The 144,179-nt window shown below is 42.8% G+C and overlaps 6 protein-coding genes across 12 annotated transcripts; all 6 read right to left on the bottom strand.

Moving 5' to 3' along the window:
* Positions 1-15,761: 15,761 nt before the first annotated feature.
* Positions 15,762-19,767, bottom strand: sox19b (SRY-box transcription factor 19b). The gene is made up of 2 exons (XM_083937374.1): positions 18,827-19,767; positions 15,762-16,282 (listed from the first exon to the last, which is right to left on the bottom strand). The coding sequence occupies exons 1-2, from the start codon at positions 19,483-19,485 to the stop codon at positions 16,021-16,023; spliced, it is 921 nt and encodes a 306-aa protein (XP_083793500.1). The 5' UTR covers positions 19,486-19,767; the 3' UTR covers positions 15,762-16,020.
* Positions 19,768-39,662: 19,895 nt separating this feature from the next.
* Positions 39,663-48,494, bottom strand: eif4a1a (eukaryotic translation initiation factor 4A1A). Its single transcript, XM_083937206.1, has 11 exons — positions 48,420-48,494; positions 46,986-47,028; positions 46,732-46,864; positions 45,652-45,791; positions 43,451-43,619; positions 42,925-43,034; positions 42,414-42,557; positions 42,108-42,245; positions 41,206-41,295; positions 40,693-40,772; positions 39,663-40,536 (listed from the first exon to the last, which is right to left on the bottom strand). The coding sequence occupies exons 1-11, from the start codon at positions 48,440-48,442 to the stop codon at positions 40,392-40,394; spliced, it is 1,215 nt and encodes a 404-aa protein (XP_083793332.1). The 5' UTR covers positions 48,443-48,494; the 3' UTR covers positions 39,663-40,391.
* Positions 48,495-51,290: 2,796 nt separating this feature from the next.
* On the bottom strand, positions 51,291-71,810 carry senp3b (SUMO specific peptidase 3b). The gene is made up of 12 exons (XM_083936688.1): positions 71,486-71,810; positions 67,012-67,137; positions 64,302-65,039; positions 63,885-63,998; positions 61,849-61,960; positions 61,536-61,683; positions 59,597-59,644; positions 57,803-57,880; positions 56,351-56,488; positions 54,143-54,226; positions 53,906-53,956; positions 51,291-52,738 (listed from the first exon to the last, which is right to left on the bottom strand). The coding sequence occupies exons 2-12, from the start codon at positions 67,097-67,099 to the stop codon at positions 52,628-52,630; spliced, it is 1,710 nt and encodes a 569-aa protein (XP_083792814.1). The 5' UTR covers positions 67,100-67,137; positions 71,486-71,810; the 3' UTR covers positions 51,291-52,627.
* Positions 71,811-77,310: 5,500 nt separating this feature from the next.
* On the bottom strand, positions 77,311-78,296 carry ccl36.1 (chemokine (C-C motif) ligand 36, duplicate 1). Its single transcript, XM_083937432.1, has 3 exons — positions 78,149-78,296; positions 77,949-78,060; positions 77,311-77,710 (listed from the first exon to the last, which is right to left on the bottom strand). Exons 1-3 carry the CDS (start codon positions 78,216-78,218, stop codon positions 77,617-77,619), a joined length of 276 nt encoding a protein of 91 aa, XP_083793558.1. The 5' UTR covers positions 78,219-78,296; the 3' UTR covers positions 77,311-77,616.
* A 3,850-nt stretch (positions 78,297-82,146) lies between these two features.
* Positions 82,147-125,423, bottom strand: tbc1d14 (TBC1 domain family, member 14). 3 transcript variants are annotated; one of them, XM_083937281.1, is made up of 15 exons: positions 125,388-125,423; positions 124,927-125,083; positions 119,479-120,250; positions 108,379-108,502; positions 95,602-95,726; positions 93,421-93,503; positions 92,811-92,928; positions 92,157-92,263; positions 90,075-90,155; positions 89,827-89,915; positions 89,497-89,568; positions 87,314-87,442; positions 86,331-86,440; positions 85,978-86,236; positions 82,147-85,289 (listed from the first exon to the last, which is right to left on the bottom strand). In XM_083937281.1, exons 2-15 carry the CDS (start codon positions 124,973-124,975, stop codon positions 85,233-85,235), a joined length of 2,175 nt encoding a protein of 724 aa, XP_083793407.1. In that variant the 5' UTR covers positions 124,976-125,083; positions 125,388-125,423; the 3' UTR covers positions 82,147-85,232. The 3 variants fall into 3 exon arrangements, with proteins under 3 accessions (XP_083793407.1, XP_083793408.1, XP_083793409.1); XM_083937282.1 differs by lacking the exons at positions 119,479-120,250; positions 124,927-125,083; positions 125,388-125,423 and adding an exon at positions 114,878-115,052; XM_083937283.1 differs by lacking the exons at positions 108,379-108,502; positions 119,479-120,250; positions 124,927-125,083; positions 125,388-125,423 and adding an exon at positions 102,199-102,308.
* Positions 125,424-126,670: 1,247 nt separating this feature from the next.
* Positions 126,671-139,840, bottom strand: kiaa0232 (KIAA0232). 5 transcript variants are annotated; one of them, XM_083937030.1, is made up of 8 exons: positions 139,596-139,840; positions 136,958-137,509; positions 136,378-136,518; positions 135,006-135,075; positions 134,803-134,887; positions 131,294-134,669; positions 130,990-131,098; positions 126,671-129,796 (listed from the first exon to the last, which is right to left on the bottom strand). In XM_083937030.1, exons 2-8 carry the CDS (start codon positions 137,192-137,194, stop codon positions 129,780-129,782), a joined length of 4,035 nt encoding a protein of 1,344 aa, XP_083793156.1. In that variant the 5' UTR covers positions 137,195-137,509; positions 139,596-139,840; the 3' UTR covers positions 126,671-129,779. The 5 variants fall into 5 exon arrangements, with proteins under 5 accessions (XP_083793156.1, XP_083793158.1, XP_083793157.1 ...); XM_083937032.1 differs by lacking the exon at positions 139,596-139,840 and adding an exon at positions 139,399-139,489; XM_083937031.1 differs by lacking the exon at positions 139,596-139,840 and adding an exon at positions 139,421-139,476.
* Positions 139,841-144,179: the final 4,339 nt, after the last annotated feature.

Raw genomic sequence — 144,179 nt, 5'->3', positions numbered from 1 at the left:
GGTGATGGAGTTAGTCTTGTGATAGTGTCACAGAGCAGAGATGGAACCTTCCAGCATTTTTCAGATGTATAAATTCACCAATATATGAAGGAAGTGAAAGTCAATAATTGCATTATAGTTAAGGATGTGCCAGTGATTAAGTCTATGCAGAGCCACCGACCCCAGCACACACAGAGCAACGGTGTGTGCTGGGGTCGGTTTAAGGTTTGTAATGACCCTCAGGTTACATCCACACCACTGCGCTTTCATTCTGTTTCAAAACAAAAACACAAGCGTTTTAACTCGGTACCAGAAATAATCTGCATCCATGTCTGAAAACACATATCACGTGACCATTATTGTACACTATGCATGGTAAATAGGAAGCAGATTGTGTAGTGTAGTGTAATGTATAAGTTGAAAGTACAGAAAATACTTCCGAGGTAAAAAAGCAGTGAAGAAAAGTCAGACCAGAGACTTATTTGCTGGGAATGACGGTGAGGTTGAACTGTTACTGAAAGTATACAAGATGGCCTATACACATTTGTGTTTTTGCACCCTCAAATCCATAGTTGATGGCACGCTCAAACTCGAGAAGGGCCTAATATTCAGGGCGGTACCAGGAGCATTATCCATCAACGGAGGAAGCCATGAAGAAGGGAAAGGAGCACCCACACAAGAAGGATGAAATCACATAAGGCGTGTCAGCCTACCTAAGTGCTGATGTGGGTGTCTGTGTCATCGTTTCCAAAAGTCTCCGTTTCTGTCCGTCCAGACTAAAACGCCAGAGTTATGAAACTAAAACGGGCTTAGCATGTCTCCGTTTGAGGGTAGTAGTGTGGAAATAGCACAGATATGCGTGCTGGAGGGCTCCACACTTTGAGCACTCCCAGGCTGACGCTGTGTGGATAAGCAGCCTTGCTGGGGCGCCCAGTGGTATTGTTGGGGGGAGAACAGGTATGGTGCTGTTGGAGAAAGGGAGGGGGGACAGTAGGACAGGAGTGTTGAGGGGGCAGATGGTTGTAGAGCACAGGGGGGAGTGAACAGGGCCCCAAAGCTGCATAAAAAAACCATCCAAGTGGCCATCAGACTGTATTCTCCACGGTGTGAGAGGATGCTGGGGACGGTAAACGTCCGCGCAGCATATTCACATGTCACTCACTGCCTGTTGCCATGGTTTGACTTGTCACCCCTGCCAAGGCGAGACCCTTACCTGTTGCTATAGTCAATGGGTGAGCGGGCTTTCGGCGAGGGTGTCAGGGGTTCAGATGTCTTCGGTCACGGTGATCAGAGCAGCCACGCACACGACAAGGGATGTCACAGGAGAGAGGGGAAGTCTTTTCACCTCCCTTGAGGACATGTCTCCTCTCCTCTCCGTCCCAGTCTGTTCCCCTTTACATTAGAATTCACCGCTCTGATACGAACAGGGTTCATGCAATTACCAGTGGTGACAGCAGAGGCTGCTGCTGCTGTGGACTGGGAATGGACTCAGACGCATACACTGCCGCTGACACAGAAGGCTCCACTGCTCCTGCTTTTATTTCAACACTTTGTGCACATGTTCTGTGTCACCGTGTTCGGCTACTTCTGCTGCAACAAACAGTTTAAGAGCATTTAATGACTCATCAGGGGCTGACACTTTCCATCGCTCCATTTTGTTTTTGCTTGCCTTTTGAGCAGAAGTGTAGAAATCACATTTATATGCAACAGATTTACAACATTAAAGACATAATGAGGGAAAGTTTTTATAAAAAAACAAATCTTCCAAGTGGCAGGATGATACTGTATCTGCCAGTTTTACTTGTATTTTTACAGTATTTTATATTGTATGATATTGTTGGTTTTGTTTCACTGCTATTTGGGGTAAAACTTTGTATTAAGGCACCATAAGCTGTGGCTTGGTGTGATGATATTGGGTTTTTGGATGTAATGAGTTAGTACTACTTAACTGTCAACTGTCGGTTCAATCGTGCATAAATGGTGGTCTTGATTTAATATATGGTATAAACAGAACCCTGTGTCATGAAGAATGACATTAAGGCTGCAACTAACAGTTTTTTTTTAATGTTGATTCCTCTGTTGATTATTGTATCCATCGGTGGATTAGTTGTTTGGTCTATAAAATGTCGGAAAAAGGTAAAAATGTTTCTCAGAGCCCAAGATGACGTCCTCAAACGTGTCTTTTTGTCCATAATTCATATTCAGTTCAGAAAATTGGAACTATTTTCTTATTTTACTCAAAATAGTTATCAATTAATATAATAGTTGACAACTATTTGATTACTGGATAGTTGCGGCGACACAGGATGTTTTTACTTTATTAACTTATTGACTAATTGACTCATTTATTATTGGTAAAGTTTTATTCCACATGGAGAATTCAAGCCATACTGTCTCTGCACTGGTTGTAAACAAGAGAATGAACTATATATTCACAAACTCCTGAGTACACAAGGATATAACATGTCTCAAATTTCTAACATGAAATTATTGTGCATCGCCATGGGTGTCTGTTATATTCATAAGCTCACATGCAAACCAGATGAGTAACAAGAAGTCCCACGTTGGCTCATGTGATGCTACAGTTTGTTGTCTGCTAAGCTGACACACTGTGAAGACAACATGTCTTATGTGTCACAGACCCAAATGACCGTTTTCAGGTGAAACAGCATTAAAACACACCAGATGCAGCAGGTCAAAACCGTCTGGAGGTGTGGGAACTTTCCAAATGGATTCACCTGCATCGCCATTTGACTTTCCGTTGAACAACCTTTTCTTGCCAGAGTTCAGGGACGGGACAGAGCAGGTCGGCTGCCTCGGATCAACAACAGCATTTAGGGAAAAAGAAAAGAAAGGGAAACGGCTTTTAATGAGAGCGATGCGGTGGGAGTGGAGGGAGTGGAGGGCAGAGAAGCTGCAGGCTGGCTCGTATCTGATTGTGGAGCAGAGATGGTACAGATTGGCGTGTTTGCTCGGCCCGATCACCTGCCACTTTTCATCTTGGGAGGTCCTTCCCTCATCAGCTCCAGATAGGCTCAACACTCCTCTGTTGTTCGGTCTTAACGTACCATACCATTTAGAACATAAAGTCAAATATTTCCCATAGAGAAGGATTGTATTCAGAAAACCTCGCTAAATCGCACAGATGAGCTACAAGTTTCCTATCACAAGATTATAACATTCTAAACTGGACTCACACTGTAGCTAGTTCAAGAAATGATCAAGGTAAATGATTATATTCGTTCTGAAATGGAACAAAGGACGTCCTGAGTCAGTCTACAGATCCAAGGTCAGGAACAATTTTGTGATCCTTAGCTATTAGCTATAAATAAACGTATTCTCATCAACAGGTTTGTACGATACCTTACCAAATTCTGAGAAACAGTGAATGGTAAGTGACCGTGATGGTTAAAGTGTAATTCCCGTGTAAAATCATTCAAGGGTCTTTATTGGCAAATAAATTAATCAAATAAGACATCATGACAATTTTTTTCGTGTAACGGAGATATTCCGGGGAGTCGCTAACAGCTGGATGTGGCTAACAGCGATTAGCTTGGGGCAGTACGTCTTTTTTAACCACTACTACTGCTCAAAATAACAGCAAACCTCTGCAGCAGCATGAGAAGAGTCCCTACACAGAAAACAAAGCACCAATGGGCTCCTTCCTTTGGGATTGACTTTGGTAATCCACTTGAATGGACTTTACTATGAGAGGAGCTGGTACAGGGGCCAGTAGGTAAGTCTTGAAAACACTCTTTTAATAAACTCTGGGTTCACTATCTACGTTGTTGGTGCTTTGTTTAATGTGTAGGGACTCTTCTCATGCTGCTGCAGAGGTTTGCTGTTATTTTAAGCAGTATTAGTGGTTTGCCGTCTGTGTTAGCCACATCCAGCTGTTAGCGACTCCCCAGAATATCTCTGTTAATAGCTGTTACACGGAAAAAATTGTCTCGATGGCTTATTTGATGAATTTATTTGCAGAAAAAGACCCTGGGATGATTTTATGCCATAGTTACACTTTAAGATTAGGCAACAAAGATTGATAGTTACATTAAGGAACCAAAACAACTTTGTTAGGATTAGAAAACAGGTTGTGGCACTTCAAGGACATGAACACGTGTCTCCCGGTGACAGTCCTATGTTTTGGGACCCATCCACAACCCTCCCTCAGCGCTATGCAGATTTGAACGCTCTTCTACTACGTCCCCTTATTTAAACGTTATTTCTATAACAATAAATACGTGGCTTACATTTAAATGAAAGTGAATCAGGTATACATACGAAAATTCAATGAAAACATCCTGTATGAATCCAGATGTTAACATGTTATAACAGCTAACATGGCCACTTGTGCGCCATTAAAAAAAACAAAAAATAAAGATGCAAATTGACAGTTGTGTTAATGACACAAATTAGAGGTTGTCTTATATTGAATAATATTGAGCTACACAAAAATATAGGTGGTGTAGTGGTTAGCACTGTCGCCTCATAGCAAGAAGGTTCCAGGTTCACATCCCGACTGGGGGCCTTTCTGTGTGGAGTTTGCATGTTCTCCCCGTGTCTGCGTGGGTTCTCACCGGGCTCTCCAGCTTCCTCCCACCATCCAAAAACATGCAGGTGTTAGGTTTTTTGATGACAAAAAAAATATAAAATTGCCCTTAGGTGTGAATGGTTGTCTGTCTCTGTTTGTCTCTATGGCGTCCTGTCCAGGGTGTACCCTGCCTCACGCCCGATGTCAGCTGGGATCGGCTCCAGCCCCCCGCGACCCCGACAGGGACAAGTGGTTGAAGATGAATGAATGAATACACAAAAATATAATGCAATGATTTAAACATAAACAGCCTACGGGCACCAGTGAATCTCTGGCCGAGAGAACCAGAACGGGCAGAAATGGCCCTGCAAGTAGCTACTTGTATCTAGCAGCAGTACCAACAAACCCTTTGGTTGAACTGTAGAAAACATTCTCCCTTCATGGTATATGTGCCTGAAATAGAAGACTAATATCAAGTTGCTGAATATTTGTATGAAACTGCTGAAACTAGAAATGCAATGGAACCAAACCAGTGGAGTGTGGTAAACCAAACAGAATGGAACACAGCTCTTACTTTATTGCACAAGGACGGAGACCGGCGAACATAATTAATCACAGGGAAAAGTTTCCCTTCTGTCAAACTCTTTAAAGTTTAGAAACAATTTAAGGTTAAGGCTTGTGTCAGACGTTCGACACATCTATGATTTTTAAATACCTGATAAAATAAGTGAAGCTGTTTGTCTTGAGAGACAGCACATCATGTGCCTTTAAATCTTTATCGCACCAGTAATCTCATTCATGTGCGGGCTGTTCATATCACAGTCATCAACAAGCATTTCCCATCTCAGACTATCTGCAAAATCCACGCTAAGGGGATGGAGAGCGAATGGAAACACTGATGGAGATGAAGTGTGCCGACACTCCTTTCATGTGCTCATAAGGCTTCATCACTGAGGTTCATGAGGAGTGTAGTAAACATCTGTTTATCAGAGCATCTAGAAATGCTGCTGTGCTGAAAATAACATCTCCATGCACGATACAGAATGGCCAATACTGATAACAGCACATTGTACTACTATTGTCCTAGTCTATACTACATTAGATTTTTATTATATGTCTCTATATTACACAATACTTTCTTTAATTAGGGACCACATTTCCCATATACCTTGTTACTTTTCTAACTATTACTACTAATAACTACTACTTTAGCTAACTATTTCAACTATTTATCCATTACTTTAGCTAACTATTTCAACTATTTATCCATTACTTTAGCTTACTATTTCAACTATTTATCCATTACTTTAGCTAACTATTTCAACTATTTATCCATTACTTTAGCTTATTATTCCAACTATTTATCCATTACTTTAGCTAACTATTTCAACTGTTTATCCATTACTTTAGCTTACTATTTCTACTAGTTATCCATTACTTTAGCTTATTATTCCAACTATTTATCCATTACTTTAGCTAACTATTTCAACTGTTTATCCATTACTTTAGCTTATTATTCCAACTATTTATCCATTACTTTAGCTAACTATTTCAACTAGTTATCCATTACTTTAGCTAACTATTTCAACTAGTTATCCATTACTTTAGCTTATTATTCCAACTATTTATCCATTACTTTAGCTTATTATTCCAACTATTTATCCATTACTTTAGCTAACTATTTCAACTAGTTATCCATTACTTTAGCTAACTATTTCAACTATTTATCCATTACTTTAGCTTATTATTCCAACTATTTATCCATTACTTTAGCTTACTATTTCAACTAGTTATCCATTACTTTAGCTAACTATTTCAACTATTTATCCATTACTTTAGCTTATTATTCCAACTATTTATCCATTACTTTAGCTAACTATTTCAACTAGTTATCCATTACTTTAGCTAACTATTTCAACTAGTTATCCATTACTTTAGCTAACTATTTCAACTATTTATACATTACTTTAGCTTACTATTTCAACTATTTATACATTACTTTAGCTAACTATTTCAACTATTTATCCATTACTTTAGCTTAATTTTTTAACTATTTATCCATTACTTTAGCTAACTATTTCAACTATTTATACATTACTTTAGCTAACTATTTCAACTATTTATCCATTACTTTAGCTTATTATTTCAACTGTTTATCCATTACTTTAGCTTACTATTTCAACTGTTTATCCATTACTTTAGCTTATTATTCCAACTATTTATCCATTACTTTAGCTAACTATTTCAACTGTTTATCCATTACTTTAGCTTACTATTTCTACTGTTTATCCGTTACTTTTAGCAAACTATTTCAACTCTTTATCACTTGCTTTATTTCAACTGTTTATACTAAACTGCACGGTGCGTATTGTTGTGTATTGTATATACCTAGGTTTAACCACAATGTCCGTTGCACTCTGTCACATCTAGTTAATTGTTTGATTTATTTTACGTTAGTTTTATTTTGATTTGATTTATGTTAGCTTATTGTTACTCTGATCCTTTCCCATCTTTGTATTGAAACTGTTGCACAATCATTTCCCTCAGGATAAAAAAAGCTTCTTGAATCTTGAATCGCGAATCTTTTCCATAACTTTAGCTAACTATTTCAACTGTTAATCCATTACCTAAGCTAACTATTTAAACTGTTTTTGCATGAGGCCTAACTAAACTATTTCAACCATAATTCATTACTTTAAGCTAATCATTTGAACTATGTATAGGCTACTTTTAGCATTGTTTCTGTAGGCTACCATGTATCCCTATAAAGCTATGTGTTTAAACTTCTATGCTAGCTTGCTAACTATACTTTTCATGTATTCTTACATAACTGTGGCATGTGTTCAGGTGTCACAGCTGATACAGGCTAACTAGTTGAGTTGTTCCACAATCTTTCTAAGAACCCCCTGGCAATAGTCGATAGCAGATCCCTTGTTACCCCTCATTGGGAATCACTGAGCTAGACAATCCTTTTTTTTGTAGCATTACAAGCCAAAAGGTTAGGAACTATAAGTTTAATATTTAATCGATCTTGTATCTTACGTATATATTTTTTATGTCAAAACTTAAAGTGAGAGGTAGCTCAACTAGTAACAGCTGTAAGATAAATCTAGCCTAGTGTACAATGTTTCCCTCTGAACTCTACAAATATTCATGGAAAGTAAAAGTACCTCAAAAAATAAGTGCAGTACTTGAGTAAATGTACTTTGTAACTCTTTCAACCACTAACTGCAGTCAAGTTCCACACAGCTGGTCTAACAATGTTGTACATTTGTTAGACCACAGGCAACATCTTTGTACTTAATCAAGCCCTTCCTATAATCGTTCTCACTCTCTGAGGATTCCCATGAATGTAGCAAACACATGTAGTCACATGAATTATGGGCGATTTGTTTAAATCTTTAGGTACACAAACACAGAAAGCAGAAGCTTTAGCGATCCTTTACCCAGGCACTCCTCTAACATATCCACCTTCTCTTTACCTCAGGGTGTGCCTCTCCACACCCTCTGCACACACACACACACATGCACGCACACACACACACACACACACACACCTCATTAGAGTTACCTGTCAGTCAGTCTTTCATGGCTTAGCAAACACTTCCCTCTATTAGCAGCAGAAGGCCTGTATCTGCTGACAGCCCTGCTGGCCATCATGGTGGTCTGTCTGATTCAGAGACTGATGTGAGGAAACTCCCATTTCTGAAGAGTGGTTCCGCTTTGAATCCTACAACCCCACACTTTGTTATCTTTTCTAACCCGTTGATTACTCTTAACATGTTTTTTAAGTCTGAAAAATAGTAGGTCTGTGGTTGAAGGTAACTGAAATATATACTTTTAGTAGAACATTGTTGTCGGCACATTCCCTCCCTCGTCTAATGGAGGATATGACTCCTGCTGTGTTCAGACAAAACATTGATCCTTATCGTACCTTTAGCACCAGTCAGCCTCGCTCTGTGCGTGTGCGTGCCCTCTCAGTCCCACCCAGGTATTGCATGCCACCAGCTGCACGCTCAAAAATGCAGAGGATCTCGTGTTCAGGGTGACGTTCATTACAATTGAAATGGCACCCTGCCAAAACGGCAGACGCCCACCTATACACCTGCGTGCCAGCAGACAAAACCACCTGTGGAGGAGGGCGGGCTTGTTTTTGAGTGTAATCCAGGAAGGCCACGTTCTCACAAAGACAGGGCGAGGGGAAAAGCCTTCAGGTCTGAGGGCATTTTGACCACTTTTCACTTCAGGGGAAGTTTTAGGGCGTGGGTTTATGATTGAGATGGAATCAGAATGAAAAATCAGCTTTATTAGCCAAGTATGTTTGGACACACAATGGATTTGGCTCTGCTTTCCAGTGGATCTCAGTGTAGTGACATACAAAATAGCCATCATATAATGGCTAACACTCTTTGTGTTTCCCTTTGCTGTGTTTGAGGTGCGGCGTAAGGGAAAGATAGTAACAAAAAGAGGGAATTTTATAGGTCACTGAAGAATTAGTAACTTTGAAAGATATCCACTTTATTTGTCTAACTCATACTGCTGAATCCAAAACGTACAATATGTAATCTTCTGCTACCAGAGTTCTCTCAGTCAAAACAATAACAAAAGACACTGTTTTGGTAGCAAGTAGCGTGGGATCATGGGAGTTGTTGTCTTCACACCATTTCCATCATTTTACATTTAGCTTCTCCTGGTTAGCATTCCTTTAGTGTTCACCGCTTTTTACCAGGAGCCAAATTATATGCAGAGATCTCCTCGTCTCCAAAACAAACTGACCAGGTGATTAAACCTGTGTAAGGGCCCGTCCACACACGTGTTTTCCTGTAACCGCACAACTTTATTATCGCAGCCGGCGTTATCGGAGCCTGAAAACGGTATCTTATGAAACCGTGTCCCAGAGTGGGAAGATCTGAAAACACACCTGTGGCGTTGTGGTCTGGACGGCAGAACCAAATACTTTGTTGAACGATGCCGTCATCGCCCCACCTCCGACCTCTAACCCCGCAGCGTCACATAACAACAACAATAGTGCTGCTGCAAGAGAGGAGAGAGACGGACCCATAGACTGTTTACTGAACTGGACTCTGAGCCGCATGCATGGGAATGAATTAGATATATTAACCAGATATTTCTCCCTTTTCCCTGACGCTCTGAATAAGACGCTTAATTGGTCGCTAGTAGCTTTTTATAAATAAATAAAGTTGCCAAGAAGGTTGCAAAAAGTAGTGAGGCAGTGCCCCTCTGTGAGTGCTATGGGACAGTGAAGGGGCTCCCAGCAGCACCCTCTGCTCGTTGAGGACACTAACTGCAGAGTGATCGGTGCATCAGAGTCCAAAACAGCACAAAAGTCTCCACTCAGACCAAAAACAGGGATACATTTGTCTCTAGGATGGAGGAGGATTTGGGAAGTCTCCCGTGTTTGTATTCTCCACAGCGTCTCCCGTCTCTTCTTCTCTGTTGTTGGTGTATTTCTGTGGCAGTTACAGCACCACATCCAGACCTGGCATGTGTACTACAGCTTTTGGAGTCGCTTAAACTGGTTTCGTGTGGACGCAGATATTTCTTGAGTTGAGGTCGTATAGACGGAAAACTTTTAAAGAACGCCGGTGAAAAAAAGTTGTTTTCGATCGTATGAACGTACACTAAAACACTGAATAAAGCAGTTCCACATTAAATTTGTGTTTCTGCAGCGGACAAAGAGGGGCTAAGAGCCGAGCTGACGCTAATGTTTGCTCAGCTTGTTTCTCTGATGACTTTAAATCCAAACATCCGATGACTTAGATCTTTCATCAGGTCCAAGTGTAGAGTTAAAAAAATACCAAATTCTAAAGTGTCTTGTCAAATGTTTCATAAAACTGGATAATTAGTCAATTGATGAAGCTTCTGGAGACACCCACAACGCTGATGGATACATGAGAGAGTTAAAATGACTTTTTTTCTGGTGTGAACATTAGTGGAAAGACAAAACTCAACAAAGTTTATGTCACAGGCCAATGTCCCACCATTGCACCTGTTCGACGAATGGTGAGTAGATCGCAGCTGTCAATCCTGACGTTTCCCCGTTTTTATGACAGATACGGCAGAGTACAGTCAATGGTCCAGTTGCTTTTTAAGGCAGAAATATAACATATTATAATTTTAACTCCATGTGAACTTAAGGATGGATAATTTTTGAATATGACAGCAAGCCAAACCTCTTTAATTGTTCATATGGGCGCCTGCTATTGTTTTTACAGACTTGTCTTTTTTCCTTTTTGGTTAACACTTCCCTTTAAGCTTCCATTTAGGACAAAATATGTAACACTGGGTTTAAAACACACTATAATGTGTTTATTAAAGTGGTCAACCATAAGAGGATGCTTGTGTATCTTTGCAGATTGTCTTAGCGCTTGCATAAGAGCATTTAAGAGCTCTTGCATTTGTTCAGCCCCGAATAACTGTGTTTTGTAGGAAGAATGGGTTTGATCAGTAAGACCCTAGGGTGAGGGCAGGAGTTCGTGTGAGGACCATGAAGGTAGCCTGCATGCTAGAGTAGAGTGTAGAGTGTGAGTACAGCTCTACATGGGCGTCTAACGAGGGTTTTTAGTAGAATTTTTTACAACCTCCAAACCTCTTCGGCCTCCTGTTCATGTGTTTACATGTCTATGTGCACGTGTGTGTAAATACGTGGTGGTGTTTGCCCTGCTATGCATGCAGATAAGAGTTGTGTTTGGGCTCCTGCAGGAATGCAGCAGGTACGATACATTAGGCAGCGTTTCCATGACTGCTTTTGAAGTGGTGGTTTCCTGGAGCAGTGTTGCCAAACTCATTCCTGTCTTTTTGTGTTGATATAATTCCTAATTCCTCCTCTTACTTGTTGGAATGTCCATTGAAGAAAGAGACAACAGCAGCCAGTGAATGAGAGCTTGACCTGCCAGTGAGTGAGCATAAATTAACTTTGCAGGAGAGGAACTGGGATTCAAATCCCACCGCTGCAGAAACATGGAGGTTATGACAAGATTGTGTGTCACCACAGTTAATGCCGACCGGCACTTTTAAAACACCCCATTGGTAACCACCACCTGATTCTCAGGCATACACTCACTCTCACTCACTCACTCTCTCTCTCTCTCTCACACACACACACACTCTCACACACACACACAAACACACACCCTGACCACAGCTCTTTGTGGAGACTTTTAAGTCACTCTCGGCAGATCCATGGCAACCACTTGTTGAAGCCTCACTGCTTGTTGCTAAGTGATGGGATGTATTGGACCAGAAAATCCCTCCATTGACACTCCCTCCACCCCCTTCTCCACCCACTCCTCTCCCTACCCCATCCCCTCCCCGCCCATGGAACACAGCCAAAACAACCCACATATACGCTCTAACTTCCGCTAGTTACAGAAATGCAGCTCTGGTACTTTGCCAAATCCAACCTGTATTTAAAAACACCAAAATCGGTTAAAAAGGCGCCTGCTACATATTCCCCATAATGCCCATGCTCAATATTATTTAAGAATGCTTGAGAATCAGAATCAGCTCAGATTTTTCTTTTCTAATCAAAGAGTTTGTTTTATGTTGATATTTTTCAGTTCAAAGAATAACTTTTTGAAGAGCCCTTTATGTCTGTGTGGTTCCATGAGTCCAAAGGTTCTTATTGAGGTTCAATGGATCCTTGAGAGAGTCTGGAGGGGGTTCTGGGGGTCCAGGGAAGCATAGTAGGCTATAAATAAACTATAATAAACTTTTATTTTGCTATAGTTTGAATCACTAGAAATCCCACTTAACCACAAGTTTCCTAATTAAACTACTTCATAAACTGCAAAGCACCACATCCCCATCACCTGTGAACTTTAATCCCATGCAGATATAGTTTGAGAAGCTACTGGTTTCCCCCGACCCCCCCTTGCATCTGTTCTCCGTTCTCCTCCTCCTCCTCCTCCGGTTGATCCTGGTGCCCTCATCTTTTCTCCCCCTCCTCTCCCCCCTCTCCCCTCCCCTCAGTGACCGATTAGCCGGTGCGGGGTTCTCTCCCATTTCCATGAGAAAGGCGGCGGTCGGTGAAAGGGTTAAGCCAGAGGACGAAGCCCCCAAAAGCAGCCCTAATTTTCTGCTCGGCGGGGGGGTGGGGGGAAGCGGGGAGAGGGAACAAAGACGCCCGGGGGAGGAGCGGAGACTCCGGCTTTACTATATGCACCTGCGGCCTGAAAAGCCTCGGACAATGCGCCTCCGACACGGCCAATTACGAACGGGCCATCCACCCGCTTTCTCTGTGGAGAGACGTGGGGGGGAGGGAGGGGAGTGAAAGGGAGGAGGAGGGGAGCAGGGAAAGTGAATTTTAAAAGAGGGTAAAGATAAGAAAGTAAATAATCGAGCTTTAAATCATTCCAGGCACTATAGACTGCACCCCCCGCCCCCCCCCCCCTATCCCAGCTTCCCACCCCGGCAGCGCTCCCGTGTTCCCCCCGCTAATGCGCACTTTTGTCCGCGCTCCTCTCCCGAGCGGCCCCGGCGCTGGCGGCTCCGCTGTGAAAGTGGAGAGAGGTCGGTTTTGATTGCTGGCGTGCCATTCTTATTTTCCGTAATGTTTCGGATGGATGAGGTCACGTTTGAAGCAACAGCTGAGAAACAACCAAAGTCATCTGGTGACACGCAGATAACCAGCTTTTCCAGTTCACCTGGGACACAGGGTTAGGCCAGGCTCCCGGCCCCGACTCCTGACAAAGGACACGGCTACCTAATCATGAGAATACACTCAATGAGATGCTTACTCTGAGGAATAATATCAGGGAAAATATGCATTCATGGTATATGATCACTATTCGCCTCAGTGTGTAGCCTATGGTGAGAAATATAAAAGGATACACCAGAAAGCCTGTTCTTCAGGCCCACTTTGATTATTCCATCATTCTGAAGGGTTTTAGAATTGAAAACAGATTTGAAAATATATTTTAAATGTAGTTTTCCTGCTGTCATTCATTTATGAGAGATATAAAAGTGTATTGTAATGAAACGCCAAGTCTGCAGCCTGTATACCACACCAATATTCCCATTTTAAGGGTTTGATAACCACTGTGAGGATTTCAAAATTAGTGTTAAAGGTTTGCTAGTTTTATATATGGAAATGAATGCAATAGGAATACTACTATAATAAAGCACTATATCACTATGTGCCATGGACTTTCACTCAGTGGCCACTTACTTGAAATGTAATGCAATGCAACACTACAGCTCATTAATTGTAGGTTTTACAAAAATGATAATGTTCGGTTTGGGTTGACACTCATGTTTCAACTGTTTATTATTGAGGGTTGAGTTGTTTATTGGCTGGACTGTGTTCTCTATGTACTGTATATTGAGTTGTAATATTGTGTCTCATATGTACATCAATGGAGGAAACACCTCTCACTATATTGCAGTATTATGAGCAGTAGAATAAAGTTTAATTAAGACATCAACTGAACATTATTTATATAGTGATGCTCCATCAGCTGATGAAAACACGTGAAAGCTGCAGAGAAACTAAGTACCTTGTGAGTTTTAGTATAAGCTGTTAGGAATGCATTCATGTGTGCATGTGTATCTGATAAAGTGACCCTTGAATGTGTGAATTAGGTTCATCTTGTTGAATGCTCTTGAACTAAAAGTACACAAACAGTTAAAGTGACATCATTGATGAAAAAGGATTTGTACTTTTTATTAATATTGTCATGAATGCCATAACAAAGATTTTTTTTAATCAAAAAAAGGAATTGAGACTCTTAGTATAAGAGCCTGAAAATGTATACATTATTTACACAAATGCTACACACAGTAACTCTAGTATATGGCAGCATTTACACACAAGACAATTCATTCTAAAAATAGAGATACAAGTCAGTAGAAAAGTTAAACACTTGGGTAACAATGTAAACATTCGCGCATTACTTTTATAGAACTGCTCTCCCTTTTTCAAAAATAAGTAAGGCATCTGTTTCCAGTGCGTGACGAGTTAGTAATGGAATGCTTCAAAGTTAACTGTCTGAATAATCTACCACATTCAATATTCACAGTTTGTGTAGGTTGAAAATAAAAAGTTCCCTTTAGGTCCATAGCAGCACTAGTAACCAGACAGCAGGCTAGACAGAAGACAGACAGAGAACCAGGGTTAAAAGCACTTAGAGAATGATAGAATACCCACGGGTAAAGTTAGCTGACAAAGGATTGCTGGACATTTAATGTGAACTTGGATACATTCTCTTTACTGGTAGTAAAAACACAAACAATTGACAGGTCATTAAAAGATAAAACATGTCTGGAAGGCCTCTTGTCAATCCAGTGGTCTTGGAAGCTGTAACTTGACCGTCTTAATCTGCTATTTGGAATAAAACAAACTGAAATGCAGCATTTCATATTCAATTTCATTCACTTACTGAAAAGCCTAAAAACAATAAAACATAACTCTTGCCTAGAGCAAAGTGACAGTGGATGCTGCCGGAACAACGCATCTCAACATTTACATCAAAAGATCAAATCTAAAACTAATTATAGCGAATAAAACTCGTACGGGAAGCAAAATCCAGTGTTACCCGGAACGTAGAACCGGGCTGGTTCTAGTGTCCAGTGTGTTCTGCTCGTTTCCTGTGGATGCAGTGCTGATTGTCCAACAGGTGTTTCCCCATGTCATCCGACAAGATTTCATCAGTTAAAAAAATAAAATTAAAACACTGAACCGAAGCCAAGGCACAAAGAGTTCATTTTTAAAGAAGAAGAAGAAAAAAGCTCTGGCATTCTTATTGTGCATTTCCTTCCCGTCATCCCCATCGGCTCCACATACGTGTCAGGACAACAGCTCGGGTGATTCGTCCGTCACCAGCTGAGAGATTGTGACCCACCGACCAGGTTTCCGGGTCATTTGTCTTGTGCTGTGGTTGTCGGCGGCGCGGACTGGCCTCCGTGGTCAAACAGTGGAAGACTAAACCCGCTATCTGGCCCAGTAGTCCCCCTGCACCAACTGGGGTTTGGTGAACTGTCGTGAGTGCCTGTGTTTAGAGTGGTATTAAAAAAAAGGAGTCTTTTGACTTATTATGGATCAGTTCTAAAAATATAAAAAGACAAGAAGACAGAAAAAAAAGACAAACATTCCCTTTTATGTACACAATAAACAGCTGTCTTCCCTTGCAGTCCTTCGTGGGAAGTCTGCTGGAGGGTGGAGGGCAGGGAGGAGCCCCTGCTCTGAACATGTGGTGGTGGTGGCGGCTGTTTGTGGCGTTCATGTGGCACCCAAGAGGTAGAAAACAGCTTTTCAGTGAATGAGAAGAAAAAAGGCAGTTTGCGCCTGTGTCTTCTGGAACTGGTGGTCTACTGAATGCAGGAAGAAGAAAAAAAAAAAAGTGTTTTTCCTTCACGTCTCTCTGATTCGCCAGTGTCAACGCCCCCACACCCGACTCCATCTCCTCTCCAGCCAGCTGTGCATCGTGAGCATTTCCGGTCCTCCCGCTCGGATCACCCCCGCCGCCTCCCCGTCACTCCCACTTCCAGTCCTAGATGTGTGTGAGTGGGACGGTTCCGGTGAGGTAGTGCTGCTGGACGCTGGTGTAGCCCCTCTGTGCTGCCGTGGGATCCCCGGCGTCCCCTCCCGGTCCGGGGATGTACATGCTGATCATGTCCCTGAGGTCACCCTGCAAAGGGCCGCGGTGGTGGTTTGGCGTCCCCGTGGGAGGCGAGTGGGACACCGGTTCCGCTTTCACCATGGACATGGTGACGGGGCTGGGCTGCTGGGGGCTGCTGCCGTATGACATGGGGCTGTGGAGGAGAAGACGAGACAAGTCAGACGCCATCCGAGAGTTCACAATAGAAATGAATACACTTCTGACCAGACGTGCACTGGTTACACATCCTCAACTTTTGATTTATTTGAGACGAAGAAATGTTTCCTGTTGGACTTGAGTCAAGCACCATACAGCTGCTGTCCTGTGCTTTTATAGGAAGAGAAAGTGTCGTGTGCAGTGGGATAAAGAGTCAGCTGCACACCGTCTCCGTCTGCACGGTGCTGACCGCACACACTCCAAAAAGGCAACAAATCAAAACTCATTTCTAATTTATTCCCAACTTCCCCACACTGGATTTTCTCAATTTCTTCCTTTAACAGACAAAATATTTAGCTCCTAAGACGACATCCGTCTCCCAAGATGAGCAATATTAAGACTAATTAACTCTCTAGAAACAAAACACATGGACCTGCGTCTTCTGCAGTGTAATGGTTTCTGAAGGGCACAGACCACGCTCATCTCAACACATCTTACTTGAAGCAGGACCTTCTGTCCCTTTCAAATGTTGGATCTACTTCAGTGCCATGTCGAGTCCTTTGTACGTCATTCAGTTCACATTGTGTGCTACTTAATGCACAACACAAACTGTGGGCCGGTGAGACCGGGGGATTCAAAACACCTGCACTGAGGCCTGTTGATCGCTGTTACGTCATTGCTCTGTTGATACATCACCGGGGTTCATTTGCTTCGTAAAAACATTTTATATATCTTAAGAAGATCCTTCAGGGTCAACAAGTACATTTGTTAAATCAAGCGACCGGTCAGGCAACCTGTCGTCATCACAGCTTAACTAAAATACACCATTAGAGCGGCTCTCCTGACCACAGGTGTGACAGGTACGTCCTCATATGTGGGGGTGAAAAGGGAAACGGATGTTGTGCATGTAGCAAACAGGAGGGAGGACAGGACTTCATATTTGAAAAATGACTGAGGGGGAAGAGTGCACTCAAACGTCCCTGTAGAGACAACCTCCCACTTTATTCCAACTGTCTGAAAAAAGAACCTGAGTGTTGAGAGAGTGGTGACTTATTTTACACCATGGGCCATCTAATAAAGCCAACTGGCTCTAATTTTATATTACAATCAACATTTAATGGCACTTTTTATTAAATAAGTAAAATAAGTGGATTTAATATTTGCAATTTTCTCACAGATCTGTGTGTTTTTTTCCACACGACCTCAGAAAAACACAAGATTTCTGAGCATCACATGGTCCTGACCAATCTTGTCCTTTGCTTGAAAATCTTTTTTGAACATATTGTCTGTTGGTGTGATTGCGGACAGGACGGGACAAGTAGCTGATAACACGCATCCAAACATGTTCCAGGGAGGCTTTAAAGAAGATTCACCTGCTGGAGAACAAAGTGGTCTGACACGTTCACGCCGCAGCCCAGGTATCGGTCAAACACGAGCAGATACCGGACTAAATCTCATCCGTCCTCACGCCACAACATTCGTCAAAGTGTTCAGTCTTTGTACTTTTTTTTGGGGGGGGGGGGGGGGGGGGGGGGGGCTAAGGCAGGAGGCAAAGACCCAGAAGTGTAACTGGGACAATGGTTGAGCAGGAATAGGGGATTGTGGGTAGAGGACCACACACAGAGCGGCCCTTCCTACCGTCAAGTCATCCTGATCAACATTCCAGGCAGGACCCAGCCCAGAGCAGAGCGTCACACGCATAACAAGTGGGCCCCAGACTGAGGCCTGTTGTTCCAGCGCAGGCACAGTTCCTCAGCCACTCAATGGACTCCATCTCAACATTTCCACCTGATTAGAGCCTCACTTTTATGTGCCGTCTTAAGTCACACGCGCTCGCTTCCTTTATTTTGGATTTCAGATTAATCCAAACTCATATTTATTGGTTATAAAACTGCACGTGTTACCATTTCTTCTAAGTTCCTGACCAATAATCCTCAAACTCGTGATAAAAACTGACAAATGCTGTGTGACCGTGTGGAGGGGGTACCAGTGTAAACAGGAAGTAGTGACCGGAGAGCTGCATCTGTGTGGAGCCACTAAGAATAAAAGTCATTCAAAGTGCTGCGTTGATTGGCATCAGCACCTGGATTCTCTGCGCATGCGCTTTGGCCTCCAGTGAGGGGGGGGGGGGGGGGGCGTCCACGCCATTTTATCCATCTTTTTTTTGGAAGCCATCATCAGGTCACATGAGAATCTGATTTTCTTTCCTGTTAAATACTTCCACAATTTGATGATAAACTTTGAGCATGCTTTTACTTTTTTTTTTTTATAAAAGGTGGATCTATACAGCGGGGGGCTCTCTGTTGAACAGGAGGAACTTATGTCATCTTATTACCATGCACTTTGATTTTCAAACAAAAGTGGAAGGTTATGAAATCCTTCCAGATACGAGGGGAAAATCACAGTTGACTCAGAGTTCTACTTTGGGCCGCTCTTTGATTGTTTCCCCTGGCCATCCTCCAGCAGGTGGCATCATTAAAAAGTTATTACGCAAACTTTAATTATAGGCCCAAACACACACACACACACACACACCACTCACCTGTAGGAGTTGCCTCCGTTCATGTACGTCTGTGCTGCCGTCATCGCGGGCGGGTACTGGAGAGCTGACAGGTCGTACCGGTGGAGCTGCTGCGTGTAGCCGAGCGCCTCGCCCTGCATGCCGGCGTACCCCCCGGTGGGGCCCCAGCCGTAGCTGTCCATCCTCGGACTACCACCTTGGCCTTGCGCTGCCGCCAGCAGGTTGCCTGCTGACAGCGGGTACTTGCCCACCTGAGCGTCCTTCTTCAGCAGGGGCTTGGTCTTGCGGCGTGGCTTGTACTTGTAGTCGGGGTACTCCTTCATGTGGACCGCCCGGAGGCGCTTGGCCTCGTCGATGAAAGGCCGCTTCTCGGCGTCGGTCAGGAGTTTCCACTCCGCTCCCAGCCGCTTGCTGATCTCAGAGTTGTGCATTTTGGGGTTTTCTTGAGCCATCTTGCGCCTCTGTCCCCTGGACCACACCATGAAGGCGTTCATGGGCCGCTTGACTTTATCCATGGGGTCGACTCCGGGCGCGCACGCCGTTTTGGAGCTCGGGTGAGAGTTGCCGTTGCCCCCCATGCTCCCGGTCATGTTGCCGGTGACCGGTGACATTCCCTGGGAGGTCTGATGAGAGGGCGGCTGGCCGGTGGGCTTCAGCTCGTGTTCCATCATGCTGTACATGTTGGACGGTTCAGTGAAGTTACCAAGAGTTACGGGAGAGTCGAAAACGCCGAGCGCGCAGCAGCCTTTTGTCGCCGTCCACCTGGCGACTTGCGGCCGGGTTCGCCCTGCAGATTGAGCCTGGAGCACCGGGTGATGCGAATCAACTAATTACTCACGACGCACCGCGACCAGTGTTTAGCGTTAGATGATGCGCGCGGCTGTGTCAGGCATCACTTTGGTACGGAGACACAGTGGAGGGCTAGAAAGTGAGCAGCTGCCTCTCCTCGGGGCTGTGGGACAGTTCTCGGGAGGAAAACCACTTGTTGTCAGACGGCCAACTCACACACTGAGCTCATGTGCCCGTTCACTCCAAAAGTTCCCCTGTTCTCGTGCGGGCTGCCGGGTGCGGACCAATGGGAGCGCCGGGAGCGTCGGTGTGTGTGCGCGCACACATTTGCAAGTGAAAAGACTCCGAGGGTGCGCGAGACACTTGTTGATGACGGTGGTGGAGAGAGGGGAGGCATTCCAGAGACAAGCAGGCTGTCTTAATATTCATTATGATCACCGACGTGACCGAGAGTGCACACACACACACACACACACACACACACACACACACACACACACACACACACACACACACACACACACACACGTACATACACGCACACACACATATATACACACGCACACACATATATACACACAAACACGCACATGCGCGCGCACACACAAGCACATACACACACTCACGCGCGCAAACACACACACACTTTCCCTCCCTCTCCCTCTCTCAATTCATTTCCATTCAAAGGAGCTTCATTGGCCTGGGAAACAGACGTTTACGTTTCCAAAGCAAGTGAGAAGAAAACAAAACAAAAATGTAAAAACCGAGCTGTGCAACATGTTAGTCAAATATGAAATATGAATATGAAAATAGGCTCAGTCTAAATCTAGAGAGAATAGGTTGTGATTTTTCTCTTAAGAATATGTACACACACACACACACACACACACACACACACACACACACACACACACACACACACACACACACACACACACACACACACACACACACACAGATAAGTTAAGATAAATATATTAAAGTGTACATTGCAAAAAATATATATATATCTTTCTCTTACATACACACACACACAGACACACACAGATAAGTTAAGATAAAAATATTAAAGTGTACATTCCAAAAATATATATATATATCTGTCTCTTACATACACACACACACGCGCGCACACACACAAACATACACACACCAAGTTATAAAGTTCTAAAAAATACATTTACATTTGAAAAAATACAATACATAATATATCAAAAGTCAAATATCATTGAATATAACTTATTATATGAATACAATCACATTGTAGACCACACAAAAATCCTTTTTATAGAAGTCTGTGAATAAAACCCACGCCTTTTCAAAGTCTTTCCCTTTTGTTGCAAATTGTGCATAGGAAGCACACAGATACAATCAGTGTTGTTTGTGGGCTTCTGTGGGCTTTTTGAAGGTAACAAAAAAGTTATCTTGATGGGGCAAAAACATCCTGTATCTAATGTAATGACCACCACAAACATGTACAAATGTCTTTATACTGAGGGCAGATTAACCCCCTGTTGACCTCCACTTCCTCCCGTTCTGCAGCGTGTCCCGTTGGGTTTAGGTACAGTGGGGATTGCAGGCTACAAATGGCAGCTACGTGATATTTTGGCCTAGAGGTGCAGAAACCAAACAGTTCAAAGATATAAACTTTTAACACTGGTTCCCTTTACGCCACATAAATCTGCAGCTTTTGGGGCCCACACAGGTCTGGACTATAGGAGCCTTTCCCACTTTGCCTGAGTGGAAATCCAAAAGATCCCCACTGTTGTAGATGAAAGCTGATGATATACTCAGGGGGGTTTGTTCCTCTGCAGGTCATAGGCCTGAATCTTTCGTTCATAATGTTGATGGTATACCTTTTATTCATTGACAAGAGTTTCTCCCAATTTTCTATTACACGTGTCAGAACTTTACTGCCTTCATTATTTAGAAAATGCATTACAACTGCTTTTATTAACATAATCTCCATATAATTGACAGAGAAAACTAGTCCGACTAGATCAAAAACCACAGGGTTATTATTTGTCCAGCTAACCGCACATGAAATGCTTGTTGTGTCTTCTTTAAAGCCACGCTTTTGAGAAGCCTGACCCTCTTTTCAGAGGACTGTGCTGAAGACATGTCCCTATACACGGGTATTGATTCAGCTACAATGGCACACAGAATTAGTTTAGTGCTGCGGGAGAATGAGGAAGATCTTTGTTGGTTTGGTGGAAATAGACCACTTCTTTCGCTGTCCTCCAGTCTTTGTTGACGACCGCGTTCCCCCGAAAGCTACAAGGGCCGCGCTGTCTCCGAGTCCATCCAAAGTAATCCTTTTAGCCTGACGTGTTGAGTCCCACAACAGTGGGCATCATTCATTAATAATAGAGAGGCAGCGTTTCCTAAAGCTACAATTAAATATCGCGTAGTTGTTGTTTGCCTTGTGATGATCACATAGTGTGTTTATCTTTACATCACTCGTCCTCCACCTCGACACTGCTGGTGGGCCCCCATTAACTCCCCCCATCCCTCCCACTTGTTAATGCTCCCTGTTGATTTATGAATATGCAACATGAGTGCAAAACTGATGAGGAAGTTAAGGAACAGTTCGTCTGGTGTGTAATGATGCATATTTCCAAATTCATTTTGAATTAAATAAGTAAAAAAAACTTTAAAAAAAAAGATTTGTCATGGCATTCACTGATGGTGGTTGCATATAATTTGCCCAGAGGAGGCTGAATGTGTGTGTGCGTGTGTGTGTGTGCGTGTGTGTGCATGCGTGCGTGTGTGTGCGTGTGTGTGTGTGCGTGTGCGTGTGCATGTGCGTGTGTGTGTGTGTGTGTGTGCGTGTGTGTGTGTGTGTGCATGTGCGTGTGTGTGTGTGTGTGTTTGTGTGTGTGTGCGTGTGCGTGTGTGTGTGTGCGTGTGCGGTGAGTGAAAGCCCCGTCAGTACTGAACTCAGGAGTCCTAGCTCAATGCACTTAATTAGTTTTTGGGACAACAGCATTGTTGCTGACATCACCTGCTCAGCTGGGCTCATGGGATTACACATCAACATAATCTCAACTCAATGATCCACTTACTTGGTTGTTCGGAGCTTTCAGTCGCACTGACCGTGATATTCAACAGGCCCCTAATGTACTTTTATAATAAAATGAAAAAGACAGAAAAGTCAACATCACACACCGTATTGACATCCAAGCGCATCATATTGTGACAAGGGACAGGAGGTCAGATGAGTGACATCTTTGTTCTCTGTGACCGTTGAGCCTGCTAGGTAGCTGGCTAGCTAGGTCCCGTCATACTTTCATGCTACACTGGTTACAGAAAATGAGCTGAACAGCGGTGGCCGGCAGGTTTAATGGTCCCTCAGTCTTGGTAGAGGCGAGATTGTAACCACCTAAGGACAATTGACACACTTTGCAGCCCCATTGATGTATGTTGTCACCATACAACATGTTCTCATGTACACCTTCAAAGCAAATCCTACGTAAAATTAGAAATTTGTAGAAATTCCTATGAAAAAAAACATGCCGACGTACTGCAGGGCGGGCCAGAAGTCAAAATACGTTACACTGGAAGTGCCACACCACACAAAAACACTGTTAAGTGACTGATTTTAGCCAACAACAAAAGGCATGAAAAACACTTGGTTAGGGTTAGAAAAAAAGCCCTAACAGACCGATAGTCCACCGTGGAAAAACGGCATCCCGGAAGTGCAACAACACAAAGAAACAACAATTTTTGCCAACAAAAAGTGACGGTTATGGTTAAGCATGAAAAACACCTGGTTAGGATCAGAAAAGAGGCAGTGGATTGGTCCACTACAGACGGGTATTGAACCCTGCTCCTCTGACTTAAAGTCCTGTGTTTTCTGTGCCAGCTACCCCCCCAGATCAGCCTCCCTGAGCCTCTTATACTACATCACATGCTTTCACTGTGGGGAATACAAACAATTAATACGTGGAATACACACCAATATCTGTGCATTACTTTTTCATAGTTATATGTGCGAAAAATGCACAAGAACACCCTGCACCACGACAACTAATAATAATCATCATTTGTTTTGTAATAGTCAAATAACTACATTCCCATTCCCATTCTATTTCTATGGTCTATGGCCAATATCCTAGAAATGACATCCATGTTCATTTGTGTAGCCAGGTGTGGAGGCTGGGTGTTGGATGGGTGTGCAGTGTACCTCCCTTTCTTGAGGTACCTGGGGTTCCTGTCCTGTCATTGACCTGAAGGGAATGTTTTATGTATTGTTATCCATAACCAAGATCCTTACTTTAACCATACTTTTCAGATTTTCCTGGGTCCTGAATCGCTTATTTGCCATAACCATACTATTGCCATGTGCCATCCATGTACACCGCAATTTTTAAAACTTTGACATCGGATGTAGGGCCGATTGTGGCTCAGTGAAAGAGTGGGTTGTCCTCCATTCGAGAGATTGAAGGTTCGATCCACAGCTTCTCCAGTCTGCATGTTGAAGTGTCCTTGAGCAAGACACTGAACCCCTGAATTGATCCCCGGGCTGCGCATGGGTGTGTAAATGTGGTGTGAATGGTTGGATTAGATGGTATGGAATGGGTAAATGTGACAAATAGTGTGAAAGTGCCTTGAGTAGTCAGAAGACTAGAAGGGCACTATATAAGTACAAGTCCATTTAGCAGATGTAGAAAATAATCATATTTATTGAATAAAATCCAGTGTTGATAGCGTTGATAGCACCACAACACTAGACGCTCGTATTGTATATATGATCAGGTCATCCTGCTTTAACTTTGTGATAGTGTATAGAGGGATGGTGCACGTACTTAGTGTGGAATTACATCCAGATAACTTCAGTTTTGCCTTCTCTCATTACTGAATTGGAGACTACTGCCGTGCCATCATCGTGTTCCGTCCTTCACTGTGACAGAGAGAGGAGATTGGTGAGCAGAGGGTCTGTTTCTTACCCGACATCCGTAGCTCCTCGGCTCTGCTTGAGACCAGTGGCTCCAGGCTACATTAGCTGCTATTAGCATAACACACCTGAGTGTATTCTAAAGGAAAAAAAAGTTTAAATATTTATATGAAACTAATGGATAAAAAGAAGAAATAAAAGTTAATGGATAAATTCTTCAAATAGCAAAACAATGGATAAACTGTTTAAATAGTTAGCTTAAAGTAATGGATACATGGTTTGAATAGTTAGCTAAAAGTAATGGATACATGGTTTAAATAGTTAGCTAACAGTAATTGATACATGGTTTAAATAGTTAGCTAACAGTAATTGATACATGGTTTAAATAGTTTGCTAAATGTAATGGATACATGGTTTAAATAGTTAGCTAAAAGTAATGGATACATGGTTTAAATAGTTAGCTAAAAGTAATGGATACATGTTTTAAAAAGTTAGCTAACAGTAATGGATACATGGTTTAAATAGTTAGCTAAAAGTAATGGATACATGGTTTAAATAGTTAGCTAAAAGTAATGGATACATGTTTTAAAAAGTTAGCTAACAGTAATGGATACATGGTTTAAATAGTTAGCTAAAAGTAATGGATACATGGTTTAAAAAGTTAGCTAACAGTAATGGATACATGGTTTAAATAGTTAGCTAAAAGTAATGGATACATGGTTTAAATAGTTAGCTAACAGTAATGGATACATGGTTTAAAAAGTTAGCTAACAGTAATGGATACATGGTTTAAAAAGTTAGCTAACAGTAATGGATACATGGTTTAAATAGTTAGCTAAAAGTAATGGATAAACGGTTTAAATAATAATAATAAGGAAGGAGAATGCGTGAAATAAGGAAGATATGCGTTTGAATAGTCCTTTTTGCTCAGAAACGTTCCTGAGTGAGTGAAATGACACAGAAGTATTTAAGTGTCAGCCACGATAAGAGCTGCTGTTATTCTCTCAATGCTACGAAAGGTGCTCCAATGCTTCCTTTATTACCTCCTTTGCTGTCTTTTCCTGAGGCCTTGAATGATGTCTCCTTCACATCTTTCCTTGACCTTATGGCTTTCTTACATAGAGGTCAAGGAAAAGTGGTTAGGAAAACCCACAGGATACATTTTTTGGACTATTTATTTTCATCGTGGATTTTGATCTTTTCTGTCGATCATGAGAGTGCTATAGTTGAGGCGTAGTCTTTTGTCTTCACACATCAGTATAATCTCAACCTGCATCGGAACGATGTCGGAGAAAAACCTAGCAGCCAATCATAGTTATAATTTGTCATTTGTTTTTGTTTGTATTTTTAATCTAATTTTAATTATTTTTTGTTATAATGATGCATTATTGTGTATTGTGTAATTGTATGCATGTGTCAGAACCCCAGGAAGAATAGCTTAATAGCACTTACTGCAGCTATTTGGGATCCTAATAAACAAAAAAATTCTTGTGGTTCCCATGTGCAATCCAACAAGTCCTACGATGGTGAGCATCCATCACTCTAGCTTTTGCGATGTGTTCCATACCATTTCTACTAGTCAGACCATGTGTGCTTTTTTTTTGGCCGATTCAGCATGTTGAATTGGCATTGGAGCCCGTCAGCGAGAGAAACTCTGGTTGGCTGGTCAGTTTAAAGCTGCAGTCGGCAAGTCTGGCAGATCGAGTGGACAATTTTCAAATGTTTACAACTCTCACGCCCCTCCCCCTCTACCACTGAGCTCCTCTGCTCTCTCCAATCGAGTGCTCGTCAGTGCGTGTGCACCAGATTCCTGTGTACTCTCTCATTGATAAACAGCATGCAGCATGGAGTACACGCTACATGGAGGTAGGCTGGCTAACTTACTCACAGATAAAAACTGCTAACGTCCTTTAGCGTATGCCTAGCTTGATGCATGTGCATGTGATATTGTAACATGTGCGAAGGTTTTTTTTTCAAAAAAAACAACAAGCCCTATGTGTACGTAGAAGCGTGTTCTTTTCTTAAAGAGGATGATTTATGTTGTTCTATCGGAGCTTAGTGTCGGTTTCGGTGAATATGATCAAACAAATGTTGCCAACTGCAACTTCAAGCAAATCAGTGCACGAGAATGAAAATGGAAGTGACGCTGTGAGATGGAAAACAAACTTGTTACATCAGGTAAAATTATTTTTTAGCCATTGGGCCTTTTAGCAGAAACAGTTCGTAATTATTTGTGTTATTGTTCGCTCGCACACGATGAATATCATTCCCTTCAACATCGTGTTGTTAAAGTGCTAGCTGGCTAACTAGCATCTTGAGCAGTCCTGTCGGTCTTCAGGTTTCCCTTTTTGAATGACAAACACAGACTACCGCCACCTACTGGTATGGAGTTATTTCCTCTCACACAGGCGCACAACATACTGTAGGTGTAAGTTTTGCCTGTGGCTGTGGTCTTTGTCTTTGTTTCGAGTGCCACTTTTTGGGGCGAGACACAGGCGATGTTAGGCAAAGCAACAGTCGGTCTTTGTCGCCGCTTGATCTTTGAAATCAGCTCGGTGTGTCCCTGCATTTAATATACAACTATAAATCAAGCTTTAACACTCGCTCAATGAAAGGTCTTCAAATAAAGTATGTATGTTATTTTTTAAAAGACAGGTGGGTAGTTTTAAAGCCGTGACTACAGTCCGCCAGACAGAGCATAGATGGGATCATTGTCTCGCACGCGCACAAATAGGTGAAACAGGTGAGATCTCCCAGCTTTGGAGGACAATTTTGTGAATTTGTGTGTGCATGTGTGTGTGAGCAAGTGAAAAATGATGGATGGACGGTAGTTATACACAGGGGTTTTTCTAGGCAGGTGTTAATGTGTGTGTGTGTGTGTGTGTGTGACATCAAAGTGTGCGTAAGAATGTGTTTTCCTAAGTCAGTTGGAGAGTGTATTATACTGATGTGTGTGCGCGCATGCTGCAGGTGTGTGTTTGTGACCATGTGTTTGTGACTAATTGGGAATTGTGAGGCTCCAGTCTCCCGTTTCCATCTCCATGACAACTTCTTGTGGAATCCCTTCCAAACCTTGCCCTCCTCCTCCTCCCCGCTCTCCTGGCTTTGCTCTTTCAAAAACAACTCACCAACACTCACGCATTCAGCTTTTCTCCGTCTATCTGTCAACTTCTGTGGCCTCAGATGGAATGGAAAATGGCGGTGGAGTTGTCCCCTCACACGCTCTTACTTTGTGTCCCATCAGACACAACACCGCGGTTGCTTTCCTCCTTTCTGTCCATCATCGGAGCTGTGCTTTCTCCATTTGTTGGCAGATTTCAAAATCGTACTGCTTGCTTGTCAGAGTTGATAGAGTTGAAGTAAAGACAGCAGCAGTTTTCAGTGCTCTCCCTCTCCGCCCCCTCCCACTACTGCCCTCACAGAAATGTCCACCACCTGGGCTTTTGTTCGTCAGTGTTTCCATTAAAATCCCACTAATTGGTAAACTGTACTGTTATACATTCCTCTTCAATACAAGTGATGCAATCCGTTCCTTTTTCCTATCCTGTTAAATTAAGTCTTTGGTCACAAGGGACTCCTTGTCTTCCAGTCATATGGGGGGAAACTATAATAACAGTAATAGCTGATAATGATGTGTTCTCACATGTATGGGGCCCACACCGTCTGGGTGGGTGTGTCAATCTTTATGTGGGTGTGAATGTTCCGCCTACACTGTTCAGCTTTAATTGATGCAGTTTTACCTGTGACAGAAAACTGTTCGACAAATCTGTCTGTCTGTCATCTGCAGAGCCTCTGGACAGACTGACACTCTCTATAATATTATACTCAGAAAAGTATCATCAATATAGCTCTATAACATCACACACTAACTTACTCATCAAATATTGTATGGGCAGAAAGTATGACGGATATACTACTTATGAGATATATTCTAATTCATTATAGGGATGTTATTGTAATTACAAAACAACAATTACTTCTCCAGATATTATGTTTCTGTTCTTGTTGATACTGTACAGCCAGTTCTGTGGAAAGACTGTGGAGCAGCTCAACCAATTTGTAAAAAAAATGTGAATTATGATTTGATTTAAAGAATATTTCAGCTGTTACATCTGAACACTATGTTGCAACTTGCAAGTATGTATGTGAAAACGAGTTGGCAAGTTTAAACAGGTAGCTTGCTTAAATGTAACAAATAAATGGTTGACATAAATACCTAAAAGTAATGACTAAACAAATAATTAGCTAAAAGTAATGGATAAACAGTTGAAACACAGTAATCAGCTTAAAGTATTTGATAAAAAGTTGAAGTAGTGAACTGAAACGAATGGATAAACAGAATAAATAAAAGTTAATGGATAAATGCTTTAAATAGCAAAAAAATGGATAAACGGTTTAAATAGTTAGCTAAAAATAATGGATAAAAGTAATGGATAAACGGTTTAAATAGTTATCTAAAAGTAATGGATAAAAGTAATGGATAAGTGGTTTGAAAAGTTAGCTAAAGGTAATAGATAAATGTTTAAATTGTTAGCTAAAAGTAATAGATAAAAGTAATAGATAAATGGTTTAAATAGTTAGCTAAAAGTAATGGATAAAAGTAATGGATAAATGCTTTAAATAGTTAGCGAAAAAGTAATGGATAAAAGTAATGGATAAATGGTTTAAATAGTTAGCTAAAAGTAATGGATAAAAGTAATAGATAAAGGGTTTAAATGGTTAGCTAAAAGTAATGGATAAAAGTAATGGATAAATGGTTTAAATAGTTAGCTAAAAGTAATGGATAAAGGGTTTAAATAGTTAGCTAAAAGTAATGGATAAAAGTAATGGATAAATGGTTTAAATGTTAGCTAAAGGTAATGGATAAACGGTTTAAATAGTTAGCTTAAAGTAATGGATAAAAGAAATGGATAAATAGTTGGCTAAAAGTAATGGATAAAAGTAATAGATAAGTGGTTTGAATAGTTAGCTAAAAGTAATTGATAAAAGTAATAGATAAATGGTTTAAATAGTTAGCTAAAAGTAATGGATAAAAGTGATGGATAAATGGTTTAAATAGTTAGCTAAAAGTAATGGATAAACGGTTTAAATAGTTAGCGAAAAGTAATGGATAAATAGTTTTAATAGTTAGCTAAAAGTAATGGATAAAAGAAATGGATATATAGTTGGCTATAAGTAATGGATAAAAGTAATAGATAAATGGTTTAAATAGTTAGCTAAAAGTAATGGATAAAAGTAATAGATAAATGGTTTAAATAGTTAGCTAAAAGTAATGGATAAATGGTTTAAATAGTTAGCTAAAAGTAATGGATAAAAGTAATAGATAAATGGTTTAAATAGTTAGCTAAAAGTAATGGATAAATGGTTTAAATAGTTAGCTAAAAGTAATGGATAAAAGTAATAGATAAATGGTTTAAATAGTTAGCTAAAAGTAATGGATAAATGGTTTAAATAGTTAGCTAAAAGTAATGGATAAATGGTGTAAATAGTTAGCTAAAAGTAATGGATAAATGGTGTAAATAGTAAGCTAAAAGTAATGGATAAAAGTAATAGATAAATGGTGTAAATAGTTAGCTAAAAGTAATGGATAAAAGTAATGGATAAATGGTTTGAATAGTTAGCTAAAAGTAATGGATAAAAGTAATAGATAAATGGTTTAAATAGTTAGCTAAAAGTAATGGATAAAAGTGATGGATAAATGGTTTAAATAGTTAGCTAAAAGTAATGGATAAAAGTAATGGATAAACGGTTTAAATAGTTAGCGAAAAGTAATGGATAAAAGTGATGGATAAATAGTTTTAATAGTTAGCTAAAAGTAATGGATAAAAGAAATGGATATATAGTTGGCTATAAGTAATGGATAAAAGTAATAGATAAATGGTTTAAATAGTTAGCTAAAAGTAATGGATAAATGGTTTAAATAGTTAGCTAAAAGTAATGGATAAATGGTGTAAATAGTTAGCTAAAAGTAATGGATAAATGGTGTAAATAGTTAGCTAAAAGTAATGGATAAATGGTGTAAATAGTAAGCTAAAAGTAATGGATAAAAGTAATAGATAAATGGTGTAAATAGTTAGCTAAAAGTAATGGATAAAAGTAATGGATAAATGGTTTAAATAGTTAGCTAAAAGTAATGGATAAATGGTGTAAATAGTTAGCTAAAAGTAATGGATAAAAGTAATGGATAAATGGTGTAAATAGTTAGCTAAAAGTAATGGATAAAAGTAATGGATAAATGGTGTAAATAGTTAGCTAAAAGTAATGGATAAACGGTTTAAATAGTTAGCTAAAATAAATGGATAAACGGTTTAAATAGTTAGCTAAAATAAATGGATAAACGGTTTAAATAGTTAGCTAAATATGGCCTAATGGATAAATAGATAAAATAGTTAGCTAAAGGTAATGGATATACGCTTAGATATAACACTGTGCTTCACTCAAAGTAGCAGTAGTAGGTCTAGTAGTATTACAATTACTGACCAATCCAACATACATTGGGAAGGGGTAGGCTACGTGTGTTCATCTGGGAAGCTGGGAACACACCTCCTGCTGCCCTCATGAAACACATTAGAAATAATCCAAAACTAATTTTATTTAAAAGGAAGCATGAGAAAACGGGGATTTAAAGAAAGCATAATCATTGCTTGGGACTGTCACATGCTGCCTCTCTGTCCCTCCCTCCAGTCACATTCACTCTTCCCAAAACTACAACCCCTACCTGTCCATAAGACTTTTCCACCTGACTCCCACAACCACCTGCTCACCTTTATACAACACACATTCCCCGGAGCCAAAAAGACATCAAGGACACTGGTTATCATGTGTCATTTTTGATTGGTTGCCTAGCTTCAAAAAGGCGGGTCTTACTTAATATGACGAGCGTTGAGATATGGACCCATGAGTGTGGTGTGCAGCAGGTAAATCCATCTATCCATCTTCAACCTCTTGTCCCTATCAGGGTCACGGGGGCTGGAGGCAATTCCAGCTGACATCGGGCGTGAGGCGGGGTACACCCTGGACAGGACGCCAGTCTATCACAGGACACATAGAGACGAACAGAGACAAACAACCATTCACACCTACAGGCATTTTAGAGTCATGAACAAACCTAACACCTGCACGTCTTTGGACTGTGGGAGGAAGTTGGAGAACCCAGAGAGAACCCACACAGACACGGGGAGAACATGCAAAGTCCACATAGAAGGGCCCCAGCTGAGATTCAAACCAGGAACCCACTTGCTGTGAGAAGACAGTGCTAACCACCACACCACCATTAGTGGGGATTGCACAGAGAGTGGCTTCACTAGTAGATTTAGAAGAAATGTTCATGAATTAAGGCGACAACCTGGAGAATTAAATCTAGATCAGTGGAGGAAGCGGGAAGTAGCACGTTCTTGTGTGATTTTATGAGCATATTGTTCCCAACTCATCTGCCAGTACAGCCCCGTTCATCAATGTGATGCAGAGAGCAGTGACTGGGTATTGTCCGAGTGAGTGGGGGCAGCTGAGCATTTCTGGCGGAGTTCCCGTGTGCCAATGCTCGAGTGTTTTCAGATGGAGTCTGGTGACTGGTGATGCGGCGATAACACTGAGGACAAGCGCATTTAAAGGAGGAAGCCCATGTCGTGTCTGGGGGCGAGAGGATTCCAGGTTAAGGTTGATGTGAATCAGATCACTGGACATTTCATCCCCTTTCACACATGCACTGCAACCCTGAAATGATCTAGACATCACCCGGAGGAGCTACGTCTGAGAACGCAAATGTCCAAATGAGTCGGATCGGACGTTAAACAGACTTAAGACTGCCAGCTCCCTAGAACAAAGTCTGCGTAAAGTCCAATTGAGCCCATGTGTGAGCAGAACGAGTTCACGACGAGTGAGTGAGAGTGTTGATGCTGTTTCTGTCATGCTGCCGGTGCAAAATGAACCGTGAACGTGAAGCAGACGGGCGATTTACACGAAGGCGACAACGAAAATATCGAACCAGAGAGACGACGAGTTTCAGTAAAGGGCAAAATCGGGAAACGGAGAGACACTGTATTTTGTACCAAATTAGGAACAGGCTATGTGAGCAAAGTGTAATCCGTGTCATAGCATTGTCATTGGTGTGTGCTGGGTGTGTACGCAGACATGTCATATGTAAGTCATATCAGCTGTACAAAAGGCTCGTGTCTGCATATCAGTCTGTTTTGTTTTGGTGTTTTTCTGCTCCCTAGTGGCTACAAATCATTGAATGCGGCTTTAACGTAATTATGCCGTAATATCTCCTGCTGACTCGAATGTGGACTCACTAAGCATGTCGGAGCATCGAGTCACATGACTTCTTTTAGTGTTAAAGAGCTTTGACCATGACGTTTCCATTATAGCTTCTCATTCACAATACCCACAAAGTAATGAGAGGATTCCAATGTTATGGAACTCACCGAGGTAAAAACAGCTTGATGGAAAGGAGGGAAAATCTGAATGAACAGAAATTAAGTGGGATGAAATCAAGAAGTAAGGAGGGCAGCGGAGTGGGGGTGGGGTGCAGATTATGGGGTGAGAAAGAAGCAGTGAAGACGGGCGAATGAAAGCCACAAAATGAAGGAAGAAAGGGGAGACCAAGATGGCGAGGGAGAACAAGGGAGGAGGAGGAGGGACGAAAGGATGAAGGGATGGATGATGAAGGGGTGGGGTGTGAGGGTTCAGTGCAGGAGGGTGGTTTTGGGTGACAGGCCTCATTGAATAGACCTCTATTCTCCCCTCTGCTGGCTTCTCTTCTCATGCAAAACAGGCCCGTTCAGCCTCCCAGCCATCCGTCACACAACAGAAAGACCATGGCAGGCCCTTTACGAGCCTCACACTCGCATAATCCCCCCACCCACCCACCCCACCATCTCTCAACCCCACAATCCAGCACCCAACAGGGGGTGGAGTGGGTAACAGGAGTGTGTATGTGTGTTGGGCAGTTGGGGGATGGGCACGGGGTATCTTCGCCAAAGTGCCTCTGGAAGGAGGGCCACCTAGGCTGAGAACGGGACAAAAAAAAAAAAAGCAGAGACGTAGCATGTTTCGAGGCTGCATGGACGTCATATTGGGACACCGGGGAGGTTAGGAGGGGTTAACCTGCCTGGGATGGGATGTGTGAGTGTGTGTGTGTGTATGTGTGTGTGTGTGTGTGTGTGTGTGTGTGTGTGTGTGTGTGTGTGTGTGTGTTTGAGGAGTGGGACAGGGGGCCATTCAAAGTGTTGGAAGGGGGAGTTACAAGTCAATGACAGCTGGAGGAAGCGCCGTTTTTATTTGCGTTATTCGTGCATGCTGGTACAGGACGCATATTCACATTCACTGTGCATGACAATGTGCATCTCTGTAGTGTGTGTGTGTGTGTGTGTGTGTGTGTGTGTGTGCTGTTCTATTGGCATCCTAGGCTACATCCCCACTACTACATTCTAGTCTAAAAACACCCATCTTTCCCTTCGCTTATGCCTCATGTTCACACTACGCTGCTGTTTCTGAGACATTTGGAAACGTTGCTGAGCCTGTTTCAGTTTGAAAAGTTATTCCCAGTATGCAGCTAAAACACTTGTGCGGACTGAGATGGTTTTTGTTCCGAGACGCCGCTTTTGAATGGAAATGTAGCATTAAAGACGTAGCGGGCGTCTTCAACCTGTAGGTGGATGAAGCCCAAAGGTTGTTGTGGAAGTCACTCAGGACTCAGGGAAGATGCCTGTTCACTCACAGGGCAGCAGGTTAAACCTCTACTACATCACGTGGTTGAGAGAAAATGTATTTCTTTTCTTTTCGCTGTCCTGCTGCGGCGGTGTGCAGGTGTACTCCATGACCCTGTGACATCACCGTTACAGGTGCAACAACAACAACACTTCTCACCTCAGCCGATCCCAGCCATCAGTGTCTGGATCGCCGATGCGGGCTGTGCTCGGTTCACGCCTGAAACTTTCTAGTGTGGCAGAAAAATAGTGCCTTCGAGCCTGGTGTTAAGTTACTTTCTGTTATATCTTACTGTCTGCTGCCCCTGTCAGAGGCGTGTGTGGAGTTCTCTTCTCTTTTCGTGTCAGGTGTATTTGAATAAATCCATGATATAAACACAGCAGAGCCATAAATTGACCTTTAAAATTAATAGCACCCTTGTACCCCTGCTACAGGTAAGTATCAGGATATGTACAGTATATATCCCTCTGCCCATTCATCTCATTGGTAACAACAAGGAGGGTCTGGAGGTAGTCTGCAGGGATGGACTGGGGGCGATCCAGGCATTTCTGGATGGGTCCAAACCTTTCTTTATTTGCTTGCCGTCAAAATGCCCTCTGTTATTTTTTTAATATTACCGACAACAATACAGTCCAAAGAAACAAAAGAACACATCATTCACACTCTGGTTTTTATCACTCTCTCACTCACCGTCAACCTGATCACTTGTCATCTTTCGTGAGCACACTCACAAACCCTCCGTCCCATTATCGCGAAACGGCAACCATTTATACGGGATACCTTCACAGGAAAAGAAAGAAAAGAAAAGTGACAGGGCATGGACTCAATTTTGCACAATTCCCATGTGAAATCGACAAACACCCACACTGTGACACAACATGACATTAAACTAATGCACTTGATAATGTCGAGGGACAGGTCCAGGAGGTCACCTGAGACCTGCCATGTTTTCCAGGGTGGACGTCATTCCTAAGATATGAGGCTAATACACAAGTGCACGCTGTTACAGACAAGTGGTCATCTGCATACATCGCTCTAATAACCCCCCGCTGCACCGCCTCTACAAATCAGAAGACATAAATCATTCAACCACTTAAACAAATTCATGAATTCTGAGTCCATCTGGGACCGGCATAAAGCAGTCTCCGTCTGCAGCTGAGTGGGTGGCCCTCGCATTCACACCCTGGAGCTTCCCGCTCCGCTACAGCAGATTAGGCATTGCTCAAGGGCATCTCAGTGGTGGTAATGAGTTTGGTGTGAGGGCTGCTCTTTCAATACGTACCCTGTCGGTGGGGGAATGGACCGGGCGGCCTTCCTCTACATCGCCTGGCTTTGGATAGCTAGTTTATGCCTTTCGAGTCTCTTTTCTCGCTTTTCTTTTTAAACCTCTGACTGAACCATAAACCATGGAGCATATTCACCGACTTTACCAGCTGACATTGCTTGAACACATTCATCGGAACTAATTATGGAACTTTTTGGCGTAGTTTAAAAAGTTCTCATGATAGTCCATGCTGCCTGAATGCGATCCTGCGTAGTGTTTGCTGGGAGGACGTTTGAGATGCTTTCAGACCCTGATCCTGACAGTCGACTTTAACGAGGCTGCCGTAGTGAAGACAACAAACACAGCAGCAAGGTGTGTGAACTCTTGAGACAGGCGAAGGGTGTCCACTGGAATGAAACCACCATGAAGAAGGAGCTCAACCTCACAGAGAATCTCTGGAAAGACTCTCTGAAGAGAGTGAGTCAGAATGGACTCAGATCAAAGCAGAGCAGTGTGAGAAACTAGTGATGTCCTGTGGGCGCAGATGTGCTGAAGTCATTCAAAGCTGTGGCCTCTACACTTCCTGTTCATTTTTTAATCCTACAGAAGAAAACAGTGTTGAAATCTTCTCTTCTGACACAATCAACACTGTTCTCTAATATGGAGTGCTTGACACAAACCATGTTTTCTCATAAGCAGGGTTACAAATTTACTCCCAGAGTAAATTGTTGGGGGTCAAAAGTCAGTCACTTGTAGGTAAACTGAGAATGTAATTAAATACAAGTAGAATGACTAGGTATTGGAAATGTAACCAGACTGACTTCTTTGGAGCTCCAGATGTTCTTCAGCTGCCTTGGTAATTTAATAAAACATGTTAGTACAGCAGTGGTATAGACACAGAGGATATTCTATCACATTCTGGACAGTAAAAAACAAAAGTATGTCATAATAAATCAAGTATTAATACTTTCTTCTCTAGTTTTGGATCTCCTGTCTGTACATGACTTATCTAATTTTAATCAAAAGAAATTCAATTTCCCCATTGCAGGATCAATAAAGTAATTCTTCTTCTTCTTCTTTATATATTAAACATATAGAACAGCGAAGTCACGATGCTTCTTTTTGCATTTTTGAGTTAAACATACTCCACTTTATTATTCCAGGGATGTTTACATATTGCACATACAGTCACATTTTCACTTTGCAGCACTTTTAATTTCACACTTGCTTTGGTATCATAAAAGAAAGTTTCCCATGCCAGATAGGGCCCTTTGACTTCACTTGAATTAAAGAAAGAGCAGCATCGCCCTCTAGTGGAATAACAGGGTTTTCCACGAGTCCATATTTCTGAGTAACAAATCAGTCTTAAAGGGCCCAACATGGAACCAGCTAGGATTGAAGAAGAAGAGAAGAGTTACTTTATTTAACGTTACACACACAGGACCGAAATACACACATGCACAGACCTATACATGTACTCAAGGAGAGACGTTATAGCGAGGGGGCTGCCAGTGACCAGCGCCCGGGGAATTGCGAGTTCAGTGCCTTGCTCAACAGCAACTCGGCAGTGCCCAGGAGATGAACACCAGTCCACGTTCCATAGATGGTCAACACAGGGACTTGAACCAGCGACCCTACGGTTCCCAGCCAAGTCACCTATAGAATAAACTTCTGCCAAAACAGCTGCCGAAACCCGGGATCGAACCAGGGACCTTTAGATCTTCAGTCTAACGCTCTCCCAACTGAGCTATTTCGGCTGTAAGACATGCGGAACCAGGATTGAGGAGTCACTGTCTTGCATCTCTTAGGTTTCTCTCTACTCTACTACTACTACTAAGATTTCCAAACCTGTGACGAGCATCAGCTGTTTGATAATGAGCCCATCATTAGAATCAGGTGTGTTGGAGCAGAGAGAAACCTAACACATCCAGGACAGTGGCCCTCCAGGAGCAGGACAGTGGCTCTCCAGGAGCAGGACAGTGGCCCTCCAGGAGCAGGACAGTGGCTCTCCAGGAGCAGGACAGTGGGCCTCCAGGAGCAGGACAGTGGCTCTCCAGGAGCAGGACAGTGGCCCTCCAGGAGCAGGACAGTGGCCCTCCAGGAGCAGGACAGTGGCTCTCCAGGAGCAGGACAGTGGCCCTCCAGGAGCAGGACAGTGGCTCTCCAGGAGCAGGACAGTGGCCCTCCAGGAGCAGGACAGTGGCCCTCCAGGAGCAGGACAGTGGCCCTCCAGGAGCAGGCCAGCGGCTCTCCAGGAACAGGGTTTGGCAGCCCTGAACTAAGGGGTTCGAATACAAGCTAATAAGAGCTGCCTGCTGCTGAGTATTAAGTCAAGCAGTAATATAGATGTCATTTATTTCTTGGTTTGTTTGCCTCCAGATTGCATCAACATAAATGCAAAGAAATGACTCAATGCATTTACTTCATACTGGTAAACTATTGTACCTGTTTCCACGGGCTTCTTAAATATGCAGCTAGATTGCAGTTAATTTACAAGAGTAAATACATAAATAAATGACTATCAACGCCAACAATATTAAAAAACAGTTGATACATTTTGATAGTTCTGTTTTAATGAGCTACTTTATTCACCCTTATATTAATTAACCTTTACTTATTTACTTTCCTAATACTTTTTTTAAATGTTTTTTTTTTAATTATTATTCAACTGATGGGCAAACAGTTGTTGACCCCATGACAACTAATAAAGAAATGCAAAAGGAAAACTATTAAGAAAATAAAATGATTATTTTTGATTGACTTGACCTTAATACGTTTGAAATAAAACAAATATACATTTTAAATATCATGGTTAAAAAAATAGGGGAATTAATACAAAGGTAAATATAAAAGCGTACTAAGAGTATTACAATTATTTTCAATATTTTTATACATTTAATGGCATATTAATGTTGTCATGCCACTGATGTATTTATTTTGGATCTATAAGGGCCAGTCATCCGTACAACCCCGTACCTGTTGGAGGAAGCGTGAGGTCGTGGGTGAAAGGCTGGGGTCGCTGGCTCGTGTCCGTCCTCCCCACGGCCCTTTTGTTTTCATTCCCGGTTATTATGAGTTATGTCCTCTTCGTCATCTTTATGTGACGCAGTGTTTATTAGAGTGACGTCCGTTTCTGATGACGTCACTAAGCCCAGACGCGCTCTAGTGCATTTGCACCCGTGACTAAATGGACATGACACCGACATACAAGCACATGTTTATTACCAGAGACAACAACCAGTGATGACATGACGCTGAAACGCTGTGGGACAGAGTCCGGGCTGGAACTGCTTCCGCTCAAGAGAGAGGGAACTCCAGTCGTTTCCGGTCCCTACAGCCGACAGATTAACACAAACGAAACGAGAAACTCAAGGTGGGACTAAGTAAGGTTCCACCTCATGGGGCACGGTCGGCCGACAAAGGCGGAAGTTAGGACAAACTCAGCAGCCAATCAGCTGCACACGGGCCGGTCCGTGAGCAGCAGCGCCTCGGCTGTCACCGTGCATGTCCATTAAATCCTTGCCTTTCCACAAAGGGTTTGGCTTTAACAGCTTTCATGCTATTCAACAATGCAGAGGCCAGTTTACACTGTTAAAGAGGAGAAACCTTTATTTTGTTTAAAGACCATTAAAATAAATACTATACAGAATCCAATGTAGAAAACTTGATACTGTTTGTCTCAAAAAGGTTGACAGTTGCGTAAATTCAGTTTTAAAAAATAGCACTGACTCTTACACCTCCAAACATGACGGTTCTCCTACACACCAAACCCCATGATGACAGGCATTTTAATGAGCGCGCTTAGAAAGAGAGAGGGTGGGATCTATAAATACTTCATCTGTAGTTTGGTCCTTTCATAGACGGCCCCCCCTTCCACAAAATTTTGGAGGTAGGTTACAAAAAGACACACCACCTCGTCAAAAATCCAATGGTTTGTTTGAAATGAAAACAAAAACAAAAATAATGTCAAAGAGTTAGAGATGAAAATCCAACGGGGGTCGTCGGAGTCGAGAGGCAAATTCTCCACAGCACTCACCGTAGCCTTTGCCTCCAAACATCTGTGGCCACCAGTCAGTCTTCAACTGAAGCTACTGCACAGACGACTGTACAAGTCAAGCAGTATGTACAATAGCAATTAAAAAAAATATATATAAGAAACTGCAGGAAAAGGATCAAAAGGGTAAACAACTCATTCATGATGGATTTTACTATATAGGTCTTTTTATTGAATATGCCCTGTGTACTCTAGCCCCAAACCTCTGAACATGATCATGGATGTGAGTTAAAGGCTGTTTCCAGTACACCGAAGGTTGTTTAAATACTGATCTGGTCAAATGCAGCACTTCCCAAAGATCACTGTTGTGTTGAGTCCAAACTGAACTGCAGTCTAAACCACTCATCTAAAAAATCACTCACACCTGCTGACGATGTGCAGGTGCAAGTCACAGCCACATCTTTGTTAGCGTTGTGCGTGTTCAATTGAGCCGGGTCACTAATTCAACAGTAAGCTTTGCTTACAGACATCAACTTTGTTGGGGGGGCTTTTGGAAACGCTGTTATGTTTTGCACACGCGTGGGACCCAGTTACAAACTCACTTGTTTGATGTTTGTAAAACAGATGTTCAAATTAATGCTTTAGGGTTTAGAGGAGGGATTAGCTGCAGAGGAAATTTAGGTGCCAATACGAGGCAATGAGCTATGGCAAGCAGATGAAGCAGGTCAGTAATTCACCCTTCCAAAACGGCCAAGAACTATTTCAAAGGTTAGGAAGGAATAATGGCCACATTCTTCCTTCCCTTAGAATGTAGAGGGTAAAGTCATCGTGGAATTTAGCAAAAGGAAGTTCTTAGAATTCAGATCGTATAAGAAACAAAGTTTGACTGCTAAAATAAGTTGGGAGGGGGTGGACGATGGGCACATGGATTCTTCTAGATCAGATCGGCCACATTCATGGGCATCTCCTCAACGGTGGTGTTGTAGAATGTCTCAATGTCCCTCAGGGTTCGCTTGTCATCGTCGGTCACCATGTTGATGGCGACACCCTTTCTGCCGAAACGACCCCCCCGACCAATCCTGACAGGCAAGGGGAAGAAAAAAACCAAATCAGTTTCACCAAGATAAGCATCTGGCCGATTCAAACGGCAGGTATTAGCTGTATGACTAATGTCAGTTTTAAAGTTTGCAACCCAATGTGTCATGCCATACTTTCACTGCTGATTGCATTCTTACCTGTGGATGTAGTTTTCCCTATTGGTCGGCAGGTCGTAGTTAATGACTAGGGACACCTGCTGGACATCAATACCTCTGGCCTGAAGAGGAACATACGACCATCATATATTACATCACACAGAGATTTATATTCATGTAGCACAAAGAGAGACCATGACTGAGTTTATAAATAAATCAGAGCTTTTGACCCAAACAGCTGAAGATGGAGTGGCAAAGGAAAGGCCTGTCTGACAGCAAGGTAGAGTGGTGAACATTTTCAATATAACACCCCCAAAAAGAAAACAAATCCTAGTAGCAGCCGAGAGCTCCTGGATGTGTTTAAACCTAAAACAGTTTGAGGACAAGACTGAGTGTAATCCGCCAATTAGTTGTGAGTCAAGGACTTAAGCCCAGCTACAGTGGAGGGCAGATGGGTTTCTTTACCAAGGAACATTCAGTCCTTCACCATCACTGCAGATGGGAGGAGAGGGAACCCTGGACTGCACACAAGAGTGTAAAAGTTAGTGTGCTTACCAGCAGGTCAGTGGTGATGAGGACTCGACTGGAGCCAGAGCGGAACTCCCGCATGATCAAGTCTCTCTCTTTCTGCTCCATGTCACCGTGCTGAAAGACAGAGGGCACAAGTGAGACAAAGTAAAAAGCAAACCTCAGCCACAAAGCATGTGTCATGTGTCTTAGATCACAGGGCCAGTCACACATAAGGGACAAAACATTGAGCTCTCCAATCCAGTCATTGACGTCAGCGCAGAGTTTTACCACTACTACCCATTTTACGATTGATTCAACCCAGAAACCTCATGGTCACCATCAAGGCTTCTCCTGAGCTAGTCTTATTTTCACAGCCTCAACGATACACGGCGCAAGTCTTTGTAAGTTTGAGAAAAAAAAAAAAAAAGTCCATTGCAATATTTCTCAATGGGTTTGAACATTACATATTACACTAAGACATTTATAGTCACTGCATCCTGAATTCTTTCAAAACACTTTACAACATTTCATCTTCAGGATCTTAACTAACAATTCATTTTGGTAGCTCCTGAAGAAACGCTTTGAAGCAAACAAATGCTCAGTGACAAATATCACTTTTTTCTCTGCTGAATTAACTGCAAGTATTCAGTTTCTGGGACCATCTGATGAATAAACCATTTTCCAAGTATTTTATCATAAATCCCTTCCACTTTCAATCAGAGCCAGACTTCACCTGCTGACTAGGACATGCCCATTGATTAGGTCATCTGAATCTCAGAATATAAAACTTTCGGCGATATTAGGGGGCGGAATGACTGCAACAAAGACCAGCTATAAAGAACGTACAAATACAGAATGTGTTTAAAGAGTTTTCACAGCCAAATTTAAAAATGATGGAAATCTGTCTGATCGGGTGACCTGTGGAAATGAGGTGTGAAGTCTCTTACCAGAGCAGACACGGTGAAGTCTCTGGCGTGCATCTTCTCGGTCAGCCAGTCCACTTTCCTCCTTGTGTTGATGAAGATGACCGCCTGTGTGATGGTCAGGGTTTCGTACAGATCACACAGCGTGTCCAGCTTCCATTCCTGAGGACCAGATAGGCAGCAAGATCAAGCACATTGTCCCTTACTTGTTAGTCTACCGCCATAGATTTAAATAAGGTGAAAAAAAATCAGCAGAACACGATCCAGTTTATCACCACCCCAAACTACAGCCTGCAAAAATTATAAGGGAAGTTGAAAACAGTTCTCTACCTCCTTCTCCACATTGATGTAGAACTGACGGATTCCCTCCAGGGTCAGCTCCTCCTTTTTTACCAGGATTCTGACAGGTTCACGCATGAACTTCTTTGTCACCTCCAAAACGTCAGCGGGCATGGTGGCTGACAGTAGGACAACCTGAAAAAGCAGACAAGGGAGGTTTAATTATTTCTGATTCAGCTGAACGCATGCACCAGTCAAAGGAAAACCCCTCCAAAACACTTATTATAGAAATCAAAACAGGACTGAGTGTAATCCGCCAATTAGTTGTGAGTCAAGGACTTAAGCCCAGCTACAGTGGAGGGCAGATGGGTTCTTTACCAAGGAACATTCAGTCCTTCACCATCACTGCAGATGGGAGGAGAGGGAACCCTGGACTGCACACAATACTCATCGTGAAGCAAACCTGACATTTGTTACACAGGCTGGTTCTCTTCGCAGCCCAACACACTGATTAGAGACAGACTTGGAAAAAAGAAAGCAGTACAAGTTGAAAAGCTCTTACCTGTGTGCTGCTCGCCAGTTTCTGGAAAATCTCATAGATCTGGTCCTTGAACCCTCGACTGAGCATCTCGTCAGCCTCATCCAGCACAAACATTTTGATGTACTTGGAAGCTGCAAGAAAACATAAACCAATGAATAAACGAGAACACAACAGACAGCGTTTCATTTGTCACTTGTTCAAAAATGATGGTGGCTGTATTCAGAAGTGATGTATGATCACGTCTCTGGATCCCTGCGGTGCTGATGACTCGGGCCAGCAAAACGCCATCCCGAGTAACAACACGGCAGAGGGTTACAGAGTCAGCTGACACGCATGGGTTTCATCATTATACAGCAGTTATGCTTATAACGCACTATGCAAAATTTTAATTCAGTGTTCGTAGAACGGCATATCCAGAGGATCTGTCCATTTATACAGCATTTTGTTTTATTATTAAACAAGTCATTGTTCAAAATCCTTGCAATAAACTAAAACAACCTGCTGCCAGCTCAGCACTGTTACGCAACTGACTCCCATGTTAACTTACAGAGGATTTTGCGATTTAACATGTCGAAGACACGGCCAGGGGTTCCCACCACAATGTTAGGGGATTCAGCCTGCAGCTTCTGGACTTCACTGCGAATGTTGGTCCCTCCAATACAGGCATAGCAACTGGCTCCCATGTAGTCACCCAGGGCCAGCACCACCTTCTGGATCTAAAGAAAAGGTGAGAAAAACAATATTGTTTCTTTTGTCCAGTTGTGTTTTAGGAAGTAAAACAGGCAAACGGCATATTATAGGCTGTATGTTGGATCTGGACTAAGGCTGAAACAATTTAAGGCATAAGCCTGTGAATGTTTAAATTTTCCAGGTCCTTGTTAGTCCCAAAGAAATGCAAGTCAAAAGCAACTGGACTTCTTTATTTATCTTGAAACAAAGATGACATTCAACCAGGTCCAGTTGCTTTTGACTTAAATTTCTTTGGGGAAAATGTAAGGCATGGCAAATTAAGTACACAGCAAGTTCACTGTATTATAACCTGTATACATTATCAATAATGAATTCTTCCTGTGGCACAATGGCCAACTGTTGCTTGTATTAGCTGAAGGAACTTTAGCAGTGCATCTAAACGGCAGGGGTCACTATTCCAAATATGAATCTCATCATGGTTTGGATCACATTACACGAGGATGTGTTTACATCTGTGTTAGCCATCCTGTGAGTCAGGGGTCTTGCCCTTTTAAAAATTCTAACGAACATTAAGCCTGCCATTAACTATTGAGCCTGCCCGGACAGTGTCATTTCCCTTCAACGCATTATGTGAACAAGACAAGTATCAGCCAACCAGAGGCTGAGTTGGGCGAGTCTTAGCTGAATGTTGAGGGGGACAAAGGTCAAACTACTGTAAATAACACACGCACACCTGCCAGTGGCTGTGACAGGGGGTCATTCGGCATTCAAATGAGGGCCCACATTTAAAAAAAAAAACCTCTTGTACACTTCTTGGCAGGTGCGCCATTGGTTAGACTAGCCACAGTTGCTGACCTCTGCAGTACATGATAGTAGTGTTATGGGCACGTTACAGATGCAATTGAAGTAGAAAATCCTTAATTATCCTACTTATGTCAGCCAGCATACTATGATTTGTACCATGCAAGCAGGGAATTTAATTCTAAACCAAAAGAGATGCATTGTTTCTAGTGTGACACTTAAGCATTCTGGACATGTGATATTAGTAACTTCCTCCACTTTAGTTCCCTCCAGCATATTAAGGCACTGGTGATGCAAGCATCCACCTATGTCAAAACTAGGTGATGACTCCCCTTCAGAAGTGTGACGGCTGCTGTATTCAGAAGTGATGTATGATCACGTCTCTGGAACCCTGCTGTGCTGAGGACTCAGGCCAGCAAAACGCCATCCAGAGTAACAACACCGCAGCGGTTTGCAGAGTCAGCTGACACGCATGGGTTTCATCATTATACAGCAGTTCTCCTTCTGGTTGTAGCTTCCATCATGCATCAGTAATAAGGTTCAGGCGTTCGGTTGTGTCAGCAAGAATATACGGACCATCTGAAGTGCACTAAACTGGAAGGCTGGTTTGACTTAAAGTGGCTTAAGAACTGACCACATTTCTTATAAAGTCATGAGACATGTATTTAAGTAGCCAAACAGCCTGGGGGGTATAGTCAGGAAACATGTTTCTTTGGTCAGTCAGGTCAGATTCAATGAAGCCTCTGTTATGGCTGAACTTTGTGAAAGTAAGTCTGATTTACTGTGTAAACTTGGGAAAAGTGAAAACGCATGTCAATTTAACATAACCGCCCCCATATGTGACACTTCAAATGAAAAACTAATAATTTATTAAGACCCACTGCAAAGTTAGTTATAAACATTATACAGTATATTTTCAGTGTCTTAGTTCAGTCTCTGTAGGGATTCTGCGGAACAAAAAGAGGTGAACTGCAGTTGCGGATCACCATGCATAACTGGATTATAGACTGCAACATCATGATTTTCACAAACATGGCAAAAGCGCCATTGCGTTATAAGGAAACTACATCCTCTGTTGTTCTCAAGAGGGACCTAATAGAATTTGTAGGTCACAGTAGCCCTGGGTCTTGCTTAATGTCAAAACTGATATTGATCAATTTCATTAATCTTGAAATATAAGACCTCTGGAACCAAGAAACTATTCAAAAAGGTAACACTACCCACGAGTTCGTTTGTGTTATGTGACAGTGAGCCTACCTGCTGAGCCAGCTCCCTGGTGGGAGCCAGGACCAGAGCCTGGGTGCCTTTCAGCTCCACATCAATCTGCTGCAGGATGGAAATGGCAAAGGTGGCAGTCTTCCCAGTGCCAGACTGGGCCTGAGCGATCACATCGTAACCTAAAAACATCAACAACCGATTTAACCACTATAGTGTGCCCAGAGAGCCCAAGACACACTGACAACACTACACGTTCTCTTTAAAAGAAAGGTTGGTCACCTATATGGTGCATCGTTCACCACAATGTTGCTATGCTAGGGAGTTCATGCATATTTCATTGACCAAGACAGCCATAAAAACACTATCACAGTTGAATCTACAGTAAAGTAGTTAGTAATCTGGGCATTCTTATTATGGGATCTGAAATGCTTGTCTTTGAAGCCATAATCAACCACCAGGTTTTATTCCAATTATTTAATTAAATGTTCAGATAGTCTCCTTGCTTTTTCAGACAAATTAAGAACCAGCAATAGTATATTGTGACTTACATTTGCATGTAAACATTTAGGCCTTACATGGTGCAATTCGCCGTCTAATGAACCTGAATGACTACTACTGGTCGACTAAGAAAATATTTAGTAGGGCCGCCCCTAATGTCACGCCCACTTCTGGGATCAGTCCACAGCACCTGTGTTGTGTTAAAGCACTAATCATAACAAAAAGGGGGGGGGGGGGGGGGGCGCTGTATAGTTACATGAATTAAACCAGGGTTCAATACAAACAAACTATGGTTCAAGACATGCAGCGCCAGAGCAACTGACTTTGCTGATAGAGCTGTCCGCATCCATACAGACACCCCTGAAACATTGAATAAAATCTTTAAAATTCTGATTCTGCTACAGCTGCATTAGAAATCTTTAATAAAAACCCTGTTGCATATATGTTTTAATCCCTCTAATATGAGGCAACATAACTGTACTTGTGTACCTGTTTGAGGTGCTGCGTTACTGCGCAGAGGACTGAATAATACACAATATTTCTCAGACTACAGTGCGGCACAGTGAACAAAAACACATCAGTGGTAAAGTTGATTTCTCTAGTAAAGTTAAGCCCACTTACCCTTGATACAAGGCATAATGGCTCTCTGCTGGATAGCAGAGGGCTTCTCAAAACCATAGGCATAAATCCCCCTGAGCAGCGCCTCGCGCAGGTTCATCTCATCAAAACTGTCCGTGATCTCGCTCCAGTTGCTCTGGAGGGGGTGAGACAAATGCATAAATAAAATTATAGTATATATAAAAATTACAGTATACACAGTGCAACTGGATGGTAAACTAACTGTATAGTAAGTACCCCAGGTACAGGGGACTCACCTCAATGACCCCATCTGGCTCCATGCCCTCGGGGCCATTGTCTCTGTGGATGAGAAGTCAAAAGTCATAGTTAGCATCTTACATCGTCCACACCAGAACACAATCTTACATTACAAAATTGTTGATTTTTTTTTTTTTTTTTACAAGATCATGATTAAACTCAATACTGTACATGCTATTTTGAAATGCCAAACATGACTTATATCAACCGCACTATAGTATAAGCTAAAGGAATAGTTCCATTTTGTGTCTAGACACAATACGTACATTGGTTGTTGGACGCCCGTATATTTGCGTTTTCACGGTCACATAGCACCTCCTAAACACGACTAACCGTTCGGTGTGTTGTTAAATTGAGACTTTAAAGAACGTGTGCCGTTCAATCCCCGAGTCTGTGAGCAAACGCCTTTCTCGAGTCCGCCATTTCTGCTGCATACATTCAAGATGGTCGTGTCGGGGACGAACAGGAGGAAGCGAAACGGTGGAACAACGGCAGCGGCCTCGTCAAGGGAAACACACACTACTGGTGTTAAAACCCCAAACACGCGTCCTATTGTTGACTACACATGAACCAGTTGTGTACGTTGGCTTTAAAACGCGTTTCAAATGCAAAAAATGCGGTTGAGAGAATAAAGAAGAGCTCGGCTGGTTGTAGCTCCGGGCCCGCCAGGCTCTGCTACCAGGCCCCGCTGGTCTATGTGGCCTATTATCGCACTCGTCAGCCAGCGTAGCACATTAACGATACGCGCGAACGGCACAAACCGCGCATTTCGTTCACGAATGTAGCGTATTTTATCCCGCTTGCTTCACTGAACGCTGCCAACGGTATTTAGCGGCCTACACTGCCGGCATTGTCCGAGCCACTGGTTAACACTACCGCGGCCATGTGCGCCCCTCGTACGAAAAAAACCCGAAATAATTCCCATTTTCGGCACCAACGGCGAGAGCCTAGGAGTACTGTATCACAGTTCGATGATTCCATCGTTCAAATACACAATTCCGTTTAATATCACCCTAGTAATGGCAGGGGCAGCCGAGATGTAACGGGAGAAGGCCCCGACCAGGCGCGTTCACGTGCTACCGAAGGCGCCGGTTGCCATTTAATTTTCTCCCGTAACGTTTAGGACCAGAACACCAACCGTGCCACCGTTCGTGCCGCCAAACAAACGCGCGGGCTGTTATTAAAGGGGAAATACGCACTTTTAGCGTTTATTGTGACACGGGTTCGGCTTATTTTTATACGATATGTGAAGACCCGTGACGTTAGTCCGCGGTAGGCCCAACCGTTAGTCCAGCACAGAAACGACGGGATGCTCTGTTCAATGTCGACATTACCAACAGCCATCGAGAACTAAAACTAGCATGCCGACGATAACAACGTATTCAAATTCCGAGACCCCGAATGCCCCTAAAAGCATAAACACTTTTCCTTACCTATTATCATATTCAGCCGACATTATTCCAAAGAAAGAAACTGCGGCAGAGATGTCTTATATACGTTGACAACACACAAAAAGGCCTTCTCATTGCAACAGCTCGCCGTCATTTAGCTGTAATCCCGCCCACCGAGGCGTCTGATTGGCCAGTTTACACGTCATGCATAAGTAGGCGGGCCGTGGCTTCGAGAGGGGCGCACGATTGTAGACACCGTCAGCATGCCAGAGGGGCGGTGTTTACGGCGTACAAGCGAACGATATAGAGGTAACCAGGCTCCTTTCACCCGGGATACGCCGTACTGTAATTTTCGAGGTCCCCCATTCTCTGCTCCGCCATTCGTCAACGCGGACAAAAGGCCGAACCCTACGGTAGATTTTTTTTTTGTTATCTTCTGAACCATTTCCTTGTAAATGACACATCTCATATGTAATATCCACAACGTGAACTGTTTGGATGAGTAACAGTGTAGTCATCGGTAGCATATTATTACACAATTCCCGATCAAAAGCTGTGAATATATGAGTGTGAGGTATTTTATAGAGCATGCCCCATATACAGCTGTTGCATGACTTAATAGCTGAAGGAATAACAATGGTTGCATATTAATTGTGCTCACAGCTGGGGCCAGGATTTCAGAACTGCTGAGGTCCAGTACACAGCAAGTTCACCTGCCTTTGTCCAACTTGTAGGAAGCAAGTCAACAAGCAAACACTCTTCTTTGATGCTCAACTGCTAAGTGGAGACATGGGAATTCTGTGGGACGATGAGCGTTTAAAGCATTGACAGACTTTGGCAGAACATTTGATTTCTTCAGTGTACGCTGTCTGTCAGAGGTCAGGAAAGGTGAAAGGTGTCCCCCCTCACTTTGTAAACCTGCTTTAAACATCTGTCCTCTTACACATTTCCCACAGCAGGGATTCTGCCAAAATGAAATGGGCGAAAAATGAGGTCAATCAAGCAGTGAAAGAATAAGAAAACATATAAAATGGTAAATGGACTTGTACTTCTATAGCGCCTTTCTAGTCTTCTGACTACTCAAGGCGCTTTCACACTACTTGTCACATTCACGGACATTCACACTGATGGCAGTGGACATCTACAGACCATCTAATCTAATGTAATCATTCACACCACATTTACACACCCAAGCGCAGCACAGGGAGCAATTTGGGGTACAATGTCCTTCCCAAGGACACTTCGACATGTGGACCGGGGGAGCTAGGGATCGAACTGCCAATCTCTCGAATGGAGGACGACCCACTCTACCACTTAGCCACAGCCGCCCTATATAATAACAACCCCCCAAAGTCCTCAGAAATGATCTGGGTAACATGAAGCAAAATGAATATGAAGTGTAACTAAATGCAGGCCTTACTCATGTTCAAGCCTTTCCCCCCCTCAGTTGGAATACCTGATGTTTTCCTCTCTGCTTTAGCAACAGTAACAGCATCTCATCTAATTTCAACTGTGGGTTTTTAGGTCACACAGTACTGCCAAAACTTTATAAAAAAAACCTACTTCTAATCATTATTTCTAATGCTCCCTATTATTATGCGATTATATATCTTATGTCCAGTACCTCAGTGAATATTATTTCCAGCCAGTAAGCTCAGACTAACTTGGCGGGGGTCTTTACAGTTAGTGTTTCAGAAAAAGAATGGTGAAGCTTCCCAGACCTAATAAAGGCAAAAACGTTTGTTTAATTACCCTTTATGCAACCATCTGCACTTTATTATTACTATTGTACTGTTTTGTTGTTACTATAGCAGTTAGATCAGTTATGTTATGTCACTTACCATTGTGTCTTGCACTTTACCTTTTGTGTCTTTTCTGGTCTACGCACGGGAGAGGGAGAAACAAAGTTTAGATTCCTTGTTTGTCTTGTTCATGTGAAGAATTGACAATAAAGCTGACTTGGCCCTGCGTCACGTAAGGATGCATCTGTGTTTGTTGTCACCTGTGTGTACATACTGTATAGTCCTTTATATTACAGTGTTTTAGAGTCCATTCAGATAAACCCTAATAGTTTAGCATGAATGGGCTGTTATTGATAGGTTTCCAAAACACCCAACCCTGCTAAAGCTGAATGAATAGTGACCGTAGATGTTCTGCTAATTGGAATATATTTCATTCATTCTTGACACGGTTGTGAACCTTTATCTCATGCCATCACGCTCTTTCCTGTCTCCCATTTGTCTCATACTGTCAAACTACCAAGATTTAAGTTCGGACTCAGGAAGAAGTATTCAGTTTACGCCAAAATAGTAAAATCACACCGTAAAAATACTCCATAACAATAGGTAAGAGTATTATGAGCAAAATGTGCTATAAAAGACGTTTTTTTTTTACCATTCTACATTTTTAGACGCATTAATATGTAGTGTAGCGTGTAACTGTTGCAGTCGGCTGGGGTGGAGCTTATTTGAATATATTTATAAATCCTGACTAGTTTTATTAACAAAGCATCGCATTTTATAGGTGCATCCCCAGTTCATTATGTAAAATCTTAATTTGCAAAGTAGCTTGTACAGTTGTCAGATAAATGTTTCACGTAAAAGCACTATTTTCGTATGAGTGTCGTCAAGAAGTATTATGTGGCATTAAATGGAAACTATGGAAAGTATAAGACGTGCATACTTGAGTAAATGTGCATTCCAGCACTGGACACAGGATAACATGTGTTCATGTCAGCACGCCCATCCGGTAGCATCAATACAGTCAAATGCACAATCCCCTGTTTGCCGCATATTTTTTTTATTCTTAGCAACCGTAATGCATTGTAGAAGATATATAAAACTGTCAACTCTGTTGCATCGACTCCTGTTTGGAAAAAAGAAAAGACAAAAAAAAAAAAAAACACACGGCTATCAACAAATTTGTCTTTTGTTATAAAAAGAAGAGCAGGGTTGCTGTTACTCCATGGTGAACATAGTGGATCTGCTGTGTCGCTGTCGTGGTCCTCACCAAAATGGCTCTCGGACGTTCAAAGAAATATTAAGCAGAGGATCACTTTTGTACTTAATCCGAAAATAACACCTATTAGTCGTCCTCCTTTTAACACCGTTTGTTTAAAGCAATAAGCATACCAACACATTTACGGACGAGATAAAAACACAGAAAAAGATAAATGCAATGTAAAGAGACCCCTTCTTTGGGCCAATATGCCATTCTGGCTTGTGTGGGAGGTGATCCGCAGATGCAGATCCAGTCTCCCACAAAATGTATTCTTTTGGGAAGAGTGATGGAGGCAGAGGGGGTTTGTGGCGCAGGGGGGAGGGGGGTTCAAGATGCGGTGTGCTGCGTGGATGTAAATTCTGCACTAGAAAAAAAAAACGCACTAGAGTGGCTCTTCACACGCTGGAAGTGTATTTTTTTTGACGTCAATATGGCAGCATCGACTAGCAGGTTCCATTTTCACTTGAAATTCTTCTAAACATCTTGTAGGAAAATGTGAAACAAATATTATACATTTGAAATGTCACGTTGCAATACAGTGGCAAACGTTATGTGCTGACTAGAGAGGTACAACTGTCAACAACACACTGGCTGTAGCATGGGGATGTGTCTTTTATGTTGGGTTCATGTTTGATTTAGCCGAGAGATTCACACTTGTTTGAACGTACTGGATGGACTGGATGGAACACTAGAACTACTTAACCACGAGCTTACACAGACTGGTTCAAATCAGTTTGCCGTCCACCCACACTACCTCTGCGCTCACTGCTCAGGCATCTAAAGTGAAAGTAGTAGTTAGGCCGGACTAACTTGGGTCCAAGCCTTCGTCTGGACTGTGTTCTTTAGATATCTTCATAAGCTTCTTCATGCTCCCATTCTGACTGAAAAACAAAAGTGGACTGCGATAGGATGGAAGATTAGCACGTTCCCAAAACGGAAGCTAGTCTTGGCCTCTGTCAACCACAAAGGAATAACCATGTCACGGAAATCAAATCAGAGTTTTCAAAGGGTGGAGAGAGGGAAGCAAAGAGAGACAAAGAAAAGGGAAACAATGACATCGCCTACGACAGAAGTAGGGATTTCTCTGGATGATGGCCGAGAAAGGCAAAGTTTCTGAAAAGTTTCTCTTTTGCGCGTCAATCGTTTGCTCCACCGTGACCTCTTCTTGTAGCATCATTGTCCCTCCATCGTGTTAGGGTTAAGGGTGGGAGCGGGTGGAGACGGCGGGCTGGGGCGGGGCTGATGGTGGGTCACAGGGTGAGCTTGCAGTGACAGAGTTCTTTGTACATTTGCCTCCTCAGCCGGGGCATATCCTGTTGGCCGAAGCTGAATGGCTGCCCTAGTGCCAGACACTTGCAGTACTGCAGGAGAGTGGAGGGGGAATGAGGAGGGAGAGAACATGTTATTGGTCTGCAGGAACAACAGGGTCACAGCAACACGCAACCACAGACTGTATAAAAGAGATGGGCGTAGCTTCCAGGTCGGAAAGGACACTAGCTTTGCGCTCAGCTCCAACCTCTAGTCCAAATATGGTCAAGTCAAGTTTCAGGAAATTAAGATGGCAACGGCCAAAATACCAAATTTGAGGCAAACTAACGGTCGATGTCTATGTATCTACATCCATCTCTTTTATACAGTTTATGCACGCAGCACAAGTCAGTAGGCGTGTGTTCATACGTTGCTGAGTGACCAGCTCCATACAGCAAATGCTCAACATGCTTGCGGGACGATTTGTAGGCTGGTCGGTTTAAACAACATTGGGTGCGTTTCCATGGTTGAATACCCAGAACGAGGCGGGTCTATCTCGCTAAAATGCCCCTATTTGCATCTGAGACGCTCGAGCGGCCGTTTCAGACCCCTTAGAGAAGCACGGTTGCTGATCAAATGTAGCGTGTTGTAGAACAGCCGCCACAACAACACGGCGAAGTAGAGTAAACACTTTTATCCAGTGGTGAAGAAGAACGCAGCACAGAAAATGATCCGTGCACGCACATCCTTCCACAGGCTTGCGGACAGGTTGGATTCTGACCTGTGGTACTTTGCTGCATGCTCCCTCTCCCCCCCATTCACACACGCGCACACACGACTGTCTTTCAACAAAAACTTTAACAGCGCCTCAAATTTTTTGAGGTGGAGTGTTTTCTTTCATGTTACTTGTACATAAGTTGTGAATCATACGGGCCACCTTAAATCAAACTGTAATGGAAACACGTCGAGTGAACGCCCATTTGAGAGGGCGTGCCCGGAAACTTTCCGAGCGGCCGCATTTTACCCTAATGGAAACGCACCTATAAACACTGACAACAGTGGAAACATGGCAGTCCTTCGGGAACGGACAGCTTACTTTCCAAAACAGGCACATCAGAGTTGGCTGAGTAAGCTAAACAAACCGCCTCAAAGCCTCTGTTGGTGTTTTAAGGCTCCCATAATGGATGAGACTGAGATGACACGGTATTCATTTGAATGTAAGGCTTAAACAGCGAGATCTCATGTATATCTTCACATGGACTATGACATGAGAAACTCACCTGCAGCACGAAAGCTCCGCAGTCGCTGTCGTTGTTTTGGCGACCCACATTCTGCAACAAACAATCCACAATACATTAGCAATACAATTGTTGAAATGCATAACAAAGCCATAGTAATGTATGTCTGGCTCGCAGCAGCAGCAGCAGCAACACACACTCCAAACAGTGAGGCCTGTGAAGTCGGCCACCCCAAATCTGTGTCAAAATGGAAAAAGGAATTCAAACAAAGCTTCTCACCATTTTGAAAAAGCCTTTCCATCCCATCAAAAAGTCTTGTTGGTCTTTCTTGATAGCCTCCGCTTGCAGATACTTAAAAATGTGCTGGAAATAACAACAACACAAGAATAGATGACAAAGCTACAGAGATAAAGCGTTAACATATGACACAAATGATTTCATTAAAAGCAGATGGCCCTTTCATAACACTGAAGTATGAAAAGCCACTATGATCAGAAATAATGACAATTCAACAGTTCAGATTGAGACCACTACGATGTACTGTATTTGTACCACGGTCTGGGTGAATACTATTTTCTGATTGGCTGCAGGGTGTTCATTAAAAACTGTTAATACTACTAAGGGCGCACTCCCACTGGCCCGTTTGTACTCACACTACCTGGGCCTCGGTGAATGCTTCTTGCTGCCTATACATCATCACGCCGTAACACGTCACACACATTGATGACGTCATCGCTATGCGTGGCTTTGTTTACAAATCTTTCCATAGACCTTTGAGTTTTTGTGCGTCTTGTCGACTGTTTTTGAATATTTTCATCTGACCAAATCTGCAGTAAACACTCCAGCTCCGCATCACACCAACGTGAACCTTTCACCGCCATTGTTTTAAATGTCCGCGCATGGACCCTCCTTCTTTTTTCTATGTCCCAACAGGCGCACAGGAAATGACCTCAGAACTGCTGTAGGCCTCGTACTCGGGTGGAGCAAAGACCTAAGTCTCATCCTACCTGCGTTTCATCCTACCTACCTACGTCTCACCCTACCTACCTACGTCTCACCCTACCTACCTACATCTCACCCTACCTACCTACGTCTCACCCTACCTACCTATGTCTCACCCTACCTACCTACGTCTCGTATTACCTACGTCTCACCCTACCTACCTTCGTCTCATATTACCGGCGTCTCATCCAACCTACATACGTCTCATCCTACCTATTACGTCTCATCCTACCTACCATGTCTCATCCTACCTATTACGTCTCATCCTACCTATTACGTCTCATCCTACCTACCTACGTCTCATCCTACCTACGTCTCATCTTACCTACGTCTCATCCTACCTACGTCTCATCTTACCTACCTACGTCTCATCCTACCTGCGTTTCATCCTACCTACATACGTCTCATCCTACCTACTTACGTCTCATCCTACCTGCGTTTCATCCTACCTACCTACGTCTCATCCTACCTATTACGTCTCATCCTACCTACCATGTCTCATCCTACCTATTACGTCTCATCCTACCTACCTACGTCTCATCCTACCTACGTCTTATCTTACCTACGTCTCATCCTACCTACGTCTCATCTTACCTACATACGTCTCATCCTACCTGCGTTTCATCCTACCTACATACGTCTCATCCTACCTACTTACGTCTCATCCTACCTGCGTTTCATCCTACCTACCTACGTCTCATCCTACCTATTACGTCTCATCCTACCTACCATGTCTCATCCTACCTATTACGTCTCATCCTACCTACCTACGTCGCATTCTACCTACGTCTCATCCTACCTACGTCTCATCCTACCTACGTCTCATCCTACCTACATACGTCTCATCCTACCTGCGTTTCATCCTACCTACATACGTCTCATCCTACCTACTTACGTCTCATCCTACCTGCGTTTCATCCTACCTACATACGTCTCATCCCACCTACCTACGTCTCATCCCACCTACCTACGTCTCATCCTACCTACATACGTCTCATCCTACCTACATACGTCTCATCCTACCTACCTACGTCTCATCCTACCTACCTACGTCTCATCCTACCTACCTACGTCTCATCCTACCTACCTACGTCTCATCCTACCTACCTACGTCTCATCCTACCTACCTACGTCTCATCCTACCTACCTACGTCTCATCCCACCTACCTACGTCTCATCCTACCGACCCACGTCTCATCCTACCTACAGAAAAAAAATTGGATTGCACGATACATATACAGGTATAAATAAATGTTTTTAATCTTGTTTTTCTTTGGCGACTGACCCTGAGTAAAAGGTGTCACACGAGAAACACTGACTAGATTATCCACTAATAAAGCAATCTTCAGTCGATTAATAGGCTAATCTGAACAGAAGCTGAAGGCGGTCTACTGCCCATCACTGAGTCTAAAGGCTTTTTGCATTGTTTCTTTTTTCAATGATAATCTCGCAGTGTAAGGGCCGGATGTTGCTGTCCAGTCCTACCTTTGGGCAGCGTCTGTTGAGAGTCCGCTGAGAGTCAAAGTACGTGATGGCTCGACGGGGGATGTCAACACTGACCAGCGACCAGTGGACCTCCAGGTGGATGGGGATCAACAACAGATCCTTCTGAAAGATGTCAACCTGATAGAAGGAATTTATGGTGAGAGGAGGGGACGCTTTTTGTAAAAATAGACAGGCTACCATTACAATGGAGGTCAAAATTAGAGAACAAAGTTATACTTGATTTATTCGGAAATACTGTTATTTTTTATTGTTATTGTTTATTGAAGATTTCAACAATGTTTTCTTCTCTAGGATTCAAAAATGAGGCCGCAGCTTCTGTTTTGCTTTTGCCTCTTGTACAGCTACATGGCAGGGTGAACGTTTGCATTCACCCTGCCATGTAGCTGTACAAGAGGCCCAACTCCTGCTGCAGAAAACATCCCCAAACCATGACATGACATTGCTAAAGTTCAATTTATTTGTGTCTGATGGGAAGCATTACGTTCGGCGTCGGGCTGGGAACGACTGAACTCAAAGTGTCTAAAGAAGTCTGTTAAATGAGGTGGTGTCAGGATCCAGATCTAGACCCCAAACTTTGGAAAATTCTTGGCAACAAAGTAATGGCTAAGTGGTTGTTTTTATGTTATTGTTGGTCATGGCCATGTGTCTCACTTACTGACAAATAAAATATCCATCTATCAGTTAGTGAACTGTGTTAGAGACTGAGTCAGAATGGACCCAGATGAAACCAGAGCAGTGTGAGAAACTAGTGATGTCCTGTGGCTGCAGATGTGCTGAAGTCATTCAAAGCTGTGGCCTCTACACTTCCTGTTCATTTTTTAATCCTCGAGAAGAAAACATTGTTGAAATCTTCTCTTCTGACACAATCAACACTGTTCTCTCAGTCTGATCACTGTTTTTTTCACTAAATAAAGGTTTTTGTTGAAGTGCCTTGGTAATTTAATAAAACATGTTAGTACAGCAGTGGTATAGACACAGAGGATATTCTATCGCATTCTGAACAGTAAAAAATAACAGTGTTTCAGAATAAATCAAGTATTAATAATTTGTTCTCTAAAACACGTCATACCCAGAAGAAAACAGCCGAAACTGTCAGCTAAGGAAAGGTAAGAGGACATCCTCACCATACAACTAACTTGTCTGACAAGAAGAAACTTTAACTTGCAAAATGGATAAAGAAGACATGAGGAATACAATCGATCTAATTTGTTCTCTAATTTTGATCTCTAGTGTAAATCTAGTAAAAATGAATAAAACATTGAGTTCCCTCATCAACCTGGTGATGGGGAGTAATCCATTCTGAACCCCCATCCCAGGCATGGAAATCAAGATGTAACTGAAGACTTGCTTCCTTATCAAACAGGGGGTCTCAGTCAAAAGGGATGGGTTTGTAGCCTTGCTTTGTGTTTTAAAAAGAAATGGAACACTTACATTTTTTGTCCACCGTTTGACTCCGTCGTAGCCTTTTGTCCTAAGCTTATCATAAAAGAAGCTGTTGAAAAAGTGAACCTGAGGGAGAGAACAGAGAGAAGTCAGAATTAGGGTGGAAGGCTGGCTTTGTGCTCATTTGTTTTGAGTTTCAATATAGTTCAATGAAAGTCATTCTGATACATTCATGGGTGCAAACTCTACTTTGTGAGTTGTGCATAGACTAATTTCAAACAGCCAAGGTGTCCATATTGTCACCCACTCACTTTGTGTTTCCAATTATTTATTCTAGAAATTGATGCAAAAAAATTTGCAACAAACCCAAAAAGGCTTTAAGAACCGTCTACGCTGCAAAGCAAAGAGATGGAGATAGAGGAAAGTCGACTTCATCCTCTGGGAACATCAATGTCTGTACATGCACCCAGTAGTTGAGATATTTCAGTCTGTGCTGAAGATGTGGACTGATCAACAGACACATCATGCCATCCATAGAGCCATTAGAATGGCTACAAATCTTGGCTAATAGTGTTCAACTTCTTTTTAGATTATTAACTGATCACAGGAAGTCTGCAATGGGCAATGTGATGATATTGTTAAAGGAAGGAACCCGTGAATGTAGTTGAATAGTTATTATTCGTATATTGCTTTACAAAAGCAATTGCTGTTGATGGTTCTTTAGCTAAATTGCATCTATAATCCCTGGTTCAGATGCTAGTGCTTCATGCCCCTTTTGGCTCCGTACACACACACACACACACACACACACACACACACACACACACACACACACACACACACACACACACACACACACACACACACACACACACACACACACACACACACACACACACACACACACACACACACACACACACACACACACACACACACACACACACACACACACACACACACACACACACACACACACACACACACACACACACACACACACACACACACACACACACACACACACACACACACACACACACACACACACACACACACACACACACACACACACACACACACACACACACACACACACACACACACACACACACACACACACACACACACACACACACACACACACACACACACACACACACACACACACACACACACACACACACACACACACACACACACACACACACACACACACACACACACACACACACACACACACACACACACACACACACACACACACACACACACACACACACACACACACACACACACACACACACACACACACACACACACACACACACACACACACACACACACACACACACACACACACACACACACACACACACACACACACACACACACACACACACACACACACACACACACACACACACACACACACACACACACACACACACACACACACACACACACACACACACACACACACAATGTTGAAAAAACTATGTGCTTGGAATATGTGAAATACGACTCCCGGAGCTACTTTAGGTCAAGCATCAGAAACATTGAATCTGCATTTACGATGCAACCCAGTCTTTTGACCCCTTAAGGATGTGCGCTAAACGGCCACATCTTAAAACGGCCACATCTTAAAACCCCACAACCCCAGCTTGTAATATAGGCATCCTCTAAATGTGATGGCTCAATCTGAGATAATCCGGATGACGTCATTAGGGGTCATTTTTCACTTCTTCTGAGTCATAGAAGACAAACTGTTTTTTACAGATGTTAGTAGTACTCCACATGCTGAGATAACTGAAGGCCATTGTATTGGTTTCATTTCCTTACCTTCTCTGGTACAGAGTCCATGACCAGGTCACCGTACATGTTCATAATCTGAATCAAACAGAAACCACAAAGGAAGAGGCCATATGTAAAGAAACATCTTGAAAAATAACCGTTCGGATCAGTGTCTACAAACGGTGGTATTTGACCCATTTAGTACATTTATTGGTTCAAGAGAGCATCTCTGCCATCTGAGAAAATCTCTCCTGTACCTGTAGTGACTCGTACATTTTGCCAGCAAGAAGTCTGTACAATTGTATTGATCTTAGCATGAGGAAGAGGAACTGCTAATTTGTGTTAGGGGGGTGGCGATGTATCAGGAAATAGTGGAGAGCAGCGACCTAGCCTCACTGTGCTGAACAACTTCGTTTTCTGGGCAGAGAGGAGAGTGTTCTCTGAGTACAGGAAGGGTCTCCACTCACAAAAACACCTCGTAGTGATCTGATAAAAGACTCCTGTGGAGGTGGCTCCGTCTGTCCTCGCTCACATGTTCAGCAGCATGTGTCTTTAGGTAAATAATGAATATACTAATAAAGCAAATTCTTTTTTAAGGAATATGTAAAAAAATGCTTCAATTAATATCTAAATATGCTAAGTGTAAACTAAACTACCCAACGAATGAATATCAGAATATTCAGGTACAGCCCTAGTTTGAAATGCTGTCCACTTGTGATCCTATCAGCCGAGACGCGTTTTTAAAACCAAGTGTAAACAGGTTCAGCGTGATCACAAAGTGCACCAGAAGTGAGTCCAATATTAATCCAAACTTGCCAAGTGGACAAAAGGCAAAATTACATTTTTAATAATGTAGGTCACGCCCTACACAGAGTTCTGCAAAATAAAAGAATAAAAGATGTGGGTAGATTATTATTTTTCTCTGTGCCGTCCTGTCCTTGCGTGTATGAATTCCTCTTGCCAAAGGAGAGACATTCATGTATTTTATTGTTTTATGAACCACCAGTTCATCTTACATAATTCCACGGATGGGTTAACTGAGCTGACGGCATATTCTCTTTGGGACCTTGTTGCTTTCCAGACAAGCATTTGAATGTGCATCTTTGGTGTTTATTTTATTCATTTTAATTCATTTCATTAAACAATGCAAAGTCCTGTGGGCTCGATTCTGATGAGCTTCATCAAAGACCTTTTCCACATCCAACATTTTGGCTCATCATAGTAAAAGAAAGCACAGGTGTAAATGGTAACATTGCATTTCATTTAGGTGAGCTAGTTCAAGGATCCTGGGACATGCTGGCCCACTGACATTTTTGAAAGCGTGTGTTTCTCTGCGCGGTTCGTCCTTCCATCCACACGTAACAGCAGTTGTGGGCTCCTGAAATCTGTGTTTGTTGTAACCCGAGTCCAGGGTGAACTTATTCGAAAAGTGCAGTTTCAGCAGTCATGTGTGGACGGGAAAACCGAGGAATTTCTATTCAACATTGTTTGACGTCAAACTGTGCGACGGTAAACAGTAAGTTGTATCCATGGAGACGTGTGGAGCACTCTAGACGTGACCAGCTGACGGAGGTGCTGTAATGGAAGACTGAGCCAAAATACTGGTGCTGTTCAGAAACTTCTCAGCACTCTGTGTGTGTGTGTCTCACTGTCAGTCCACACAAAGGAATCTGCCCGGCCTCCGTTCACCATTGTTGTGTTTCTGGTATTCATGTTTCCAGCCTTATGATTGGCAAAAATTACCTTCCTGTTAGGAATGCCATCACCTCCTACTGCTTCGGCATGTGCATGATATTGTTTGAGGCGGATTGTGCGGTTTCATGTGGACAGAGATATTTTTTTATTACACCAGTGGTGTGGACGGGGGGCCATAAAAGTTTGGTTTCAAAAATACCCGTGCTCGTGTGGACTAGGCCTTAGTTTCATCTGCTATGATTCAAAACACCATGAAAAAGGTCTACTGTGTACAACGTGTGTGGTGCTCTACCTGGTCGTTGAGCCAGTTCTGTCCATACAGAGTGCCCAGGTCATCCATGGTCAGAACGTGACGTTTGTAATTGACTCTGAATGTTTTAGCCAGGGCTGATCCCGACGAACGATGGAAGGACTGTATTAGGTGCTGAACCACTGCTTTCCTAATGAAGAACATTTCACACACATGGATGCATTAGTAAGTTATTTACTTAATCCATTCTCCTACACAGTGTAAGTTCAGAAGTAACCCCCCCCCCCCCCCCCCCAACCTGATCCCATAATGATTAGATTAAGGTTTCATGAGTCCATGATTATTGACTCCAGACCTGTGTGGCTGTGAGAAGCTCTCGCTAAAGATGTCCTGGAGATTCTCCACGATGTCATCCACATGGATGGGGATCAAACTGCCGTACTGCTGTAGAGACTCTTCAAGAATACCTAGACAGAGGAAAGCCATCATTTTTCAGGATCAAGCCGCTATCTTCTCAACCAGCTGGACAAGCATTTTAAAATATATTATCTGGATGCAATAAAGCGAACATGAAAGAACAAAAAGAAAACCACAGTCCATCTCACAGTTTTAAGACAACCTAGGAAATTATTGGAATCTGCATCAAAAAACAGATCACTTGTTGCTTGGGTCTTAGACTATCCAGGGCTGTCCTCAATGAATGTGTATTTAATGATAAATATCTAAATTCATAATGATAAGCAGAGTTTGTGTCATATACCAGCCACAGTGGTTGATAAACAAGGTAAGCATTAGACAACCTAATTCATCTCTTAGGGCGCACTCACGCTGTCCGTCCGTACCGTGCCCCGTGCTTTAGGGTACTTTTAGGTTCCCCCCTCCCTCTCCCCCCGCGGCCCAGGCCCGTTTGTACTCACACTTCCTGGGCCTCGGCAAATGCTTCTTGCTGCTTATATGTCATCACGGCGTAACACGTCACGCATTGATTGACGTCACCGCGAAGCGTCTCTTTGTTTACAAAAGCGTGCAGTCTTTTGGCCACATAATGGAAAGCAGCGCAGAAAACATGGTAACGTTTTTGGCTTTGTGTTTTTTTTGGACACTTTGTGATGCGGCACGACCAACTTTTCGGCGCCATTGTTTTAAATGTCCGCGCATGGGCCGTCCGTTTTTTTTCTGTGTCCGAACAGGCGCACATAAAATGTCGTCAGAGCCGGCGTAGGCCTCATGCTCGTACACGTGCACACGCTCGTGCTCGTACATGTGCAAACGTGCTTTACAAAAGCCCACCTCTCCCAAACGGGCAGTGGACAGCAACCGTACGGCTCCTAGGCGCGGTATGGTTGCACTCACACTGGTCAAAGGAACTAGACTTTAGCCGTGAAACGTGCTCGGGCACAGTACTGATGGGACAGTGCGAGTGTGCCCTCAGTCTAAAGGCTACTGAGATCAGCAGGGATAATGTGATGCTGTTGAATGAGTGTTAGCATGGTAGATGTGTTCCTTTTGCTGTCCTTGTCTCATATGCAGCTCTCTGTTGCTGTTGGAGCTGACCGAGAAGCTGCAGGTGGGGGTTCCAGCTCTGCCGTTTCGTTTGCACTCGCCATAGTGAGTCTGACTCAATCCTTTTGTTGTGCTACGAGGCTGTAGTACAATGATGATAATTACATGAACTGAAATCTATGCAATGCTAAATGAAGACAAGTGCAGAAAAAATGATGTTTATGTTTACAGGTAAGCTAGGGAGTGCACGAGGCAGCAGCTCTGTTCTTCTCAAATTTCCTCCTAGATCTTAGATCCTCCTTATCTTCTGCTCTCCTCTGGTGCTACTCTAACATTCTCTCCAGGACTCTCCTCCAGTCATTTTTCACCTGCTATGCAAAAATATTTTTAAATTCACTAACACACAAAGTATCTAAAGTAGGGTTTGATAATTGCCATCTTTAAATTGTCGGCATGAGCAGGTTAAGCCGATTATCACGCAGGCGCGTCTGCAGGCAGCCCGGTGTTGGTGATGACATACAAGTGATGACGACGGCACAGCTTCCAGAAAGACAACTAAGGGTTTAATTCATTTCTTTCAAAGCCCTGTATGTTTGATTGTTTAGATATGAGATGTTACTTTAAGAGATAAATTGTATTTTAACCTAAGCTGCTTTGACCACTGTGGACATTTTGGTCCTTAATGTCCCCAAAGGGAATAAGCTGTTAAAAGTGAGCCTTTAACAAACTGTATCTATCAGGTAGTCTAACGTCAGCTGCCTACGGAAACAGCCCTGGGGATAAATGATTATTATTATTAGACCATACTAGATCGATCTATTGATCAATAGTTAATGTTCGCTGTCGTTCAGATCATCTATCTAACAGCCAGAGTCTTTGTCCTCGTACCTGTCACAAAGCTCATGTGCTCCTCAGTCAGGGCCAGCTCCACCGGTTTGGCCTCCACTTCCCGCCTCCCCCTGTCCTCTTGCTTGATCGGAGAGCAGCCGTTCATCTGTTTATCTGCGAGGTAAAAGAGAATAAATTACACCCGCTTTTTTGACCCTGGTTCCAAAAAATGAAATGTGGATTTCTTCACCACTTAAAATGGTCAACAGAAACACAAGTTCCTGCTGTTTGAAGTAACGTGGTAGTAGCTGTTTTAACAGATTTAGATCTTCAGGAGAAAATAATGGGCCTGGAGCTGAGTCAGAAACTATTGGGAAACATTGTTGGTTTCCATCATTTCATGCGATTTGTTGATAAGAAAAATATAGAACTGTGCCATTAGAGATATATTCAGGTAAATGAAGTGTATGTCAGTACCTCTCTCAGAGTCTGTGAACCTCTCGTTGGAGCCGTCATCCTCTCCATCGGTGTATGGTGATCGCTGGTAACTTTTGATCTTCCTCTGCTTGCCGTACAGGTTGTACCTTTGCCCTCTCCGGCTGCACCGGTACCCTACGGAGCCCACCCACTGCGCACGCTGGCGCCAGCTCCTCCAGTGCTGGGTGAGCCGAAATCCGAGGCCTCCGTTAGATCGCAAACGCTGCCAGCGCCTGAGCCTCCTCAAAGCCCTGTACCTGCTGAGGTTGGACCGGAACAACTCCCCTGCTTCGGCCTGGGAGGAGGTGTCCTCTACAGTGATGTGACCACCTTCTTCTGCCTTCTGTTGTGGTCCATGATGTTGATGATGTTGTGAATGAGGGTGCTGGGTGGACTGGGAGGGAAAGTCTGGGATCTCCCAATCCAGCTCCGTCTGGTCGTCGTCTTCATCTTCCACCTCCTCTTCCTCCTCTCCTTCCTCCTCCTCATTGTTATCCCAACCCTTGCCCTCAAACTCTACCTCATCCTCTGCATCCAGGTTGTTTTCTTCATCCTCATCGCCTATTGCCTTCATCCTCCCCATACCATCCTGCTCTTCCTCCTCCTCTTCCTCCTCCTCATCATCCTCTACATACTCGCCTGTCCACACCTTCTCTTTCTGCCCAAGTCTGAGGTGCATGGGGCTGGGCACACTGTGGCCTGACACTGGGACGATGAGGTGGTCTCCGGGAATCCCACCTAAACGCAGACATGAACAGGGATTAACGAATGCCATCATGACCCAAAAGCCTTTAGGATTGTATGTTTACTAAACACTTCTGAAGTTCATTCCCCCTAACACACATACTGTTGAATGAACACTGATGCAGAGAGTTCATAAATAACATGGCAACAGCAAATTGTCATTATTGAACAACTGGAAGTAGGAAATGTTTGGCATATTTTCTAGTAAAACAACTAAAACGATTAATCAAATATCAAAATAATTGCTAATTATTATTCTGTCATCAGATTTTATAAAAATGTCATCAAAACCCAAGGAACCCACTTGGAAGTGGACTAAAACACATAATTAGCTGCTGCACATCTGAACTGGGGCCCTTCTGTGTGGAGTTTGCATGTTCTCCCCGTGACTACGTGGGGTTTCTCCAGCTTCCTCCCACAGTCCAAAGACATGCAGGTGTTTGTCCTGTGGACCCCACCTCACGCCTGATGTCAGGTAGGAGGTTTTCAGCTAAGACCTAGACTTTGGTGGTAGATCGGCTCATTAAAGCTAAGAGCAGCTTCCTAGACTTCCTTTATGAGAGACACAGGTTCTCATCAGAGGGTATTGGCTATTTTTCATGGGTATCACGGGTACATATTTACATGCAGTTAGAGATGCAGAAACTGAGCAAAAATACGGTGTGCAATGCTATCCGCATGGTTGTAGCTGTGCTCAACTTATAGCGCAATACACTCCCCGGCCACTTTATTAGGTGCACCTGGTGCTAAATAAAATGTCAGTGTGGTCTTCTGATGCTGTTCCCTCTCTGCTAGAAAGTAGGTGCCGTTGTGTGTTCACAGATGCTCTCCTGCATTCCTCTGTTGGAACCAGTGGAGATTTGAGTTCCTGTTGCCTTTTTATCAGCTCCAACCAGTCTGGCCATTCTCCTCTGACCTCTGGCTAAAACAAGGCATTTGCGCCCACAGAACTGCAGCTCACTGGATCTTTTCTCTTTTTGGGAGCGTTCTCTGTAAAAACCCTAGAGATGGTTGTGTGTGAAAATTGCAGTAGATCGACAGTTTGTGAAATCCTCAGAGCAGCCCGTCTGGCACCAACAACCACGTCACGTTCAAAGTCACTTCAATCACCTTTCTTCCCCGTTCTGATGCTCTGTTTGAACTGCAGCACATCCTCTTCACCATGTCTACATGCATGAATGCACTGAGCTGCTGCCATGTGATTGGCTGATTAGACATTTGCGTTAACGAGCAGTTGGACAGTTGTACTAATAAAGAGGCCGGTGAGGGTATGTTTGTGAAGTTTCAGAGCTTTTCGCCCTCTCAAACGGTCAAGGAAGCATTTTATAGTGTTCCAGATAAAAGAAAACGCTGGGCTCTGTGAGGCAGTGCTTCAGTCTTGTAATTTGCATTTATGTGTACTTTTAAAAAATCCAGTTCTTATGTCACATTGAAAACTTATTCACTAAAGTTATGGATTATGGCCAGTCTGGTGTATTACACCTATGCATTCCCTCAAATATGAAATAAAGCAGGTTGCATTTTTGAATCATCATCTCTCTGTTGGGATTAATGGCGAACAAGTCTGCATTTGGCATAGTTCTTTTTAGACAATATGCACAATCTTTTTACTCGTAAATTTTTGCCAGCACGCCTTTATGTATAATGATTGTAATGATCTGCTCCTTTTGATCTACTCAAAGGGTGTCAAATGACGAGACACACGCCCTTTTTATGAGAACGCACATTGAAACTAAAGCAGAAACCCTGGCTTGACAAATTAACTCTTATGTGAGCTTCGTGGTACCGTTAACTCTGATTGCGAGTTTCGTATTTGTCCATCCAGGTTTTCCAAAGAAACCCCGGGGATGTTCACTGCACTTCGTAGTACACCCCTTCAGGCTCATCACACAACATAATTCATAAACATACAAGCCTAATTAGAAGGTAAACATGTAAGAAAACATGCCAGAAATGGAATGCCTACCTCCTCCAGTGTCGTCCTGCCCCACAGCGGTCAGACCCAGGTCTCCCTGCCAGCGGTTCTGGGCCAGGCTACCGCCACTGTCTCGCATTATCCACGGACAACCCACGACCTGCGCCAGCTCGTCACCTACAAACAACAATCACAGTCTACAGTTAGGTATAACTTCTTTACTTACTGTATTTTTTAATTTTATTTAACCTTTATTTATTTAACCAGGAAAAAAAGCCTTATTTGAGATTAAAAATATATTTTACAACACAGCAGCAACACTGTTCCACAATTGCAGACAAGGGTTAGAAACAACAGAGAACATAAAAATATAGTCACAATCAGAACATCATCAAACAAAGCATGTACAGACAGAAGAGTCTGCTTCAACATTATAAAGCAGGGATTTAAATCTGTTTAGAGAAACCAGCTCCTTTAGTTTCAGGTCTTTCTGCAGCTGGTTTCATGCAGAGGGTGCAGCACAACTAAAGGCGCACTCACACTGTCCTTCTGTACCGTGCCCAAACAGGTTTGACGGGTAAAGCCTAGTTCGTTTGACCAGCTGGCTGTCCACGGCCCGTTTGGGAGAGGTGGGCTTTTGTAAAGCACGTTTGCACATGTACGAGCATGAGCGCGTAGCCTACGGCGGCTCTGACGTCATTTTATGTGCGCCTGTTGGGACATAGAAAAAAGGCGCGGACATTTAACAACAACAATGGCGGCGAAAGGTTCACGTTGGTGTGATGCGGAGCTGGAGTGTTTACTGCAGATTTGGTCGATGAAAATATTCAAAAACAGTCGACAAGACGCACAAAAACTCTGAGGTCTATGGAAAGATTTGTAAACAAAGCGACGCATCGCAATGACGTCAATCAATGCTTGTGACATGTTACGGCGTGATGACGTATGAACAGGCAAGAAGCATTTGCCCAGGCAGTGTGAGTACAAAGGGGCTGGCCAGCAAGGGGAGAGGGAGGGGGGGACAATTACCCTAAAGCCCGGGGCACGGTACGGATGGACAGTGTGAGTGCGCGAGTGAGTTCCCTAGTTCAGTACGGACTCTAGGTACAGTCAAATCCTCAGAGCGGAGCTGATGGGTTCCTGTGCTTTTTCGAATATGCAGCTTGCTAGTGAGTTATCACTATGAACAGAGCTGTTAGTCACATTGCTAATTTATAGTATTTTTAGATCTTTAATCTTATAATTTATTTAATAAAACAAAGGTCAGGTGAAAATAGTTTAAATTCAGTTGCTACCTTGTATACCATTATCCAAGCTGCATTGATTAATGGTATAAGTAAAGCAGTGGGAAAAGATGCCCTGACACTAGTAATGTTTTTGCCCCCATCTTTGACCTTTAAGGCATTCCAAATGTTACTTCATCAATCAGTCGCACAGTGATCCCAATGCAATCCTCAGGGGAAATGTGGACCCCTAATATTTTACCTTATGTGTGTTGTATTGTGAAAGAAGTCTGCTCTCAGCTCAGAATGAAAACGCGCTTGTCCAAAACCAACAGTTAAATTCAAAATTTCTACAGACTGTGCCAGCCAGCAGCCTGGAGTTAGCCTGGTTTAAACACCTGACATCCAGTGCAGCGACTAGCCTGGAGGTAACATGTGCCCAGCTAAGGGGAAGAGAAAAGTAGAGCGGCACAGTGTGCGCAAATTAGCGGCCCAACGGAAAAGTGTGACTGAGATGATCAAAGTCCCTCTCGTGATGCAAAGCAAACCACTGCTGGGGTGGCCGTGGCTCAGTCTGTGGGGACTACAGTTGTCAAAAGTATCGATACTTCAATACTTTTCAGTTCCGGATGTTTCAAAGTGATACCATATCGACATGTGATAGTATTGAAGCTATAAAAAAAGCAGATCTGCAATCAGATTTTCAACCGAAGCAAAAAAAAAGAAAAGACTGGATCGGCATCATTCATCCAATCCAGTCATTTCTTTTATTATCAATATCATAAACAGCAAAACAGTTACAGCCATCTAGTCACTTTAATTACATGTTTTTGCAACAGCGGTTAGGGTTTTATATTCCATTTTAAAATATCTGGTTGCAGGGCACTTTACATGGAAGTGTTATTTTTTATTTTTGCTGCTAACGTACACTTTATTTGTTAATAAATAATATTAAGTACATTTGTATCTGTCTTACTTTGTTATAACATGGATAAGTGTTTATGTCAAGCCTGTTGCCTTCACTCACATGGCAAAGTATACGCTTCATTCATTCAACAGCAGGATCGGATGGTATCGGGCAGAGATTGGAATTGTGGCTTCGACAAATTATCTCCATGCCAGGTATTTGTTCTGCTCAGTCACTGGACCAGGTGCATTTACTAATTGGCTCATCTCCCTGGCTGTAGAGTTGTGCTGATTGCAGTCAACTGTTTCAGTGACTGAGCAGAACAAAAACCTGGCATGGAGATGATTTGTCGAAACCACGATTCCCATCTCTGGTATGGGGTATCGACTGACCCGCTCAGCCCGGGTATCCGATTGGAAAAAACTGGATAATTGCATCTCTATTCGTGAGACCATCCTAATCTCTAAGCCCCACTGTTTTTTACTACCCGATCAGTCTAGTAATGTGCAGCGGAGATAATTTGTAAAGGTTTGACCAACGACCGAACCAATCAGCGTCGGTTTTGTGGCGGGTCGAAACGAGAAGCAACTCTTTTCCCTCTCGGATCCTTCTGTTGAACATGGACCAGGCACCCGAAATTCTGCCTTTATCTGTAAATTTGTGTTTCACAAACGGCAAATATCCTTAACCCACATGCTGTTTACTTTCTGAGCTTTTACTCAATGCTGTTAGTGCGTCATACGCTTCAGTGATCTGATTGGTTGATTTGGCCTGTATGTTGCTGATAGACAGATGGTTTATCCAATCAAAAACCAGTATTTTTGCCCCTTCCCAAAAAACCTCCAAACCCAGTTCCCAGATGGATTTTCTGAGACAATGAGAATCAACCCATCTGGAGGAGTCAGGTTAGCACAAATGAAACAATGGGGAAGAAAAGCCACTACGTGTTCAGTTTCTTTTTCTGTGCCAATACTGAGTACCGGTTGTTTATTATATATATATATATATATATATATATATATATATATATATATATATATATATAAATAAACAAGCCTGTGAATGTTCTCATTTGTCCAGGTCATTGTTATCCTCAAAGCAATTTCAGTCAAAAGCAACTGGACTTTATTATCTACGTCTTCCTAGACAAATAACCAAGTCCAGTTGCTTTTGACTGGAATTGCTTTGGGGATGTACAAACAACTATATATATACACACTATTTTTGTGCCATGGAACTTTAAATGATTTTGTCCGTATTTATAATAGTATTATATTTAGCTTTAAAATTCTGGTATCCGGACCTCAGAAATGGTTGTCAGTACTAGTCCCCATACAGACCATGTATGGGGGGTAGTAGCTAAAGAGGTGCCAGTTCACCTCCAGGACATTGCAGAGGTGCCCTAGTGCAAGGCACCACCTAACCCCTAACTGCTTGGGGAGACTGTCCACGGGAAGCCCCCCCCTCGCTCTGACCACCCCTCCATTAATGCATGTGTATAGCTCCTGGTTGTGCGAGTGTATTTCAGGTGTGTGCAACAGTGAAATGTACATTTCCCCTCATGGATTGAACAAAGTGTGTTTTATTGTTCAGACAGGTTCTAATCTTGCTGTGCCCACTGAGCTACACAATCCAGCTGCTACACAAAACACACTCATGGATGCACCACTCATTGTGACAGTGCTGCATCACTTCTCTATGACCTATGACCTTAAAACAGAGCATGGAGAGGCGTTCATGTTCTGTTGAGAATTAAAGCCTTTTGGTCTCACTGGCTAGTGATGACACGGTTTAAGCATTTATTAAAAGGCACACGCTTTATTACAACCTGCAGAATACATCGTCCTCCCGCAGGCAGAGGAGCTGCCCCGGTAACACCGGGCTCTAGTCACCATGTGCGGATGTCATTTAGCTCGTTAGCTACATTGAGCCGGACAATAACTAAGCTACGGGGCGAACTAGCTTTAATAACAGTGTACACTGTAATGCCACGCGTGTCCGGTGCTGCACAGATTCTTGGTGTGAGAGAAACGGCTCTATGATCAGAACAATCCTCTCCGGTGCAGGAAATAGTCACCACCGAGGCTAGCTTGTTAGCATTGAGCGCTAGCAGCATCGCCGTCACAGTTTTAACACTTAAAACCGAAATACAAATCGCATTAATTGCAAACCTTGCTTCGACAGTGAGCACGGATAGCCAGCGCCCCTCCACCGCGGCGAATAGCACTCTGAACCCACCGCAGTTGTCCAGTAACCCGTTGTCTACCTGTGCTAACACGTTAGCTGCTTAGCCGTGTTGTCGTTAGCAGACACCGCGCTAGCAACAACAACATAAACGCTTTGTGCTCACGTTTAACGGCACAGCTCACGTTAGGTGTTGGGCTTGTGTGCTTACCGTTAGCCTGCAGATTTATATGAATGTGTCCAGCTGCTTCGGACTCAATGTTGTGTTTAATTGAGTATGAACAGACGCTAGTGTGTTTTAAGGCTCATTGAATGAAGTCAGGTAGTCAGGTGTGCAGCAGCCAGATGTCTCCTCCTCGCGAACTTTTGAGTTCCTCTAGGTCTTCCGGTTCAGAGCCGAACGCAAACGCTTGACACACACGGTGGCTAATGGTCAGCGGTGCGGGTACGGTCGACGGGGAGCATCTGTTTCAACTGCAAAGGTCTGTACGGGAACGAGAGATGCGCAGAGCCGGATCACTGCAGCTTCTTCGCTCTCCTGTACACGACAAGTCCGTCGCGCAGCAATGGCGTCATCCAGAGTGTGGGGGAGCCTTTTTGTTTTTGGTAAGAAAGCTATTCAACAGCAATGGTGTTTTAGTTTCTCCAATATTATGGACCTACCTAGAACTCCTAAACAGTATGCCATGGTTTGTGATGCTATTTCATCTGGTCTACTCTTGTTATTCAAAGGTAATATGTCTGTTTGTGTACTTGATGCTCCCTTTACTGATCTATGACTCACCAGTATGTAGAGTATACTTCAGCCCATCTGGTGTTATGAACAATCCTAAAAATCCGTGCTCTTCCCCAATGTAATATTATCTCTGTTTCATCTCTAATGTTTTTCTGGAAAAGTCTTGTGGGAAAAATCTGATCTCTTCCTCTAACCTTTTTTTGTGGCTAATAAGGTGAAAAAAAGTGTCATTTAGAATGATTCATCGGCGTTACCTGGTTAAATCCTGCTTTATCAAATTCAAACATGTGGATCTAGCTCTAAAGGTGTGCCTTTTGTGACTCCCACACTTTTATTCATCTGTTTTGGAAATGTGAATATATCCGTAAACTGTGGCGAGATATTTGTAGATTAATTTTAGATCATATCTGCTGTGAATTTGAGCTCCTCTTTCTTGCAAAATGTCCTTTTTGTCTTTGTAAAGAGTGACGCTCCAGCTGACAAAGAATATTTTTTATTTATCACATTTTAATTCTTGCAAAGTTTACATACAACAATCATAATACGCTAAAGAAAATACCATCATACAGCAATGAGAACATGCTAAAAGATATACCATCATACAGCAATGAGAATAAAGACAGACAGATGGAAAGAGAGAGACAAAGACAGACAGAGAGAGACAAAGACAGACAGAGAGAGACAAAGACAGACAGAGAGACAGTCCCAGAGATGCAAGCAACCACAAAGTGACAGCAACTATAATAATATCTATAGTAATGTGAATATGACTTATATGTTATAGCAGTTAATATAGCAGAATAGTAGAAACAAGCACAGCTAAGGTGAGTATGACAATGATAATAATTATGGCAAGCATGATCAATGATGAGTAGTGGTAATAACAGCTATGGTACAGTAATACTTCTTGACACATTGTTTTGCTACTGCCCACTGACATACTTTAAAGCTGTTCTTATCTGATGTATGTTCTCCAAACATCTTAAAAGGCACATGTTCGGATCAGGGAAACCGTGACGTCATGCCGCCTCTGCCCCCTCGGTCTCGTACTAATGCCCTCTCAGATTTTGGACCGTGGTATTTCTCCATATAGTAACTATTCAATGTAATAAAATAAAATATGTCAGGAGAAGTGGTAATTATTGACAAATACGGCACAGTACATTCATAAACACTTAGATGCCCTTGTATGTGGTTTTAATTGCTATTAAGGGACACGGTGTTATAACCCATTTATTAAATGTTAATAATGTTATTATTCATATATGCTGTTAAAGTGAAGTGTCACCAAACCCACCTGTTTTCTTCAGCTTAGCCTTGATCATATTGGCACACTTATTATATATTATCTGTCTCATCCTCTTTAAATATGCACATAAGTCTAACGCACTAACTCTGGCAACACCACACAGGAGTTAGAATCACAACTGATGACCTGTGGTGAGGACAGCTGAGAGAGAGACACTGTTCATCAAAAACAACGATGTGCAGATGCTGCGACAGCCTCAGTTTTATCAGAAGTGGAGAGTTTTTGATTTGGGATGTCATCTAGTGTAACTGCCACTGGGAGGTGAAAGAGTGCCACTGAAGCTGTGTGAGGCAATGTGTCGACGTGGCCCACGCTCACACACATCTGACACCGTGTAAGTGATGGATGTAAACAGTGATGACTCGTCGTCTGCACTGATCTGTCACGCCTCATATGGAAGACAACGATCCTGTTTCAAATATAAATGTTGCATTTATTCATTCTGCATGAGTTTAAAGATGAATTCCTCACAACAGAATATGTAAAAATACTCCAGTACAAATAAAAAACCCAGGTACACTTAGATGATCAAAAGTATTTCCTCTGACGGTTGGCCCCTGTGGCTGATTTGTTGTTACGGGACAGAATTGAAAATCTCATTCACATTCTGAATCAGGACTTTGATCATTTTGGTAATGCTAACCCTGGTTATAGCCTATACTTAGTTAGCTTAGCATGTTTTGATAGCTTAAAAAATAACTTTATTTAATAAATAATGATCATTTATATTATTTAGGCTAATGTATAAAGCCTACAGTGCCTATAGAAAGTCATGATACCGTTTTGAAATAGTCACTTTTTTGTTTTACGGCCTGAAATGTGTGATTTACACATTATGCCTACATTCAAGTGAAAGAAGTTTTTTTTTAATTTCTGAAAATGAATATATAAAATGTGCATTAAGGAAATAAAAAGCTGGATGACCTGCAATTTTTTGATGTTAAACTCAGATAAAACTGAAGTTATCGTACTTTGCCCTGAAGGCCTCCGAAACTCAATAGCTAAAGATATTGTTACTCTGGATGATGTTGTGTTGTCCTCCAGCACCACAGTAAGGAATCTGTGTGTTATTTTTGATTAGGATATGTCCTTCGATTCTCACATTAACAACAAGGACTGCATATTTTCACCTTTGTAATATCGCGAAAATTAGGAACATTGTTACTTCTAGGCTGGACTACTGCAACTCCTTATAATCAGGCTGCTCCAATAAGTCTGTTAAGAGTCTCCAGTTGGTCCAAAATGCTGCAGCTCGTGTACTAACTAAAACAAATAAAAGAGAACGTATTTCTGCTGTTTTAGCTTCTTTACACTGGCTACCTGTAAAATCTAGAATAGAATTTAAAATCCTTCTCCTTACCTACAAAGCTCTTATTGGTCGTATCTCGTAAGCTCTGTCGTATCTTAAAGAGCTCATAGTACCGTATCACCCGACTAGATCGCTGTGCTCTGAGAATGCAGGGCTACTTGTCGTTCCTAGAGTCTCCAAAAGTAGAATGGGAGGCAGAGCCTTCAGCTACCAAGCTCCTCTCCTGTGGAACCAACTCCCAAGTGTTATTCGGGAGGCAGACACTGTCCCCATATTTAAGAGTAAACTTAAAACTTTCCTTTTTGATAAAACATACAGCTAGGGCTTACGAGCCCTCAGCTATGTTGTTATTTTTAAAACTGAGTTTGTTCTGCTTAATGATGCTGCTATAGGCCGAGTCTGCCGGGGGTTAATACTTTACCAGATGCTCTGAGCTTCTCTCCTCTCTGTTTGTATCATTCATGTCTCATCACTGCATGTTACTAATTCACTTCTTCCCCGGAGTTGTTTGTGCTTAGTCGTCTCTCAGGTCTCTGCTGATTGTGGTTGTGCCTGCTGCCGTGGTCCTGCATGACGCTTCCTGCTGCTATTATAATCTATAACCGTAGCTGTGCTTGTATCTACTATTCTACTGTATTGACTACCATAACATATAAGTCATATTCACATTACTATAGATATTTTTATAGTTACTGGAAGTGTGTCTGTCTTTGTCTTTGTGTCTGTCTTTGTCTTTCTCTGTCCATCTGTCCGTCTTTTCTCTCTTTCTCTCTCCTTTTCTTCCTCCACAACCGGTGCAGACAGATGTGCGTCCTCCACAGAGCTGGGTCTGTTCGTTCCTGTCTGTTAAAGTGAAGGTTTTTGTTGCCACAGTACTCTACGGGGGAATTGTTGGGTCTCTGTAAATCATAAATAAGTCATAGAGTGTGGTCTTTACCTACTCTGTAAAGTGTCCTGAGATAACTTTTGTTATGATTTGGCACTGAAAATAAAATAAAATTCAATTGAATTGAATTGAATAAAAACCGAAAAACTAGAATAGCAGAGTTGAAAAAGTGATGAGTCCCCAGCTGTAATCCTTTGTGGAGGCACTTTCTGCTTTAATTACAGCATCAGTCTGTTTGGATCTGTCTCTACAGCTTTGTGCACCTAGATTGGAAATATTTCCCCATTCTTCCTGCAGAACTGTTGGAGTTCAGTCAGATTCTGTGGTGAGTGGTGAAGGACTGCACTCTTCAAGTCCATCCACAGATGTTCTGTAGGATTCAGGTCAGGGCTCTGACTGGGCCACTCTAGAACATTCACCTTCCTGTCCTTTAGACACTGTGTTGGTTTTATGGAGGTGTGTTTTGGGTCGTTGTCATGGTGAAGGTGAACCACCTGCCCATTTTCAAGTGTCTAACAGAGGGACAAGGGTTTTCCTTAAGAATTTGGGTGGACTTGGCAGCATCCATTTCCCTTCAGTCCTGACCAACTGCCCAGAAACAAGCCCCCAACATGATGCTGCCACCGCCAGGCTTCACTAGGGAGGGTGTGTTTTGGGTGGTGTGCTGTGTTCGGTTTCTGACAAACATCAAAATCTTCAGTATGTTTTTTTACGAGACTCAGTGTGACATTTTTTCAGAAGAGGCTTCTTTCTCTCCACCCTGTAACACATGTAGAACTTGTGAAATTGTTGTCACATGCACAGATCGACCAACATCTGCCATTAAGACTTGTAACTCCTTCAAGGTCACCATGGGCCTCTTGGTAGCTTCCCTGATCAATCTTTTCCTGGCTCATCCAGTTTGGCGGGGCGGCCTGATGTAGACCAGGTCTGGGTGGAGCCATATGCCTTCCACTTCTGGACAATACTCTGAACGATTCTCAGAGGGAGAGTTAAAGCCTCTGAAATCTTTATATATCCTTCTCCTAACTTGTGCCTCTCCACAACTTTATCCCTCAGCTCTTTTGAAAGCATCTTTCCAACCATGGTGAATTATTTGTGTTACCATGAACTACTAGGAGTGGAATCCTTCGAAAATGGGTGTGATCCAAGAAAGGGCCCCAGGAAGTATGGGGTTAGAGAGTAGGAAGTGGGGCCTGGGCCTCCCCACCATAGATCTCTCTCTCTCTCTCTCTCTCTCTCTCTCTCTCTCTCTCTCTCTCTCTCTCTCTCTCTCTCTCTCTCTCTCTCTCTCTCTCTCTCTCTCTCTCTCTCTCTCTCTCTCTCTCTCTCTCTCTCTCTCTCTCTGTCTGTCTGTGTGTGTATATATATATATATATATATATATATATATATATATACAGTATAAACACCTTTACCCTACTCCTGATTTGGCGTTGCAGCTGGTGTTATTCTATCGCAAGATGTTCTCTAGGTTTCTCATTTGTTAATTGTAGACATTTCCTAATTTAATTTTATTCTGTTCTGGTTCACTCTCACTGCTCTCATAGCATCTATATTTATTCATTTATATTTGAGTTTATATTGTACCGAAGTCTGGGTAATGCGTTATTAAAGAGGTAATTTCCAAATAGGTGTCCAACAGGGTGAAAACAAATGAGTTACACTTCCAATATATTAATCAAATTAATATTATGGTATACTCAGCAGGTCAGCTGAACCTGAAAAAAGTCAATTAAGTCTACAGATAAGAGAGTAATAAAACAAACATGAAGAGTAAAGTGTTCAGCAAGTTGACATTTATTCAGTCGGCCATTGTCCAACTCAGAAGAAAGTGAGGAGACACAAGCTTTCACACTCTTGACTGTATTTGTAAGACACTGTAGGGTTACACAGAAATGAGTAAAAACAGAAGAAGTCGGTCAAAGCGCCAGTGCTGGCTCACGAGCGAAGGAAAAACAGTTTGGATTTCTTATAGCAAATGTCCAAATTAATACCGATATCATGACCACGTGGAAGCATGCATTTCATAGTATACAGTATGGTTTGACAAAGCGACAAAAGCGTCATTGGCGTTAAAGAAGGGCGAGCAGGCAGCTGGTTCAAAAGGTGCTTTCGTCCACACTCCTCATCATGCCCACAACCCAGGAGAGATTGGGATCCACGCAGATGTGACGAGCCTTTTTTGTAACCAGACTAAAAGACAGGAAATGTCATTGTAATGGAGACCAGAAATTACCAAGGAGGACATGTGGTCCAACATTATGGTTTATAATGAGAAACTAACTCAACACACTGTATATGAAATGGGAAAAACCAAAGTACGTTGTGTACGGGATGTGTGAAATGTTTTTTAAATGTCCGTGACGGATCATTTACAAAGTTAAAGCCAGTTTGAGTCAGTCATATTGTAAAATGAGTTGTCAGCACTTACATGGCTCCGGTCTTGGGGCATCTGTGATCAGTCATGTAATACGAGGCGATGTGCTTTTTGTTCATTCTCCTCGGGTAGAATGTGAAGCAGCAGTCGTCGGGACCACCCGCATCTGAACAAAAAAAGGATGTAGTATCAGGATATTCTGAGGCGTCGTACAGAAAACGTCAGAATTTTAAAAAAATGTGACATTGTCTTACTGTTGCACTTGACCGAGGGAAGCAGTGCGCCCGCCAGGATGCAGAGCAGAAGGACGTGAGCGGTCCTCATGGCGACTCAATATTCCTCTGGACGTGATGATGGAGATTCAAAACCACAGCTGCTCTTTACCTGCAGTAAAGGGCTTCTAAAGACAAGGCGGCGCTGGGTTACGTTTATCAAGATCAAAAATGTGTGAAAAAAGAGTGTCGGTGGTGTGGAGGAGGGAGGGCAGCTGTGGTTTCAATGCGACTGAAGTTGCCGGCAACAAAAACTTTCCACTCGTGTTCTTTTAAAGGTTGAGGTAGATCACAGGAAATGCAGCTGTGGTTAGACGCAGCTTAAAGATGGTGAAATACAGCTTAACCTATAGCTGTTAGAATTCTACAGCCCTCTAACAACTCTGAAGACATTATATGGCGACAGAAAGGAAAGGAGACTAAGACTGGAGAGAGGACTTGTTTTTTTGCATTTGGGTCGTTTCTTTATTTTGTGTTCCAAGTTTCTTATGCTAGTATGCTGGCCCAATGAGTAGTCAAGCTTCGTCAGTCGAACAAAACCTAACCTTGAATCTCAGCTTTTATGCCAACATGGATGAAAGGTGCCCAGAAACTAAACATACATTTCAACTTCTACATTTATCTCTACTGCAAATGCCCCTAAAAATAGTGTAGAGTGCTGTATAAATAGTAAACCTGCATCTTTAACAAAGATTAAAGAAATATGTTGATTTGACTTAACCGCACTGTTGTGACGAAAAGAGAGCTAAGCTGGAAGGCAAAGCTCTCGATCTACGGGTCAATCTTCGTTCCTACCCTCACCTATGGTCATAAAAGCTGGGTCATGACCGACAGAACGAGGACGTGGGTACAAGTGGCCGAATGCGTTTTCTCAGGATGGCTGGAGTCTCCCTTAGAGAGAGGGGGAGAAGTTCAGCATCCGTGAGGAACTCGGAGTAGAGGCGCTGCTCCTTTGCGTTGAAAGGAGCCAGTTGAGGTGGTTCGGGCATCTAGTAAGGATGAACCCTGGGCGCCTCCCTAGGGAGTTCCAGGCACGTCCAGCTGGGAGGAGGCCTCGGGGAAGACCCAGGACCAGGTGGAGAGATTATTAGAGATTATCTCCACACTGGCCTGGGAACGCCTCAGGATCCCCCAGTTAGAGCTGGTTAATGTGGCCCGGGAAAGGGAAGTTTGGGGTCCCCTGCTAGAGCTGCTGCCCCTGAGACCCGACCTGATAAACGGTTGAAGATGAGGTGAGATGAGATAGTGATTTGAGAGTTATTTCTGTAGGACGACTTAGAACAAATGTAGGTCCACGCTTGTCCCTTAGGCCCAGACTCTTCCATAAAATGAAGGGTCAATTCTAACAGAAAGACAAAAAGGCTAACGGTCAAATCCAATGCATTATATGCAGAGACTGTATAAAAAATGGACGTAGCGTCACCGTCGGGGCCCGTTCTCTCAACTTGATCCAATCGTCCTCGCCTCTGGGAGTCTCCATCTTTTCAGACTCTGACTCTGCCTCATTTGTTCTTACCAAAAAAGGGCATTGATGTGATGTTGGGGGGAGGAGTACGTCCGTCTCGCTGATGTATACTGAATTGGCCACATTAGCTCCACCGCCCAGGAGCTAGGCTAACAGAACACGCTGCTAGATAAACGGAAGTGGGAGTCAATGTTGAGATGGGATCGGGAGGGAACGGGAGTATTTTTTTAATTTCCTGTGTCTCTAGTGGAGATTACACCGGCTTTGCGAGTCAAGTGCAGGCAGCGTTTATGCTCTATGATTTAAACTGATATTGAACACAGTAACCTGCTCATAGACTGTAAAACACTGAAGTGTATTTGCCATCAATAGTAAGCAAGTCATGGTGCAAGTGCATGAAAGAGCTAACACGTTGTGTTCCTAAACCATCTGTTGGTTCAGTTGATCGAAGAGCAAACCATCTTGTCACTTACAGTAACATGTAACGAATGACCGCAGTTCAGGTCAAGATGACGGAGTTAGCATGCTAATGATGCTAATCCTGACAAGAGACTAGCTGTTACTGAAGAGGCCACGCCCCTAAATATTCATAAACTTGAACCTCCAATAAAATAAAAACTAGCCTGGTACAAAAAAATTCACCCCCCTCAGTGTTGTCATGGAGATATGACCCTTTCACGACTGGACCGTGAAATTACAGTAAATAACCATATTAAATTAGAGTATATTTAATGTAATTTGACTGGTTTTGACTTTAACATGAGAATTGTTTTTCCAAGTGTATTACATTAATAGTTAATAGTTAATTGTTATTTCATGGTACCCATCTGAAAAACTTAGCTGCCAGTCGTTTCACCGTTTTTTCCGATTTTTTTTATTTCCGATTTTTTTTTTTACAGTGCAGGTCCACCTTAATAATCAGTTGATCCTTTATTCAACATTATGAAACTTGACGAACAACAAATAACCCCGCTGACACCATCAGGGTAACTTCCTCAGACAGAGAGCTCCCTCCCCACTGGCTCTAAAAAAGAAGTCAGATTGTATAGAAGTCAATGAGAACATGAACAACCTTTTCCTCCTGAGTTTATGGTCTCATCACTAGTTTCAAGTCTTCTTCAATACAGCATGATGCTCATCTAGTAAACGAAGGTCCCATAGAGTCAAATATACAGCAGGGGAAACTTTAGGGCGGGGCCTTGTGACCGGCAAGTCACTACCACAGCCTTGTCTGATTTGAACGTTGTTGTCTGTGTTTCCGTCTTTGGGAATCTTTTGGAACTTTCTGTGTTTTCAGCTCATGGTAGTCAACTGTAACATTTCATGTCTGGTTCCACTTTCAGTTTGACTAAAAGACACTGAGGAGGAGAATAAATGTGTCCACAAGCAAAGGTTATGATATTTGTGCATATAGAAAATACTAACACAAATATATAAATATGCTTCATTATTGGAATGCACCGATACCAATATTGTTAATAAAAAATATTAAATCCAAATGAAATATTTTCAAGTTCAAAACATTATTACACTTTCTATGCAGACCACATCTATAGTGCGTTAGGAGGGCGTTCATAGTGGATTATAAAGCATATTGATGCATGACCACACTACACGCATAAACACACACACACACAATACTTTCTGATGCAACAGCTGTGTATGTGTGTAGGTATTCATAATGTATTATACCTTTATTATAACTAGTCAAGAGCATCAAGAAGACACTTGCCCTCATAATGCACTACAGATGTGGTCTGCATTGGAGATGTTACTTTTTGAAGAAATCATTGGAGTGGAATTCAGTTGAATTCGATTTTATTTAAAGTGCCAAATCATAACAAAAGTTATCTCAGGACACTTTACAGAGTAGGTAAAGACCACACTCTGTGACTTATTTATGATTTACAGAGACCCAACAATTCCCCCGTAGAGTACGGTGGCAACGAAAACCTTTACTATAACAGACAGGAACAGACAGACCCAGCTCTGTGGAAGACGCACATCTGTCTGCACCGGTTGGGGAGGAAGAAAAGGAGAGAGAAAGAGAGAAAAGACAGACAGATGGACAGAGAGAGACAAAGACAGACAGATGGACAGAGACAAAGACAGACAGATGGACAGAGAGAGACAAAGACAGACAGATGGACAGAGAGACAAAGACAGACAGATGGACAGAGAGAGACAAAGACAGACAGAGACACACTTCCAGAGATGCAAGCAACCAAAAAAAAAACGGTAGCTATAATCATATCTTTTATTATAGCCACTATCACCGACTGTGTTCGTTATATTTGGTCTGCCTGCTCCCTGGAGTTGACAAAAGGAAATGTAGGCATTCACCTGCAAGTTCAAGTTGAATAAGGCCCGTTCAAGGTAAAAATAAAATGTGGCTGACCAATCAGCTACATGTCCTTTTTCTACTAAACATGAACAAAGACACACTGACGTGCTCCTGGTCATATACAGCTCTTTATTTTAATAAAACCATTGTTTATATACAGTTCAAGTGAGATAAAGTTGCATGGTGACACTCTGCTGTCTCCGTGTATGCCCATCAGTCCTCTACAGTACAACAGGTCTCTTGAGGAAAAAACAAACGGACAATGGAAAACAAACAAAACCCAGGAAATTACAACATATTACACTATTTTTTATTTAAATTTAGTTTGATTCAAAGTGGTTTCTGGCCGTTGTGGATCGTAGTGTTGGTAGAGCAGGACAGCCTTCAATGTAACAACTAACTAACTCTAGTAACTAAGTGATCTCATTCTGAAAATGCCACTTAAAACATACACATGAAACACACACACACTTTAACTTGCATTGTCACTACTTAAGCACAAAAACAACCTGCGAGTGATGACATAAAGTGATGATGCGAGGCACCACTCAAAGGCTTACGTGTATGTGCAAAAAGCTTTATTGCAGTCCTGCGGTGTGTCACCACTCTGAGGAGTGAAGGGGGGTGGGTGGGTGCATCATGAAGAATAATGAGAAAGTGCACTGCATGGTGCTGAGCCGATGCACACACTGAAACAGAGTATCTGTTAACAGGTGTGAACCAGCAAACACACACACTTCCTGGAACATGTCACACTTTTCAGAAAGTAGTCCAGCTTCAGTGGGGTATGAAGGCCAAATACGCATCACCGGGGGCACGAAAGGAGGTCCAGCATACACAGGATGAGCAGCACAACACCCCGGCTGAAGCAGCTCTTCTACCACTATAGGACAGTTAGAGGCTGAAAACGTGTGGTTACTCTTAAGACATCAACAGAGAGGTCTGCTCAACTTTCATCTCATTTTACGAGCAGGTTTGTGCAAAATGGGCAACTCACAAAAAAGATAACTCACATTCCTGTAGGGGATCTTTTTTTTAGCCGGTTATCAAGAAATGTTGCGTACTAACTTAGCACTGCTCGGCCTACGTGAACCCATCAAAACAATGCTGGTATTGAAATTTAAACCGCTGCTGGTCAGGACAAAGTGACGCATTGACCACAGTGTGAACGCAAGCGCCAGGGTCCTGACACACTGACAACCGCATATGTTCTGCATGACAGGAAATTATCTGCAATAGAAACAGCGCTTTGGAATGAAAAGACAAAACAAACTCGCCACCTGTTTTCAAGTCACGGAGAATCTGTGAAACAGTGTCTTTTCTTTGAGTTAAGACAGAGAAAACATGATTAAAAAACGAATAAATGGGTGAAAACACTGATCTGCAAGGTCGAACAACCAAGCCCCCACCACGGAGACTTCCTGGTTGATCCAATCAGGAAGTGCCAAAAACGGCAGTTCTCTGAGTGTCCACTAGGAGCAGGTTTCATAACAGAGCAGTTTCTCATTGACCCCCATGTTAAACAGGCTGTTTTCACAGCATCATTAAACCTGTTTAAGGCCTGGGACAAAAGAACATTCTAGTCTGTGTGTTTAGGTCATATCTCCATGACAACACTGGGGGGGGGGGGGGGGGGGGGGGGGTTTGTACCAGGCTAGTTTTTACTTTATTGGAGGTTAAGGTTTATAAATAATTAGGGGCGTGGCCTCTTGAGTGACAGCTAGCCTCTGGCCCACACTTCTCCTCAGAGGTAAACGTCAGCCAGATGGACGTATGCCCCTCCCCCCAACGTCACATACATGCCCTTTTTTGGTAAGAGGAAAAGTAGGTGGAGTAAAAGTCTGACAAGATGGCGACTCCCAGAGGCGAGGACAATTGAGAGAACAGACCTTGACGGGTATGCTACGTCCATTTTTTTATACAGTCTGTAGGAACAACCAGTCGTACAGATTCCACACAAACTGCTGCTGACAGTCGATTACAGATTATTGGCAAAGAAGCGCAGGTCCTGTGTGTCAGGGCCCTTGAACAACTCGCCTTCAGTACAGTATATACTTGCTTTGAACTGTGCATTTGTGTGCATATACTGACTCTATGTAAGGCTGCAACTAAAACTGATTTTCATTAGCATGTTGTTTGAGCTCTGGACATGTTTGGGCGGGGAACGGCTCAGTAACAACCCTTCATTTGACTGGAAACCATTTTGTTTATGTCCTTTTGATAAATACAAATAAATACAAAACTTAAAGAAAACACACTCACACCAAGACAGCAGGAATCAGGACACCAACGAGCTGAAATGTACCTCAAACATTAAGGGCAGGGAAGTCCATATCTGACTCTGTATGATGTGTGTCTAACAGCAACACACCTCATTATTTACTCCAGTTTCATTGACATAAATATACTGTAAAAGTCATTTTACAGCCAGCTTATGACCCCGTTTTAGAGGCTTACAACAAATGTAACAATGTGGTGCTCTCAGAGACACCCAATGTCTTCAGCACGGAGGTTATGTGCACTTCATGGATTTTAACTCCAAGACTGAAAACCGACTTCATGGAATGAATGAAAACGCACCAAAGAAAAGCATGCACGGACAAAATCAAACCCAGGAGACGTGAAGGAATGACTAGAGTTTTGAGAAAAGAAGTGCAGAAACAAAAAGATGGAGAGACTTTAGCTGAGGTTCCACATCGACATAACACTGACGTGACTGAAGATTTTACTATTCTACCTACTTCAGACTACATTTATGTAGAGATTGCAGAGTCACGCTTTTGTTTTTGTCATGACGAGCCACATTTAAAGAAAAGTAGACGAGTAGAACTGTAGCTGGAAAGAGTGTCGACAGCAGAGGATTCTGATCTAAGTGGAGAATTTGAGTAGTAACTGCTATCTCTGTGATTTCCTCTGTTCTGTGAGTCAGCCTGGTGGATGTGGGAGTGAGTGATACATTCTTCTGCCAGCTACACTTTCCAGTCCACTGCTGGGCCTCTGAACAGAGGGGGGGTAGCGGGAGATAAATAAGGCCTCGTATTCCTTTTCACACCCATCGCTCATCGCTGACAGACCCCTTCAGGGTCCTGGTTCCAGTTAGAGCAGTGACACGGCTCTGTGGAAGAGGTTCATCAAGGCGGCTACAACCAGATAGGTCCCGTCCTGTGACTTAAAGGTCTTTCTCAGGTCCGTCCGGCCTGCTGAGAGTCCAGCTCCAGAGGGGCTGGATGCATCTGGTTGAGTCCTCTGATCTCAGCTCAGCGCTTCAGCACCGGGCTGCCTCGCTCCGGATCTTTCTGTAACGCCAGCAGGACCTGAGGAGATGGAGGGAGGTACAGTTAAAGAAATGTCAGAAGTTGTCCCAACTGAGGGCCCGTCCACACAGAGACATGTTTTCCTGTAACTGCACAACTTCTGTAGGGTTTTGGCCGAGCATCCACACGGAGCCGTTATCGGCCCCACCTCCGATCTCTGAGCCACATGCATGGGAATGAATTAGGCCGACCACAGATTTCTCCCTTTTCCCTGATGCTCTGAATAAGTCTCTAAATTGGTCGCTAGTGGCTTTTTATAAACAAAGCTGCTAAGATCTGAAAAGTCTCTAAAAGTAGTGAGAAAGTGGCGTCTGAGTGCTTTGGGACGGGGAAGGGGCTCCCAGCAGCACCCTCTGCTCGTTGAGGACACTAACTGCAGAGTGATTGGTGCATCAGAGTTCAAAACAGCACTAAAGTCTCCACTAACACCAGAAACAGGGACACATTTCTCTCTAGGATGGAGGAGGATTTGGGAAGTCTCCAGATTTGGAGAGAAAATCTCTGCTGTTTGTGTTATACACAACATCTCCCCATTGGTTTCACTGGTTTCGTGTGGACGCAGAGATTTCTTGAGTTGAGGCCGTGTAGACGGAAAACTTTTTAAGAATGATGAAGGAAAAAATAGGTTGTTTTTGATCGTGTGGATGCACTCTGAAACTCCTTAAGTGTAAAAGCTATAACATCCTACCTGAGCCCATTTCCTGTTGCGGCTATTCATGTGAATAGCGGCGATGTGCTGAAAGAGTTGCTCGGCGGGGATGAGGTCGGGCAGGCGGGTGAGAAACTGAGCCATGTGGATGAAGTCCATGGTGGTCAGGACGTCTTGGTAGAGACGCAGCAGGCCCAGCGCCGTGCGGAACAGGAACTCCTCGTTGTCTCTGCAGAACACATCCCACACCCGACACGCCAGGTCCAACGGCAGAGACTTACTGTACAGGGTGAAGATCCTGCAGGGACGGGAAAACAAGCGCACGTGCATGTCTGAATACATGCGTTATCGATACACTGAAACATGAATCCGTTGAATCCATGAAAACTCACCAGTCGATTAAATAAATATCGGGGGTCAAGTTGTTTTTCTGGAAATGTGCAAAGAGCTTTGGTAGGTTTTCTTCAAAGAACACTTCAAATGCCGCAAAGTAAGTCAACATCTGCAGAGAGAGGAGAAGGGGGTCTTATAGAGTGACACACGCATACACACACATGATTGTGGTCAATAAACAGGTCGGTGAGTCATCTGTAGGAGTGGAACAGTGATGTCTGTGGTGTCACACAGCAGCTGTCTAACAAGTGACACAAAAATTGTTTAATATGCACTGATTTAAATGTACTAAATATTGTATAAAAACACTCTTGTGTATAAATTAGACTGCAAATGATTGTAATCTAGACTGCTCGCCTCTTATCAAAACATCTACACCGGTCGATTCTATTCTCATTTTTAATAATGTATAGTGGGGTTATATTATATTGCATATGTTCCATACTTTTGGTCAATACCTAAGGAGTAAATCTCATCAGCGTCAGGGAGCCAATAAGCACGCAGCATGCTCGTACCAAGATCTAATAATGCTGGAGACTGGCTGTCTAAAGCTGTTTCCACACCAACACACGGCAACCGCCCTGACAACCGCCTACCTCCAAGATTGTTTCCCAAAAAAGCTAAGGAAAGGGAAATCGGTGTGCGTTCACGTGTGCGTCGACCTCTTCATACCCCTACCGCCGTGATCAACAACGCTTACCTCCTGCCACCTTCTCTCATTCAATCAACCCAGCGGTGTGAAAGCCCCTTAATGTTACACATTGTAAAGCATGCACTACACACACAGAGACGGGCTCACGTGTGTTGATGTACTTTGAGAGGCTTGACTACACTGTGTGTCTCATTAGTATTAAGGAGCTGTCAAATAAAGTTTAGTACAGTAATGTGTAAGGTCAAAATTTATTTTTGTTAACCCGGATATTATTAAAATTTATGGGAAATCTTTAAGAGTGTGTGTGTGTGTGTGTGTGTGTATACTGACAAGGCTGTGGTCGACTCTGAAGAAGGCCATCTGACAGGGCTTGTTGAGCAGGTTAGCAAAAGCTATGAAGGCATCTGCTGTGTCCAGGTTCAGAATCAGCACTGCTGCGATGAAGGACATTCCCTGCACCTAAACGCACACAAATACACACACACACACACACAGTTTGTACAAGCAAACACAAAACAGAAAGAACCGTAGTCTTACCGTGGACTTTTATGTATACAAAACAGAGCATTACTAAATGTAAACTTTGACTTCCGTCTGTGAAAGCGAGGGCAGAGACACTGGTGGAAAGTTAACCCCTGCTCCTCTGCACTGAGCCCTCATTCACACTGTTGGTATTTAAAGCACTCGCTGTCATTCACAATCAGAGATAGTTCAGTCTGGATATGTAAGATGGAAAGAGATGAAGTGGGGATGCAGACAGATGCAAAGAACAAGACCTGTGTGTGTGTGTGTGTGTGTGTGTGTGTGTGTGTGTGTGCGCGCGCGCGTGCGCAGCTTATAGGTAGAAATGACTGTGACTTCCTGCATGGACCCCAACCTAAGTACACATATTATGGAACTGCAGTGATGAGCAGGGAGGCAAACCGCAGCATCTACCAGCACAGTGTGGCTTTGAACAATAACACAAGTGCAAACATGAGTTCAGCGCAAGAGCAACAAAGAACATCTATCGCTCGTTTAATGCCTCTGGCTGATTAGAGCATCGCACAGGACGCTGTGATGACGTGTAGAGATTCATGTGTGCTGCAGCACTGACCACAGCCGCCACGATCCTTCTGTCACTGACCTAACGTTACACAATCCTCTAGTTCAGTCAGTCCTAAGTGATTAAGTATTACTGTTAATGCTAACATGTATTGCATTCATATATTAATACAAACAGAATTAGGAACATAATTCCTGACAAAGGTGTGTGACTCCAGCTCAATACACGTGTGTGCATCTTGTCTGCTTGGTTTCCAGTTAGTCCTGTTTGATTGGGAACAGTGTGTGCTGCTTTCAGATTTTCATGCTCTAGTATTATTGTGGCCATCAAACTAAGCAAGTGGACTAACATTAAATACACTGCGACCTCTATAAACAAAAGCAGGCTGTTGTTTAAGAGCGTCTGTGCTGTTACCATCACAATGTTTCAGTAGAAAGTGGTACACACAGGGCACAGGCACGTCAAGAAAACACAACTTTATGTATTTGGATCTCCAAAATGGTGACAAGCATTTTGGGGGTAAGGTGTTACAAAGCGTAAGCGTGAGCGGCGCTTGCATGTGTGGAAAACACATCGCACCCTGCTGGTGAAATAAAAGAACTACATCTACAAAACTCAATCAGATTGTATAGCTCAACATGGTGAACTAAAAATACTGGGGATTACGCTGTGTGTGTTACTAAAGGGTGTTACAACATTATAATGGTATTTCTGCAAAACTGATTTGGCTTTCAAAAATGCTCATTAGAGTACAGTGTGTTAAGAACATTATAAAAAGGTACAAGAAAATAAAGCAGTTGTTTATTTTGTTATGTGTCTAATTTTTTCCTTCTAAAAAAGATCAGACAACTTGTACCATGAAAGTACCGGATCAATAAGCAGTATTGGCAAAAGTAATATCTTAACCACACCCATCCCTCTACCCAACACTGGTGACAAGTGGGGAGCTGTTGCACAGGGGTCAGTGTGTCATTTCTACAGCTATGACTGAGGTCGGAGTTTAAAGTGATGCCTTTAGGTCTTGCTTGTATGCAATAAATGTATATTAACAGTTGGATATATTTCCTTACATGACAGCTCACACTCAGTGGAGATCAAATACTGGAAGCAGTCAGTCATACAGACCACAACCAAACTTTGGTTATTCAAGATAATAATAGACGGATGTAGGTTTTGTGTGGGAGATCCAAGACTGTGCTGTGTCATTTTCAGCCTCTAAATATGAGTAGTACTGTGTCATAATGTACTACTGTCAAACATAAACCACATATAAAAGAGCCACAGGCATCACACACATATGAAGAGTCACTTGTGAGGCTCAGTGACTGATTTCTTAAAAGTAGAGAGAGTAGACGAAGTGGGTATAAAATGTGCTTATGTATCATCACAGCAGTGTGTAATGCTATGTTTTGTGTGTGTGTGTGTGTGTGTGTGTGTGTGTGTGTGTGTGTGTGTGTGTGTGACTTACGTAGCCAACGTCTGGCCGGTAACAAGTGTATGCTCCCAGAATGCTGTGCAGCACATCATGATATGGCCCTCCCTGATAAGTAACAAAGAAACAATGAAGACAATGGAACAATAAAAATACACTCATACACGCAAACACCCGTTCCCAGAGATTCAGTGTCAGTTTGACTTTGATACAATATTATCAGAGTAATGACACTGAGATTCACTGATTCTTCATTGTATTTAAAAGAAAACGGCTGAATGAGACCTTTTCTCGTTAATGACAGACTAAACTTTTCTGTACATTTTAGCGACATATGTAGAAGGTGGCTGAGCTTCTCTCACTGACCTGCTGGAAGATACACAGATGGGGGAAGGTTCTTGAAATATCCAGCTTGATCAGCTCCAGGCTCGACTCCCGATTTGACGACCCGGCGTCTGCAAGAATAAAGAAAGATAAAGGAAAAACAACAGAAAAGCTTTAATCTGAGATCCTAGGACTTTTGATTTTTGATTTAGCCAAAATTGATTTAGTCACATCGATTTGTGAGTTCACAAGGTCAACGTTAAAGAGAAGATTTTCTGTTCCGTCTCTACCTTCAATCTCGGTCTCTAAGGATGGGGCTGGCGTGGTCCTCCACTTCTCCTTTGCCCGGGCCAGACAGATGCTATACAGCTCTGCGGGGACACATAACACCACCACAGTATAATCAATGTGGGAGAAAGAGGCTGATGACACTGAGTGCAGAACGTGATGACTGGACAGAAACCACTTTAGATGATGAGAGGATTCAGCTCTTCACATTACTCTGCAGCATTGACACTAAAGGTGACTTCAGGAAAGAGATCTCCCTCCCTCCATTTTCAGAAGACATTTGTTCTGTTGCAGTACGTTGAACCTCCGGGCCTGTGCTTTGACCCGTGGCCGCCCTCTAGTGACGAGATGCTGGATGGAAATAATAGCCTTTCTGAGACCTGACATGGAGCTCTGCACTGCTGGCCTTGGCCTGTTACAGCACAAGCAGATTCATATTAACTACAGAAGGTGGCAACTACAGGTCATGCTGCAGGGATGGGAGGGAAATAAAGTTTTCACATAAGAATCCCCGGTCTAATCTTCTACCATTCTGAATGGATTCACAGATTACAAAAATCCTTTTTTTTTGTACTTGATGTTGACTGAACAAAACAAAAAAGAAAAATTGTCACTCCTATAATGGTTCTTTGTCCTACTTCTCTTTCAGGGATAATGATGCTTGAAGGTCTGGAACAACAGTTAATTAAATATTGGACATTTGTTAACTTTTTGGCAAACTGGCACCATTGAAAGCACGCTGAATTAGTTACTTATTAGCAGTTCCTCTTGAAATATACCCATCCAACTATCTTTGCATTATTTTGATGCTCAAGAAAACTTAGAAACATGATGATTCTCAGTCAAGTTCTGCAGTTACAACAAAGTTCTTTTCTCTATTTCTAGATGCATTTATGGACGTTTAACTCAGGATGTATGAGTCAATTAATCTAAAATCATGTGTTTCAGGTCTGTGTGATCAGATTTCACCCTTAAATTTTATAAGGGACTGTGTCTACAAAGCATTTTTGTTTTCTGAATACCAGCGTCTATTTTTAATTATTCCCATTGAGAAAGTGTATGCGGCCACCTAAAGTAAAGACGTTGGACTAGTTTCTCTTTTCAGGATGCTCCACCTTAATTTCAAGCGGCTCCAATTGAAAATCACTTAAAGAAAGGCGCTGGTGTCACCAAGCCACTGCTGAGTGTTGTGCTTTTATCACTGTACACGCTGCTAGCTTGTTGTTAGCTTGTTGTCTCTGTTAACATAGCATTAAGCTAGCGACCTAGCTAATGTTAGTGTTGTCATAAAAACAAAACCATCAGGCAGTGCTTCGAAGGGCTGGGACGGAGCTCTCCCAAGCACACAGGCACACACACTTCTGTCCCAAATGTAGCAGCTAGCAGTTGTATACAAGAGTTTTTGAAGTAGTAGTTGGCTGGGAGTATTGTAGCAGTAACAAGCACCAACAGTAGTAACTTCCATATCACTAGGAGTAGCAAACTTAGCAATTGGAGATGCTAGTAGTAGCATAAGCAGCAGTAATGGAATACGGTCACTGAGCTGCTACTTATGAAAAGCTGGACATCTATGAAGGGGACTGATCTTTGTGTGTGTGTGTGTGTGATAATGCACATGACTGTGCTGCATTTAAAGACGGAGCAGTACAAAGCAGAGTGGAAGAGCTCAGCAGTCAGAGTGCTTATCTGCGAGTAGCCCTGAGGACGCTAAGGAGCTGTCACTGGGCAATTTGAAGCGGGTGCTCCTCTAGAATGTGCAGAATACATTTTTGCAGTGTGTGTGTGTGTGTCTGTGTGTGTGTGTGTGTGTGTCTGTGTAATCCCCATTCAGACTTGAGAACTCATTGAAATGCTGCTTGTTCCCTCCAGTACTGGGGAAATAATTGGACCGTGCTCCTTCCTAATGGACACACTCTTCCTTCCTCTTCTATCTACCTCTCTGACACTTATTCAATTAACACTGAGACACCAGTCTGTGTGTGTGTGTGTGTGTGTGTGTGTGTGTGTGTGTGTGTGTGTGTGTACAGAGCAGTCACAGGTTAAGTACTGTTATGGCAGTTAAGAGCCATAAATAAGACATGTACCGTGTGTAATGTTGAGCTCGTTGCCCACAGCCAGGCTCCACACTTTGCCTCTTACACTGGGGGGGATGCCCTGCCACCAGAGGTCTCTCACTCGTCTAGATGTACACCTGGAGGAAGGTCAAAGGTGGTTTAAATGTTGAAGGAATGTTTAGCACATCAAAGGCTGCTTAATAATTGTGTTTTATAGAGGAAACACATCCTTATTATGATGATTTAGTTAACATATCTCAGTGGAAAAGATGCATCAACCAGTATCTGCACAGAACAAAACAACCCAAAACAGTTAAGAACATTTTGCCAAACAATTAGAGACTTCTCTGATCCATTTGAATGTTGAAAATAAAGTTAGATTAGTTTCTTTGTTTAGCTGACTGTACTTTTCAAAGGTTTGGCCAGTGTTTGTAACTGTGTAATCACTCTGTTTCCAATGACAAATGATCATACAAAACAATCATATTCTCTATTTTACAGATAAGCATACAAAAACAATCCCAACAAGACAAAGACAAAGACAGACCGAACCCAAAAACAGCCTGACAGACTTGTCCCAGACAACAGAAGGACATAAAATAAGATAAATAAATAAACAATAAAAAGGATCATAGGAACATCAGTATTTTCATCATTCTAAATTCAGACACTGTTTGTACTCACGTTGTACTCCAGTTAGGCAAGATCTCCTGGTTCCAGATCTGCGCGGCTGTACCGATGCTCTCCTCCAGCTTACAGCGATCCTCCAGCTGCTTCCTTCTCTTCTGAGCCTCCTTCAGCTCTACAGACAGGAGATCGGAAAGAGGAGGTCAGATACTAAATAAAGGGAGCGTTAATAGAAGAAGTGGAAAGCAGGCGGAAGAAAGACGAACAGAGATTCTCTTCAGTCCTCTATCAGTGTGCCGAGCTTCAGGGACTCTGAAGATCTGGAAGTGTGTCCGTCTCTCTGTCTTTGTCTCTCTCTGTCCATCTATCTATCTTTGTCTCTCTCTTTCCATCTGTCTGTCTTTATCTCTCTCTGTCCAAGTGTCTGTCTTTGTCTCTCTCTGTCCATCTGTCTGTCTTTGTCTCTCTCTGTCCATCTGTCTGTCTTTATCTCTCTCTGTCCATCTGTCTGTCTTTGTCTATCAATCATAAATAAGTCATAGATTGTGGTCTTTACCTACTCTGTAAAGTGTCCTGAGATAACTTTTGTTGGGATTTGGCACTGTAAATAAAATTGAATTGAACGAGATAGTAAGGTACCCTGGATAACTTTGTCACGTGAGCTCACCTCTCTTCTTGGCCTGGGCCACCATCTCTTCATACTGCTGTCTGTGTTTCTGGGCCTCCTCGGCTGGCTTGGCAGGCAGGTTACTGTAACAAAAGTACATCAATGCAGGGAAATGGATTAGTGACGATGTGTTCTCTGAGCTTAACTTGCATTATTCATGATGAGCAAGCTCAGTAGCTTTTCTGGTGCTTTGATTCATAATGCATCCCTAAGGTGCTCAGAACAAATGAAAAAGGAAGAGGAAGAAAGAAGAAGAAAACTAAGCTATGTGTGTGTGCTGAGGAAGATCATGTCATATGGTTGAAAGCAGAACGGCTACTAAAGAGCTTAGACCTTTGTCTAAGAGAAGAATAGTCTAAACTGAAGGTGCATTCGCTTCCTTTTCCTGGAGCTTTCAACCACATTTCCCTGTGCCAACTCCATCTGCTGAAGAATCCCGAGACGGGACTGAAAGCTCCACAAAAAACTAAGACTTGGTGACAGTGATTTTTAGCATCTTTTCATAGCATGCTCGTATTATATAGGTGATAAAGTCATATTTTGGTCTTTGTTTTTACTGCATATATGATCTACTTTTAAAAATGCTAGTGTCATGTATGGATGACATAATTCCAGTTTACTACTACAAGCCAGGCTAATTCACAAATGTGTTTTAAACAGAAAACTCTCAATTAGTTATACATTTCCAAGGGGCGTCATCAATGGTGCAAACCAGAAGCTGCTGGACGCAACTGAACAGAGGGGCCAGATGTACCTGCCAAAGCGAATAGAGCCAGAGCTTGGCAGGTTGGTCTGGTTTCAAGTATATCTAATTACACCAATATAAACTAAATGATGCACTAATCTTACTAAAGCCCAGTTCAGACCAAATATTGGCAACGCAACAAAACTGTTTTAGAACGTTGCAGGTGAAAGTTGCAGCGGTGTGAACTGACCCGTCTCGTTGCGAATCTAGCCGGCTGATGCTGTCGCCAGCGATTCAGCTTTTCAAATCACCAGCAGCTGGTTTTAGAACATAACACATGTCTCCTGTGTCAACAGCCAGTCAATCAATCAGAGGCTCGATGAGCGTGTGAGAGAGGGAAAAGGGATGGGTAAAGAGAGAGGGTCGAGCAAGCACTACAATGAATAAGGAGAGGGAGCGCAGTAATCCAGACCAAAGCAGTGAATAAGGGAAATAAAACGGTATTTTCGCCGTTTCATCACAACTAGAAATGCAGCTGTACCAAGTATCTCACTGTCTCTGACCTCGTTTATATTTTATGATGCTACAAATCATATCCAGCTACGAAAAAACCCCTGAAAAGTCAGAGGTTAGAACAGTAGTAGAGAGGCGTTGCTATGGAGATGACACATCGTCTCACCGCGTCTCCTTGGTCTGAACGGGCAGGTGTCAGAACGTTGCAGACCTGCACGTTGCAAGTAGTTGCAAGTTTCAACTCGACTCGTTGGGAATCTTTGGTCTGAACTGGGCTTAACATAGAAACTTTTAAACATACAGTATGTGCACCTTTCTAATTTCTATTCACCAGCAGAGGGTGACAGAGTTCAGGGTGCATGAAGCAGCTGAACTCACAGTTTTGAGAGTCATGGTGTTAGAATAAACTTCCTTGTGTTCAAACAGGAAATCAGGCGAAATTATACTATTGTTTTCAGTCGCAATGTTCCTTGTGCTAATATTTTGGCTGGGCAGCACCTCTGAATGAAACACGAGGGCCAGCATATGCCTGTATCCACAGTATGTTCAGAAAATGTTTTTTAAAAAAAGCAGGGTAATGGAGACAGGCTGAGGGAGGACCATTAAACTTTCAGCACCACATCTCTTTAAGGTCTGTAATAGAAACAGGGACACAGTGAACAACACTGACTGGAGTCTAATGACAGATGAAGGATGACTGATAAAGAAAGAATGAGAGGAAGATAAAGACGGGAAGACAACAGGCTGATAAGCAAACTCCACTGCTGGTGAGAGAGAATGAAAAATGTGGGATTAGTCTAATACCCCCGGGACTGAAGACAGTATGTCTGTGTGTGTGTGTGTGTGTGTGTGTGTGTGTGTGTGTGTGTGTGTGTGTGTGTGTGTGTGTGTGTGTGTGTGTGTGTGTGTGTGTGTGTGTGTGTGTGTGTGTGTGTGTGTGTGTGCGTGTGTGTGTGTGTGTGTGTATGCGTGTGTTTACTTACGCAGGTCTGTCCTCCAGTATAAGTGCAGTGGTGGAGAGGGGCTCAAAGTCCAGGTTTTTCCTCACACCCTGCCTGGGAGACGTCGGGTTGCCAGGTCCAGCTCTGCCACTCTTTGTTTCATATTCCTGACAACAAAAACGCACATTTAGAGTTTAGTTTTTTAATACAAGCATAGCAGTACAATCAAATTGTTTTTTTCCCTCTATATTCTATGTCAAAGTATAAATAGGACATGCATGCAGTGGGGAGAGAAAAAGAAAGGAGATGAAAAAACGAGAAGTAACAAGAGGTGACTTGTATGTGTACATTAAGTCACACAGAAACACTGAGAAAATGTCTTGACAACCTTGTGACGATGCTCTTTTGGCCTCTGAGCGTTTATCAGCTGGTGTCTAATGAGTGTGTTGTTTCTGCTCCACCACTGGGAGTATGATACAGGCATATAGAAAGAGGAGGCCATGTGACTTTCAGTATGTTGCGGCCTCAGAGCAGTTTAACACAAGGCCAACTATCAGCTGACTCAAAGCTGAGGTGTGTGTATGGTTGCAGCTCTGAGCTTAGAGCCAGAATTAGGGAGCTGACGGAGCACAAGCAGTCCGGGGAAGACCTTCAGAGGAAACTGTTGGAAGATACTACATTGTGTTTCTAGTTAATTAGGAAGCTACTGTAAATAGGGCAAGTGGAATATGAGCGCGCACACACACACACACACACACACACACACACACACACACACACACACACACGCGCACGCACACGCCACCGTGTGTCCAAAATGGCCTCTGGTAAGTTTTGAGCCAGTTAATAATGCAGGCCGAGGACTGGAAGCAATCAGCTTAACACAGTGCTGCCGGCCACAGGGACGCTCACATTGATCGGCACAGGCCACAACATAGACAGGAAAATCTATTCCCACAGCAGGAGTCAGCGAGTGTGCATGCATGACTGTTAGTGATGTTATTAATCTGTCTTTGTGTTGCTGTCTGCTCAAGCAGAGCCTGGGGGACAAATAACAGGTCACTGAATTAGATCCAGAAGGGCATGGCAACAGAACACAAGTAAGAGGAGAGACATAAAAAGACATAAAGTCACCATGAATTACTAATAATAACCATAACATTTGCTTATAGAGCACATATCACAAAGCTAAGCTCTTTATAAGATTAATAAAAATGCAATAAAACTAAAGAAAAAGGAAGCAGGCTGCCACCATGCTAGCAGCTCTGTAAGGCCGCGCTTACAGTCGTCACCATGGTGCTTTGAGCTAAATGCTAACGTCAGTGTGCGTAGATTCTGGTGTTTAGCAGGTAATGTTTAGCATGTCCATCTCTTAGTTTTAAGGAGTAGTTGTTTTCTTTCCCGCTGAAGACTTACACGAGAATATCCAAACTTTTAAATATGTAGCTAGTAGACAATTAGCTTAGCTTAGTATAAAAACTAGCTAGGGGAAAACGGCTAGCCTGACTGTGTCCAACGGTCAAACATAATACTTCCACAAACACATCTAAAGCTCATTAATTAACACATTATATTTAGTTTGTTTAACGCGTACAAAAAGCAGAGTTTAAAAACGTCTTCTTGTGGTTTTACAGGGTTCCTATAATTAACAGGGTTTTTACACCTTTTCCGATTCAAGCACTTTTTGTTGTGGTAAATTACATATTTCTACTAATACATATAGATATTGAAAAAATGTTTTCACCTTTATGTTTTCCGTTAAAAGAGATGGTATTATTTTATAAACACCAAAAATGTTTTGTAATACGGGAAGGATAGGGAATTCAATATTATTTCTATTCTACACCACTGTGTTTGGTGAAAGTGCTTTTAAATATTTAGCACTCCTATCTTGGAATAAACTACAGGATCATTTCAAACTGGAATCCCTCACCAGCACGGATCATTTCAAAAGCAGGATTATGGACTTTTTCAGTACAATTTGCACATGTACTGTCTGTGAGCACTGATCTGCTTTTTTATGTTTAATGCTGTTTTATTTTGTTGATTTATCATGTTTAGTTGTGTGTTGTTTTTGTTTTTAAAAGTGAAACTTGTATGTTTATGCTGCTGGAAAAGAGATTTTATATCTCTATGGGAATATTCCTGGTTAAGTAAAGGGGAATGAAAAAAAAGAAAGAAAATTTGTTGTGAAAGAAATGTGGATAAAATTTCAAGCGTTTTCAAGTACTTAATCCAAAATTCAAGCACTTTTAAAACCTTGAAAGCATAACACTAAAATTAAAGCATTTTCAAGGATTTCAAGCCCCTGTACGAACCCTGATTTATGACAGCGGTATCAAACTTCTCATCCAACAACAACAACAAAAGAAGAGAAGGCTGAAAACTGCTAATTTAGCTTTGATGTGAATTTTCCCAGTGTGGCATCAATAAAGTTTTATCTTTAAAAAGGGGCAGTCGACACAAAGTAGCAGTCACCAGTATCTACTTCTCTTATCTTTTTAAGACTCGAGAGCGGCCATGTTTGGAAAAAAGGTGGCCACATTTCAAAGTGATAGTAGGGTATTACTTTGTTAACACACAGCAGGGAAGCTACTTATGTGCAAAAGATGAAAGGAAAGAAACGAGGACCAGAGACAGACGATGGCAAAGCCTGATATCAGGAGGCCTAAAACATCTCTTGAGGTTTGGGCATCAAGGGAGAGCAGTTGACACAGAACGCAGAACCAAATGAGGGCAAAGATGGAGAAGTTAAAGAGTGCTAAATGAAAACCTTTCCCCCACTGCCGGAGAATGGAGGCGATTCAAGGATAAGACTGCACTCAGCACTGGGATGACAGCAGAGCACTAAAAAGAGTCTGTATTCAAAACAGCCCATTATACAAGCAGTAGGTACTGATTTGGACAACATGTAGTATGTAGTAGACAGTGTACAAACAAAAGCACAATCTGAAAAATACACTTTCACAAAACAATATAGGTTTTCCTTTAGGCAGTATTGATTTGCTTTGCTCTTTAATGAACAGGTGACATGCATGTACTGCTGCTTGGCTTATAAAAGACGTTGTGTAGCCGAGGGGACAGCTGCAAGTCGATAAAAAAGGTTAGAGTCAAGAGCTCTGGACCCTGAGAATAGATTGATGCTGCAGAGATAGAGAGAGAGGGGGAGAGGAAGATGACAGAGAGCTAGATTGGGGGGAGGGTAGTAGAAGTGATTTGGCGGCGGTCCAGCAGCATTGCAGGTGCAACCAACAAGGTGAAACGCAAGACAGGACTTGTGTGAAGCTGTACCGATAGCTTTATGGGGAAGTTATGTGTCAATGTGATGTGAGAAAACGAAGTGAGGGATGTGAAAGTATTAGTATGTGAGGGTGAGAAACAACGGACTGATGGTGCCACAGCAGGGCACCGGGGCAGAATCCAATAAAGGCGAAGCACATTAATGGACATTGCTCTGTCACTCAACAACTAGTCCTACTGGGGAATCGGCACACACAGCTGCCTTTGGAGCCACTTTATACAACTTTTCACATATGCATTAGTAGCCCCCGAGATCTGTAAACAGACTTTAATGTGTAAAAACATTGGAATACAACCTTTATTTCTCAACAAACCTCCTCCTTTCCCCTCACTCCTAGGGTGAAACGTTACTCTGTGTATGTGGCAGTAGCTTTTAGCTGCTGGAATAGCAACTGTATCCCATGATAACCTGCTGCCAGGGCAACTGGCTTTGTCACACTGTTTTTCAGTTGCTCTCCGGTTTCCTGGTAGTGGTGTAACAGCTCTATGGGTGCCTCGCTACACTGACTGGCTGGCAGATAATGGCCTTTATGCTTCAAAACTCTAGATGCTAGGAAGCAGCACTCGTAGGATGACGTGGAGTTGTTTTCTCGAACCGATTTAGACCTTGTCTTTTAGTAGCATCACATCATGCAGCCCTACAAAGGCTTACGCAATTATACTGAAGTACTACTTGGGTAAGTGCATGTTGTTGCGTTATGCAAGTTCCTTCCTTTTTGCAACAAAGGAGAAAAGTGGATTTGACAAGACACCGAACACAAATGTTGGTCAAACTGTTGTCCTATTCTGCCGTGGATTGGTTCCATCGTATCCTCATCAAAACACCACTTGCTTTCTCGGGGCGCACTCACACTGTCTATTCGTACCGTGCCCAGGCACGCTTCATGGCTAAAGTCTAGTTTGTTTGACCAGTGTGAGTGTAACCGTACTGCGCCCAGGCACAGCACGCTTGCCGGCTGCAGCCCGGTTGAGAGAGGTGGACTTGTGCACATGTACGAGCACGAGCGCTGACGGTGGTCCTGATGTCTATTTGTATGCATCTGTTCCCTTTGAAGGACATTTAAAAAGAAGCCACCGAACTGTTTGCAGAGGTTTGATGCCCAGGTGGAGTGTTTAGTGCAGATTTGGTCAGATGAAACGTTCAAAAAAAGTCAGACAAAACTAAACGATGACTAAGTGATGATGTATAAGCAATACAGTATTGCGCGCGGCCCAGATCGATTCAAGTAACGGGCAGTACAAACGGGCCTGGGCCGCGGGGGGGGGGGGGGGGGGGGGGGTAATTACTCTAAAGCACGGGGCACGGTACGAATGGACAGTGTAAGCTGCGAGATGAAAGGCCACAGCAGGCCGCTAAGATTGGTTTCAATACATGCCAAACACACAGCTTTTAACTGGAAGCTGTTTGAGGCAGTCCCAAAGACCATCGAGCACAGAACAAGTGAAATGTGTGTGATGGCGTCTGTGTGTTTGGCAGTACGTAGGTGTGCTAGTCTGGCAGCTACTGCAGGACGGGTTACAGGTTCACTAATCAGAGCTCAATCTCAACACATTGCTTCCACCAATATTGTTTGTTGTTTTACGGATAATTACATTAAAAGGTAATTTATATAGCAGCATACTAGAATAAACTGACATTTAAAGGGTGACTTCACTAATCTGACATGTCCCTTTTTTAATGTCTCTTTGAAATCTGAATGAGAAGGAAGTTATTGTCTGTTTGTGAGGCAAGCTTACAAATCAGTCAGTGACAGAACACGTGGACTGTATGCACTCTCATAATTCCATTACAATAAATATACCATTCATGAATTCGGACCATAGGTTAGGTATATACAGGGTTAGTACACCTTTTTCCGAGGTGAAATTCAAACACTTTCAAGGTCAATTTTTAAACCGTGGTAAATTAAATATTTATACGAATACAATGGAACATTATTAGTTCACTCTTTTTCATTTAAAAAATCATGTTAAAAAAAGATGATATGTAACAAACAGCTAAAAGTGTTTCATAATACCAGAAGGGTAAGAAATTACATTATATGTCTATTCTATACGTATTTGTTGTGAAAAAAATACAGATAAATTTCAAGCATTTTCAAGCACTTTATCCAAAATTCAAGAGGTTTTCAAACCTTGAAAATACACATTAAATTTCAAGCACCCGTATGAACCCTATATACATAAACCCCGCTTTGTCCATGTTAGTAATGAGACATAGACAAAACTAAAAAAGTAAATTGTCAATGAGTCAATTTAGGTCGTTTTTTTATCACACGGTGAAATACATTATAGATGTTTGTCTTAATGTATTTTTTCTGATGAAGTAGGTTTCAACTAGTTATTTGATGTTCTAAAAACAGGGTGAAACTTTAAGATTGACAGCTATGACTGACTCGGGGGGATGCATGGTCGAATCCATCTTTAGAAACAGTCTGATTCTGAGTGGCCGTATTGTTAATGTGGGTCATTGCAACAGTCACATTGTGGGATTTTACCCTTGAACCTGTGAAAAAGTCAAATTTTAGGAACAATCGACGACCAAAGCCTGATTTTAATTTGCTTCACACATGTCTTTTGAGAAAATAACCTCATTGTCAACCAAATCCAGTCATTATAGACTGTGCAAAGGCTTTAGTCACACCGATAACACATCTGGTTATTTATGCAAACAGAAAACTGCAAGTGACACCTATTCAAGAGCTGATTCAATACTGTTGAGGAAACCAAATATATTTGAATGAATTTCAAACCGTGATTTGATTTGTGTGTAGTATTTCTTGGCACGCAGCATCTTAGACAAGATGAAGAACATATTCAGACAAACAGATGGAAGCATGAGCACTGCCACCAAACGCTCCGACACCATCCAGTGTTTGTTGTTTCACTGGAGTCACTGATTCATCTGTCTGTGTCTCTTTAACTGCATCAGTGACAACAGCGGGACAAATCCCCAGACATGCTTCATAAAGCCAAAATAAAAAGATGCCGCTGTCACACTGTGACACGTGCTTTTGTTGTACTATGTTGAAGGCTACATGTCGAGTTACAAGTAATCATCTCCTGGGTGGAAATCAACACACTCAGGAAACGGTTTCATCTTTCTAAAGACATCCTGACTGTCATCAGCCTGATCCCCAGCACAGCCACCACGAAGCACGGATCTGCAACGAGCTCAAAGAGGCTATTATGTGAAACCCGAGCCGTCCTCTTCCTCTGCTCGGCTCGGCTCTTTCACGCTCTGACTACCAATGCCCTCTGATTCTGCCAGACAAGGAGACAGAGACGGCGGGTCACCGAGCCCAGCCACTCGTCCTCGCGGTGCGAATGCTCACTCACCATGAACGCTGCTGTTCCTTACAGACGGCCAGTCCTCCGGTGGGGGTTAGTTTCCAGAATCTTAGCCTAGCGACATTGCTGCTCCTGGGGGCTCACTCCTGGCAACAAGACACCCAAGAGCGAGAAGACGAGGAGGAGGAGGAGGAGGAGGAGGAGAACGAAAAGGAGGGCAGAGGGACAGTCAAGCTGTCAATGGAGGGACACACCCCGCATTGGAAACGATGCAGCGGCAGCATGATACCCCTCTTTTTTCCTCCTTCTCTCTCTCTCTCTCTGAGCAGTGACGCTACACTGAGCGGCTCTGCATCAGGTCTATTGCTGCTGCTGTGCGTGTGTGTGTGTCAGCAAATCAGCACCGCCGTGTGTTATTAGTCACCATCGCTGCACTGGAAGGAGCTCTGCGCTCTGCTGAGCCCTGGGAGCCATTCTAATCAATCCCACAGTAATGGATCAGGTTTCAGACACCCAGCCTCCTGCTCTCTTAATCCAGCCAGGACTGAACAAGCCGCCGCTGCCACCAAGTTACACACATCTTGTGCTCTGGGAGATTTGATTCTATCTATACATAGAGGTAATAGTTGCCCAACAACACAGAAATCTGATTTGTAAAAAAAAAAAAAAAAAAGAGGGTCAAAAGGTCAAGAAGCAAACATTACAGGGATTGATTTATTAAATGTAAGGCTGCAAGTTACGATTATCGTCATTATTGATTAGTTGTTGCTCTATAAAATGTCAGAAAATGGTGAAAAATGTGGATCAGTGTTTCCCGAAACCCAACACGACATTCTCAAATGTCAAAATATATTCAGTTGACTGTCATAGAGGGAAAAAAAACAGAAAATATTCACATTTAAGAAGCTGAAAGAGGATTTTTTTTGTTTTAAAAATGACTTAAACCGATGAATCAATTATTAAAATAGTTGGCGTCTTATTCAATAGTTGACAACTAATTGATTGATCGACTAATCGCTGCAGCTCTAATTTCATCTAGGAGTATTCAGTACCCTGTGGCCATCTAGAAAGGTTTGGGCAACGTGACGATACAGTATATACCTTGAAATGAAATGATACATTTTAAACAATTCAATGAGCGGGACTACTTTATGGTCATATTGTATGTTTTGTAATGATTCCTTTTTTAATGTGATGCTTTGATCTCTCATGTATTTTTATTTACTGGATTAGCCAAAAACAAGCATTACTCTCTGTGAATATTGGAATCTGAAAATAAATTACATTTAGTGTGATAGAGGATTTTATTCATATATTCTTATTAGAGCCAGACTGATATATCAGTCAGCCAATATAATAAGCAGATATTGATAAGACATATCTATTGGCATCAATGTATATGTTTCCCATATGAAAACATTTTTAACAAACATACAGAATAATGCAGAAAACTGACAACTATTTATATACGACTGTTGACAGCCATTTAGAAAAAGCCGCTGAAGGGTTTGCGGTGGTCTGATGCTGAAGTGGAGTGTTTACTGCAGACAAAATGAAAACTGAGGGGTGATGTATGTATAAGCAAGAATTAATTGAGCAGTGGCCTGCATCTTTGAAGACGTGAGTGCAGGCTGGGCCCACGGGGGAGTCTGGAGGGGGGACGATAGGGCTTAAAGACAGCACGGATCAACTTGGCCAAACCCTTAGAAATGGTGTCCTATGGCTATTTATGGTGTCCTATGGCTATTTATTTGATTTTAATTTTATTTTTTTTATTTAAATGGTCAGGAACTGGCTTATACTGAACATGCAGTACTATTTAGCTATGTATTTATTTGATTTTAATTTAAAAAAAAATATTTAAATGGTCAGGAACTGGCTTATACTGAACATGCAGTACTATTTAGCTATGTATTTATTTGATTTTAATTTAAAAAAAAATATTTAAATGGTCAGGAACTGGCTTATACTGAACATGCAGTACTATTTAGCTATGTATTTATTTGATTTTAATTTAAATTTTTTTATTTAAATGGTCAGGAACTGGCTTATACTGAACATGCAGTACTATTTAGCTATGTATTTATTTGATTTTTTCAGCGTCCATACAGAATTGGTTGACACTGTAATACATTGCATAGTGTATTTAACGTATAATAATGATAAAATATACAGTAATAAAGTTATTTGTTTTAGAAAGTAGTTGGAGTACATTTGCAGAGTCATATCAGTTCACATCTTCAGAGAAAAAGTCTATTTTCATTCGAGCTGAAAAGCCGCCATATAGCTAATCTTGGATTTTTTCCTCCTCTACAGTAAGAATGGGTCTTAAATTGATAGTATCGTCAGTAAAGCAGAGTAAAAGTTTCAATAGTTCGGATTGGAAACCAAACCGAACACTTGCATCGTTTCAGGAGGAGGATGTAGTGCAGTAGATGTTTCATGAAGTGTGCTGCAGATTGAACACTGAAATCCCAGCTTTATGAGGGGGATAGCAGAATGACTGGCACGGTTTCTGCAGGGTTCACAAAGTTACAATATGGCACATGGCAGTGCATTAAATGGGACAGTGCGACGGAAAGCCAGACGGGACTGTAGGGTCTAGAATGCCTCGCTCCCACATCTCAGTGCCTCAGACGCGCCTGGGCTGCCGCACAATGGGTTTTACAGGCTCAGCAGGTGACAGAACAATAACTTTCTTCAGCAGGCAGCAATTCACTGTGACCAGACATCGCACTGAGGCCCCTAGATACACTCAAGTCCCCAGACTCAAGGGCTGTAAATTAGAATGTAAAACTTGATTCACAGTGTCCGTCTCAAAGGGAATCCTGCTGGTGGAAATAGCACACGCCGTGCCTCACTGTAAACACACACACACACACACACACACAGACACAGACACAGACACACACACAGACACAGACACAGACACACACACACACACACACACACACACACACACACACACACACACACACACACACACACACACACACACACACACACACACACACACACACACACACACACACACACACACACACACACACACACACACACACACACACACACACACACACACACACACACACACACACACACACACACACACACACACACCTCTCTTTGAACAGCAACGTCAGCGTCAGGACAAAAGCTTGATACCCTGTTAACTGATTCCTCAGGTTCAGTGTACGGTTACAACCGCAGATGAGATGGACTCCAGATATGAGGCGCATGAGGGTGTGTGCACAGGCGTGTAGGAAACAGCACGCCAATCCCAGGGCTCTAATTTCTAACCAATACAACACGATAGTCAACATGCCAAGCTATTTGAGACCACCTAGAGACACGGTAAAGCTCTGCTATGTAAACTGTAGGAACTGCAGGAGCTGTTAACAGGCCTTTCAAGCAGGTTTCAGCAGCACACAGAATGCTACGTCCCTGGTGTCACACACAGTGTCAATGATAGCACAATAACAGGCTACTATAGGCTCTAATTACAAGCTGCCATCGTGTTCTTTGGAGATGCCGTGCTCTTTAATTGGCCTGCCTGCCTTTTGAATGGCACTGGGAAATTATAAGTGTTCAGTCACCAGCTGCCTATCTAACAAATTGTTCTCAAAGACCTTGACATTTTGAATTTCAGCTTGCTGAGCAACACAGCACACGCACGTGGCACGATACGGCCGCACATGAATGTACCAATTTATCAGCCACACATCAGCTGATCTTTGCCTCGCTGAGCGGAATGGGCAAATAGGATGATATTCATCGGCATTATCATTTATCAATTTTGCGCTGGTTACATGTTGTGTTAAAAGGCTGAAAAGGCTTTTGAAGCATTTTTAATTCTTTTCTTAAATCATCTTTTTTTATGTAAAAGAAGGTTCTATTAAAGATGCTCGTATGATTTGTATGAAAACATACTCCTAAGATAGTGTAGTGATGGGTTGATCTTTTGAGCATTAGAATGTATTTGTTTCCCTGGCACAAAAGGGATAATAAATAACAACAAAACAACCAAAAAAAGGGCTATCTTAATCTGACTCTTGTGATAAAGTGTGTATGGTAAACTAGTTTAAGTATCCTTCCTCCAAAGATCTATTGTCTTTTTAATAAACATTCATTCTTGTGTTTCCCATTAGGTTTCTCAGAACTGGGAATGTTGTTCTTTTGCTTTCAGCGCGCAGCGTTCTAAAAATAGTTAAGAACTTAAATGTCACTGATGGGGAGTGTTGTTGCTCCGGGCATTGTGCTCCTGGTGTTCAGCAGTGCCACAGAGACTGTACTCTGTTACAGTGTGTTCCCGATCGTTTAAAGTATTGATACACAGAGTCATTACATAACAGAGACATCAGTGGGTTTATCATCATGGCACATAATGTAATACACATCAGTCTTTATTACCCCATGGAACAGTGATAAGCTTAAAGGCATTATCGCATCAAAAGATAGTTGCTCTTCCATTTGACCTTTGACCAAGCTTTCAATGGAGTTCTATAACCAATGTTAAAGTCAGCTTCCACTGAAAATGAAACAACGTCCGTCTACTATATTCACCATCTGGAGTTTCAACAAATCAAATTGAACCTTTCAGATATTCAGATTGATATATCTAGCAAGGCTGCGCAATTACTTGAATATAATTTGCGAGCATCTGGATTTTGGCTTCCCACAGTTACATAAACATGATCAACAGAAATACCGACACTTAAAATGTGTGCTCATGAAAAAAAAACTGTGCTGCACGTAAAATCAAGTGCTTCCTAAACAGCCAGCCGGGTGATGCAGATGTTTTGGCTCCACTTTTTGGGAGCTGTGACGTTGCTGTGTGTGCGCCCTGCAGGAGCAGCCTGGCTACAGTCCAGAGTAGAAGAGTGATATGCAACAGAGAAGACTGGCAAAGTGACAATTTAATGTCTGGAGAAAAAGGAGAAGAGCTACTTTCAATTTCATTTAGATTTGACTTCCAGGACATGCACTGCATTTAGGTGAAGAAGAACCTTATTTGAAGTCATTTTAAGATTTGCTTATCTACAGGAATGTAGCACAGCATGGAAGGTAAAGCAGTTCTCTCTTTATTTCATTTTGGGTTAAAAGTTTTGATACAACTGTATTTATATGTTGTTGTTGGAGATGCACCGTGAATGAGGAACAGGAAGTGAAAGCAGTGCTCCGTTTATTTTTAAAAAGAAAGCGCAAGGAGCATACTTTGTCTCTAAAATCAATGAATAATCATGAAAAAAGAATCACAATCTCAATATTGATCAAAATAATGTTGATTATTATCGTTAACCGTGCAGCCCTAGTATCTAGCACTGAAATAAATACCAATAAAATTCCAAAATTAAGTCAAAACATCTCTAAAACCTCTGTTTAAAGACGGCCAGTGAACGTGGTAAGAGGATAAAATGACAACTGCTTTATCCTAAAACCGCCCAGTTCACTTGAATCCTGCATTGCAGAGCTAATGAAGCGGCGAAGAACTCATATGATACAAGTGTAGGGCTTGTTTTCAAGGATGGCTGCCCTACAGGGTGAGAAGGATAAACGTGAATAAAAAAACCTGGAATTCATTAAAAGTGTCATAAAGATTTTAAAGTGCTTTTTAAATATAAGGAAATAAATAAAGGTTTCCTTTTGTACCACAGTAATCTCCTCTGTAGTATCAGTCAGGAGAGCCATGTTCTCTGTGATACTGAAGGCTCAAAATAAAGACACAGAAACGCAAACACATGGTCTGTGAAACAGACAAACCTGTTGCTGGTTCATACAAGAGAACATAAAAGGCTGCTGAGCGGGGCTTCAGATGTCGTATGCAAATAACGAGACAAGTGTGCTTAAGGGGGCAGTGAGAGGCAGATTTCCATGTGTGTCAGTGCAACAAGACATTTCCAGCTGAGAACAGAACCGTGGGTAAACTTGCTGTGTTGCTTCAATCTGAACAAAGTCAAACCACATTTGAGAGACATCAAATAACAGACAAGCCGAAATCTGAAGAAATCTGAGAAAATGCTCCGGATCTCTTAAGACGTCTAATTATTCCCTGCTTTCAGCAATAACCGTCTTTCTGTAGCAAAGCCAGAAAACAACTGACAACTTAGAATACTTTTTAAATATATCTTTTTTTTCTATTTAAATATGGTAGAGAGCAGAGAAACCTGGTGTTTAATGACATTAATTTATCATATGGACGATGCTTTGATCCATAAATTGAAATTCTACCTTCTGTATTCTCTTCGGGTCCTTAACGGGGCCTTCCCGTGGTGGGACTTTCCCAAACAGCTTCCACCCTGGGTCCCTCTGCTCCACTGGCCGGCTGTCCTTCGCCCTTCTGGCAAACAGGCTCCTGAAAATGAGAGAGGGGGGAATTAGATTGGAGGACAAACAAATGAGGCCATTATAATAAAAGAGCTTGAACACAAGCTCACTACTGAACCACTGCGATAAGCTCACAAAGGGAATCTGTGGATTTAAGAGCAGAAGTGTACAGGCCACCCACAGAGCATTCTGACAACCTAATAACTACCTGACATGGTGATGTGAGCTGGCAGGCTGCTCAGGGTCATGGGACTAAGAAAACTAGACTTGGACCCTTTACACAGCTGCATTTGGAGACACCGGCAGGCAGAAATAACCACACATTACTGCATCTGTACTGTTCACAAATGGCCTTCTGTGAATCCAACCACTGTCGTTATGACCCAATAGAGCACTAACAAAGTTGAAACCAACTTCCCACCAACAACTGTCACTCTAACGGCGGTTGTTGGCACTTGGAGCACCAAGGGTTCCAGTGACATCATCGGCCTTGTGAAAGGTTAAAGACCTGGATCTCCACACCAGTTAGGGCGTACTCGCACTGTCCTTCCGCACCGCGACCCGGGCTTTAGGGTACTTGTCCCCCCTCCCTCTCCCCCCGCGCCCCATCCCCGTTTGTACTCACACTGCCAGGGCCGGCCAATGTTTTCTTGCTGTCCATACGACATCACGCCGTAACACGTCACATGCGTTGATCGCGTGTGTGTGGCTTTGTTTACAAATCTTTCCACAGACCTCGGAGTTTTTGTGCGTCTTGTCGACTGTTTTTGAATATTTTCATCCGACCAAATCTGCAGTAAACACTCCACCTCCGCACCACACCAACGTGAACCTTTCACCGCCATTGTTGTTGTTGTTAAATGTCCGCGCATGGTCCGTCCTTCTATTTACATGTCCGAACAGGCGGACATAACGCTACCGCCGTAGGGCTCGTGCTCGTACAAGTGCAAACGGCTCCGCTAAAGCCCACCTCTTTCAAGCGGGCCGTCAGATGCGTACATGAACTGATGAAGTCTCTTGGATGAGAGGTGGCGTAAATTTCGCTTAGCACCGCGTTACTTGTCGCCTGAGTTTGATCGTACATGTCCACAGGGACTGTCATTCTACCGCTTCCCATTCAGTAGCTGTGTCCCAAAATCATTCCCTCACTCACTCACTATTCCCTGTATAGTGTTTACTAAATAGTGCACTATGTAGGGAACGACCAAACCAGATTTCGGACACTACGCTGGAATTTTCTAACAAATCGTTGCGTCACTGGATGCACCGGATATGTGTGAGATGGAAGCGGGTGCGTCCAGCATCATGTAAACAAACAGAGCTGTGAACCCCTTTTACAGTCTGTTTATGATACAAACCTGCACTCAGGAGGACAGGAAAAGGCTGTACTGATGTTCAGGTTAGTTTTAATGTTAAATCCCAAATAAACTGATGAAAGTTCGATGGTGTAAAAGTGTGGTTTTGTTAACAATGGTTGTGGGTCCGGCTTATTTATTTCACAAGCGCGTAACAGTAGTAAACTCATGAGTAACGGTTGTTGCTAACTGCAGTTAGCTCTCAGATACCTGGCCACCGTTAACACCGCTTCGGCTTCTTCTTCTCCTCCAGTACACGACCGCAATGCATTGTTTTGTACGGGAGTACAATGTAGTGTACATTGTATGTACACTCAGATCAGCTTTGCAATGTGGGTATTTTATAGTGGACTATATAGTGACTGAAATTAACCACAGAGAATTTGAACACCACTACAATATGGCGTACACACTACATAGTTCACTACTTCTGTGATAGGGAACGATTTCAAACACAGCTAATGTCTATGCAAGCAGAGGTGAAATACATTCTGGTAGTGTGACACTGAGTTTTCAGAGACAGGGTGTTGAGTTACCTGCTTCTCATTTGCATAAAGTTGAGGCCCAGGCTACTCTATATTGAGGTGTGCAGCACTACACGCCCCCTCTCCAAAGTCCCAGAAATCTTTTAAACTGACTGTTGTTCATTTAAAATGAAGACAGGTTCAGCAACTGCATAGTTTATAACTCAGCTAAAATGTTTTCTGAGACACATTTGGTTTACTTAAAGTAACAAATTAAATATGGAAAGTCTCCGAAACCAGCCGCCATGTTGGTCCGGTTTGAAATCTGGGAAAAGGTCGTAGGAGAGTGTAGCCTGTTTGCTTAGTTTGTCAGTGTTCATGGAGGAGAGATTGCAGTGACAAGCCCATCGTCCCTTGCTGGGAAGCGGGGTGACCTCTCGTGTCTTAAAATGCCACTGTAGACAGAAACGTACCACGAGTCTAATCGCTCAAATTCAAATATGTCAACTTCATGAATGACGCAAGTCTTGTGTTGTCTTACTCGTGACGCCTATCGCAAATTTGGGTCCATTCCCTTCGAAGTGACAGTACGACAATAGTCCAAAGGTGCAACGTGCAAACGGTTGCTTAACATACATGAAGTAGGTGGATATGACAGTTTATATGGTTTCTAGAGTGAAGCTTGTATTTGCATTAATGGTGATATTAACATGTCAAAGAACGGTAAACTATGAAAACTATGAAGAGAGAGCAACCTGTACGCGGGGTTTACCTTCCATCGATCAGGTGTTTAAATACCACATGCAGAACTCTTCCTTTCATTTGTTCACTAGCGTAGTGTTGTTAAAGAGCAGCTTTACTAAAAAGCCTGAACAAAGCCTAGCTGTGAAAAAACATGAATAACATGAACTAAAAAGCCTCTTCTGATCAGGAAACATGACATTATCCGGCAGAGGAAAGGGCCGGGACATCAAAGAGTCCATATCCTGCTGTTTGTCTAGTTTGCATCTCATCCACAGGCAATTCACCATGGCAACTGCTTTATCCAAGGATTCTGACCAATGAGTCAGCAGGAAATATTTACTTTATTCAATACTATATTAATGCAATTATTCAACCTTTCTGCTAAACAAGTTGTGTTGACCTCACTTGGCCCTAGCCCAGTGGACCCTGGAGAGGTGGATCAGAGTTGTCTCAGTTGTATCAATGTGACCTTGAACCCGCCGACTGCTACACAGTTCACCAAGAGCTGACCTAGTCTGCTGCGGGCTTCTCTCTTTATTTTGAAAACGGCTGTCGTCAAGACACAGAGCCTTCTGCGGTGCCAACTCCAAAACTCATCACTCCATAATGATAAAGTAGCAGTGATGGTGTTGGAAGATACATTAGTTTCTTACTTTGATGTGGAGTCAGGATTAAAGTTATTAACAGGCTTGATATAGCTCAATATGGCACCTGAATTACTGATTGGTTTCGAATTGTGCACATTTCAGTGAATACTGAATAATGCCATTCAGCTGAGGTTGTAGCACCAAATTAGGAATCGGCCGATATGGATTTTTTAGAGCTGATGTCAATACCGATTTATTTTCCATCAGCCTTAGCCGCTGACCAATACGGACTGCCAATTTTCTTGAGCTGATATTTGGAGCCGTTTCTACTTTTGCTCCCTCAATTAATTAAAAAAAATGACACTGATGATAATCATTTCATTTCACGACTGTATATGATGACATCAGTTTTTCCCACTGAAACCTGAAAGCAAAATTACAACCGCTTGGGTCCAGGCGTATAAACGCTGCGTACGCACAAAAGCCATGCGTCATAAACAGGTATTTATAAGTTCAATGAGTGTGTGACCGCGGGAGCCAAGGCGGCACCTTTAAAACTATTTACTCTCTAGTGGGAACACGTCACACTCGACATGTTTCAAATCAGTCCTGCATTTCTTTCACTCTGCTAACTGATACTGTAGTACACAAAGATAATGCCAGCAGTGGACGGCATTTCCTCTGTGTGGGTGACTCGAGACTTCAGTGAAGAAGTTGACTGACAAGTTAAGTACCTACAGAGTGCCAACAGTGTACGACATTAGGGCTTATCTTATTCAGCTATTTTCAGAACGCCACATTGGAACACAGAACGCAAACAAGCAACCACCAGCTTTGTAACATTTTTTCTTTTCTGAGAAAGATAACAGACAAATACTGGAAGACATGAGGAATCAGACACTTGCAGAGCAACATTTATGCTCATACACAGAGCTGTAAAAGGAAGCTATCATCTCAATCAAAGTGACCTAACTCCACTCGGAGAAACCAAAAAGAAGAACAGCTTTCAGTTCACAAAGAAGCAAAGCAAGAATAAAAAAGTTCTGAAAATCTGATCTAAAGAGAGGATCATCATAAAAACAGTGTGACCAACAACAACAACAACCAGTGGACTGACAAAATTAAATCTTAACTCAAGGTCCACTTGGCTTTTATCAGAGCGTTCAACTCCATTTTCCCTTCATCAGCATATATGACACATGCTCTTGTTATCAAGTAACCAAAGTTTGATACTCATCACATGACCAGTGAGCCAAGTCCCCATGAAACGAAAGCTGGAGCGTCTTTAGCATCTTTACTGATATAAGGACTGTTTAGGACACAAGCACGCACGCACGCACAATGCACAATGAGCTACACTCGGCATCAGAAAATGTCTGGCACAAACACTGGCATATTTCTCGTCTTCTGACCCCTTCACCACATTCATACACTGATGACGCAAGGTGTTCACCAAGATCTAATCATCTAGATGCACAGTCACACACTAATCTTTTAGAGCAATTTGGGGTAAGGGCGCACTCACACTGTCCATCCATACCACGCCCAAGCACGTTTCGAGCACGTTTGCACATGTACGAGCTTGTGCTCGTACATGTGCAAATGTGCGCATGTGTATGAGCACGAGCATGGTTCTGAGGTCATTTTATGTGCGCCTGTTGGGACATAGAAAAAAGAAGGAGGGACCATGCACGGACATTTAAAACAATGGCGGCGAAAGGTTCACGTTGGTGTGATGTGGAGGTGGAGTGTTTACTGCAGATTTGGTCGATGAAAATATTTAAAAACAGTCGACAAGACGCACAAAAACTCTGAGGTCTATGGAAAGATTTGTAAACAGAGTGACGCATCGCGATGACGTCAATCAACGCGTGTGATGTGTTACGGTGTGTGATAAGGGGAGGGAAGGGGGGACAAGTACCCTAAAGCATGGGGCACGGTACGGATGGACAGTGTGAGTGCGCCCTTAGTGTCTTGCCCAAGGGCTCCGCTGATCATACGATAAGTGGACCCACAAGCGGTGAAGTGCAGTTTTATATAAACGATGTGGCTAGCTAGTCGCCCAAAGTCTTTGTAAACGCCCCTGAGTTAAGGATGAGTCATTAAACATTTGAAACTGTTTTACAGGATAGAGAAAGGAGGGATTTAAATGTTAAAATGCTCTGTTTTTGGGTTGACGACATATTTGGTGTATACCAACAGATAAATGAAAAGGGTCACCAAATTAAAACTGTGAAAATGTATCTTTTCAATTCACTGGGATTTTAAACATTGAAAGCTCTGGAAAAAGCTTGAACTTTGTGCAAAGTTCTTTGGTCAAACTACTATTTCCAAAGTTAACTTTCAAGCTCGACCAGTTAATTATTCACAAAGGGTGCAATAAAAATAAAATGTTCATAATATTCAAGCACATCAGCAAAGCAGGGCTTAGCAGAGGTACCAGGCTTTGAACTCTGGAGAGTGTTGAACTTCAGTAACCCTGCGAGCAACCGTAAAACTATTTTGCGTACATGTACAGTGCAGAGGTCAGCTGAGTGCCACCTTTACAGAGATAAGCCTGACCTTTAAGCTTCCACCTTCAACACTTTACACATAGGATGTTTCTGTACAGCTCATCAGCAAATCATGTTTTTTACTTGTGTGTATGCCACCAAACAAATGTTCACAAAGCAGGAACATGATTTGCATTCAGTCCGGGCCAAGTATGCCCTGACGTGACAGCTGAATGGCTGCAGCTATGGTCGAGTGCTCAAGTGGAATGGCTAGAAAATGACGAGCTGGGGCTTTGCACAGCGCTGGTTTGAGGTCAGATCTCCAGAGAATTTTAGCATTTCACAACTCTTGTGGCCAGTCTTGGTTTGTGCAAATGTGGTGAAAAGGTGTCCCAGTTGTTCATTTGCTTCGACTAACAATGAGCACACCTGGCATGGAAATACCAAACAAGCCAGTACAAGAAGAGAGAAAGTACATAGAGTACATTTTCCCATCAGAAAAGACATCAGTGAGCACGATGTGGAGCTGCTCCAAGCTCTTTTTTTATAACAGTCAAACAGAAAACACTAAATCCAGAGACCTGTGTGTATTTAGTCCCAACCGAGAATAGGCTGTTAAGCACAAAAGCCACATTATTCACCTTCTAATCTCCGCTGCTTGCATGCATACAAAACACAGACAGAAATAACAACTACAAGCCACCGCGGTAAAGAAAAGGAACTGTAAAACAAACTTTTTATGTCATCTGCTGGTATCCTACCTGTCAATGTAGAGAAGAAGTGATGGGGCTGCCATCCTGCTGTGTCACCACAAAACACTCAAAGTCCTCCTTCCCAAAAAAAACAAGAGGTGCAGGCACCTCCAGGTTGAGCGCTCAAGGAAATAAATAAAGCAGAGCAAAAACCGAGGCTCTCCTTCAGTCAAGATTCAGGCTTATACTTGGTAGTTTTAGTTACAGAGAGGGGAAAAAAAAACCCACACTGCCACTTTGTTCAGGCAGAGTGAGATTGTAGAGGAACAGGCAATGAGAGGTCTGACTTAACAGCTGGGAGGGGAGGAACGGGTGTGAAGAGAAGGAGTCTGAAGGGAATGAGTAACTTCTCCATGTGAGGAAGGAGTGATATAACAATGGTCAAGGGAGGTAGTGCCATTTTAAACATGATTGATCACACAAAATTCATTTATTTCCTCTTAAATAATTTAAAGTGAAAAAAGAACACATTAGTTAATAATAAGAAATGTCCAAATATAAAGTGACGATTTAAGGAAAATATATAAAAATGTGTTAAGTGGATTTTTTGGTGAAATATGTCATCGTTTCATCATTTTACCCTGTTAAATATAAATATATATGAAATATATTTTCATCTAACCAAATCTGCAGTAAACACTCCACCTCCGCATCACACCAACGTGAACCTTTCGCCGCCATTGTTTTAAATGTCCGCACAAAGTCCCTCCTTCTTTTTTCTATGTCCGAAAAGGCGTCTATAAAATGACGTCAGAACCGCTGCAGGCCTCGTGCTCGTACATGTGCGCACTAACGTGCTTTACAAAAGCCCACCTCTCCCAAACGGGCCGTGACTGGCAAGCGTGCCGCAGCTAGGCTTGCTCCATAGCTGCTCATCTCATCCATGGAAGCCTCCATATTGTTTACAATGACAGTCTCTTCTTGTTTCGTCACTCAAATTCCCCTCAAAACCAACACTGATTGATTCGGTAGCTTGGCAAACATCTCCAAATTTTCTGTGCCGCGAGTTACCAGACTGATCTGAGAGTAAAAGACAATGGAGCTGAGAGATCAGGACGGGCTCACGAGGCTATATTTGTTCCATATCTGAAAATCCCTCCAGGGGTCCCTGGGATATTGTACAAACTCACTCTTCATCAAATTAAAAAAAAACCTAACATGCAACGACATGGTTGATTTCAAAACGGTCCAAATTATGTGTAAAGGGAAAAAATGTAATATTATTTAGAAAGTCTAAATAGCATTTTATTACAGTTAAGGGAGTCACCTTATGAGGAACTGAAATCATGTAGAATGTTAAATGAGTTCTTTTTTTTGGCCATTTTTCAAGCCTTTATGATATAGTACAGATATGAAATGGGGTGAGAGAGAGAGAGGGGGGGGGGGGGGGGGGACATGCAGCAAAGGGCCGCAGGTCGGAGTCAAACCCGTGGCTGCTGCCTCGAGGACCTTCAGCCTCTTTACATGGGGCGGCTGCTCTAACCACTCAGCCACCGGCCGCCCCAGTTCAAACAAATGTTTGAAATAACATTGGACGTAATACAGTAGCCAGGGGTCAGGATGTTGTCCTGTTGTTGTTTGTTTCATTCTGAATATGCTCTTTTTGTGTGTTTTAAATGTTGAGCTGTGTGCGGTGAAAGCTGGAATGTTTCTGTTGAACGTAAAGTTCAATGAGAAAGAACGGGGTAGGACTCCATCTAAGTCATGGGATATTAGTTTATGTTGTTGGGAGTTTTCTGTGTGACTGACTGCTGTTGATTTGATTGATTATTCTTGTTTAGTAAAAAGTAAGAGCAATATACTGTTTAATAAGGCTGGGACTTTAACACGTTAATTTTGCTTAATTAATTACAGAAAAAATAACGCTATCAATTGCAATTTATATTTGCAGTGCGGAACGTTGATTCTCCCCCGGCCCGTAAAACTGACGCACAGGACGCAACGTGAGAGAAATGAATCCGATGAGAAGCAGATGATGAGTTGTTGCTGGGTTCAGTGGGCGACATTTGAGTTCTAAAAAACGACGAAACATGGACAAGAGCACGGCTGAACGCGTTGCAGCTAACGTTAGCACAGACAATGCTGAACATGCTGCAGCTAACGTTAGCACAGACAATGCTGAACATGCTGCAGCTAACGTTAGCACAGACAACGCTGAACATGCTGAAGCTAACGTTAGCACAGACAACGCTCCTAGGAGGGACTGTCACTAGTTGATGGGTCATTTTTGTTTCTGTGTTTTTGAAAACATGGAGAAAAAATCACTATGTTAAACTATTTATTTTATGCCAAGGATATTATTCTACATATTTTTTCAATGTTAGGTTTCCACTTTTCACTTTTCGCAATACAGCTGATTTTTGTCAGAAGATTGTCATTAGTTTGGTCAGAAATTTAAATATTGGACAAAATCAAATCTTTGACCTGACACAGAGGACTACCCAACCTCTATTATTCCTGCTCTGGGCACACATGTACCAAATTTCATGGCAATCCATTCAATAGTTATGGAGATATTTCAGTCTGGACCAAAGACAAAAAACAACTGACACACTGACATTGCCATCCACGTCATTTCATACGTTTTATGTACTGTATTTTATTTATTTATGGGAGTATTATGTAATCAACCTGCAATCAGTACTCTGGTGTTTTTAATCATTTTATTAACCACCTCTGTAACACTATAATTGCAGGCTTCAGGCAATACGTCTTAACCTTGAATAAAACCTTGAATCTGGTCCACACACACACACACACGTACACGCAATAAAACAAAACAGCAGGTGTCAGGTTACGGCTGTTTTGACCAGCTGCCTGGTCCAAAAATAAAAAAAAATACAAGTTTGACGAGGTGCTGTAAGATTTGTTTTCCCTGTTCATTCAAAGAAAACTCAATAGAAAGTGGAATGTGGCAAAGCAGTGAGAGGAAATGAAAAGCCTTCTCGATGATTAATGGCCACATGTGATGAAGGCCAATGAGAGTGAAACCAACTTTAGAACCACTTCAACCAACTTCAGCTTTGTTAGATCTTCACCATCAACAGTCACAGCGAATCAGCTGCTCTAGGTGAATGAAGACTTGAAGAGAGGTCTTTTTGGATGAACAGAAACAGCTGATGAACGATCTTGAGTCCGTTTGTCTTTGTTTGATCACTTTCGATATGTGACCTATGACCTGGCGCTGTGGCTGGCTGCTCTGCCAGTTTTAAGTCTAACTTTTGATTTTACTGTATTCTGTCGTTGTTAAACACTGAGTGTAGCAGGGTTTCTTATTTAAGATTTTCTTCTCATTGATCTGAAGAAGGCTGTCTTCAGATGATGAATTTTAGAAATGCAGAGAATATTAAGTATCCTGAGACACAACTGAGGTTTTTCTAATTAACATATGTCCAGATTCATTTTCTGGTGATCAACTTATTGATTAGTCGACGAACGGTTTCAGAATCAGCTCTACAAAACACTTCCTGGGAACCACTGAAAATCACAGACTGATGACAGCTGACAGAATCTAAGAAAGACAAATACATAAAAGCGCGGTTATTCAAATGCTCCTATCTGTTGGCATATGTATTTAGAAACACTGAGTGGCCAATGGCTGGGCCAGACACTAAAGTAATCACAGACAGGATGAGGTGGGGCAGCAACAATATCTGAGAGGTAAATACTGCTCCACCAGCTGCCTTATCTGCAATATACACACAGCTATTTAAAAAAGGAAGGAATGCCACACTCCCAATCAAACACAGTATTGGAAAAGAACACTTTATATGCACCAGTCTGGTCCCCTAGAATGATGCAGTCCTGCCTATGGGCAGATCACGAGCCTCTTTTCACACTAAACCAACCGACGCGTGAGATTTCATAGCAGGCCGGCATTACGGAAGCAGAAGAGGCTTGATGTGGAAAACAACAAATGGCTTCTCTTCTGTGTGTGTGTGTACGTGTGTGTGTGAGCCAATCCGTGCCGGTTGAACGGAGCAGACTGGCTTCTAAGCAAAGTCTGCAGTGCTACGCTGAGGAAATTCTTCTGCTTTTGTTCTAAAGAGGGTCACGTTCTAGGTGAGCTGTGATGTGCAAGAGTGGTGGGAGGGGTGAGGGATGTCTTGGCTAAGCAACTTCAAGCAATGCTTACTTATGTAACGATAAAGCCTTTGAGAAAGAGTCTGATGAGAGGAAGTACAGACAGGATAGTTATCTCGCTGAGGCTGCCCACAATGCTACTCTCTCTATTGTTGGCCAGCAGAATCTGTGCTTTTTCTCTTGTTATATACAGATAATGGAATGTGCAGCTAGACAAAAGACATTTGGCAAATGCTAATGTAAGATATATAATTACAAAGTTCCTATTTCTTGCCTGAAACATTTACTTTACTCATTTTGCTTTATGCTGAAATAGGGACCCTGTTTGAAACTGTAAAATGTGATTGTGCTTTTCCCTGTTAACAGCATTTATAATCACTACATAAACTTTTAATAAGATGAATTCCTTTCCAGGATTGACACCTAATTTGGCAAACCAAGAGTTAAAAAGGAAGAATGAAACAACCACCTAAATAAAATATGAAACAAAATAATGAAATAATAGAACACTGATATTCCGAACATACCTGTTGAACAAGCTCGCTAGGGGGCCCGGTTTCTTTTGTCTGCCGTCCTCTTCCTCTTGCGTGACAACAGATCCCGGACGTGGTCGCGCAGGACTCCACAAGTCTCTGGGGTTTCCGGGTGACGATGACAGCGTTACGTCTGAGAAATGACTGGTGCCGCTGTTATCAGTCTCTAAGTTAACAATGGCGCTTGAGTCAGAGGTGACGGTGAAATCCAAGATGTCTTCATTGGAGACAGATAGCTCGGTGCTCATGCTGGACACGCTGCACACAGAGATGTCATCGCTGCGGTTTAAAGCTCCGCCCCCGAGACCCGACCCCGCGGTGGCGGATAATCTGATGGCGGGGCTGAAGAGGCGGATGGAGTCGTACCCGCTGCGGGGGAAGGTGGAGGACTTTCGGATGCCGTCAGAGGGATCTCCATCCAAAGTTAAAGTGGCAGGAGAGTAGTGACTGGGCTCCGGGGTGAGGCCTCTGTCACCTGGGCGGCTGTGGAGGATGGGCTCTGGGGGGTGGATCTCCAGAGTTGGGATACCAGAGTCCTGGGAAGTCAAGCTGTGGCTGTCCTGGTTCAGGTCTGAGCAGCTTTTCTGGGGGCTGCAATAGTAGATGGGCGTAGAGGAACATGGTAGCTCGTAACTGGGTGGGGCGGGCTCACCGTGTGGGCTCATGCTGGGTTCATGGCAGTGGTGGTTGTAGTGATCGTGGAGGTCAGAGGCAGTCGGCTCTGTCACCACACAGCCATTCTCCACCGTAGCTTCTCCAGACACACCTGCAAAAAGAACATGACATTCGATTTGTTTTTACAAACAGTATTTCATTAACTAAAATAAGTGACGTTCTATGATTTTGAAAGTTCAACTCAACGAATTAACTTTTTCTAGTGGTGCCTATTGCGGCCCAGTTTAAAAAATATAATTTTTAGCTTCCAGTCAGTCTTCGTTTAAATGATCTGATATCGATTTATAAATAGAAAAATCTTTTCTAAATAATGCTCCAAAAGGTAGGCTTCAATTCAGTGAGGGAGAAACTGGCATGACCATTTTCAAAGGGGTCCCTTTACCTCTGACCTTAAAAGTAGAGTAAATGATATTCAGATATCTTATTTAAAAAAAAGAAAAGTGCCATTTTTACCCACCAGCAGGCGCTTTGAAGCTAAATATTGTATCAAAATACTGGTTAGTGCAATTCAAAGTGCTTTACAGATGAGTGGCACCCTGATAATAAATATAAACAGTGTTGATGCCATTTAACATTTTACTTATCTTCTGGTGCCACAGTTCTATTATTGCAGGTTCTGTCATATCTAAAGCAGTGATTGGCTGTAACTCGTATGACGTCTAGCCAATCTGATAGTGTTGTAGAGTGTTGACTTGCAACAGACCAGAGTGACAGACACCCCTGCAGCAGACCCAAAGTAGCTCTCTTTTAAAATAATTATTTTTTAAATCGGTGATCCGTGACATAAAACCCCCGTACAGATAATCAGCCAAATGCTGAATATCGGCCAGGCCGATAACCTGTCCACTGCTACTTTAAACCCTCTATTGTTTCACATTATCTTGTGCTTACATGGTTCATATTCCTTAATAGAAATGTGCTTAATCGAGTCACCACCACAGACTGTAGAAAAAAGATGGACGTAGCCTCTCCGTCGGGGTCCATTCTGTCAACTTGATCCAATCGTACTCGCCTCTGCGAGTCGCCATCTTGTCAGACTTTGACTCCGCCTCATTTCCTCTTACCAAAAAAGGGCATGTATGTGAACGTGAGGGGAGGGGGATACCCCATCTGGCTGACGTTTACCTCGGAGGAGAAGTGAGGACCAGGGGCTAGCTGTCACTCGAGAGGCCACGCCCCTAATTATTCATAAACTTTAACCTCCAATAAAATAAAAACTACACTGGTACAAAAAAAAAACACCCTCTCAGTGTTGTCATGGAGATGTGACCTTAACATACAGACAAGAATGTTTTTTTTGTCCCAGGCCTTAAACAGGTTTAATGATGCTGTGAAAACGGCCTGTTTAGCATTGGGCTCAATGAGAAAGAGAGAGAGTTCATGTCAACCCCAGGGCCACGTATATGGTTCATCCCGCCCTGAATGTGCCTGCTTTTTTTCAGACATTTTATAGACTATGTATTCAAAGAATTACGAATTATTAATCAATACCAGCTCCATGAAAGACAATACAACTAAAGGTTTCTTCTGATTGACCAGGGCCTCAGAGAAAATGGGTGTGGAAGCCTTGAGAGGTGAAAACTGATCCCACAGCAGCCAAGCTGTAACTGGAGCCTGTACTGTAATGTGAGCAGGGCCTCTGTGGGGCTACATCATGCACCGACACCAGGCGGGAAGCTAAGCTAAAGCTAGTGTGCCAGGCTCTCAGGCTGCATTCAGTGAGCTTCTGACTCCCATGGACAGGGACATCGTAACCGTCCTGTTTCCCACTTAAATTTTCAGGAATCCCTATTGCTTCGGATACATTTGACAGCACACATGTATCATAGTTCAATTGGAGTAGCTGCATGTTTGAAGGTGCTTTTAAGTATTGTCTGTGCTTTCTAACAGGAAAAGCCTTATAAAAGTCAAATAAATAGGTAGGCAAAAATAAGTCAGCAAAGCCTAATGCAGGGCTGCTTAACCCTGCTCCTAGAGGGCCGCTGTCCTGCATATTTAAGGTTTCTCTCTGCCCTAACACACTTGAGTCTAAAGATTTTCAAACCTGTGGCGAGCTTCAGCTGCTTGATAACAAGCACATCATTAGATTCAGGTGTGTTAGGACAGAGAGAAACCTAAAACATGCAGGACAGTGGCCCTCCAGGAGCAGGACAGTAGCCCTCCAGGAGCAGGACAGTGGCCCTCCAGGAGCAGGACAGTGGCCCTCCAGGAGCAGGACAGTGGCCCTCCAGGAGCAGGACAGTGGCCCTCCAGGAGCAGGACAGTAGCCCTCCAGGAGCAGGAAAGTGGCCCTCCAGGAGCAGGACAGTAGCCCTCCAGGAGCAGGACAGTGGCCCTCCAGGAGCAGGACAGTGGCCCTCCAGGAGCAGGACAGTAGCCCTCCAGGAGCAGGACAGTGGCCCTCCAGGAGCAGGACAGTGGCCCTCCAGGAGCAGGGTTGGGCAGCCCTGGCCTAATGTCTTTCAAATGGCTGACACATTTAGCCAGATTCTTACCCAAGCTCTGAACCCTGACCTGCAGGTTGTCATGTGGGTCTGGACCTTGTCCCAAAACATAGCAACAGGTTGGTTCTGAGCCACTGTGGAAATAATCTACAGCAACCATAGGTCACTAAAAAAGTCAGAAGCTCTACAAATGCCATAATAGTATTATTACCATGTACTGCTGAAAAACTGCCACTTGTTTGAAATATATATGTAATTATAGAGCAAGTAATCTCTGCAAGTGTCATTTGCATGTCTCGCGAACCCTCCATCCAAGCTACTTCACACTTGGAAGGTGTATTGCTGGAGACCAAGTGACGTGCTTTGTGTCGAAGGTGGTGCAATTTGGACAAGCAACACATTTAATATTAATGATTAAATGAGTGGCAGCAGTAGGGCTTCAGGCCTCGAGCATGTCTTCGCCTGGCTGCTTTCTGCTCTTTTAACTGTTGCCGAAGGAGAAGGCGGTCAATATATAAAAAGAAACAGGTCCTGAGCAGCTTGCCGGCTAAACAGTCCTGCTCTGAGCTGGTGTTTGTATCAGCAGAACTCCATAAAAAAAAAACATAAAATAACAACGTGGCTCTAATTACCAACCAAACATAACGATAAAATTAGATTCATCATCTTTCTGAACCTGTCCAACCGTCTCCTATAATTTGGCAGACGCATAACACAAAACACCAAAGAGCAGGTGTCATTTATGAAAGTATCATTTTAATTTCTGAACACAAGATGCACAAAGTGGTTGTGTTTTCAGAGGCCGATTTATTTTCTGAAGTAAAACTATGAGGTGATAAGAGTTAGAGTAGTCACTTAATATTTGTCATATCTAAAAATCATAATAAATCTATAGCAATTTGGGGCCCAATACCACAGGCCAAGCAATGGGCCCATTCTGAACAGGCATGATTTAAAGAGGCACTGCACTAGTTTAAATATAAACGCAATGCCCCTCATAAGGCTTTAACCACAAAGCATTATAATGTATTACCAAACTGTTGGGCCGCACCAATACAGACATGCCTGTTCTTGTTTTAATAGGAGGTGATAAAAACAAAGGATGCTGTTATTGTCCACTAAAGTGAAACACCCATTTGAGTGCGCATGTGAATCTTGTTCTTTGAGTAATGATATTATTATGACTAGTACAACATAATCTGAACTATGGGAGGGAGGGAAAGCCATACGAGTTTCTAAGGTGCACCGCTGCAGCCAGAGATTGGAATGCATGGTGTGATGCATGTAATACAGGGCACATGACATAAAAACTATTTGAGAAGTCGGTTTTTCCAGCCTATAGGACTCGTTTTCAGTTCAGCTGTATTCATTTTTTTTACACATCAAACATTTAACTTGGTTGTATTTTCATTGTTCAGACACACTTCCTAGATACAGTTTTAGAAATAAATCTTGCAATGAATAAGTCCTAGTGGAATTGAACACTTTGAAGGCTTAACACAGGGGTGTCAAACTCAGGCCCGTGGGCCAAATCTGGCCCGCGTTGTAAATATATTTGGCCCGCAAGATCATATCAAGGTTCTATGAGAGCTGGCCCGCGGGTTTAAAGCACATACACGTCTACTTTTCTGTTAACAAACATGAGCATCCATGCTACCAGTCTCTGCAGACACACTTCATCCACCCCTCCCCAAAAACAGCCAAAGAAAGATGGAGAACAGGAGCTTTCAGCAGCGGTGGGAGGCAGATGATCTGTGTCTGAAGGTAAAGAGCTGTTTGGCTGTAACCAAAGAATCAAACATGAGAAACACCACGACAAGAACAAGGACCTGCACTGGAAAGGTTCAACGTTACACATCTAGAGAGAAGAGAAACATGCACATTTGCAGTCTTTTTTTTTTTGGTAGATATTGAGTTTGGCCCGCAACTTTGTCCCAGTTTTTTAAATTTGGCCCACTGTGCATTGGAGTTTGACACCGCTGGCTTAACAAATCAATTGTCTGTGTGGTTAAAAGTTGAATTGTATCTCAGAAAGTGGCCTGGGTATATGAAATGTATGCCGAATTAAAGACTGGCTTTCAATAATTCACAAACTGCTAAGTGTCGTGATTCAACTGTACAAATGGAAAATTTTCGAGGCCGTATTTAAATCAAATCATTTAATAAATTAAGTTTGGCGTGACCTGCAGTGTTACCGGGGACAGTGCACATACAGCATCAGGGCAGAGTTCATAAGGCGGGTGCGTGTGTATGTGTGTGTGTGTGTGTGAACAGTGACACGTACACACAGGTCGGCAGAGAGCAGCGCATCATTGTAACGTACCACAGCGGCTGTCCGCCCGGTCCTGGGTCCCGTGGGTGGTGTTCGCCATGTTGTCGGTTGATGCTACAGGTGGGTGTCAGGTATCCGACTGGAGCGGTCCATGGTGATGCTGTGACTACTGCCGCACCAGCCTCTCCTCCCCGCCTCCTCAACGCAGCTGAGTACACAAACAGCACCGGTGTGAGCTCTTGCGTCTGAACAAACACATATATCCACCTTAGGAGGGGGAGGGAGCCTGGTAAACACTAGCACCGCGTCTAACCGGACCCGCTCGCCGAGTGCACTTGCCGCTGACGCCGACTCAGTGACCGTAGGAGCGCTTCCTCAAGTGCAGTCAAATTAAGTTCAGACCCGAGAGACATGTTTTGCTCTCACGGCATCACCGCGGGTCAGGAAACGCCTCTCCGGTGCGACATGAAGCACATTCATTAAGTTTATCCGATGTCGTTAACATTTCTTACCTGCTTGGACGCTTCCGCCGCCATTTTAAAAGAAACTTGCGCCGCGAGTGCAGTGTAATCGAGTCAAGACTGTCCACCGTCGATAGATTCACCTGTCTGGAACTGAAGGCATTAGTAATCGACCTCGCAACCCGAGCACCTACAGACCTGTTATCAAGACGAATCCCCCCACAACTATAACTTTTCTATGTCTTATAACTGTCCTTATGTTACTGTTACCTTATATACTGGTTTATGCCTCGATATTCCTACTTTGTTGGGCATTATTGTGTGGGGTTTCAACCAACTGTCATGTTGATTGAAACCCACATCAAAGGTGAACCTGTTCAATCATCCATCAAACCCTTTTTGCAGTTCAGTGTCATTTGTTATTGGTGACAAAAAAAGTAGGTAGAATATTTTTTTAAGTAAAGGCCTACACAATTTGCAAAGGAAATGAACTTATTTTGTTAATTAGTGCCAGATTTAAAAAGTATATATTGAATTCAATTACCAGAATGTCAGCACAATATATCAACGTGTCAAATCAGATGTATAAGCCCATTCCTAAAGCTATTCTGATGACTGCAACATTTGGCCTAAGAGTATCATCTCATTTCATCTTCAGCCTCATATCCGGGGTCGGGTCGCGGGGCAGCAGCTTTAGCAGGGGACCCCAAACTTCCCTTTCCCGGGCCACATTAACCAGCTCTAACTGGGGGATCCTGAGGCGTTCCCAGGCCAGTGTGGAGATCTAATCTCTCCACCTGGTCCTGGGTCTTCCCCGAGGCCTCCTCCCAGCTGGACGTGCCTGGAACACCCCAGGGTTCATCCTTACTAGATGTCCGAACCACCTCAACTGGCTCCTTTCAACGCAAAGGAGCAGCGGCTCTGCTCCGAGTTCCTCATGGATGGCTGAACTTCTCCCCCTAAAGTATAGCCAAATAAATGCACAAGTGACGGTAAAATTGTTTCAGTACAACCTATTAAATGAAGGCTGTAGCGTCTAAACAATGGTAACCCACAACTAAAATATTTTTTCCAATGTTTATTTCTATATATTTGAACCTTTCACTACAATCTTCTTGTGCCTCATCAGAAAATAATGACTAGAGCCGGATAGTTGATCTCAATCAGCTGGCTTTTCCTCCTACAGCTACACTCTGCCCTCTAGTGTCACCACCAGGTCGTGGATTTGAAATGTAAAGCTGCTTCCTGTCTTGAGTAGTCACCACTTGAGCTTATACACTGTGCGTAAAACAAACAAAAAAAACACACAGGGGAAATCATAGGCTGAGGTTTGGTTTATTCCTTTATTAGATGTTAAGAAAATCCACAATGAAACAAAATAATTTACTCAGGGCGTACATGAAATCAGAACAACACAGCTACTCAGGACAGATGGGATTTGGGAACACGGAGGGAGGGGGTCGGATGGAGGAGCGTCTAGATGGGGACGAAAAGACGAGGAAAACTCAAGTTTTCAGTGCTGGATATGTTCTTCAGACCACAGTGCAATCGAAACTTAGCGATCCCGTCAGTGTCATTCCAAATGCATATACCCTCACTGAACGCGTTTTCTCGTCATACATGTTTTGTTTTTTTCTTAACACGGCCCATCAAATGGAAGAATGAAATGAAGAAAGGTGTGATGCGTTCCTTTCAACTCCCACCTAAGTGCTTTTTTTTGTGACTTAGCTTCTCGCACACATTCACTCGCAGATTCACACAGTCGTAACATTCTTTCACTGATTTAACCTCACTTGTATTTTTTTTTTTTTTTTTTCAAACCAAAATATTGTTAAATCCAACATAAACATGAGTGCGATGTCTGCATGCTGCATTCAGAGACACTCCGTGGTTTGTTTGTTTTTTCTCTCTCAGGCGTCCCTCACTCAAAAGTAACCGACATGCAAAATGAACTGAATGATTTCTCTCCGTATACTCTTGAATGGTTACATGCGCCAATGTATTGCATAGGACTCGGGGCTCTTGAATTCCCCTCCGCATTGCTTATGCAATCTACAATGGCTTAGTTCTTTTTTCTCCCCCCTAAAACTATAGTTTAATGACAGTCACCTCTGTGGTTTGCTTGAAAAGAACTGTCCTTATTTGCTGCTCTACAATCAAAGAAAGGTTTTTACATTAATGCATCAATGCACCGTCACAGGTCTGAGTGTAGATTATGCGGTATGCTTCTATTAAAAAATTCCTGAGTGTCGGATGACTGTCAAAGAAAGGTGACGAGACCCTGAAGTTGGAGTACCTTTCATTCAGCTACTTGGGGTCCTTTTTTTTTTTTAAATTGAAGTGGCATTAGAGTGAACACACCATGGGCTTGTACTTAATTGCATTTTTTAAAAGGAGGAAGCCATTTCCAAAGCCATGCCAGAGACACTTTCACCTGCGACAGTGCATGACAGTCTGCTCACACTGCTGACACATTAACTGCCCATTAATGGAGGGATTAGTTTATCCATCTGTGCTTCAGTTGTATGGTATTGTGTATATACCGTAAGTCGCCCTGCTATTGCCCTCATAACCTGTTCGAAGATGTTTCAGTTACATTGAAAGAAAGAAAAGCAGCAGGAATTAAGAAATGCACAAAGCATTTATCAGATTTTTTTTAAAGCACAGGTCGAACGAAGGGCCAATCGGCCACACCTCAAGAGGTCTAGAACTAATTTGTTTTAGGGTGTGTCTCAAATTTCGGGGGCACAAATGCGTTTGCATCGTATGTGAACGTGCGCTGCTTTTGTTCACAATTCTCTGAGATAGAATTCTAGTACACTCATTCTGAACCAGTGCGTTCACGAGTTCTATTGCCAACACACACGCGCACACACACGCAGTGAAACGTTACTCAATAGTTCAACAAGATATATTGTAAACCAAAAAATAAAATAAAAACACACCTCATGGAGAAAAAAAAGCATTTGTACCTTAGTGTAATTACGACATGTTTTTGGTTTGACCACCACCTCGCCACTTGTTTTGCTATACAGGTGTTTCGTTGCAGCACGGACAGCGGACCGTCAATCAGAGCTGCTGATTTTGTCCTTCCTGCTCGGGGGCAAGGAAACGAATAGATGTGGAGCGACGTGAGCTATAACACCCGCACGTCTTTCTGCTTCTGCCGTTACAGGCCTGACATCTAAGAGAGGTTACTTTAAAATAAAAACCAAGCCACATTAAGCAAGAGCTGCGATCAGGCTAAACTGTTTTTTGTTTTTGTTTTTTTCTCTTTCACAATTTTTTCGCAAAAAGATATTCATGGAGTCTGACTGTCTGGACTAGAAACAAAACTGGGCTGTGCCGTCTACTCGTCACAGCCGTATAATGGAACTGCAACTTAAAAAGGATTTTTGAACATATTTATAGCACCAAGAGTCTGTACCATAGAAATTACAAGAATTAAAACTAAAGTTTCATTCAGTTGCAACACAGGTGTCTGCAGAAATGGCTGTAGTCGTGTCTGAACCCCGAAACACAAACTTTTTTTCTTTTTTTTCCCGCCAATTCTTTTACAGCATTGCATTTCAAGTAGATTAGTATTTTTTTTTCCCCCAACAAAACTTTTGATTTCCTGTTTTTTATTTTTAAAAGGATTTTTTTATTTTTTATTTGAGCCTCACAAACCATACTATGTCTACTACTAGCTTTTTGTAAGACTATAACCATTCAAAAATCAGACTCATTTATGATAACTTTTCACACATGGGGAATTTGGGGAGATTTAGAAGAAAGCTGCACACATTCTCTACTTCACATTCGGAAAGTCGTCCACACAAACTATTTAAATTAAACTCTCAAACTCTTACACAACTCAAAAATCTCAACATCCTTCTACTATCTTTCTGAACACAAGATGGAAAGTAGAGGATGCGATAGCAGTCGTTTCACACAAGATTATGTTCAACTAGAAAACGAGGAGTGAGACTGGCTGGACGAACAAACATGCACAACCATTCAGATACCACCAACTACCAGTATCCTAGCTCAAAAGCAAAACGGTGGGAACAAAACCGACAGGGACAGAACAAAAGATTGTCCCCACTACCTAACTGTGAGACTTGAATGAGGACCAGTGTACAGAAGAATCAAATGGAACAAATTCTAAAATGCATGTCTGCACGGTGCATCACTTAAAGAAAGAACATATTTTTTAAGTTTTCCTATTTTCTCCCACTTTTTGTTGATCTGATTGTTGATTACACAAGGTTTTAAGTTAGTAAATAAAAACCAGCAGGGTTATGCGTGGGGTTTTTTGAAGGGTTGTGTCAGAAAATTAGCCTACATTAGGTTTTCCCGGCTCTGAGATGACCCTGAATCTTTGCTGGTAGAGGTCCAGTCACAAAAAGGAGAGGATGGGTTTCCTCTCTATGACAGGTGTCCTCTGCAAAACTGGAGTATTCAAATGTTGCTGCTCCCTGGAGAAAGAAGTCAGGCAAAATGGTTAGACTGTTGTCCACGGAAATATCCACGCTGCTAACTCACTGTTCAAATTCCGCGACCCAATTAGGAACTTCAGCTTGATTGCCATTGCAAATGTTTGTCTTAAATTCCCTCGGTGGATTTTGGTTACCAAAAAGGAGCAGGCGCTGGTGGCCAGTAGTGTACAGGTGTGGGTCTAGGACAGGGGTAGGCAATTCCGGTCCTGGAGGGCCACTGTCCTGCATGTTTTAGGATTCTCTCTGCTCTGACACACCTGATTCTAATGATTTGCATGTTATCAAGCAGCTGATGCTCGTCACAGTTTGATTATTGTCAGACTCAGGTGTGTTAGGGTAGGGAGAAACTTAAAACATGCAGGACAGTGGCCCTCCAGGACCGGAATTGCCTACCCCTGGTCTAGGATCTTAACACCTTATCAATAGTGTGGTCTTTACCTACTCTGTAAAGTGTCCTGAGATAACTTTTGTTATGATTTGGCACTATAAATAAAATTGAATTGAATATTTGGCCAATTCACCCGTGAGCAACTCTTTTGTGTTATGAACCTGATAGGTCACATATTTCAGTGTAATGCCAGCAACACATTACATTCAATGAAGCATTTAAATGCGCCGTTTATATAGCACTAAAGCACTATGTCAGTGTCGTTGTTGGAGGAAGGTTTGGGCACAAGATGGACGGCCTCTGTTCATCTCACCGCCACTGTCAAACTTCATTTCAAATAGGGCTGGGCGATAATTCAATATGATAATTTATAATTTTCAATGAAATCGTATCGTGATAAAATCCTAAATGAAGATACTGTGTTGAACAAGCATATTAACTGAAATTTCACAGAAAATGTTATCTGAAATACCTGAAGGAATATCGTTTGAAAATTCCTGTTTATCGCCCCGATATAATCAAACGAAAACAAAATGTCAGTGAATTGTACTATATCGTATTCTATATCCAGTATCTGTGTTGGCACAGTACAGCACATTTCGTTGCAGTTCGGGAGTGGTAGAGTTCAGTAAGTTGTATGTTGTCTAATGACTCCAACCCTCAGAACAAATGTGTTAATACTGAGTATCTCTCAAATAAAAATAATAATATGTGATGTGTTTTAAGAAAGTATGTGAATAAAATGGTATAAATATTCAAAATATGTTTTTGAAAACCGGGTTACCTGTACACTGAGATCCAGGGAAAAGGGGGGAACAGAGTGTGTTCTGCCACCAGCACTCATCTTGCTGATTGCCAGTTCCTCCCTGTCCACTTATATTTAACAGAGGGAACTAAACAAGACAAATGAGAAGTGGTTAGTGCGTTTCAGCAACCTGCTGCCTGAGACCTCACAGATGGAACCCATTTTACAACTAAACACAGATTATGAAACCTGCGTGGTTAAGTCAACACTTTTGTTAACATTCTCTAGCATACTGATCACAGAAATATTGATATCTTAGGAGATCACTTTAAGAAACCCTCACCTCTGGCACATCTCCAACAAAGTCATAAGCAATCCCGTACTTGGGGATGTGACCTGCTGGTGCAGATAAGCAGGACTGCTTTTCTCTTGAAGATTCATCCTTAGGAATCTTGCAGACTGAGATGTCTGTCTGTCCACCTGCAGTTGATTCAGCTGCTGCCGTTTTGCAGTCTAAGCAAATATCTTGCTCAGCAATTGGCAGGAGGGTACTGGAGCCCTCCTGTGAATCTAGAGAGGTCTGGGCACTCTTCTCCATGCCAGACTTCTTTAATCTGGGTAAGAATTTACCAGATTCCAGTTCTGACTTCCCGTAATAAGGGCCCTCACATTCTGCATCATCCTCCAGAGGTTTGAGATCTGCCTGAGGATCATCAAAGACGTCCACCGGCGCAAGGACGGGAAAGTTAACCTCCTCTTTGTCAGTCTCAGCCTCCGAATCACTCACTTCACCAGGAGATAACTCTGAGGCCGATATTGGCCGGAAATGAGTCCTGGGGGAAATGCGAATGGCCCTGTACTGCGTCCGGTTGATGCCATATATTCGTGGGTGGAAGGCTTCATTCTCAGAGTCCGAGCAAAGAATAGATTTGGGCTTGAACCCTGGACTGAATGAAGCCATGTCCTCAGGCTCAAAAGAACACTCAACATGGAGGACTTGAGAGAAGGGATTGTTCAGGTTGAAGGATGCAAACGGGTATTCTAAACCTTGCTCCTCACTATGCAAGCCTCCGTAAGATCCAAGCAAATCTTCATGGAAGATGAAAGAAAATCCCTTATTCAATCCATCTCCACCTCCTCTAATGGCCTGGTCACTCTGCCCAAATGACACAAGAGGCCTCCACAGGGGCCTGTGTCCAGGGGCAAAGCAGCTGCCAGTGTTCATGAACACATCTGTGCCAGTGATGGTAAGCATATCTGAGCTGGAAGCAGAGGCAGCTGCAGCGGCACACTGTAGCAGGCTATCTTGGGTGTCACTTGGCGGCACAACAGCCCAATTCTTATCACCACTTAGTGTCTTCAACTCTCCATACACCCCTCCTAGGATGAATGATGTACTCTCCTTGTCAGAGTTCAAGTCCCAGGGCTTGGACGGAGTCATGTAATCCCCAGCACCATCTAACTTGGAGAGTTTGTTTTTGGCTAAGTCCTGTTCTTCTTTCTTGCCTTCCCAAAGGTGATACTCTGACCGCTGCACTGCTTTTTTCTGAGGTCCCTGAATTGGAACTCCTTTTGCTTGCACTTCCGGACAGCTGCAGCAGTAACCGCCTGAATCATCGGAGAATAGCCCCTCGCTTGGTTTTTCTGCTCCTTGCTTTGAGATTACAGATTTGTCATCTCCTATTGCAGTCCAAATGTCCTTTATTATCCCTGAGCTGTAGTCCTCACTGTGTTGGTTTGTGTCCGAAAACATGCCAGTGCTGTACTGTTTACTCTCATCCTTTTCCAATGCTATACCACAAATGGACTCCAATTTAGATTTTTTGGTAAAGGTCTGATTGGATGCTGTATTAACACTGACCTCCTCGCACTTACAGCCAGGGTCTTCTTGCAAAAATTCCAAGATTTCTTCCTCCAGATATGTACCAGAGAGAGGAGGGATTATACAATCAATCTCTTCGTTGCCAATATGAGCAGCGTCCTCTGTTGGAACATTTCCTTGCTCGTTGTCTGAACGAGTCTCCTCTGAATGTGACCACGGACTGCAAGTTCGCGTTGAAAGGTTAGAACAGTGTTCAGTTTCGTCAAAGGCACTATTTTTGGTCCATATTAGCAAACGAGACTGTTTATTAGAATGTGGGTCGAGACAGCTACTAGAATCTGTGTTGTTTTCATGACCAACAGCGAGTGAGTCGCGGGGAAAAGGAAAAGTGGGGCTGTCATACTGCAGCTCAAAAAGCGAGAAGCAGGATGAGCTCAGACCAGATGGTTCACTGGTGGCTTCAGGGACAGGTGGCTCCTCCAGATTTCCAGGTAGTTTGCTCAGGGAGAATGAAACACTATCAAGAAGGGGGGAGAGTCGAATGGGAGAGTCTCCTACAAAGCTTTCTCCATCTATATCTTCTGAAGTAGATGGTGAATAACATCCCCAGACTTGAGCCATGTTTTCAAGATCCTCCATTAAGAATCCAACAGATCCCGAAGCTTCCTGTGAGTCTGCCCGTATTGCACTTTTCCCTTGCTGCTCAAGGCCATCTAACACTAAACAACATTCCGCCTCAATGTCTCTTTGCTCTTTGCTTTTCTGTCGAATCATACTTAAGATCCGACTCTCTTGTATAGAGTTTGAGGCACTAGTATCCAATATGGATTGATAAATGTCAACTTCATAGAAGTGAGTGAATTCAGACAGATGCTTGTCATCTAAATCTCTACTATCCTCTGGCTGAGGGCAGCTTGAGGTCCCAGTGAGTTCAACAGTTTCATCCTCTGCTTCGCCAGGCCCTTCCACAAAGTGCCCATCCACAAATGAACCTGCTGCTAGGTATGCTCTCTGGTAGCTCTCATTGGCAATGCAGATTCCCTGGAATCTCTCCGGCAGCCTGTCCATGTTGGTTGACACTACGAAGCCATCGGGAGAGTCTGCCTTATTTCGATATTTTGTTTCCAGCTTGCTTTGTCTGCTGCTGAAAGGTACAAAATACTCTGTGATGGGCTCGGTGTACCAAAGTGGCTCCTCCATGTATTCATTTTTGTTTCTGGCCTCAACTCCAGAGTCTTTTGACTCCTTCCAGCCTGGATCTTTACGAATCTCCTTCAGGGGTCTCTTGCCCTTTTTGTAAAGCTGTGGTTGTTTGGCAGCACCTCCAGCGGCACTGCTACTGCTCCCTCCTGCGTTTCTTCGTTCATCTTTGTCGATTACCTTCATCTGCAGCTTCACCTGCCCGCTGTTGCGTGTTCTCCTATTCTTTGCAGCCTCCCTGGATTTGTGCCTTATTCTAACTGCCTTGCTTCTGGATGACTTCAAGTCACCCTGGTTCCCACTTGAGCTTGAGCCCGCCTCACTAGAGCCAGAAGACCAGGATCTGGGTCTGTATTTGCCCTCAGATCTGTGTCTCATCTGTCTCTTGGAGTGGACGGTAGATTTCTCCTCTGCTGCTGCACCACCATGGTATCGATTTTCTTTCTCTTTCTTGCTTCGTCGTTGCTGGCCTCTCTCGTTGGTAGTCGGGATGGTACCACACGCTTCAAGGTTTCGTTCCTTTGCAGCCTCACCTTCACTGTTGCAATCTTTTGGGGAAGAGGTGTCTGTGCTGGTCTGTGGGGCTGCAGAGGATGATGAACTTGAGTATGTGCAGGCCTTAGCCTTGTTCCACACCGTCATGATCTCTTGGAGACAAACAGGTTTCTCTGACAAAGGAGGAAAGGCTTCATAATACCTGCAGTCAAAACAGACAAGAGAGGAAAATTGATTTAAATGTATTCATAGCAGTAGTGAAATAATTGTGCGTGTGGGTTCTGCAGCCACTTTTTGTGAATACATAGACCCACAATATCCTCGATGTAGCTTACATTTCCACCTGGTCCTTTGAAGAGGGGGACTCAGCTCGTTCCGGAGACTGAGAGCCTTCAGATTTCTTTTGAATCTGTTTTTCCTCTGTTAAAATAGAATTGATTATTAAGACAACTTATTAAAGCAACTATTATACAACTTCTTTCTAAAATGTCTTCATCAAAAAAAAATGAAATATGATAGTAAAGATTATCAAGCAAACCTTTCTGTTTGTTTTGGATGTCCTTTAGTTTAGAGCAAAGCTCTTCAACCAGGCTCTCAATTCCAGAGTTCTGCACAAATAAGAAAGACAAGAAACAGATTTTTTAAGAACTCAAACCACACACACACACACACTTTAATTTCTCCAAAAAACTCCAAAACAACATGACTGACAACGTCCAGTAGCCTTAGGTAAGATTGCAAAAATGCAGAGTTCCCAAAAGCTACACTGACCCATAAGAAAGAATGAAAGGCATGGGGTTGAAACAAGTCAAGCCAGCTGACTTGTGAGAGCTCAGGCATGCTCAGTCATGACTGTTCTATATTTAGCTGTAGCATGCAGAAATGCTTTCAAAAAAAACAAAACAATAAATAAAAAGGGTTAAGCAACAGAACAACTGGCTGCCTCACTATGTTCTGAGACAATGAACATTTATTACATGTCCTGTTTAGATTACTGCCTTCTCACACTGATGTGTGAAAAACATAAACAAGGGTTTAAAATTACAAAAAGACAACACACGTTTAAAGGTAAGCTTAGATCCAGTAGGTAATGTCGAAGCAAATTGTTTCAAATAAATCACACCATAGCTGCTCCTCACTACCGGTCCTGCCAGACACTTAAGCTCAGTCATTTCCTGTTCACTCTTCCAGAAAATAATATTCCTTACCATGCCACCTCATGAAAAGCACAGTTCTCGCCTGCCCTGTGTTTCCTCTTGCATCACTGTGCTAATGCCGGTCAGCTGACAGCCGACCGACTCCGCTGCTCACTGCTGCAATCCTGTGCAGCGTGTGCTGGTTAAAAAATAGACTGCAGAATCCAGTCTCCAGAGAGGAGCTCAGCACTCCTCCTCTTGCCTTGCAGACCCTTCCCCTTCCCCTCCCTCCAGCTTTACGTTGTGTCATTCTCAACTTAATCACACCTGCCTCACCTCAGCCAGCCAAAAATGTCAGTAGAGCTTTTACAGTTTGCCAGGATAAAAATCATGCATTATAAGTGAGAAGAGCAGTGTTTCATGTCAAGGGACAACTTTAAAACTATTGACCTTAATATAATCTTTCCAATGAAGACTTATTGAAGGTGCGGCCACCCAGGCAAATTAGGTGATGATGTGTTGTTCAATGCTTTAGCCTCCCACATTAACATAGATTTATTCAGAGTCTATTAACCATGATGTATGCAATAAATATCTACACGACTGTACCTTAACAAACAACAAGGAATAATGCTGCAATAAATTCCTGACATTTCTTCTGTATTTAGAATGCTATTCGTTCAATAGTTTCATATAAGCTAAGGCAAGTCAAACAGTTCCTGCTTCAATGCATGAGTAAGGACAACGGTCAAGCTAAAAGACAATGGTGCTTACTTCATCAGATGCAGAGCGGAGGCATTGCACAGCAGCTTGCTTCTTCATTTCCTCAAGACTCAGATCGGTCCCTCCTTTCTTCTTACTCTTGCCCCATTTCTTCCCAGTTCCCTTCTCCCAGCCCAAGAAGATGTCATTTTCCTTACACACAAACCGAGAAAAGTCAGTGACAAAGGACAAACCAATGTAAAACAGGAAAACAAACTTTCGGAAAGTACAGAAAGATTACAAAAATGACATTAAAAGTGTATAAACATTTCTACACAGGCTTAAATGCTGTAATGTTAGGACATAAACACAGCAAACTGAACATCAATAACTGATATGACAGACGTCAAAAGGAAGAATTAATCAGTGGTACAAGTGCCATGATTTGAAAGAACAGCCCCATTGTAAAACTCTCCTGGCAAACTGATGTCTTCCTCTAACGAGGCCATTATTTTCACATACCAACTTCCCTTCCTGAATTAAACCCTCTGCCCACTCAAATCACAATGCAAAACACAAACAATGGCAAACAATAATTTTCTAAGCCTGTTGACTCAGCTAAAAATATTTATATAAGGTTGTGGGAGCCAACCTGGTCCTGCAGGTCATAGTCGTAACTGTCATGCAGGAGAAGGCTGAGGACGTAGCGGGTGTAAATCATGGCATCTATCCCGCACTTCTCAAGCTCCTGGCCAAGCCAGCTTTGTACTGGACCCAGCGACTGGAGCAGGGACATCTCTGAGGCAGGCAGGGGGCCCACGAGGGGGTAGGGGCAAGAGAGGTTTTCAGGAGGAGCAGGACCGTCTGAATCGGTGCTGACTGGACGCATGGGACCTCAGGTGTTGGCCATTCTCAGGTGGAGCAGCATTGTGATGGGTAGTTACTGTAGGGTGGTCGGTGGAGAAGGATACAGAGAGAGGACGAGGCAGAACTTTGGGAAGAGGGGCAGTTAGTCCAGCAGGGCACACTGAAGGGGCTCTACATGGGGAGACATGTAGGATGTTTTTTTTTTCTTGTTGCTTTGAGCAAAGAGGGGATTTTACTCGTCAGGCATGGCTTATGCTGCTGAGCAAAACACAGAACGTGTTTGCGTCTCAGTTGGAGGGGTCCATTTTGGGGCTAAGTCTTACTTCACCGGCACAACCTGAAACAGAGCAAACATACATCAGTGTTAATGCATCATGTTACATCATGCTCAGCTCAATGCAAGCTTTTGAAAAAAAATACACAAAGATAGAGTCAAAGGCTTTATTCATAAGCCACAGCAGCAACAGCCAGAATCAAGGCATCTGTATTTTTTTTTAAAATGCATGAAAGGATGAGATCACTGTTGAAGCAATGGGAATTATATTTTCTTTGACTTTATTAATATTAAAACAGGAAAGAAACAAGGAGACAAATGTTATGACAAATCCTACCACAGCATATAGGCTGTTTTCCTTCTCCCAAAGGATGTAGTCTGACTGTCCATAGCCTTGCTTACCAGCAAGCTAATGGTCTCCTGAGAGAGCAGAAGCTCTTTAAATGATACAGACTGTCACTATTATGACATATGGTGATACGCCCTCTTTAAAATACACAGGCTAACAAGGTGAGGTCCATTCTCTTCACCACAAAGTGATCTCTCAATGGACTAATGTTAAAGGATCTAAAACAGAGTTATTCAAAGTTGCATATGTTATTAACCTCATGTTAAGTAAATACAATGCAACGCAAGAACTAAGGGACAGGAGAAGCTTTCATTTTGAAACACCTGGATGACAGCAAGGCTTTGGAACACTAAATAAAACAGGAAGCATCATCGCAAAAGAAACATAGCTGCATAGTTTCAATAAGTGAATAATAAAACTATATTTGCTGGATTAGCGCCCATGACAAAGCAACATCAAGAGGCAAACTCCAGCAGTTGAGTGCAACTGAGTGGGCTACGTGCTGTCAAGTGTATGTGATTCATATGGCAGCAGCGGATTAGGGAACCGACGTGAAGAGCAAATGGAGGCTGAGCCGATTTGATTGGCTGGCCCGTCCGTCACTCAACAGTGGGCCATTATAGGTTACCCATTGTCAAAAGGGCAACATAAAAAGTTTCGCAGTATGCAACCCTACTATCATTTCAGCGGTCATCACTATTTTGTAGAATAACACTGTCAGTTAAATAAATACAGACGGACAACAGCGGAAAGCTTAGCTAGCCTCATCGGTAAATGCTAAACATGGCTGACCAGTCACTACAACCCAGCTGTTTCTTGTATGCACACTAGCCCCGGCAGCTAGCTCTGACGGCACTGCCCACATACCAACTTTAGCCTACAACCAATTACTTAAGGCAATTTCTTTGACATGGACAAAACAATGCCATTTGTGCAGTGTAACTTACTTTACTTCAGGTGCACTTTAACATGCACATATTAATGATTTTCTACCGTGACATTATCGGGCTATAGAGTGCGGCAATGCAACTAACGTTACAGAACAGCAAGGCACGATATTTAACGTTACGCATTTAAGTCATTTTCACTTTAATAAATTGCATAATCGGCTCAAGTGTCAACTAACGTCGTCGCGTTAGTGCATTATGGTATTAACGTCGGTTACCTCGCGCCGCTTTGCAATCAAATGGCAAGGTTAGCTGGACCACCGACCTTTAACGTTAGCTCATGAGCTAGGTTAGCCGAGTTAGCTACCGAGAGCCGCTCGACTCCCGTCAGTGGGTAGTTTATTATTATTTGTACGTTTACCCAACATGCATCATTCAGGTGAGACAGGAGAAGTCACGTTGCAGTCTAAATAATGTAACCCTAATCACGATGTCTCCCCGCGAACACTAACGTTACTAATGTTAGTTTAGTGCATGTCGGACAGGTGAACGGAAGGCTGACATTAGAGCCCGGACGGTTCGCCGTTAAATAGTTAGCCGACAAATAGCACCCCGTTAACGCTAGGCCAGGTCAATTGTCAGCAGGAGACGTTAACACCAAACGTGGATACAGTTTTACAGAGATGTCCAAACATTTAAAAACAACGTTAGCTCACGTCGTAGCTCGCTTTCACGTACGCTTGTTGTTGTGAGGGGAGGAGGAGCGGCTGCCCCGGTGGGCTACCACAGGACTGTCAGACGTTTTCCCTTCAAAATGTACGCCATATCGTCACACAGCGAAAGAGTAACCTGACTAAACGAGGACAGATAGACCACAGTGCGACAAGAAAAACCCCGGGCCGTTTGCACCTACCTGCCGCGGGTTGAAGTGAAGAGGAGCGGCGAAAGGGGAGCGGCTATTTCTCTCCCGCTGCCGTTCCGAGCTCAAGCTCTGGAATCCGCTGCGGTAGCATCGCGTATCATGGACGCCGACAGAAATGGCGCTGTTTTCACGGCCGGTGCTTCTTCATCAGCGTCAAGGAAACCGCCGACATTCCGGCTCAGGCAGGAGGAAGTCCATTCCCCGATGACTCTTAATACTCAGAACCACAATGTCCGCTGTCGATAGGCCAGTTTCATTGAGAGAGGGACTCCTGAATGTGCCACCCTCCGCGTTCGTATCTAGGCAACATGACAAACCTCTGCCGTCCTACTCGTATAGGTTTGATTCCTCCGCCAGGGTATTGCATCAGAAGCCCAACTAGTACTCTTTTCGTTTGTGCTCAAACTAAAGTTTAAATGATGAAAGACATTATGATTAAATCTTCTCTCTTGGGTTTAAGTTTTAGTAATTTGTAAAAAAAAAAAAAAAAAACTCACAAGTAACACAATAAAAAACAAACAGAAATACTAGGTATGTTCTGTATGCCTAAATACACAATATACAGTATGGTTTCAGTTGATCAAAATAGTTTATTTACTGTCATTATTTACACTTTAATTTGTTTATGATATTTTATGTTAATATATAATTATGATATGTTAGTTATGCTTTATTACACAGAGTACACACCTTAACAATATAGAAATCATTTTAAATATAAATGTGTTTTTATTATGAAACACTGCTTGGTGGAAGTTTTTAATTCAATTAAAAAATATCAGTGCTGCTCCTATTTACTGACCCTATTTCTATATCTACTACAACTGTGTTGTTACCTTTAGGCTACTACCAGTGTGTGTGTGTGTGTGTGTGTGTGTGTGTGTGTGTGTGTGTGTGTGTGTGTGTGTGTGTGTGTGTGTGTGTGTGTGTGTGTGTGTGTGTGTGTGTGTGTGTGTGTGTGTGTGTGTGTGTGTGTGTGTGTGTGTGTGTGCACGTGCGTGTGCGTGTGCGTGTGCATGCGCGTGTGCTTTTGCTTATTGTTAGATTGAACACCTGTCCCCAACAAGGGTCTATACTGTGGCACACTTCATGTCCCCTCTGGCCCCTAGGGTTATGTCCCCTAGGATAAGATGTATTGAGGCCTATTGACCAGCTGTTTGCACTCCTGCCACGACACGCACACTCACGCACACACATACACACACACACACGCACACACACACACACACACACACACACACACACACACACACACTCCTGTTCTTCATTGCCTCCTCCTTGCTGGAGAAGTTATTGTCTTTAAGTGAATGTGGGGTGAGTGTTGGTAGAAAGTGAGCAAAGGAGGTCATGACAGGAGTGTGTGGTGTGAGTGAGACGGAGTGCATCTAACAGCTGAAATGGTATCAAGGTTGTATGTGTCATTGGGTCCCTCAACGCCAGTCAGCGCACTCACACTGTCCCATCGGCTCTAGATCTTTATCTGAAGCCAGAGCCAAACACCCATTGACCCTCTGCAACACTGAGGCGGGATCAATGAGGAAGTTGTGTGGGTTTTCATCATTATCATGTCACTGATCAAATCTCATCTGCTCCGCCGCCAAGAGCACATAGCACGCACCAACTCAACATTTGCAGAGCAACATCTGAAGCTGCTCTCTGCACTGACAGCTTTCTAATTTGCCGGCGTTAACTGAAAGTCAATTCGGAGCAGATGGCACAGTTAAAAGATGCCCCATAATCCTCTCCCAGGAAGGGGGTTAGGGAGATGGGGGGAGGGGTGGGGGATGAGGCCTCTGTGTGGTGCGATTTCACTCCAAGGTTGCGACCGGAAAATGTGCCCCACAAAGCTTTATTGTTTTCAACCTTAACAGCAAGTTCACAGTGCTATCTGAGGTGACGCTGATTCATCTGCAGGGGTTCACTGAGGTAAATCCTTTATTAGTCACACAAGTTAGATAACCATTGCCATGTGGTATACTCTAATCACCAACTTCTTTACATTGTCTCTGTGTCCTAACACAACCTCCTCAGTGTTCTCATACTGTTAATCAAAGCTAACATTCATTCCATTTTCTCTGCTTTTGCCCCATAGTTAACATTAGTCTTAAAGTGTAATTCCGGCGCAAAATCATCCCATGGTCTTTTTTTCAGCACTTAGGGCACACTCACACTGTCCGTCCGTACCGTGCCCCGTGCTTTATGGTACTTGCCCCCCCCCCCTCTCCCCCCGCGGCCCAGGCCCGTTTGTACTCACACTGCCTGGGCCTCGGTGAATGCTTCTTGCTGCCTATACGTCATCACGCCGTAACACGCCACACGCATTGATTGACGTCCGACTGTTTTTGAATATTTTCATCTGACCAAATCTGCAGTAAACACTCCACCTCCGCATCACACCAACGTGAACCTTTCGGTTCTATTGTTTTAAATGTCCGCGCATGGTCCCTCCTTCTTTTTTCTATGTCCCAACAGGCGCACAGAAAATGACCTCAGAACCGCCGTAGCCCTCGTGCTCGTACACGTGCAAACGTGTTTTACAAAAGCCCACCTCCCCCAAATGGGCCGTGGCCGGCAAGCGTACTGCTCCTAGACGCCGTACAGTTGCACTCACACTGGTCAAACGAACTAGACATTAGCGGTGAAACGTGCTTGGGCACGGTACGGATGGACAGTGTGAGTGCGCCCTTACATACATCAAATAAGCCATCGAGACAGTTTTTTTCGGGTAACAATTATTAACTGAGAAATCAGCTGCTAACAGCCGGACGTGGCTAACACTGATGAGCTGGGGGCAGTACGGTGAAGGAATTCAAACGTCTTTTTTAACCACTAATGCTGCCAAAATAACACCAAACCTCTGCAGTAGCATGAGAAGAGTCCCTACACATAAAATTAAGCACCAACAAGAGTGTTTTTAAGACCTACTGGCGCCTGTACCAGCTCCTCTCATAGTAAAGTCCATTCATGTGGATTACCAAAGTCAATCCCAAACGAAGGAGCCCATTGGTGCTTTGTTTTCTGTGTAGGGACTCTTCTCATGCTGCTGCAGAGGTTTGCTGTTATTTTGAACAGTATTAGTGGTAAAAAAAAGACGTTTGAATGCCTTCACCATACTGCCCCAAGCTAATCAGTGTTAGCTACGTCCCGCTGTTTGCGACTCTATAGGATTTCTCCGTTAATAGTTCATACACGAAAAAGAACTGTCTCTGTGGCTTATTTGATGTATGTAAGTGTATTCATTAATTCAGACTAGTTAAGCTAGAACATTTTAGTGGCTTTCATGGATGTGGCTGTAATATGGCTTAGTTAGTCTGTCACTATTGAGTCAATCAGATACATGAGAACACCCACGTTTAGCCTCATTCTCTTAGGTAAGCACACATGCTGTTGGTCTCCTGGTGGTCACGAAAGCCCTGAATGGAACAGAAATAAAAACAGTTTTTTTAGCTCGCTCAGTAAGCTACCCAACAGTTAGGCCTACACCTGGCATTTAGTTAGTGGAAATATAATGCAACAACTTACCGTTACATAAAATCTAGTTTGTTGTGCAAACCGCTATGCACCACACTTACATCACAACGATGCTGAGTAAGTGTGAACATTGCTTAGTTACAAAACAGTTAGTGCAACCAGTAACAATATATTAATATGCAGTACCCACTGTATTGCACATATAACATTTTTGAGTTAAGATTCCTGTTAAAATATGTTTAATGGATGAATTCATTGCTGATAATTAAAAATGAATACTTTTCTTCACCAACAACTGGATTATTCAAAGAAAGACTTGACACTGCTGGGAATTATTAGGCCTACCTGTAAATTCAGCACTTGCCATAGACTGTTAATTTGTCATCATAGGAAAATAATTGCATTTTGTGACACCCTTTGGGATCAATGATAAAGTGCCACTGACAATAATACATCAATGTAAATTCATTCTTTCATTCACACTGACAAACCCATCAACACCCACACATTTAGCCCGTTCAGGGACAGGCAGGAACACACGCTAATGTGTAACATTATTAACCAACATTTCAATGGGTAGTGTCTTTAGCTAAAACCTTCCCCGTCAGACACAGCATCTGCTATTGCTAAAATCTACAGTTTCTCATCTGTTTCAGAGGTTCTGTATGACAAAACAGCATATTAGTGCAAATCTCTTCTGTTCAAGTGAATTTTCTGTGACGAAATCCAAATTTCCATAAGACAAACATTTGTAGAACATTTCTGCATCGTACTTGACAAAGAAAAGAACGTTTATCTAAGGCAGTCATTTCTCCTTTCAATGAATATTCCAGTCTTAAATTATAATGACATAACATCGGTAAACTAGGAAGAGAGAGGACTTAAATACACTATCAAATAACCAGGCGCAAAATAAAACAATAAAAATAAAGCAAAAATAGATACATAACAGATAAATTAAAATAAAATGTGGGCTGTATTATTATATTTCCTTAAAAAAAACCTGTAACATATCAGCGGTATAATTACATTTCTTATTATTAATCATTTGAACAGACTCAAAATCATTTTGAAATTACATTTTAAAGGGATATAAATTTGGCC

Source organism: Echiichthys vipera, assembly GCF_963691815.1.
Source record: "Echiichthys vipera genome assembly, chromosome: 22".
NCBI lineage: Eukaryota > Metazoa > Chordata > Actinopteri > Perciformes > Trachinidae > Echiichthys > Echiichthys vipera.
Note: the sequence above shows the minus strand (reverse complement) of the source record. Positions and strands in the feature narration are given on the sequence as shown.

Bases quoted from the DNA above. Each gene is read 5' to 3' on its own strand.
- sox19b (XM_083937374.1), bottom strand. From the start codon at position 19,485: ATGTACAGCATGATGGAACACGAGCTGAAGCCCACCGGCCAGCCGCCC. The intron at 16,283-18,826 runs GTGAGTGGTGTG...TCTCCTCCACAG, and splicing joins AACGGAGGCAACTCCTACAG to CCCCATGTCATACGGCAGCA.
- eif4a1a (XM_083937206.1), bottom strand. From the start codon at position 48,442: ATGTCGGCTGAATATGATAATAG. The intron at 43,620-45,651 runs GTAGGCTCACTG...CCTTTTCTTTAG, and splicing joins CCAGGGAGCTGGCTCAGCAG to ATCCAGAAGGTGGTGCTGGC. The intron at 42,246-42,413 runs GTAGAGAACTGT...TCTGGTCCTCAG, and splicing joins ACATCAATGTGGAGAAGGAG to GAATGGAAGCTGGACACGCT.
- senp3b (XM_083936688.1), bottom strand. From the start codon at position 67,099: ATGCGAGACAGTGGCGGTAGCCTGGCCCAGAACCGCTGGCAGGGAGAC. The intron at 65,040-67,011 runs GTAGGCATTCCA...GTCTGCGTTTAG, and splicing joins GCAGGACGACACTGGAGGAG to GTGGGATTCCCGGAGACCAC. The intron at 61,961-63,884 runs GTACGAGGACAA...TCCTCTGTCTAG, and splicing joins GCACATGAGCTTTGTGACAG to GTATTCTTGAAGAGTCTCTA.
- ccl36.1 (XM_083937432.1), bottom strand. From the start codon at position 78,218: ATGAGGACCGCTCACGTCCTTCTGCTCTGCATCCTGGCGGGCGCACTG. The intron at 78,061-78,148 runs GTAAGACAATGT...TTTTTTGTTCAG, and splicing joins TCCCTCGGTCAAGTGCAACA to ATGCGGGTGGTCCCGACGAC. The intron at 77,711-77,948 runs GTAAGTGCTGAC...CCTGTCTTTTAG, and splicing joins TGCCCCAAGACCGGAGCCAT to TCTGGTTACAAAAAAGGCTC.
- tbc1d14 (XM_083937281.1), bottom strand. From the start codon at position 124,975: ATGGCGAACACCACCCACGGGACCCAGGACCGGGCGGACAGCCGCTGT. The intron at 92,929-93,420 runs GTGAGCTCACGT...TCCTGTCTGTAG, and splicing joins GGCCCAGGCCAAGAAGAGAG to AGCTGAAGGAGGCTCAGAAG. The intron at 85,290-85,977 runs GTAGGATGTTAT...CCATCTCCTCAG, and splicing joins GCAACAGGAAATGGGCTCAG to GTCCTGCTGGCGTTACAGAA.
- kiaa0232 (XM_083937030.1), bottom strand. From the start codon at position 137,194: ATGCGTCCAGTCAGCACCGATTCAGACGGTCCTGCTCCTCCTGAAAAC. The intron at 135,076-136,377 runs GTAAGCACCATT...TTATTTGTGCAG, and splicing joins TCCGCTCTGCATCTGATGAA to AACTCTGGAATTGAGAGCCT. The intron at 134,670-134,802 runs GTAAGCTACATC...TTTTGACTGCAG, and splicing joins TCAAAGGACCAGGTGGAAAT to GTATTATGAAGCCTTTCCTC.